We start from the raw sequence: 144,179 nt of genomic DNA, 5'->3' as shown, positions 1-144,179 counted from the left end.
TTAATATATAGAAAATCATTACATAATAATTTCTTCAAATAATTGCAAATTACTTTCTGTTATATCAACTTCTTTAACCAATTTCACGAGTGTGAATATATCTTTAATTTCTAGTATCAAATTATGATTCATAACTCCTTTAGCAGCACGTCATTTTTTGGGCATCACCAACTGATACGCCCATCTGAATGCATGTAAGCTTTCCGTTATTTCTGGCCGTCCTTATTAATTAGAGCATTTCCCCGCCTAACTTATGTTCTAATGTTCTGATTGCCAGTCAATAATGCGCGTTTCGCCCACCAAGCATCGTATGATCTGTCAAGTAAAGCCCGTATTGTCATCCTGTGCATTTTGCTATTACGAGGAGAAAGGCAGGTTGTGCCTAAATACTTCGTGGCGCAAAAATACTCCATTTTCCATTCCTATCTAATTTCCAATGGCGAAAAATCACTAGTTTTTGCGCAAGTGCTTACGCCCCAGTCTCTTCACCTCGCTCCATGGGTGACGTCTCAAAACTCACGGGCTAAAATTAATAGAAAATTGTATCAAAACTCACGACTATTAACTAGTAGCTAAATTAACATTCTAATGAGTCTCAAAATTCACGACTCCGGACAGCAGGTACCTGCGATGATCGCAGGAGGGATGAGGTGCGCGGTGACTGACACTGCCTTCAACTCATTTTGTCCACCCACCTTTAGAATAGGATATCCCAGGAATTATTCCCCTACCACAGACCAAATTCTCCAAATATAACACTGATCTTTATTCAGTTATTCTGCTTGGTGTCATCGAGCAGTGCACAACATGGTATTCATTACTTTGCAAATAGGTAAACTGAATATAATGTTCAAAGGTTATAGGTTTTATAAGTAGAGAGAAAACAAGGCGGGCGAAACAGTATGGTTTTGTCATAAAAGAATGTCATCCGCGTGTGCCTGTGCAGTTATAATGGAAGTGGCAATAGTATTTTAAGTGAAACAGCCCACCAGTGTGTACCCGTGTCCGTGGGTTTCTCAACCTCCTGTTGAGAATACTATGCATGAGGCTACACGACAGGCCCACCTCTTGATGAGAGAGGAGCCAATTACAAGAGGGCATGCAGTTCCGGCTGGCGCTAACAACGGACCTTTTCCCACCATTCCAATTACATTTTCAAATATCTACAGTCGTTATGGGTGTAGGGTGGACATTTATTCATTCATAGAACTGGCCCGGCTCATGAATTTTGAGACTGGCCCAGGTAAATAAATCTACTCTTACTAACACTCTTCTTGGAATTCGTGAATTTTGATACTCGTGAGTGTTTAGACTCGTGAACTGAGAGACAATATGGCGGCATGTATTTTCCATATTAACGCGTCCTTCCCCACTGTCCTCTTCCAGGTGTTCTTTGGACGTCTGTACATGGTTTCTGATCAAGTGCCAATCCTTCGATGGCTCCAGGGGCTTTCTGGAAGCGTGCTCTGTCCATCGTCATTTTCTATTCTTAGGCCCCTCTCTGGATCAGTGGTAGAGTGTCGGCTTGAGATCCTATGATCGCGGGTTCAAACCCGGCAGAGATAGTGGGATTTTTTAATATCGGGGAAAAGTTTATTCGACACTCCATGAAAAAGAACTATGGTGACATATCTGATATTTACCCGACTAAATTAAACGAATCTCAGCCATAGGTTGTCCAAGAGACATCCAGTTCACTCTGCCATTTGGCTTAGTAGAACGGAACGTCGAATTTGAAGCGCCTAGATCGCGTCAAATCAAAATGACTGTACACGGTAGCTGAGACCATACGACAATTCAAGCAAATTCAATGGACCATTCTACCGTCGTGAAAAGGTGGCGTCCAAAAACTGGCCGACATACAAACGGAAGTGCACTGGAGCCCCATAATGAATGAACCACATGGCAGGGTAAACTTCGTGGGGCACATGTTCCAGTAGTACAGGCAACGTGATCTTCAAGAAGGTCAGATAAGCTAGTCCATTCAGTCGTCGCGGGATAGCATGTATGGATTATCCGACACATGCGCTCAAAACGACGTTGATGATTAGCCATAATCATACCATGGAGATTTTCAACTGACCATGTGTGTGTGTGTTTTCTGTATGATGTCAGCTCTTCCAAATGTGACCTCATAAGTGAACAAAACGGACGACCGACGACACGGGATTCTCAGAATGACAGTGTGGTTTTCCCAACTGAATTGAACATAGGTCATTACAAAAACGTCAGTAGGAATGTAGCGATTAAAAGCAATGTTATCACATAAAACACCCGATCAAATGAAAAACCGCACAATATTACGGTGCCGATCTGACAGTCCAAAGTTCCAGAGCTGGAAGGACCAGTGTGTTACGTACTAGTAGGATCAGAAAATGTATGAACCAGAGAAGTGGCATGCTAAAGAAGAAAGTTATCTAACTCTTCAGCTACTTCCCACCAATATTCAGGCAGGCTGTTACACTCTGTACAACCGGAAGAGTTGGCCGTGAGGTTAGGGGTGCGCAGCTGTGAGCTTGCATCCGGGAGATAGTGGATTCGAACCCCACTGTTGGCAGCCCTGAAGATGGTATTCCATGTTTTCCCATTTTCACACCAGGCTGTACCTTAATTAATGCCAAGGCCGCTTCCTTCACACTCCTAGCCCTTTCCTATCCCATCGTCGCCATCGTTCGGTGTAAAGTAAAGGAAATTTAAAAAATAATCGGCACGCAGCAGTAATCCTATATATCGGAGATGAGTGGCAACAGAAGACACTAAACACATCACAACAAACAATGGTCAATGTAATGTTATTGTTGATCAATTTTATAAGCTTTCTATATTGTAGACCTTCACATTTAGTTTTCTTTCGACTCTGTGATATTAGAGCGTCTTATAAAATTACTTATAGGGTAGGCTGTAGTTCCTTATTCTCCGACTTTACATACCGATTATCGTTAAATTCTGTTTACCCATTTTCTCATGATTCGGCGCTCATATGGACTTAGTAACAAATATCCAAATTCATGAATATCTCTGTGATAATAGCCCGCACTGTAACAATGTATAAGACATAAATGGTCTGAAATTTAGTACTATATAACTTTAGTTGTGTAATATTTATCGATACGACGACTAATGACATAAATATTTGAGAATTACATTTTAGGCCTTCCCCTAAACTATTATTTTTCTCAGCGTGAATACAATTATTTATAGCCTGGATTATAGCGACTTATTCCCCGACTTTGCATACAGATTTTTATTAAGATAGACCACTAATAACATAAATATCTGAGAATTAAAATTTACGCCTTCCCCTAACCACCATTTCAATCAGCGTGGATAAAATTATTTATAACCTGGATTATAGCAACTTATTCCCCGACTTTACGTACCGATTTTTATTAAGATACGACCACTAATAACATAAATATTTGAGAATTAAATTTTAAGCCTTCCCCTAAACTACCATTTCACTTAGCGTGAATAAAATTATTTATGACCTAGATTGTAGCAACTTATTCCTCGAGTTTGCATACCAATTTTCATTAAATTCTCTTCAGCCGTTTTCTCGTGATGCGTGTACATACACACATACAGACAGATAGAAATTACGGAAAATTAAAAAGTGCATTTCCTTGTTACTGTGGATACGACTGATACAGAAATACCATCCTTTTTAAATTCTGAGCAATGTATAGACAAAACTCTTATATTATTCATATAGATTGTTTCTTGTCTTTGTCTTGATCCCCGCACCCGCTCGACGTTCCTTGAAAATATTTAGATACACCTGTATATACTTATATTTGCTTATATTTGAACGTACAGTCTGCAAGCCTCAATGAATAAACTGAGCCTGTACAAAACCCCCTTTTGGTAACTATCACTATAATGTTCTATCGGGATGAGCAGCTCGGACGATGATGCGTTGGTTTTCTGAGTTCAAGTTGGTGAGTTCTATCCCGCTTGGTCGGGTGGTAGTTGAAGGTGTTAAATTATTCTAGCCTGGTTAGGGACATAGGCATTGCAAGTTTATGGGTGTGTATCTTCGGTTATGAACCTCAGTGATATTACTGAAAGCGAAAACAGATTTTTTTTTTACATCTTTACCGGTTTACGAGTTATCTGACGTGAACTTTTTATTCAACTGACACTGTATATGCATAGACTCATTGCGTCAATTACTTGTTATCTCTGGACTTAAAGCAACATAGTACGAATGCACCCGTCCACCTCCCGAGTCCCAGACTAGCATTTATCTCAGGGGTGTCGGTTCATTATTTAAGTCATCAAATATAACTATAGCGGCATAAATGAACACGGGAATGAACGGAGCAATTTAAAATTAAAATTGGGGAAGGCTCGATTGTAAACTTGAATTTAAGGACTCCATGATAGGACTAGGAAGTGACTGTTAACTTTAAAAAGGGCATCATCTAACTACAATAAAAAGATTATGAGAATGGTTTCCTTTGAAAGAATTTGCCAGAAAAAGCAGTTTATTACGCCATCCGACGTACGAAACTTTGATACATTTGGCAACGATATTTAAATTTTCCACACATGTTACATAAACAAATCACTTGCTATACCGCAAGTGGTATCAATATCGTGCTGGGTTGCTTCTGAAATAAAATGACATTTTGAAGTATAATTTACGGATCGATTCCATTTAATCGAACCGTTGTTCAAGGATATAGCTTCCTTCTATCGGGAGCCCGAGCATAACCCATGTTACGGTCGGCTTCTCGATTTAACTAAGATGATGTACTCCGGCTTTATACATTTTTCCGAGACCGGTACTCGGACTGGGTAATGTTTCTCGTGAATTACGAAAAATGGATTACACGGACAGTTCCTATCTTACGATGTCCAGCTGATGCCATACCACTGAATTAGCATTTATATTTTATTTACACATGATCTGAAATGTTTCAAAGTAGCCTCAGTAGACTACTGCCACAGATGAGATAACGAGAAGCGATGGGAAATACCGTGCGGAAACCGTACGATAACGAGGTCACAAATGACTAATATTATCACTGTTATTATTCAAACATACGAATCGAGGGATGTTGTCACCAAATAATTAATTAACTATCGTCAGAAATATTCATTTATCCATGAAATTATCATCCTCGAAATTATTATTATTATTATGCTCAACGGTTCCTGGCACTGTCACGTTTGATTAATATCGTCATTATTATGTGGGATGCAAACACAAATTGTTATTACTGTTATTATTATTATATCCCTCTTGTGGTTATTATTATTATTAATGAATAGGTGACTCCAGATATTATTATTATTATTCACGTCACTCAAGAGGTTATTATTATTATTAATGAACCGGTCACTTCCGCCAAAACCTATTAAGATATCGGTCGCAATTATAATTATTTCACTGATCAACCAACGGCATCATTACTGTTATTATTATGACAATTATTATTAATCTGACCGCGATGATTTAACATCGTCCTTACATTGTTATTATTATTATCGGTTGCATATTATCATTTAGATTCCCGTTTACCATCTTTATCAACGCTCATTTACTTAAGGCGGTCCAATCATTTATCTGCAATATTTATTATTATTATTATCACGACATCATGATTGTCATCGCTCGTCATTACAATGATTACACTATACGATCATTTATGTGGACTCTGAACTCTCACTATCCTTAGATCCGTAGTATCTCGACGAATAGCTGTGCAGTCTATTTATTTCGTACATGCTGTCACGGTTTCGAATTCTACCCGCTACGTAACTCAGTATTTCTCTGTGACACTGCCCGTACATTTTACACTCATTTCAATATCCTAAGTGTCTCTCGTACGGAATTTATTTTCCTTTCTATCTCAATATTCCTTGATTCATTTATTTCTCACAGAATTATCAACTGACTTATTTATTCCACTTTTGACATCGTACGACCTTTTATTATCTGACTGCAGATTCTTTAACATTTTTCTATCTCATTTTGATCTACGCCTTAGTTCATTCTCCACAAATAATCGTAACATCTTGAAATTATATTTACCAAAATTTGACAATCATGGTTTCGTAATATTAGTCCTACGTGTTCCGGCTAATGAATTGCAAATTTAAGACACGACATTTATTCGTAAAGAAAAATATTGGACCGTAATTTAAACCACACGTTCATTAACATGTACGGATTATTAGCACCGATCTTAAATTTCAATATTATTAATTTATCAAGTTAAATTACCACACACTTTAATTCCGAATTAAAAACGACCTCCCGTCATTAAATGATTTCCGACAAACTCAACATCTGATCACTTGAAATTATTATTACGCATTGATCACTAAAAATTTCCAATATCTCATGAATTATTATTATTTCCAAATTATATTTAAAAAAATTTCTTCAATAAAAAGTAGTTTCATTTTTATTTATTATTATTATTAATTTAAAAAAATTATATTTCGCCTGTTACACGGTAGTCCACTCTTAATATGTTTAACGCATAACCCCTTTTACAAATCCGATTTATTCTGGCACTAACCAATCCAGATACGATTTACTTGGAATATTATTATTATAATCGCTTCTCACAAATTTGAACAACTTCACTTCGAAAATATGAACATACTAATCACAACTGGTATGGCGAAGCTGGATTTTCCTTCAGTGTCATTACATAGCTCGTCAAAATGACAAAACAGAAAAACACATATCGGGTCTTATTTAACTATCATAACCAAAATCAAATGAAAGAAAATTATTCTACAAAGAAATATGAATGCATGCATGACTTAACGTACTACCCTATATATACAAATTTACATCTCCAACAAACTGAATACATAAAAGACCCGATTATTTACATTGTTATATTTACTACAGTCCGTGCTACAAATTTAGGATGGGGTCGTTAAGCGACTCATCTTGTTACAGAAGGTAACCAAGTATAATCAAATTATTCCCATTTTCCCCAATCACGCTAACATTTCCCAAATATTATTTACAGTTTAGTACTCATCTTAGTTATCGGTATTCCATTACAGCTTTGCAGATGAGAGGCTCCTTTCGGCCCCTCTCTGCATTTTACTCCTCCATTCTTGATGGCGTAGTTCCACAAAAGATTTCCTGGCACATTACCATTTTACACTACTACCTTAATTATCACAAAACTTTCACCATTGACAACGTTAACACTGAATACTTTAACTTTTATACAACAAATTAATCTCCTAGACCCAAAAATTTAATATTTACACTATTTTAATCTTCGTCCAATTACCGCACAATGGACCTGGACACGTACGACGAGGTGTCAAATTTTACGCCCGTCGCGATTTATGTCGTCCGACGCGATACGCCCGTTTCATACGGCCTTCTTGAAGTGTTTATGATAGCGGTTCGATATTGCAAAGTACAGGCTACTATTCCCCTAAAGTACTGTTCGTCACACAGTAGGTTATTCACGTACTTATTGTGGTACAATTTATTTTACTCTCTTACAGTGCAATTAATTTACTTCACTGATATTTATAACTGACAAACACTGTCCTACGTTAACTATTTCCAGTTCATGTTGCTTGAGCGCGATCACATTTTACAAACACTGGTGGATGCTCGCGCCATTAAATGTTGAGTTACTGTATGCCCGTAAAATTCGAAGTTAGCTGCGACCGACAGTTCAGCTCCAGAGATTCAGTTCAAGTGTGTTGGCGAGGATCCCTTGTCCCGTATATATGGATGAAGCTTTCTCCCGCGGATTCATTGACGTCATACCCCTGAGGGAAGGGGTGGATTTTTAATATCGGTACTTGCACTCCGAATTGGACGTTAAAATTTACATCAAATTAATCCACTCCGCTAGCATATCTGCTGGATTAAATATGAACTCCTGGTGATCACAGATTTAGGAGATACGGGTGGATTTAGCTCCTCACATTTCGCGTCTTCGGAAGCGTCCTTTACAACGTGGTCTTCGTCCAGCCAATGACATTCAAGCTGTCTGGTTTCCAAGAAATCCAGCCTCCAATTTATTTAATTTGCCAATAATTATTGATTATTTTTCCATGCGTGACATCTAATAAATTCATTACATCGATCCGTGTACTCACAATAATTTATTACTAATTACTTTTGAAGTTACGAGAATATCTCATCCATCATTCCGTAAGATGGTATCCCTGAGTCTTACATCAAATTTTTACGATTGGCCGGCAAGCGGTCACGTGATTTAAATCTCCACCTGCCCGAACCTAGGCTAGCGAATGTACTGGCAGCCGCTGTAGCTTTCCATGACGGCACGGAATTTCCGTCCTGCCAAAAATATCCCAGTGCATTACTCACGTAGCGAGCTTCCTTTGTCAAACTATCTCCTTTCTCTTTCTGACCAAGACTTATTTGTGGACTCTGTAATTCCTTGTTCGCCAACTAATGAGATCCCCTGCTGTGAAGTAGCTAAATTTTGTTGTGTCGAGCTAATCCGTCAGGCTCCAGTCTGTCGTCCTTCCTCGCTTCTATTTCGACACAGATGAAATATTTTCAACTACACTTCTGTATTTCAATAAATGTAACATATATTATTTTATCAATCAAATCATGACTGACTATGGGCCTAAGTCATTCGGGTTCAATAAATGGTCGGAAATTTAGTACTATATAACTTTAGTTGTGTAATATTTATCGATACGACGACTAATGACATAAATATTTGAGAATTACATTTTAGGCCTTCCCCTAAACTACTATTTTTCTCAGCGTGAATACAATTATTTATAGCCTGGATTATAGCGACTTAGTCCCCGACTTTGCATACAGATTTTTATTATGATAGACCACTAATAACATAAATATCTGAGAATTAAAATTTACGCCTTCCCCTAACCACCATTTCAATCAGCGTGGATAAAATTATTTATAACCTGGATTATAGCAACTTATTCCCCGACTTTACGTACCGATTTTTATTAAGATACGACCACTAATAACATAAATATTTGAGAATTAAATTTTAAGCCTTCCCCTAAACTACCATTTCACTTAGCGTGAATAAAATTATTTATGACCTAGACTGTAGCAACTTATTCCTCGAGTTTGCACACCAATTTTCATTAAATTCTCTTCAGCCGTTTTCTCGTGATGCGTGTACATACACACATACAGACAGATAGAAATTACGGAAAATTAAAAAGTGCATTTCCTTGTTACTGTGGACACGACTGATACAGAAATACCATCTTTTTTAAATTCTGAGCAATGTACAGACAAAACTCTTATATTATTCATATAGATTGTTTCTTGTCTTTGTCTTGATCCCCGCACCCGCTCGACGTTCCTTGAAAATGTTTAGATACACCTGTATATACTTATATTTGCTTATATTTGAACGTACAGTCTGCAAGCCTCAATGAATAAACTGAGCTTGTACAAAACCCCCTTTTGGTAACTATCACTATAATGTTCTATCGGGATGAGCAGCTCGGACGATGATGCGTTGGTTTTCTGAGTTCAAGTTGGTGAGTTCTATCCCGGCTTGGTCAGGTGGTAGTTGAAGGTGTTAAATTATTCTAGCCTGGTTAGGGATATAGGCATTGCAAGTTTATGGGTGTGTATCTTCGGTTATGAACCTCAGTGATATTACTGAAAGCGAAAACAGATTTTTTTTTTTTACATCTTTACCGGTTTACGAGTTATCTGACGTGAACTTTTTATTCAACTGACTCTGTATATGCATAGACTCATTGCGTCAATTACTTGTTATCTCTGGACTTAAAGCAACAGAGTACGAATTCGTAAAATTTAACTCGAAAGAATAAAGGCCAAGCCTTCTTTCTTTCCAAGGCCAACGATAAGATTGAAATTCATAAGAACACCCCAATTAACAGAGCAATGGGACTTTACAATAATGTCCATCCCCACGTAGATATTTTTAGTATGACATTACATTTCGTACTGTGATATTGTACTTCTCAACATAATTTAACAGATATGAAGAAATTAAAAAAAAAATTGTGTAAACGTTGCAGTGTTCTCCCCAGGACCTTTTCAATGGGCGCACTACCCTGCCGCCTTTATGAACCGCTCGGCTAACGTAACCTAGATATGTGCTGGTTACATAATATGAATACATATTTGAGTCATTGTGTGATCCAAATTAAAATATATATACTGTAAAACTGTTTATTTAAATGATAAATATTCATTATTGTTAGCATAATTGCATCAATTACATCGGGAGATTAAATGCTTAGCTTGACTATCACGCAGTGTGCGACCGAGGGAGTTGGCCGTGCGGTTAGGGGCGCGCAGCTGTGAGTTTGCATCAGGGAGATAGTGGATTCGAACCCCACTGTTGGCAGCCCTGAAGAGGGTTTTTCGTGGTTTTGCATTTTCACACCGGGCAAATGATGGAGCTGTACCTTAATTAAGGCCGTGGCCGCTTCCTTCTCATTCCTAGCCCTTTCCTATCCCATCGTCGTAATGACACCTATCTTTCATCATGATAATCATAGACAATGGGATACATTATTAACATCTTTAACACTAGCATTTAATTCTTCCCTTAATGAATCCACACGTAACTCCCCTGCTCAATTATTTTTAGGTCGGGAGTTGAATTCTCCATTATATTTGAATTGGAACCTTTCCTCCCTTCTGTCTGATCAATCTTCCCACTCCTCTAAGTCTTTATGGCAGACGGCCCTTCAGAATTTGTATGCCGCGCAGAAAATTCACCAGACTCGTTATAATCGTCATCGTGTTCAGTCTAAATTTAAAGTCGGTGATCTGGTCTTGTTACAAGCCCACCCTCAGAGCTCTACTCCGGACAATATTTCTGTTAAGCTTTCTCTTTCATGGACTGGGCCATATCGTGTGATTGCTCTCCCAACTAAGGTCAATGCCATTTTGCAATTGGTGTCCTCTCCTTTTGATGTAAAGCGAGCTCACCTTTCTCAACTTAAGTTATATGTATCTTAACATGTTTATGACACCTTACAAGTTTTGTAATCGATGAAGAGACATGAGATGAAGTGATAGTGCCATGTCGGTAAGTCACCAGGTGGCCGATTTTCAGGGACATGTTTATGTCTCTATATCTCAAGCCTCATTTCTCATTGTGCTCACACTTTTTTCCTGTCTTCTCGATTCTGACTCACTCTTTCATTCACTCGTGCCTTTTTTCTTTATATTTAAGATATCCTCGGGATCATATTAATATCACAATTTTGTAAACATTTATTATGTACTCTTGTTTCCCCCCACCTTTTTTTTTGGAGCGCTCCATTATCCCTGTCCACCCTCCCCTTCCTTTCTTTTACCCTTTCCTCCTGGAACACAACTGCGATCCTGTAGTACGGCTTTTCTGCTTCGTTTACGTTCTCCTTCCAGCGTGTGTCTATCTTACTTTTCTACCTTTCGACGGACTTCCACGTGCTGCTGTTTCCTGCATGGCGCCACCACTGATCCAGTCGCATTGGAGCATCTCTTCGTCAAATTTTCAAGATTCTACCTACATTATCCGCCTACGCTGAACTTCACCATTGAAGAATCTGGATCTCATCATCGCTGCTACCAAAAAAGTTCTTCAGAACTTTTTTTAGCACGTGTGGGGATATAGTGCCATCCTACTTTGTGTGCTATATACACTGACTGACAGAGCAAATGCAACACCAAGAAGGAGTGGTCAGAACTTTATGCCAATTGCAGGGTAGACTGACGTCACTGAGGTATGCTCATGATGTGAAATGCGCCGCTGTGCTGCGCACGTAGCGAACGATAAATGGGACACGGCGTTGGCGAATGGCCCACTTCGTACCGTGATTTATCAGCCGACAGTCATTGTAGAACGTGTTGTCGTGTGCCACAGGACACGTGTATAGCTAAGATTGCCAGGCCGCCGTCAACGGAGGCATTTCCAGCAGACAGACGACTTTACGAGGGGTATGGTGATCGGGCTGAGAAGGGCAGGTTGGTCGCTTCGTCAAATCGCAGCCGATACTCATAGGGATGTGTCCACGGTGCAGCGCCTGTGGCGAAGATGGTTGGCGCAGGGACATGTAGCACGTGCGAGGGGTCCAGGCGCAGCCCGAGTGACGTCAGCACGCGAGGATCGGCGCATCCGCCGCCAAGCGGTGGCAGCCCCGCACGCCACGTCAACCGCCATTCTTCAGCATGTGCAAGACACCCTGGCTGTTCCAATATCGACCAGAACAATTTCCCGTCGATTGGTTGAAGGAGGCCTGCACTCCCGGCGTCCGCTCAGAAGACTACCATTGACCCCACAGCATAGACGTCCACGCCTGGCATGGTGCCGGGCTAGATCGACTTGGATGAGGGAATGGCGGAACGTCGTGTTCTCCGATGAGTCACGTTTCTGTTCTGTCAGTGACAGTCACCGCAGACGAGTGTGGCGTCGGCGTGGAGAAAGGTCAAATCCGGCAGTAACTGTGGAGCGCCCTACCGCTAGACAACGCGGCATCATGGTTTGGGGCGCTATTGCGTATGATTCCACGTCACCTCTAGTGCGTATTCAAGGCACGTTAAATGCCCACCGCTACGTGCAGCATGTGCTGCGGCCGGTGGCACTCCCGTACCTTCAGGGGCTGCCCAATGCTCTGTTTCAGCAGGATAATGCCCGCCCACACACTGCTCGCATCTCCCAACAGGCTCTACGAGGTGTACAGATGCTTCCGTGGCCAGCGTACTCTCCGGATCTCTCACCAATCGAACACGTGTGGGATCTCATTGGACGCCGTTTGCAAACTCTGCCCCAGCCTCGTACGGACGACCAACTGTGTCAAATGGTTGACAGAGAATGGAGAACCATCCCTCAGGACACCATCCGCACTCTTATTGACTCTGTACCTCGACGTGTTTCTGCGTGCATCGCCGCTCGATGTGGTCCTACATCCTACTGAGTCGATGCCGTGCGCATTGTGTAACCTGCATATCGGTTTGAAATAAACATCAATTATTCATCCGTGCCGTCTCTGTTTTTTCCCCAACTTTCATCCTTTTCGAACCACTCCTCCTTGGTGTTGCATTGTCACTGTCAGTCAGTGTATACTGACTTTACAGTTTTGGTGAACTTACCTCTTCATCTCTACTCTGCATATGTTTTCGCGTTTAATCCACCACTCCCTCCCGCTGATATTCGCCATGTTTGATGCTCATCTATTTCCTGCGCTGACGTCATACGTCACTTGCTCACCTGTTTTTCACAAGACATTCTCTATATAGAATGATCTCTCCGCCTATATATTCTCGCCATCTTGCCTATTTCGGCAGGTGGAATCAAGACCTGGAAAAGAGCACAAAGCCTCGTCGAGGCATGAGATTTTCTCGGCCCATCACTTCGTTGCTGCTGCCCTGAGGTGAGAGATATGGAGGCCCTCTTATTCAAAATTTATTGCTAACCTTTCTCTTCTACGGGCATCTTGGCGGGAGTTGGGGGAGTGATCTGCGCTTTGTGCACAATTAAGACATTTATGCTAAGAACTTACTTTTATTCGTGTCAAATTGCAACCATAGAACTGGATGGCCGTCTACCATAATCTCTATCTGACGTACACTTCGCGTTGTGTTCTTTGTTATCCTGTTTCTCCCATCCTGACCTTTATTACGATAGGTTGTACTAGCTTTGTATCTCGTATAAGATTCCCCGTCATATTTCACATTTTTATGCGTACTTGTATTATTATGGAACGTGTGATCCTACGTATGTACTATGATCCATTGGAACTACTTTCTTATTAATGTTTTACATTTTACTGCACACTCATGTTATTGTGGAACTTGTTATAATCATGTTACATTCTAAGTATGCGCTACGACCCCTTTGATCAACCTTTTCTCACGTTTTATCTTAACAAATTTTCTTGTGCCCTATTTCTTTTAAAAATGTACTTGGAGTTGTTGATAATGTTCTTCCTCCATATCATGTATTTATCCATCAGTGCATTTATTTAACACATGTTTACCATTAGGGTTGCTGTTAGGTTTACTTATTATATTTGGAAAATCTATTATTCATCAAAAAGTTTTAAATATAATTACTTACTTCAAGTTGGTACACCTGTATCAGCCAGTTTTGAAAATTCATGTATCGCAAATTTATTGATATATATTTGTACATTCCATTCTCATTGTACAGTTTTTCAACTTGCAATCTATTCCTCTTAAATTGTTTATGATGTAAGTTAATATACATTTATCTGACCATTCCATTTTCTCAATCTTGCCAAACTTTAATTAATCTCTATTTCTACTGCATAGTTTTCTATTTATAAAAAAGTAATAGTCAAGCCAAATTGTTTTTGCTAGAGTATATATTGATATCTTTCCGCTGGTTCGAGAAAAAAATATACATGTTATTTTGAAAACCCTATTATCTTCTTTCACCTTTATACTTATCGGTCCTGACGGTCCTCTTTTTTTGAGCCCCTCTTACTATTCCACTGCTCACTGATATACATTTACTGGGACTTTATTGATAATTAGTCTTCGTTTACATTAGCGTCACCTCCTTGGTGACGTTACTAATTGATAGCACTGCGTCGTTTATACATATCCCAAAAATAAGACGTAACATTAGTGAAAACTACCTATCATACGGGATTGTATTAGTTATCGGATTGCTTCTCCGATAGATTACGAATACGGACAGAGATCAGAATTAATATAGTCACCTTCACGTAGTACATTAGATAGGTCTCCAGGAGTGATGAAGTTTGGAGCAGGTATTTCGCCGCTAATAAAGGAAAGATTGCAAGCAGAATGATCTGAAGGAAGTTTGCTCTCTTATTTGCGACGAAATGGCAGTTGAAGAGCGGCTGCTCTTTAATAATGAAGAGGACAGATTCTATGAACTTGTCGAAGCCTAGGGAGTTTATAAAGAATAAATTGGAATTAACCCTCAACTCGTCAATTCATGGATTGGCGAAGAAATTTACGATTCCGCCTACCAACTTCATGGTGAAGGCATTACAAGGAAATAAATTTTCCTCCTGGTTCAGCAGGTTTTGGAGGCTGGATTCTATGTTATTCGTCTTGTGACGGACAAGGTTAGAACATATACTCCCATGTTAAAAAAAATTGGTGATGGAGAAATTAAGTCATGTGTGGTTCAGCCATTCAACACCATGCAACAGTTTCTGGCAATATGTTGAAGAGATACAAGAAGTTCCAAAGCTCCCAATAATAAAAAAGAAGACTTGCCGAAGGAACACATCAAGCTATTATCAGTGTCTGACTCCTTGGCTGAATTGTCGACGTTGAGTTATTTGGTTCAGAGGGCCCCGGGTTCGATACCCGTCCGGGACGGGTATTTTAATCGCGTCTGATTAATTCTTCTGGCTCGGGGACTGGATGTTTGTGTCTCTTCCAACACTCTTATCTTCAAATGCAGGCAAAACACCATACTACCAACCACCATAGAAACATGCAATAGTAATTATAAGTCTCCACATAGGATTGGCATCGGGCCGAAAAACAGGAGAAAATCCACATATGGGTGATACAGTTCGCACCCCAGAGGTGTGAGAAAAGCGCTGGAAGAAGATTATGAACTTCCTCTTTCATTGTTCATCTTATACAGAATGATTTTTTTTATGTGCTGACACAGGCCTTTCAGGAGATCAATTTGAAGCCATGTTTAGGGCTATAAGAATGGGAGAGAGACCAGTGATATGACTGCTCAGGATTCCGTAAAGGTCCGGTATTTTTATGTTCACCAATGGTGTTAGCGTAATGCACAAGCAAAATTCACAATTTTCTAGCTCAATATCTTCTTCCAGACTTGACTAAACAGAATCAATGGTATTTGATTTACTGGAAGATGTTCGTGAGTCCCCTGAATCAGTGTATGCCACTTTGGTAACAGCTTCGCGGGCGTTGGTGTGTGTGTGCGTATGGTTACTTGGTGCGTGTAAACGGAGAAGAAACTGAATGCTATACGTGCTTGAATAATGTTTACACCTCTGTAAATGCATCCCTATAAACCCTCAAACACACCCTCAAATCCACCCCAGGTCATTTTATTTCCTAGTGAAATGTACAAATAACTGTTCTGTGCTCTCCCCGCTCTTGTACATTTCTGGCTGGATCCCCGCAGAAAGAGCCATTCTTACATAATCAATCTTAAAATCTCCAATTTATACAGTAATTCATATTTTACAATACAATGATATGTGGGGTGGAAAGCACCCCTACGCGTGTGTCTGCGTCCTAAGATCTGGCGCGTGTGCTTGAGGGTTAAAAAACTTGATCAGTCACTTGGATAGAGGAGGCCTGAGGTATCCCCAGCCACGATTTACGGCCTAATTATGGGGTTATATAAATTTTTTGAGGTTGCTCTACCGTACTGCAAGAACTCCATTTAAAGTGTGTTAGTAACAATAATCAAAAGAAACTTGTGTCACAAATTGTGGTGGCCAAAATTATGAAACCTTCGCTTAGTAATCTAGAGAAATATAATACAAGCGAAGTTTCCAGTTTCTTGACTGTCGAAACCTACTTCTCCAGAAGTCCTGAAGCTATAAATCTCTAGGGGGCTACGTTATAAGTAAAACTCTTTCCTTTTTCTACTTTGTTTTCAGAGATTCAACTTCGCTTATGTGCTTATCTACCTGTATTTCCGCGATAACTAGGGCCATTTGGTGCTGCCATCTAACGGCGGATTCTTCGCAAGTCGTGTTTTACGTTTAAGCATCGCCCTCTACTATCACTGCGCTAATACGCCTTCCCAATACAGCAATATGAGCGATATGGGCCTAGTTCCCATTCCTACCACCGAGCGCTGCTTCGCTGGTATTGAAACACGATTGTTCATTACAGCACACGTTCAGTGTTTTCTATTTTTCTGTTCAAATATAAAGCCAATCACTCAATAAACATATTTGAATCGCACCTTACACTTCAATAAAGAAATTCAGTGAAGAACGAACCCTTCCGCAGCGGAAAAACCGTACAAAATAATGTTAACGGTAGGTAGTAAGTACTGTAGGAAATAAATATATTCACACACTTTTCTGTTTAAGTGTTTCCCGTTCTCGCGTTTAAATCTTTCAAAGATCTCTGTTATTGATGTGGCTATGTTATTTAAAAATAGAGGAATAGCACACTCAAAAATAACTTCACTCAACTATGAATGTCCGATTTCAGGAAAACTGAAGTGAGGAAAATCACGCAACACAGGCACTAAATAGTCACTCATAGACGCAACAGGATTTTTATGCACAAATGGTTGTGCTTTCAGTATCATGAATAACTTTCAAAATCTACAGTGGCAAATCAGATGTGTACTGCAGCCTGCTCTTTTAATCTGTTTTATACGAGTAAATCAAGTCCATTAGCACTGTTGAATACCTTGGTCTTGTCAAAAGAATCAAGCATCTTGTCTGGCTGCAATGTTGCTACATTTGTGCTACTGACACGTATGTCGAATCAATTCTTGTATCGATAACTTGTATTTGACAGTGGTACCTGCATTAAAAAATCGTGCATATCAGTATACGAATGGTCTTTCAAATATTATAGGGCTGTTATTACTTCAGTCACAAAAATATCTTTCGCGCGGAGGACATTCATTTTCTTAAACTTAGACGACTCTCTATGTTTTTGCACTAAATGAACCGGTTTCACAGTTTCATTTGATTGCATCTGATACAGTTTCTTGATAAAATCACGATTTATATCCTGGGAACCATCAAACATAGGAGTAGGCTAAAGAATTTTTTACTTTTCAGAATGTTCCATTTGTCGAAAGCAAGAAGAGGCATTTCACTGTCAACAGGATGACAGATCATCAGTTTAATGTGTTTTGAATAAGATATTCTTCTTATCATGCTAACATTAGTCTTATGATTGTCACTCACAATGCGCAACACGAAAAAACCGCAAGCTTCGACTTCCTTTGTTGTTTTGAGTGTTAAAGTATGCAGCTCTGTGCCTAAAAGCCTCTTAAAGAAGAAAAATGCAGCTGTGACCTTTATTTTGTGGTTAAAGCAGAAATTGTAAAACAGAAAAGGCTGTTAACTAGGGCAATTCGATTTCTACTTTCGCTTGGATGACGGTCATCTTGAGTAGTTTTTATTCGCTCAACGTGGAATGAAGCGTCTTTCTGTTGAAAGAAGGTGTCGAGTTTATTGTCATATAACATCTGCTGTTCGATGGACTACCAACAATCACAATCTCTCTGCTTCATTTAGGCACTGACTTTCTGCTAAGAGACACTTCTTTACTAAGAGCGTTACCATTCCAGTCTCGCAGTTTATATCTCCTACGTAGCGTGAAAGTGTGGATTTATTCGGCGTGACAAACATATTGTTTCGATGATCTTGAATTGAAAGTCGGCAAGGATCCTTTCTTGAAATAACATTTAGCCATTTATGACGTTGCTCGTTGAGAGGAAATTCATGAAACGAAATCCCACTTTCCAATCTGCTTTTCATCTTACAATAAGGCACACAACAGTAAACAATATTGTGTACATAAACATTAAAACGGTTCACGACCAAAGAAATAACCAAATAAGGTAAATACAGGCTCAAATTTACACCAGTACTCTTAGCAATAATCACTGAGCGTGTCTCATCAAGCAGACTAATGCCAGCTTCTCAGCGCTCCAAGCGCCTGAACTGGTAACTACGCCGTGTTCGCTCGTTTACATGTGTGACCGGGCGAATGAGAAGGCGTATTAGCGCAGTCATAGTAGAGGGCGATGGTTTAAGTATGGAATTAGCAGGCAGTATAAGCAGCCATCAGGTGCGTATCGAGTAGGCAGTGCAACTATGATAAGAAAAGGATTGTAATTTTTAGGAATAAATAATTTATTCTCGTACATTATTACCCTATATTTGCTTTGCCTAAAATTCGTAGCTCATATCCCTAGGATGTTTTTAACATTGAGTTGCTTACCTGAAGGACTAAAACTGTGGATTTTGAGGAAGTTTGTTTCCGATCATTAACAAAACGAAATTATTTTTATTCTGTTCCGCTAAATAACTGCCGTGACCCTTCTTTGTGAGACGATTCTCGTCCTAATTCTTCCAACCGCTAAATCTATACAAATCTTTCGTCACTTATGTGCCACTTCCTGTGGGTGGTGGCCATAGACGAAGAATACACACACTGTATCCTCTGCTTGTTGTAAGAGGCGACTGAAAGGGGTGAAACCCCTATGGGTTGGGGACGTTGACGAAGAATACACCAACGGCGAGTCCTGCCTGTCGTAAGAGGCTACTAAAAGGGGTGACCAACGGATGGTGGATTTGGGACCATGAGATTACCTGTGATTAGTACCACTACGTGAGGAACACCACGGGTGTGGGCGTTGCCTGTGATTAGTACCACTACGTGAGGAACACCACGGGTGTGGGCGTTGCCTGTGATTAGTACCACTACGTGAGGAACACCACAGGTGTGGGCGTTGCCTGTGATTAGTACCACTACGTGAGGAACACCACGGGTGTGGGCGTTGCCTGTGATTAGTACCACTATGTGAGGAACACCACGGGTGTGGGCGTTGCCTGTGATTAGTACAACTACGTGAGGAACACCACGGGTGTGGGCGTTGCCTGTGATTAGTACCACTACGTGAGGAACACCACGGGTGTGGGCGTTGCCTGTGATTAGTACCACTACGTGAGGAACACCATGGATCTGAGCGTTGCCTGTGATTAGTACCACTATGTGAGGAACACCACGGGTGTGACCGTTGCCTGTGATTAGTACCACTACGTGAGGAACACCATGGGTGTGGGCGTTGCCTGTGATTAGTACCACTACGTGAGGAACACCACAGGTGTGGGCGTTGCCTGTGATTAGTACCACTACGTGAGGAACACCACAGGTGTGGGCGTTGCCTGTGATTAGTACCACTATGTGAGGAACACCACAGGTGTGGGCGTTGCCTGTGATTAGTACAACTATGTGAGGAACACCACGGGTGTGGGCGTTGCCTGTGATTAGTACCACTATGTGAGGAACACCACAGGTGTGGGCGTTGCCTGTGATTAGTACCACTACGTGAGGAACACCACGGGTGTGGGCGTTGCCTGTGATTAGTACCACTACGTGAGGAACACCATGGATCTGAGCGTTGCCTGTATTAGTACCTCTATGTGAGGAACACCACAGGTGTGGGCGTTGCCTGTGATTAGTACCACTACGTGAGGAACACCACAGGTGTGGGCGTTGCCTGTGATTAGTACCACTATGTGAGGAACACCACAGGTGTGGGCGTTGCCTGTGATTAGTACCTCTATGTGAGGAACACCACGGGTGTGGGCGTTGCCTGTGATTAGTACCACTATGTGAGGAACACCACAGGTGTGGGCGTTGCCTGTGATTAGTACAACTATGTGAGGAACACCATGGATCTGAGCGTTGCCTGTATTAGTACCTCTATGTGAGGAACACCACAGGTGTGGGCGTTGCCTGTGATTAGTACCACTATGTGAGGAACACCATGGATCTGAGCGTTGCCTGTGATTAGTACCACTATGTGAGGAACACCACGGGTGTGGGCGTTGCCTGTGATTAGTACAACTATGTGAGGAACACCACGGGTGTGGGCGTTGCCTGTATTAGTACCACTATGTGAGGAACACCACGGGTGTGGGCGTTGCCTGTGATTAGTACAACTATGTGAGGAACACCATGGATCTGAGCGTTGCCTGTGATTAGTACCACTATGTGAGGAACACCACAGGTGCGGGCGTTGCCTGTGATTAGTACCACTACGTGAGGAACACCACGGGTGTGGGCGTTGCCTGTGATTAGTACCACTACGTGAGGAACACCACGGGTGTGGGCGTTGCCTGTGATTAGTACCACTACGTGAGGAACACCACGGGTGTGGGCGTTGCCTGTGATTAGTACCACTACGTGAGGAACACCACGGGTGTGGGCGTTGCCTGTGATTAGTACCACTACGTGAGGAACACCACGGGTGTGGGCGTTGCCTGTGATTAGTACCACTACGTGAGGAACACCACGGGTGTGGGCGTTGCCTGTGATTAGTACCACTATGTGAGGAACACCACGGGTGTGGGCGTTGCCTGTGATTAGTACCACTACGTGAGGAACACCATGGATCTGAGCGTTGCCTGTGATTAGTACCACTATGTGAGGAACACCACGGGTGTGGGCGTTGCCTGTGATTAGTACCACTATGTGAGGAACACCATGGATCTGAGCGTTGTCTGTCTTTAGTACCACTATGTGCGGAGCACTATGGGTCCACATTACCTGTGATTAGCACCGCTATGTGACATCGTGAGTCTACGTTACCTGTGATTAGTACCACTATGTGAAGAACACCACGGGTCGGCGTTAGCTGTAATTAGTACCTCTATATGAGGAACACCATGGGTCTACGTTTCCTGTGATTAGTACCACTATGTGAGAAACACCACGGGTCGGCGTTAGCTGTAATTAGTACCTCTATATGAGGAACACCATGGGTCTACGTTACCTGTAATTAGTACCACTATGTGAGGAACATCACGGGTCTGCGTTACCTCTGAATAGTTCCATTATGTGAGAAACACCACGGATCTACATTACCTGTGATTAGTACCATTTTGTGAGGAACACCATGAGTTTACTGTACCTGTGAGGGGCCGGTGACCTCGATTTTTGACACCTTTAGGCTATAAGCATCATCGATATAGCCTTTTGCCTTGGAAGCATTCCCTTGTTCCGTTTATACCATTGCTTTTAGGTTATTTTACGGGGAGATGGGACGTTGCGGGTCGGATCCAGTGATTGTTTTAAGTTCATAATAATTTTTCATCGCTTTTTTTGAATTCTAATAAGCGAATGGATTTTGAAATTTTGACAATCATACCGTAGCGCTTCATCTCGTACCATTAACGGCCGATGACCTAGATTTTAGACCCTTTTAAACAACAAACGTCATCAACACTTACGTGCCTAGGAGAAACTATGTTGGGTGCTATCGATTTGGTAATGAACAATTCCACCCCACACTCTGCCCTTCCTCTTTTAACACATCTGAAGTATACCTTATAATCTCTTACCCCTTCCTCGTTATCTCCCATTACCGGACCATCATTAAATCCTAACACATCCAGATTGCTGACACGACCAGTTACATTTTTTCCACAAACCCCATTAATATTGATATTGGTAACTGACCATCGAATTCCATTTCGTTAGCGAAGTTCGAGGTGTGTCTAATGGTAGTGGGACTCCACCACTCCGGTAGGTTCAAGACTTGCTTAAAACATTATGAACATGCTCAGTAAATTTTTGTGAATCAGGTTGCTCCCCCAGTTATACAAAGTCGCTGTTAGAATGTCCACTCTAAAGGTTTAGGGACCACCGGATAATTATATGATCTAGTCGCCTGAGCACAAGGAGGGCCTCGACTTAGAATATGTCTGAAATGACCAATCCTATTTTACAACAACGGTTATCCCAACTCTCAGGACCACTGACCAGGCTACTCAGTCGTTGCCCATTGTTCACGAACTAGGACGTGACTGGAATAACCTAGTGGAACAAAATGTCTTGCTTATGTATGTTCAGTCCGTCAGTGCTAACGCTGGTGGGATCCTCAACAGCCCTGCCATCAGCTGTCATAGATGGCCTAGGCATCACTGAAGAGGCGTACTAGGGAAATGAGGAGTGAGGTAGTTTCCCGTTGCTTTCCTCACCGAGCTAGAGTTGCTATTAGTCTGCCAAGCCCCCTGAAATGCATACACCAACCGACCCTATGAGCAACATTTTCACATCATTCATAGGACTGGCTGCATAAGGACTGGCATTACTAGCATCACTCATACCTCAGTCACTTTCATATTGTCAAAGCCAAGGATAAGACAGAGACAGATCTATGAAAGTAACAAAATTGCTCTAGCCTATACCAGAAGACATAGTGCACTGTAAACACTAGGTCCTGCCAGCAAAGGCATGGTCTTGCTTATAAGGTTTGGAAATTCATTCATTTATTTGGACACACATTATGGGAAAAATAAAATAGGAGTTACACCTCTCGAAAAATTGCGGGGAATATGGGTTAAAAAACGAAGGAACCGTGGAAGGCGGGCAAATGAACGATTCCTAAGCACCATTAGCCTAATGCCGTCGATGTCGAAAAATGTACGAATTTATCAAATGGGTTTGGTGGCTGTTTCCACTTGTATATCGCCGGCCCTCGACCGCAATGTTGTAATAGTCAGGCTGAGCACGGATGCGCAGAATTAAACATGATGTCCAGCGGCAAGACATTAGGATAAAAAGAAACCAAAGATAGAGTGAGTGGTAGGACAGCATCGTGGATCTCACAGACCACTGGAAGACGTGGCATGAAAGAGCAGATGTACTGTAAATCGAAATAACAGGTGCACGGGGTTAGCGTGGTTTGCTCGCTGTGTGCATTCTACATCCAACAATTAAGATCATCGGAAACAAATCATAATGGTAATTACGTTTCAAGGAATTTAATATTGCGGTTATCGACTTCTGGTGCTGAGAGATACTCTAACTTCTTCGAACCTGTTGCTCATGCATGGCGATAAATAAGTTCTAATATCCTGCTCCTTTGCTGAATGGTCGCCGCCAAGGCCTTCGATTTGAAGGGTCCTCGGTTTGATTGCAGAATGGTTTGGCATGTTAATGGCGCCTGGTTGATTATACTCACTCGGCGACTAGGTGTTTTTGACACAACACTTAGCTTTTCACACACACACTCAGCACACAACACTACCAACCACCACATAAATCCAAAATATTGAATTCATTCCTGAACATAGGGTGGACATCAGGAAGTTCACCGGCCGTAAAACATGGCCAAGCCCATATGTGCGACACCACTAGGGTGTGAATAAAGCGAAGAGAGGAGACGAAGATGATTTATTTTAGTTCCAATAATTTCATGTATCTATGTCTATGGTAGTTACAAATACAGGAAAGCTTCCCTTATAAAATGGCTGTTGGTATCGAGATCATAACCGCGGGAACTCCAGTTTTACGGGCAATCACGAAGACGTGCCTACATTTTTTCAAAAATCACGCATGCATCGGCCGTCTTTCGAATCGCGGCCGCCTTGGTGAGGAGCCAGTGACGATGTATGTCTCTCGACTATCATGCCCCTCTATGTCACTGCAACATGAGTTCCCAATTTTATCCGCAAATGTGGACATTACAACGATGCCATTTTTGTACCTAATATTCATGTCTTTGGACAACTCAGTAATATATAAAACTGGCTGTAGTAGCCGGCGTTGCCCGAATAGTTTTTGAGTATTTACCTTTAAGATTTGTATTTCCAGTTAGTTATGTGTGAAGTGAATTTTTATAGAATTCCTTTTTGACATGTTGATTGATATTTTTTGATAGTTTGATAATTTTAGAGTTATTTAGACGTGTTTGATTTAAAGTTTTAGATTATTTAATTTTGAAGCAAAATTTTGTCCTTAGGGGAGCTTGAATTAACTGGGAACAATTTGATCCTGTCAAAAAATTAATAAGTGATAACGATATGATTTTACCCGTTGCACTATATATAGGGGTCTATATATATATGCGATGTATACGATTTCAACTGTCATTGAAAGTATCACTACCGGGTGAGTTGGCCGTGCGCGTAGAGGCGTGCGGCTGTGAGCTTGCATCCGGGAGATAGTAGGTTCGAATCCCACTATCGGCAGCCATGAAAATGGTTTTCCGTGGTTTCCCATTTTCACACCAGGCAAATGCTGGGGCTGTACCTTAATTAAGGCCACGGCCGCTTCCTTCCAACTCCTAGGCCTTTCCTATCCCATCGTCGCCATAAGACCTATCTGTGTCGGTGCGACGTAAAGCCCCTAGCAAAAAAAAAAAAAAAAAGTATCACTAATCAACCTTGAGACCCTAGAAGCAGTGGATTCAACAGTAATATCGGTTAATTTAGACTTACATGGTATCCAGAGCGTCACAATTCATCTCAGCGACACATAAACAATGGATTAGACATTAATATAGGTTTTTCCCATTGTTTTTACATGTCATCCCCTCCCATTCCCCACCCGTAGCGGGGTTGGGATGTATCATCTCCATATTTTTTCAGATGGTAAGTCATGTGTTTACCAAGTTTCGTTGAGAGCTATTCTGGAACATACCCGCACACATCCATAATATCGGTCATTCTTAGATTCATTTTCACCCCTTCTCAACCTCCATTTTGATTGCGGCTGAGGCATGTCTTAACCAGCATCCAGAGTGTCACAATTCAACTTAGCGAATTCGTAAATATGGATTCGACGTTATTATCAGTCGTTATCGTTTATTTTTATATTTCGCCCCCTCCCCTAGGAGTGCTAGGGGTGTTTTCCACCCAACAGTACTTTTCAGATATTGAGTCATACGTGTACTAAGTTTAGTTGAGAGGTACTCTGGAACATACCCACATAATATATCCATAATCTCGGTTATTTCTACATTAATTTTCACCCCTTCTCAACTTCCATTCTGATTGCGGCTGAAGTATGACTTAACCCGAGTCCAGAGTGTCGCAGTTCAACTCAGCGACCTCACAAACAATGGATTCAATATTGATATCAGTCCTTTACGTTCCTTTTTATAATTCACCCCCTCCCCTAGGAGTGCTCCGCGTGTTTTCCTCCAACAGTATTTTTTTCAGATAGTAATTCATATGAGTAACAACAGACTACTGTATGAGGGCTATTATTGAAGAATCACACATACATGAGTAATTTCGGTCTATTTGGATATTTTATATTTTTCACCCCTTCCTACCTCCATGTCCATGTGGGCTGAAAATATACTTCAGTGACATCCAGAGTGTCATTATTCACCTCAGCGACGCACACAACTATGGACTGTACATTAATATTTGTCGTTGTCTATTATTTTATTACTTCACCCCTCTTTTCGTATTTTTTACGAATCACGCCCGCCCTTAGGAGTGCTGGGGTTAAAATACCCTCATAGTGTCTTCCAGATAGCCTAGTTAGTAATATGCGTACCAAGTTTGGTTGAGCGGTATGCTAGAACATACACACATACGTCTATAAACTCGGTCCTTTTCTTCACCCGTTCTCACGCTCCTGCCGATTGGGGTTGGATTTTGTCGTAAACGACATCCAGAGCGTCATAGTTCATCTCAGTTACCCCAAAATCTACGGATTCGACTCAAATATTGGTCGTTTTGGATTTTTGTTTACATGTCACCCGTACCGTACGGGGCTAGGGGACTCTTACCCCCACAGGATTTTTTCCAGATAGTAAGTCATACTTGTATAAATGTTGGTTGAGAGCTATGCTGGCACATACACACATACGTCCATTATCTCGGTCAATTTGGGAATTTTCTTTTTCACAATTTCTCACTCCCTATACGAAAGGAGGCTGAACATGGACTTAAAAACCCCGAAAAGAATGGATTCGACGCTATTTCCGGTTATTCTTATACCTCACCCACTCCTACCCCCACCCGTAGGGTTGGTAGGGTTGTCATAACGCCACGAAGTTTATCTCTCGATAGCAAGACATAAGTGTGCCAAGTTTGGTTGAGATAATTCCCGTAGTCCCAAAAACTATGGATTCAACATAAATGTAGGTCGTTCTTAGTTGCATTGCACCCCCTTCCCTATGGGTTCTAGGGGTGTCTTGGCCCTACAGGACTTTTTCCAGAGAGTATGTCATACTTATATCAATTCTGGTAGATAGCTACGCTGGAACATGCATACGTCCCTTATCTCGGTCATTTTGGGCAATTTTTTTCTTTCTCAACCCATATGCAAAAGGGGACTGAATTTTGACTTTGAAAAATCCAGACTGTCACTGTTCTACTCAGCGCCCCCGAAAACTATGGACTAGATGTAATTTCCGATTATTTTTCTATCTCACCCCTCACCCCCTTACCCAAGTGTGCTTGGGGTATCTTACCCCCACGCGGTTAGGCTCTTGATAGTAAGTCATGAGTGTACCAAGTTTGGTTCAAATCTCTCCAGTAGTCCTCAAAACTGTGGATTCCAGACTAATATCGGTAGATTTTAGTTATATTTCACCCTCCCATAGGGGTGTCCTGCCCCATCAGCACTTTTTACAGATATTAAGTAATATTTGCACCAAGTCAATTTGACACTATTTTTGATTATTTTATACCTAACTCCATCCTCGCCCCAACCAAAGGGGAATAACTTGAACCTTGAAAAAATCCGGAGTGTTACTATTCATCTCAGTGACCTCGAAAACTATGGATTCGACACTACTTTCGATTATTTTTATATCTCACTCTCCCATCGACCCCTATCAGAAAGGGGTTTAACTTGAACTTTAAAAAATCCGGAATGCCATTATTCATCTCAGCGACCCCGAAAACTAAGGATTCGACACTATTTTCGATTATCTTTATACCTAAGTCCCTCGCTCCCCCCAGCCAAAAGGGGGCTGAACAAAAAATCCGGAGTGTCACTATTCATCTCAGCGACCCCGAAAACTATGGATTCGACACTATTTTCGGTTATTTTTATACCTAACCCCCTGCCCCCCACCCCTAAGAGTGCTAGGGATGGCTTACAGTGCTCGTCTCCAGATAGTAAGTCATAAGTGTACCAAGTTTGCTTGAAATTGCTCCAGTGGTTTAGGAGGAGATGTGTCATTTACACACACACCTACATACATTTTTATAAGTTAACGGGTTCGAACCTGGTAAAGGTCGTATTTTAAATTATTCAATTCCTCAACCTCGTGTTGAGCACGTGAAAGAACTCCTGCGCGACGAAAGTTGTAGCAGTAGTTTCGGTGGACGTAAAACCCGACAGACGTAACGTCTTGATAGTTTATCTACCTTTTACTGAATAAGACGGAATGTAATGAATATGAACCTATAATCTCGCAAAGTTTATTTGAATTAGCCCGCGAATCAATCTGATTGGCTAACATCAGACGCTGATAAAATGACGACGGCGCGGAATATCGTATTATTTTTCAACACCCTGTGGGTGGGGAGGTGGACGAAGAATACACCCACGGTATCCCCTGCCTGTCGTAAAAGGCGACTAAATGGGATGATTGAATTAGAACCATGAGACTAATTGTAATTAGTACAATCAGGCGACGAACACAATGGGTCACCTATACCTGCGAGTAGTACCACTATGATAGGTACACAATAGGTTTGTGATTAATAGCAACAGAGTGTGAATCAGTATGGGTTTCACAGTACCCGTGATTAGAACCACTATATGCGGAATACCACGGGCTTACGTTGCCTGTGATTAGTACCATTCTGAGAAACACCATGGGTCTGGGCGTTGCCTGTGATTAGTACCCACTATGTGAGGAACACCGCGGGATAGTACGAGTCCGTATGAATAGTACACCTATGTGAGGAACACCGTGGATTTGCGTTGCCTATGAGTAGCGTCATAATGTGAGAAACACCATGGGTCTGCGTTACCTGTGCGTATTACATTACCTGTGAGTAGTACCACAATGTTTGGCACATCGTAAGTCTACGTTACTCACGCTTAGTACCGACACACGGGAAATGCCATGGTTCTTACTTTCTTAGCGATAAGTACCATTCTGAGGGGCCGTTGACCTGGATTTAGGACTCCTTTAGACAACAAGAATCATCGATTCAGGATTGTGCTTTGGAAGCAGTCCCTTGATCAGTATATACTACTATTTTAACATGGTTTCTGGGAACGTGGGGCACTGCGGATCGAATCCGCTGATTGTTTTAACTTCCTAATCATTGTACTTCGTCTATTTTTTCAACTCTAGTCAGTGGATTAATTTTGAAATTATTTTTAACTTTCAATATGGCGAGTTGGATCCGTTGACTATTTTAAATTCGTATTCATCCATTCATTCTTCCTTCCTTCATCATCTCGTTTTGAATTCTGGTCAGTGGATAAGTTTTGGATTTTAAATTGTCATTACATTTCGTTGCAAGTTATGAACTTCATAGTGGGGTTCGTATTAAACTTCGTATAATCTTACGAAAGAAGTGTCAAGAACAAGTTTTAAGAATAAAAATACAAAAAGAACCTGAATATTCACAAACATTAACTACCATATATGAGCCTTGTTATTTTATTACCTACGATATCTTATGACTCAACATATGTTATTTTCACCTAAGTGTTCATTTTATCTTAATAAATGTGATTATGTGATTGTTTTTAAACGTTACAAGCCTTTTTATGTAATATCTTTAAGGTTAGCCTTAAGTCATTTCTACTTCTCAATTTTAATAGCATGGCTAATGATGCCTACATTATAGGCGAAACATGTCCCTATCTTAACATGTCATTTCGTTTTTGATTTCTAATAAATAAAAAAACGACTGCATTGAAAAAGGTGGACGTCCAAAGACACTTCTTTCATTACATTTCGTCTCATTTCGTACCATTAGGGACTGATGACCTAGATGTTAGGACTCTTTAAACAACAAAAATCATCATTAATCATTATTTTTCAAATTATTTATCAGTATGACCAACCCTGTAACGTTCATATATCCGGTTCACGTTGTTTCCGACCACCCTGTACATGATTTTATGTGATTTCATTATATTTTAATTTATAGTTTAATCATATTTTAACAATATTGCATTGCGAATTAGATCCACTGATTATTTTCAATACATACTCATTTTCCTCATCCCAACGGGCTGTAAATTCATTCGGTGTTCCTCAAGGGTCTGTTACAGGGCCCTTATTGCCGGTCTTGCATTTTCATGATATATCCTCCACACTTCAGTATTGTAACTACCACTGATGATCTGCAGATATACAGGCACACCACTAAAACAATTTATATGAAACAGTCCAGCATATTAATTCAGATACTAAAAGGCTTCCCGCCTATTCTAAAATCAACCGCTTAATTCTAAATTCTCGTAAAGGACAAAGTATTATCATAGGAAACTTTAAATTATTACATGTAATAAGCAATATCAATCTTCCTCCATTCATCATCAATGACATTATTGTACTGTACCTTAAAAATGTTACTAACCTTGGAAATTTTCAACAATAAGAATCTGACCTGGAATTAACACGTGACAAATGTATGTAGACAGGTTCATGCAGCTCTATACCCACTGAAACGTCACAAGAATGCTTTTCCTGAAATCCTTAAATTAAAATTAATCCAAGCACTCCTATTCCCAAGCATTCCTATTTTAGACTACTGTGATACGGTACTAATCAATCTAAATGATAAACAAGTTTCGCGACTTCAACGAGTAAAAAGCCCATGCATACGATATGCTTTTCAACTACAACATGACCCTCATGTTACACCATATTTCAAAATATTGGGATGGCTACGCATAAATGAGCGAAGGAATTTTCACCTACTGACACTTGTTTACCACCTGCTTTCGACGAACACTCCTACTTACCTCTCTTCTAATTTTCGCTTTATCTCCTATTTCCATGAAATTAGTACCCGTTCCGGTTCCCTACTTGAAATTCCACTAAATTGAACGAATTCATACAGTCATTCTTTTTTAGTTATTGCATGAAGACTATGGAATATACTCTCAATGGATATTCGGCACTTTACTTCCTCTCATACATTCAAGTCTGCCGGCCGAAAATTCTTCCTGGGCACATATAACTGAGTTTTGTGAGTCATCGTGTGTATGCTGTGTAAATATGTATTCTTTTATCTATTATGCACTTCAGTTATTATTATTATTATTATTATTATTATTATTATTATTTTTATTATTATTATTATTAATTGCAAAGATAATGCATAATATCCTACTGCATATTTGCAAATTGATTTTAGATAAGTTATAAAATAAATAAAATAAATAAAATAAATAATAATTACATTTCCTCTTTTTATTCTTATTGTTAGTATTATCACTCTAATTGCCTTACCGATTTGTAACCTGGTCTTGGTGTGTCTGTAGTATTATTTTTGTAGAATTACTAACACTAACTTTTATGTTTACATTTTAAAATTATTTTACTTAACGTGGTTAAGTGTAAGAGAGGGCCGTGGGCCCTAACTTCGCGACAAATGTAAGCTAGGAATAAATAATCTTTTACTTTAATTCTATTTCGTGGGTAAATTTCAAATTTTGATCTTTAATTTCATTTTATCTTATACCGTCAGGGGCCATTGACCTAAATGTTTAGGCCCCTCTAAACCGCAATCATCTTGATCATCATCATCAATAACTGAGATAGACTTAATTAAAGGAAACAACTGGCTCAATACAAACTAATTAGTTTCTAACGCACCATTGCGAAAATTTAATTAAAATTTCTGTTTGTACACTGCACCTGTCGCCAATGTAATATCCGTAAAATAAAGTAAAGATCTGCGTTTTAATTTTATAAGATGTTCTAAAGGACTTAGTTCTTGTGAAGCGTTTGACGTCCCCAATATTAGTCACGCGATGCAGGGTAACGTGGATTTCCAATTCCACGCATAGTGTGCACCTTTGTTTCACAAGTGACAACATCAGGGTTATCCAAAGCTCACTCTGTGGATCAATTGTACAGTGCCGGCCTTCGGTTCTTAATATCGCGGTCCTGTCATATCTGCATGTAAAGATGTCTGGTAGCACACTTGGTGTGTAACCGACAAAATTAATTAATCAATCAATCAATACTGATCTGCATTTAGGGCAGTCATCTAGGTGGCAGATTCCCTATCTGTTGCTTTCCTAGCCTTTTCCGAAATGATTTCAAAGAAATTGGAAATTTATTGAACATCTCCCTTGGTAAGTTATTCCAATCCCTAACTCCCCTTCCTATAAATGAATATTTGCCCCAGTTTGTCCTCTTGAATTCCAACTTTATCTTCATATTGTGATCTTTCCTACTTTTATAAACGCCACTCAAACTTATTCGTCTACTAATGTCATTCCACGCCATCTCTCCGCTGACAGCTCGGAACATACCACTTAGTCGAGCAGCTCTTCTTCTTTCTCTCAATTCTTCCCAACCCAAACATTGCAACATTTTTGTAACGCTACTCTTTTGTCGGAAATCGCTCAGAACAAATCGAGCTGCTTTTCTTTGGATTTTTTCCGGTTCTTGAATCAGGTAATCCTGGTGAGGGTCCCATACACTGGAACCATACTCTAGTTGGGGTCTTACCAGAGACTTATATGCCCTCTCCTTTACATCCTTACTACAACCCCTAAACACCCCCATAACCATGTGCAGAGATCGGTACCCTTTATTTACAATCCCATTTATGTGATTACCCCAATGAAGATCTTTCCTTATATTAACACCTAGATACTTACAATGATCCCCAAAAGGAACTTTCACCCCATCAACGCAGTAATTAAAACTGAGAGGACTTTTCCTATTTGTGAAACTCACAACCTGACTTTTAACCCCGTTTATCAACATACCATTGCCTGCTGTCCATCTCACAACATTTTCGAGATCACGTTGCAGTTGCTCAAAATCTTGTAAGCCTGGCCGTAGATTTTATAAAAAGAGAAGACCCCTTTGGGTGAGGAAAACAGAATACATCCTCAGTATACCCATCCTCTAGTACGAGACGACTAAAAGGGGCAACATTGGTGCGAATATAGATTATGGATTGTGAATTGTGAATTGGAACCCTGTGGGTAGGAGGGTTTAATACATCCTCAGGCAATGCCTGTATCTAGTGGAAGTCCAATAAAAGGGCCATGCGATCATCGATCCCCTCTCGAGGGTTTATAGACCAATCAAAATTTATATGCGTGCTGGTTGGGGCAAGTCCTATAACATGTGTGACTACGCTCAAAAGCCAAGAGGCTATCCACAACCCGTCGAGTGGCAACGACATGTACCCTACAGGTGTATCCGCCTGGAGACAAATGTGCCTCTGCAACCGAAAATATGAGCATATTTTTCTTTTCTCTCTACGTTGTAAAGTCCATGCCTATATGGACGATTTGAGCACGGCAGCTCTAGTGCACAGTGTCTCATGTTGACTTGAGGTCCCGCGAAGCTAGCCAAAATATGTGTTCCTTTCAGGAGCCTGAGGTGAACAAGTTGACCAAGGAGGCATGATTCGGGTCGCGGGGGGGGGGGGGGGGGGGGCTGCTAATGGGAGGGGCAGCAGCCAAAAATCTCCGTAGCGAGCAGTAATGTGATAGCACTGAGAAGTGCCAGCTGAATGTCAACCCTTGAATCTGGTATCATCTTCCACTGTAATCTCAACTTGAACACTGACGATGAGACACGAAGAACCGTGGCGTTACACGCGCCCTGTGCATTACGAGCAAAGTCAAGGGTGAAGACGTTGCCACCGGTGCCTTCATTGTCTCATTCAAATTGTCTGTGTTACCTGAAAATGACAATGTAACAACCTATCGATGCGATATGAGGCCGTACATCCCATATCTATGTGGTCTTGTAAATGTCAAAGGCTTGGACACACGGTATCTCGATGTTCGAATTAGTTTGCTTGTGGTGGATGTTGAAGAGAAGTTTACCTCGCGGAAGTGTGCACTCCTCTGTACAGGTTGCACTAATTACCCTTGTCTTCATTCTTCTCGAGACAGAAACTGTCTTGTCGACCTCGGTGAGAAGAAGATCCAGGAGATCAGGACACTGCATGGTCTTTCCTATCAGGAAGCGCGCTGTAACATTATTATTGGAATGCACCTGCAAAGCCACTTGACTTCAGCGTGATAGCCTAGAGTCTATCAGGTTCGTCGTTTCTTCCATCAACTCTTCCACCTCTTCCAGCGAAAGCCACGCACAAGGTGGCAGAGGTGGAATCGTCGACCGGGGCTGGGAAATCACCTTCCAGCCCGTCTAAATAATAATAGAAAGCGGGGAAGAAGAACGCCCATACCAGGCGTTCCCTTAAGCATCCTACGAATGGGGAAAAATACCCTCCACGTGGAGGGTACGTGTCATTGCCAGCAGAGACATCTGGTATAAAACCTGCGCACTTCACTCGTTGGAGAACACCACTCCCCCGAATCTGTAAAATATTTTAACTGCGTTTTTGTTTTCATGTACTCCGTTTAGTATGCTTTTATGTATTTTCAATGTGCTTTTTAACTTTTAATTCGAATGATATAATATAAAATATCACTTGAAGGGCAATGCATTATTCCAAGTTATTACATTTAATCTATTTAAAATCATTTTATAAGAACATTAGTTATTGTGATTTAGATCCACTGATTATTTTAAAATCATAGCCATTTTTATAATGCCAGTGGATAAATAATAATAATAATAATAATAATAATAATAATAATAATAATAATAATAATGATAATAATAATAATATTACATTTCGTTTCATCTCGTACCATTAGGGGCCGCTGGCCTAGATGTTAGGATTCAAACAAGAAGCATCATCATAATTATCGTCATCACCATCATTGTTTAAATCCTAGTCAGTGTGTCATTTTACATTTTTAAATATAATCCCTTGTTGTCTGATCTCTTACCATTAGGGGTCGTTGACTTAGATGTTAAGCCCCTGTATAATAAGCGTCGTCATCATCATCATCATAACTATGCTTTTATTCTTTTAACTATGTTTCTAGCTACTTTTTTCTATATTTCTATATAGTTTGAGCTTTTAAACTGAATACAATAAATTAACTCTCTTACACATTAGATTTTCGAGCTGGAGCGAAGCTTAAAAAAAAATGATTGTTGAAATATTATTTTGTAATTATATAAATGTATGTAGTTCCCTTGGTAAATGATATTATGTTGCATATCCAACTCCCTTCAATTGCAGTCCATTATTTAATTTTATTACATTTTAATCAATTTTTATACTGGAGGAAAAATATCCAAACACCATGAAATATGGAATGTAGAATACGGAAATCTTGGCAAGATATTATTTGTCGAGGTAGTATTAAAGGCACAAGACTACAGGTTAATATCCGCGCGAGAAAAGCCATCGCAAATGTGCCATGCTGGTCCATTAATAACCGGTGTAATCGCCTGACTGTTCAATGCAGGTATGCAAACGTGCATGTATTGTGTCGTACAGGTGCCGGATGCCAGATTGTGGGATGGAGTTCCATGCCTGTTGCCCTTGGTCGGTCAACACAGGGATGGTTAATGCCGGTTGTGGATTACGCTAGAGTTGTACTTCAATGATGTCCCATACATGCTCGATTGGGGACGGATCGCGGATCGAGCAGACCAAGGCAACATATTGACATTCTGTAGAGCACGTTGGGTTACAACAGCGGCATGGGGGCGTGCATTATTACGTTGGAAAACACTCCTGGGAATGCTGTTCATGAATGGCAGCTCAACAGGTCGAACACGGACGTACACATCTGCAGTCAGGATGTGTGGGATAACCACGAGAGTGCTCCTGTTGTCATAGAAAATTGCTCCCCAGACCAGGATTCCCGGTGTAGGTCAAGTGTGCCGACGCCGCAGGCAGGTGGAATGCAGGCGCTCACCTTGCCTTCTTCAAATCAACACACGGTCATCACTGGCGCCAAGGCAGAACGGACCTCCACCCCATCCTCCAATGAGCTCTCGCTTGACACCACTGAAGTAGCAGATGGCGGTGGTTTGGGGAAATTGGAATGCACTCCGTAGGGTGTCTGGCTCTGTACCATAGTCATACGCTGAATACGGCGGTTCTCCCTCTCGGTGGTGTCACGGGGACGTCCGGCGCCCAGTCTTCTTGCGAACGTATCTTCTGGTGACTACTGCTGTCAGCACGCACGCACAGTAGAGACATTCCTGCCAAGTCGTTCTGCAATACTGCGGAAGCCATTTTTTGTATATTTTAATATGAGTTGATCACTGAAGCTGAATAAATGATTTCACTTCACTTATTCAATTTTATTAGTTTTTAGTATATGTTTAACAATTTTAAAGAAAAATAAGGCATTGTGTATTTACATTGACTTTTAACATTCATAATAATGTTTTAATCAGTTTTTAAATCTTAGCCAGTGGGTAAATCTTAATGTTTCAATTAATATTTCACATCCTGGCAGTGCGCGCTGATTTCTCTGGCCTAGGTTGGAACTGCGGCCTACAGGCCTTCTCATTCTAGTGGATGACAAGAATGCTGCTGATCTCGTTATTCGCTTTATGTGTGGGAGTCGGTTAATGAAGGACTTATACATGTCAAATCTGTAGTGTTTTTTGGCTTAATAAAATAATTTTTCTTATCTTATCTTGTAAATCCATTTTCAAACTCCTTCGTTTAATAAACAGTTCTTATCTTATTTTCATTTTTGTTTTCACTTAATTTTTTCAGGGATAATGATTACCTAGTTGTACTTCCCCTACCACCACCACCACCACCACCACCACCACCACCACCACCACCAGCAGCAGCGTCCATTGGCCTAGATGTTAGACTCCTTTAGCATTAATCATCATCATCCTTATAATAATAATCATCATCATCATGTTTGGTGTAGATTGAGTGAACCTCAGGGGCATGTATCCCTCAGAGTTGAAAATCTCTTTCCTAAATTTTTCGATTTGCTGACGGGAATCGAAACCTTGTTCGTCCGGATAAACCGTGTCTTCTATATAGCCCTTTATTATTGAGATCACGTGCACTAAGCAATAAAGGCTATTCATTAAGATAATCCAAGCCCCATAATGAAACAGCAATTCTTATTTCGACAATCCACAAACGTATGCCAATCATTCACCATTTAATCACCATTGTTCTGTATTTAGAGCTGCCGCCCAGGTGACAGATTCCCTAAAAGTTCTTTCCCTAGTTTGTTCTTAAGTGATTTAAAAGAAATTTGAAATTGATCGAATATCTCCCTTGATAAATCATTCCAATCCCTAACTTCCCTTCGTATAAAAGAATCTTTGCCTCAATTCCAACTTTATCTTCATTTCGTTTACTGATGTTATTCCAAGCTATCTCCCTACTGACAAGTCGAAACATTCCGCTTTGTCGAGGAGCTCGTCTCCTTACTTCGAAGTCTTTCCATTCCAAAATTTGCAACACTTTTGTAACACTACCTTTCCGTCGTTGAATATAAAACTCCCTAGCCCGTCGATATAGCCAAAATAGCATTAAACCACTAGTCGGTATTCAATCATCTCTTGATAATACTAATTAATGCCTTGTAATCCAAGGTAAATGACCTAGGTAATTGAAATAATGTATATCTCAAATCCGCTTGCAATGCTCTGACGACCATCTAAGTCAAGTGATCGTCATGGAAAGCTGCGGGCAAGCAAAAATAAATTTTGAAGCGTCATTAAGATGAAATGCTACGCCGGTGATTTATTTCTCCGTCAGTTCGTAAGCGGCGCCTTTGGCAGTCGTCGCGGTCCCGCCCTGCTTAATTGCAAGGCACAACATTAACACCAGACCCGGCTTAGCCCGGGGTGTGAGGAGCAAATAAGGGAACTGATCTTCTCGTGTCATCTCAAGAAAACATTCCTCAACAGACGAGAAATGAGAGAGGCTCCCTGAATTATAAAATTCCTTCCTAATTCCAGGCATGCTTTATGTTGAGTTGTGTGAAATTAAATCACTAACACGTACTCTTGTAGACTGATATGCCTCATCTGTCATGTTAACAAGGGAATAATCAATGATTTGAGATACTGATTTCCCATTGGTCATACGTGTAGAGATATTGATTTTCAGTTTGCCATATTTAACTCGTAAAGCTATGTCCAGGATTTCGGAGGAACACAGGCCGAACGATCAATCACAGAAAGGGAGATAATATGACGTGCGGTACGGCAGGAAAATGTTAATATTTCAACTCATGGAGTGTAATTGAACATGTACTGGGATGGCTGGTGTCAAAATCTAGCACCGATGCACTAAAACCATGAGATTATTATCACCCATCAAAAGGTAATCTATGTTGGAAAAGTATCCTGATTATTGGCATCAATTGAAGGTACATATGCTAAGGAATTCAATATTTTGAGTTACCTTAGCAGCACGAATTGGCGGACAGGGGGGTCATGATCGCACGGTGCCACTACATATTTATACTGCACATATTTTATCGTTCCACTTCCGCAGGTACACATGAGCCTGAGATTGATTCAGCCTTCACCAGAACTGAGGCCAGGTTAATTTCTGGGGACAAACGTAGCCGGACGTAGAGCTAACCACTCCACCCCACCAAATGCCGAGGTTAAATACAGAGGAAGCCATTTATCTTCCACCGCTCCCAGGGTCATCATGGCCTGTGTGGAGATGACTTTAATTATATATTAACGAAAATAGACTGCGGCAGTGCAGCTTATCTATAAGATCAGCAAGAAAATCTGTTTTAGATAAATGTAATAATAATAATAATAATAATAATAATAATAATAATAATAATACTGGATTTACGTTCTAATAACTACTTTTAGGATTTTCGGAGACACTGAGGTGCCGGAATTTAGTTCCGCAGGAGTTCTTTTACGTGCCAATAAGTCTACCGACACGTGATTAACGTATTTGAGCACTTTCAAATACCACCGGACTGAGCCAAGATCGAACCTGCCAAGTTCTCAACCGTCTGAGCCACTCAGTCCGTCTGTAGCGTTAACCACAGCAGAGTTAGGCTGTTAACGGGAGCTTTCTTTACAAGAACCATTGCCAGCCTTCTCGAGGAGACCGGTGTACCTCCTTTACACCTGAGACACAACCAAGTTACCAAATGCTGCACATTTATGGCAGAACCATTTTATCAAAGTTTTACAGTATGCCATAACCAGAATCACCGGCTGTATGCTACTTATTTACGGGCAACGCGGCCGGTTAGAATACGCTTGAATAGTATTTCCGCGATATATGAAGTACCTTCGGTTCCTTGTCCAGTCAGACGGCTTAGTAAGCTGCCTCCGTGGACAGTACACCGACCTGACACACTGGGCTAAGAAGCAACTTAGACGTTTCCATACATCGGGAGATTTTCAGGTCTGTTGTGAGCCGGTATCCATGATCAAGTGTACTGTATAAAGATGGTTCGAAACTCGAAGGGAGAGTTGGCTATTCGTTCATTGTTAACTACAAAACCAAACCCTGTTGGTGGGGGCCATAGGCGAAGAATGCATACACGGTATAAACTACCTGTCGTAAGAGGCAACTAAAATGAGTGACCTAGACGGCTAATTGGATTATGGCATTGGAATCATCAATTAGAGCCCTTATGGGTAGAAGAGTTTGAGTATGTCCACTGGTAATCCCTTCCTGTCGTAGAAGGCGACTAGAAGGTAATGTGGCCATCGGTCCGCTCTCGACGCTTAGTTGTAGATCGATTAAAACTTGTGTGCATGCTGCTTGCGGAAGAGCCTCTTACGCGTGCGACTAAACTAGAAAGCTTGAGGACGGTAGCGCTGGTGCTCCATGTTGACATGGTGTCCCATAAATATGGGCACCTTTGAAGCCTGTGCTGACGTAGTTTTCAAAGGAGAGGCGGACTGGGCCAGGGGGAAACCCAGCAGGGAAAAGTGTCCGTGGGAAGCAGTAGTAGGATAGCACTGAGGGGTGGGAGCTAAGCGTCCGCCCGTCCGAGGCATCGTTAAACATCGGATCCCGGGCAATACCTACCGGTTGCATTGTTGATTCCCTACAGAGTGTAACACCGTGGGAAAATGCGCAGCGTGAAATGTTGGGATCCAGCTTCTAGAAGTTCCTGGTTGCTAACGGAAAGCATGGGCATGAATTAAAGCTGATAAAATCTATCCTATTTATTTGACACATAGGAGCTGTTAGCGGCGAACGTGAAGATCTGAAGAAAACGCGCAATTGCAGTTTGTCACTTAAGACCCGAAACCGCAGTTCAAGCTGATTGGTTGCTCAAGTGAGACAACTTCGACGAAATTCCCGTCAGACAGGAGCACAAATCCTTGAATCTAGTTTGAGAGTTATCTTCAAGCCCAACCAGATCTTGTACACGATTAGCAGATGGAGAGAAGTGGCGTGACACACGTTCGTTGCATTGCGCGCAAAGTCAACTGTGAAGACGATGCCACAACTACGTTGATTGTTCCCTTCAAGTTCAGTGTTACCAGAGAAACACTTCTGTGAGTAGAGAACGCAGACGAAAAATACGCCGACGGTGACTAAAGAGGTGACTAAAAAAGGGGGTGACCTAGCCGAAAAACACATTATAGGATTGAAGTAGTGAATTGAGCTCCCTTCGGTGGGAGCCCCTGCTTTCGTAGAAGGTGACTAAAAGGTTTAGATGGCCATCGGACCCTCTCCAGTGTTAGTTGTAGACCGATAAAAATTTACGATCCTGCTGCATGGGAAAGGGCCTCTTGCGTGGGCGATTACGCTCAAAAGCCCTGACGGAATGCACAACCCGTCGAATGGAAGCACTTTGTACACTGAAATAGCATACGCATTACAACACAGCTCACCACACAATAGAATCCAGAGCATTATCCATTTATTTTACGTATTCTATTATTGCTACTACTCTATGTATACGCTATGGTGTCCATTATTTACGGTTGATTAAAGGAAGGGAGCTCGTGCTCATTTGTCTCAGTCAGCCCGTCTTATGTATCATTCATTATCCGACCTCAGACAGTACGTGTAATGACCAGGTGCATATAGACTTGGCTGCTTGGTTCGGATAAGGAAGCCCCTTATCGGAGTGGGATGGCTGTCGGTGAGGATGTTTTTTCAAATTACCGAAAACAGTTCTGGGTGGCTCGCCACCTAAGAATTTAACTTTTGACTCCCTCAAGGTGGGGAGTGAGGGGCAAATTCTAGGGAACAAGCGCAGCTTGAAAATCTGTGATTACACCCTGTGTGTGGGGGGCCGCAGACGAAGAATACACCACGGTATCTCCTGTCTCTCGTAAGAGGCGTTTTAAAGGGGTGACCTAGCTGCGGAAATTTATAGTGAATTTGGAACCATTAATTGTAGCCCCTGTGGATTAGAGAATTTGAATACATAGGCATGTTAACCCTGCCTGACATACCCGGCGATTTAAAGGGTCATATGGTCATCGATTCCCTCTCGATAGTTGTAGACCGAACAAATGTGCGTGCTGCTTGGGGAAGGGACTCGTGCGTGTGCGACTACGCTCGGAAGCCCAGGCGGTATCAGCAACCGGTCCGTTGGGAGCGCCATGTGCACTGCACTAGGGTTGGGCACTATGTCCCTGTTTCGGCACACTGTGCCGGTGCACAGTTATGTTCCGCTGTTCCAGAACACCGAGTATCAATTGTTCCGAAACATTCTCAAGCGAGACGGAGACACTGACTCGCTGTCCCGTCAGAAGCGCCACTATGCACTGCTCTTCGCCTACTAGCTGAACTGTGCAGTGGGCGCATGGGACGCGGGACTGTAACTGCGCAGTGTAGAGAGAACTTCGAGAGGCAACATAACATGCTCCGCGCCAGCGGGAATGTGCCTGTACGGAACGTGCTGTGTGGTGTGTGCCTGTGTGTAGTTATGGCCATGTCCAGCATAAAGCTGCACGGAACGTGAACGAACAGTCGGAACACTGAAATTCGCGCCCAATAATCACGTTTAAAGGCTGCTTTTAGGTTAAAAATTTTCCGGTTAATATGATATACACATAACACGGTTACAATGACAGTGCAGGTGTTTAAAAGTAACTAATTCAAGAATATTTTCACCAGTTGAATGTATTGGACTGTATTGTGAGGAATTAGGGCCAGGATAAAACTCCACGGCACGTGAGAAAGCAGTCGGAACTCTGAATGAAATACTCACCCAAAAAATCGTGTCTAAATGTTCTTTTTAGGATAAGAATGTTTTCATTCATTCTGAATTTTTATTACTATTATTATTATAATTATGATTATTATGATTATTATTATTATTATTATTATTATTATTATTATTATTATTATTATTACGGAGTTGTCCGTGGTAGGTAGAGGTGAAAGAAGGTGCTGGGGGGGGGGGGACAGGTCTCAAAATGCGAAATTAAAATTAAGATAAAATTTAACAAGGTTATATTTTCTTTTCAAGATCAATAAATAACAATTATAACAGGTACTCAGTAGCCTAGCAACAATTCGAGAGTGTACAATTGCAGTGTTACAGGATTTGGGCTCCGAGAGCCATACACACAATTCTCGAGCTATAAGCCCAACCTTACGATATACAAGATTCAACAAAGGGGCAGAAGACCCCAATCATGCCCAGGAGCTCTTGCTCCCAATTACACAGTAAAGCCTCCTCGGGGCACGCAGAAACAAATTTTAAGAAAGAGCAACCCGCTCTCAAGTTCAAGCCTATTAAAGGCCACACCAAATTCCACTTTCAAGTTGACCTCCAAACACAAATAACACAGGGGTAAAAATACCCAACCTACTGAGGCCTATTCAGTGAAGAAACAGGACAATTACGTGGCCTCCAAAATACCAACTTGAGAGGAGGCGAAACTGCACTCCTAATATACTTTACTAAAACCTACTTGGCACTAGGCCGCTAATGCAAGGGCTAATCTTATACTAAAGAGGTGACTTATATAAGACAAACGATTTACATTACATTAGAAGGGAAGAAACGGTTGTGAAAATAAGTTCACCTCAAAGCAATATGAGTGGGAGCTCGAGAGGGTTAAGCACTCTCTATCCCAATTTGTAGTTTAAAAAAAAGATAGAATTGATACCAAGTGTCTTTACATTTTAGAGGAAAGTTACATGGTAAAAGGCTTCGGACCTGCCCCGAGAGTTAAACTGCTGAGCTAGCAAGAAAATAAGTTATTAAAAGGCCATTACCTGGTGGTTGAACTGCTGCCCGAAGAAAGAGGCGCTTCCCGCCCCCTGCTACATAATTTACACAATGATAGATGTTACTGAAGTGGCCCGGAGACCCGAAAATCAGCAGTTTATATACCCTCGTGGAAAGTTCGAGGCGTTTCGTGAATGATAACACCCGCCCACAAGCATTTTATTGGATAATGGCAAAAACTACCTTATTGGTGGAAAATTAATTACAGAAATTCCTTATTGGTCAAATTCAAAACTGGCGGAAGGAAAGGATTAATATTGCCAACTTAAACAACGACTGAAAGAAATTTAACAAAGAACAAACTTATGAACTCAAAATTTCTCCAAAAACACAGTTCTTTCACTTCGCACTAGGATGCATAATTGTAGTCCTTCAGTAGTGCCATCTAGAAGAGAATGTCCACACTTCTTACTACAGGCAAAACAAAAATACATCGAAAACGACCCAGTTCAGAAAACTTCAAAATTTACAAGTAGGGACATCTGAGAAACTTGAGAATTAACACTGTAGTTAAAGTTCAGGCTTCCTCCAGTAGAGGAGTTTCAACTGGCGCAAAGTTTGAATTAGCGGAGCGGAGGTATACCGCCCGGTATTATTATTATTATTATTATTATTATTATTATTATTATTATTATTATTATTATTATTATTATTACAATTTGCTTTAATTCGCACCGACACAGTTAGGTCTTATTGCGACGATTGGATAGGAGACGGCTACGCGTGGGAAGGAAGCAGCCGTGGCCTCAATTAAGGTACAGCCCCAGCATTTGCCTGGTGTGAAAATGGGAAACCACGGAAAACCATATTCAGGGCTGCCGACAGTGGGGTTTGAACCCACTATCTCCCGAATATTGGGTACTGGCCGCCCTTAAGCGACTGCAGCTATCGAGCTCGGTCATTCTGAAATACACCTGTCACGATTACACTGGCAGTACAGGTGTTTACAAATGTCACCATGTTATTTTCACCAATTAAAAGTATAATCGCACAGTTGAAGAAACATTCGTCAGTGCTCTATTCACGAACACAATATACAAGTGGAACACGAAAATAAAAACTGTGGGATGTTTAAGTTTGAAATGTCTAACATTGTGCCGGTTGAAGGTCTCTTTGCAGACAAAATAGAACATAAATAGCATTTCATTCTGTCCGGTTTTCTTCTAGTAAAAAAGTCCTGAACAGGACTCCGATGCGACATTATGCAAAGTTTACCGTCTTTCGTACGGTTTAATTACTTTCGTGCTGTTATGCTCTTTGCACTTCGAATTCCTTCCCTCTCAACTTCCATTTACCTTCTTTAATATTTCGAAAATTTCCCTCAACACTTTCACGGGGATTGACGTTAAAAATTAATTTGGACTTTAAGGAAACTTTAAGCCCGAGAAAAATATAGGTCATCGCTTTGGAATTAATGATATAACTGGATGAAGAAATGTTTACACTCCAGCACAGGGCGGCACACAGCCGGTATCGACAGTCAGACAAAGCCAAGGCCAACTAATCTATCTAGTGCGGCCTTGACACAGCACGTTCGGTACAGGCACATTCCAGTTGATGCGGACCATGTCATGTTGCCTCTCGAAGTTCTCTCTACGACGCAGTTGCAGTCCTGTGTCCCGTGTCCCGGCACTCTGTACCGAAACACTCCGCCTCAAGCTCCTAATGTTCCGGAACAACTGAATGTTCCGGTCTGCCCAACCTTACACTGCACTAGTATCCGCCTAACACAATAGGTGCCTGCACAACTGAATGCCAGAAGGTATTAATTTTTCAAATCATATTTGTCACGCTCCGTATACGCTATGGAATACATGGATGGGACGGATGATTTGAGGAAGAGAGTCCTGGTGCTCATTGCCTCAGTCCCAGAATTATACCTGACAATCTTCAAATGAGGTATTTAAGTCACTTCTGCTCAACAATTTTTCATTTCCTTTTTCAGAAACATAAACAAGGGCAATGGGTGCCCATACTAAATGGCCATAATTTAAAAACAAAGAGGTTGATAATTATTGGCCAAGGAGGCGAAAACCTGAACTCCTTGTAGAAAACTCTTAAAACCTTAAGTGGGCTTATGACCCAAAGGTACAGAGGCTAAAACTATTCTACGCCGGGGTGACTAAATGAGAAACATTAAATACCAAAAGGGTGTTAAGAATCTTAGAGGATAAGAAACTTTAGTCACCCCATTCCAAGTTGAATGGGAAGCAACAGAGGGTAATTACTCTTTGTTCCCTTACATTACATATTTCCCAGTAGGGAATAAAACAAAGTCCTTAGACTGACCGAACACTTTACATTTAAATCACCAGGTTTAGACATTTACATAAAATAAAAGAGTTTTGAAACCTTCCCCTCAGGCTATCTGCTGGAGCTATCACATCTGCCATTACCTTGAGTTGCTGGGTCTTACAAACGCAGACCTGCGGGCCGTAGCCCCCTAGTACACGCCGTACACTACAAACCGGAGCGGTGAAGATGACAATATGGCATTAAAGTGCCCAGCTTTTATAGTATCTAGAGGGGAAGTTTCCAGAACTCTTTACCGATAGGCTGGATGCCTGTACACAGCCCAATTTTAATTGGCTAAAGAAAATATTCACAAAATTTCTGGTTAGTTGATGGATGCAGGAGATTGAGGGATCAGAAGTGTTGACAACCTTGACTCAAGAACAAAATAATCTTGAAAACTAAGGTTTTCAAACTGTGAAAATTAACTTTTCCTGAAGAATTAATTGTCCTTAATCCCACTAGAGGGGCGCTTATGCCGATGGTAGAGACATCTAATAGTTGAAAATCCAAGTATCTTGCGTAACATTAGTTCAAGTTCAATTACGTAGATGGCCATATAGAAGGCGCGCAGTTTAACTGGACTGTACTGGGGGTACATGTTGTACCCCCGGTACAATTATTATTATTATTATTATTATTATTATTATTATTATTATTATTTTTATTATTATTATTATTATTATTATTGATGTACCTGGAGGTACACCTCAACGCCACGCATTCAAAATAAGCGCCTTAATGAACTCCTCTATCGGTCAAAAAGTGAAACTGATAACACAACAAGTTGGAACTTTAATCAGAAGATGTCACCACTGAAATATTAAGTAATTTTGTTATTGTGAAGTTTCCTAAACTGACTGAATTTCTCCTTATTTTGTTTGTTATACATCAAGAAGTTTGAACATTTTTCCACAGATGGCACTACAAAAACTATGATCATGCACTCTGGTACAAGGTGAAAGAACTTATAACTTAAAGAAGTTTTGTATTTCTAGGTTTTCCATAACTGAATCTATGTTCATTTATTTGTGGGTTAGCAACACGTCTTTTTCTTTCAGCCAGTTTTGAATCTAGCCAATCAAAAATTTATTTAATTTTCAACCTATCACAAGCTTCTTGTTCGACTTTGAGTTTAACTTCTGAAATTAACCAATAAAATTGAGAGGGTATGTACGGATTAGCCCAGAATCCTCTCGAACCTTCCCTGAGGGTATATAAACTGTGGCTTTTCATGTTTTCCTGTCAATTGATCGTCGTCTTTATAAGTGTGTGAGTTAAGGCAGGAGGCGGGGCCGCCTCTTTCTTCGGTCAGTAGAACATCTACAAGGTAATAGCCACGTTATTCTATCCGTCTTGCTGTATCCGCAAATTAATCCTAGGGGAAGGTCCGAATCTTTAACCATGTAACATACTTTTCTAAAATGTAAATTTCCTTTCGGCTAATGTAAATCTTTATAAAACTTCATTAAAGAAAATATTCACAAAATTTCTGGTTAGTTGATGGATGCAGGAGATTGAGGGATCAGAAGTGTTGACAACCTTGACTCAAGAACAAAATAATCTTGAAAACTAAGGTTTTCAAACTGTGAAAATTAACTTTTCCTGAAGAATTAATTGTCCTTAATCCCACTAGAGGGGCGCTTATACTGTAAATCGGGGATAGAGAGTGAGTTATCCTCTCGAGCTCCCCTTCATCTTGGCTTGAGGTGGCTACGTTTTCTGTAATGTGTTAAAGTGATCTCCATGCGAGCCACCTCAGTAATTTGGGAATTGCCCCTATTTCATCGGCCGAGAGCCCTGTAGGATTTTATATTTCATTATCTGAACGCAGTTTTCGCCACCATTCAGTTTGTGTTCGGGCCGTTTATTTAAGCTGTTCCTTTTCGCAAAGGCCCTATAGTTTGGGTACTAGATACCTCTGTATTAAACTATTGCTATTTGTAATTCAGAGAGTGTAAAATTTTGAGGTAATATTGCCTTGAGCGGTCTGTAAGAAACTGAGAGCCTGTTAGCTCTTTTCAAGGTTTTCGGAATAGTAAAGAGTGCCTCTGGGAGGCTTGGTATTGCATTTAGGGAGCAAATGCTCTTGAATTACGGGATTTCTGGCCTTGGATAAATGATTCTTTAGTTTGAATTATATTTTTGTAAACTGGATCCGGTATCTCTGACATTATAAACTAGGGGCTTGAAGTCCAAAATTGTTAAAGTTCTGAATCTTGGATTTCTCCAGCTCTTGTTTCAAGATTGCTAATTTTTTTTTGAAATTCTAAAGAAGTATAACCTTTGATTAAGTTTTAAATTAATTTTGATATTGTAGATAGACCCATTCACCCCGGCACCTTCTTTAACCTCTTTCTGCTCCACGGGTATCCCCGTAACAATTATTATTATTATTATTATTATTATTATTATTATTATTATTACCATTATTATTATTCATAATAAATAAGCAAATTTATAAAACTCTAGATCAAGTTTGGAGAGAGGATTGAGGGGGTCAGCTAATTTACTAGCAATCAGTGCAATACTCTCAGGTAATTAAGGGGTGACAAAATAGTATTAAGATGCGATAAGTCGCAATATAGTAGATGTACTAGAAAGTGTATCTAGAATGCAAAATAAAGCTTAAAGTGAAGCATTTCAGTTACACTGAGAGGATGCTCATGCGATTCGAACTGTTTTGAAAGTACAAATTTAAGTTTAATAGTGAAATATTTGAAATAACTTTACATTTTTGGTTTTAGTATAGAAATAGAGTCAATTAATTTATTTGTAGTTGAGTAGTATCGTGAGAGAAATTGAAAATTTCTGAAAATGGATTTTTAGAAAAGTTGATTGATATTGTACAGTGTGCGTCAGGGTTTATTAAAACGGGAATAGAGATTATATTTTTCCCGAATTAAGAAGAGCTAATTTATTATGTTGGTTAATGTGGTATCATTATCAAGAATAATAAGATGTAATGAAATGTTAGTCGATTTTTCAGATATCTGGTTCTTCATGAAATGAATTTAATTCAGTATTTAATAGCAACCTTTAAGTCGGCCAGCGGGGGTATCAACCTTTATCCCAAAAGTTGGAACTGTTCAGGAATGGAGAACATCAGCAGCAGTTACCAATATTCGGATAGGTGAATTCATAGGTAGGATAGTACGATTTTCTACGCCTAGTAAACGGAATCCATTGGCAGGTATCTTATTGTAAGGAAGTTTATATGAACCAATTTCGTAAGGAGTAGTAAAATCTGTATATTCATAACTCCTATAAAATTTGATTCTCAGTTATTCACACACTCCACATCGAATTCAAAACCCTTATCGGACCTGCTAGCCAGAATGGAAGAACTTTTATTTTTATTTCATAGTATAGCATCCAGTGAATTATTCTACGTCTCTATCAAATCTCATAATTATTTTACTATCTATTACTCTGATCTTAGCAATCGTCTCTATCCCAGATCCACGTTTCTGAAATATACCCACCAAAAATGGATCTCATATCTATTTATCTGACAACTAATATTTCCATTCCTCATCTAATTAAAATTTAGGTCTCTTTTTGTCCCATGCTTAATAATTCAAATTGCTACCGGCCTATTCCTAGCCATACATTACACCGCAAATGTAGATTTAGCTTTCTTTAGTGTTGCTCATACTTTCTGCCGTGATGTTAATTATGGGTGACTTCTACTAACCTTACATGCAAATAGGGCATCCTTTTTCTTCATCTGTCTCTATCTCCACGTGGGCCGGTGTATATATTATGGTTCTTACATTTATGAACATACTTGACCAACAGGTGTGGTAATCTTGTTCGTAGTAATAGGAACAGCTTTTATAGGATATGTGTTACCATGAGGACAAATGCCATTCTGAGGTGACGAAGTTATTACTAATCTTCTGTCGGCTGTACCATATTTAGGGATCGATTTAGTACAATGAGTTTGTGGGGAACTGCTTTCGATAATGCTACACTTGAAAGATTTTAGCAGAGATACTACTAAAGTTATGGTTATGAATTGTTGCGTGTATATTCAATAATAGTATCTTTGGGATTGAAGTATAATTATGTTTGAATTGCGATTAGACTGATATGAGGTATTTTGGTTAGTTTGATATGTTTATATCAAGTGAATTTGGATGCTTTGATTGCTTATTCTTCTATTTCTCATTAGGAGGGCTGAGAACACTAAAATCGCCATCATCACTAACACCAGCATTCTTTTTAATATAATCCAACCCTGATCATTTAAAGCGTAAACTGAAGTAGAATTAAATTCACCCGTTATCGAATAATATATTAACCGTATTGAATAACAAACTGTTAGACGTGTAGAAAAATATAGGAAAATGCTGAACATATTGCTATAAGACAATCCTACAATTTCTAAAATCAGATTCTTATAATAATAATAATAATAATAATAATAATAATAATAATAATAATAATAATAATAATAATAATAATAATAATAATAATAATAATAATAATAATAATAATAATAATCATGTCCAGACTTTCTCGTTAATCTGTGTCGTCTGATCAAATTAATTGTTTCGGTACTCGTATGGCTAGTTTGCTGAATCGGAGAGGGACAACCTGGAATGTGACGAATATCTTGAAAACGATCCTATCCACTTACGGAACTTACGGGTATTAACTTTTACCTGTGTAATATCGCAGGAAGGCAAGAAGTATACTCTAAGATAGGGAAGATCACGGACACAATGTGTAAAGGCAGAGTTCGCTTCTACGGTCATATACGACGGATGATCGACTCTCGATGGACGAAACGTATCTTCAGTATATTTGACTCAAAACCCAAAATGGAAATGCCATGGTACGTTAATGTCAAGAAAGATCTTAAGGAACTGGGCAAACAAGCAGAAGATGCACAAGACTGAAAACTTTTCAGAGCGGCCATCATGACTTTTGGGACTTTCCGGGATGAAAAACGGGCAACTGGTGCGAAATCGACAGAAGAACGTCGTGCTAAACACAGTGAGCTAATGAAGACGATGTGGATCAAGCGAAAAATGGACAAATGCCAGAATGTAAAGTGGGGCTTATCGTGGTTCCTAATTGGCCGATTAGCGAACTTGAATGAATGAATAACAATAATGTTATTGGTTTTGCGTCCAATTAACTACTTTTAAGGTTTTCGGAGACGTTGAGGTGTGTGAATTTAATCCCGAAAGTGTTCTTTTACGAGGCATTGAATCTATGATACGAGGTTGATGTATTTGAGCACTTTCAAACATCACCGGGCTGATCCAGGATCAAATCTGAGGACAGCACCTCAACAGCTTGAGTCACTCTGCCTGGAATACTACTACTACTACTACTACTACTGCTGCTGCTACTACTACTACTACTACTACTACTACTACTACTACTAATAAATTATAATATTAATAATATATTATAATATATTATTAATATTATAATTTATATTATAATATATTATTATTATTATTATTATTATTATTATTATTATTATTATAACGGTATTCTTCATCACAATATTATTGTTAATAAAGGTGTAGCCTACATTAGGTAGAGCTCATCTGTAACTGTATGTTAATCCGAGGAGTATTACAATTAATCATGCGGGACCACACGGTGAGTAGGTCCTAAGAGTATTAATTGAGAAGACAAGTAATTGAATTATAAATTCCAAAGTATAAGGTGTTGTGTATAGCGTGAACTACTACTGAGCCTCCGAGGGCCTGCTATCCATGACAGTCGTGATTGATGAGTACACGCGCCGGGACTTACCAAGCAGAGAGAGACTACTCCTCGTTTAAACTTTAAGTGATTATGATAAAGTTCCTGTGAGTAGATCTACCTCGTCGGCCAGTAAGATAAAGGGCAGGCGACGATCATCACGCCTTGTCCAGACTTTCCCGTTAATCTGTGTCGCCTGATGAAATAAATTGTTTCGGTACTCATAAGGCTAGTTTGCTGAATCGGAGAGGGACAACCTGGAAGGTGACAAATATCTTGAAAATGATCCTAACCACTTACGGAACTTATTTTCTACCTGTGTAATATCGCTTTAAAATCTTACAAATTATGCTGACGTCATTTGTGGCAGAGAAATGAACACCTTACCAATTTTTTAGCCATCCAACCGGCGCAGTACGTCAATAATTCTAAGCATACAAAAAAAACCTATGTGTTCTCAATATGGGAGCTCCAATAGGGGACACTAGCTAAACTTGACGTTGCCTACAATGTCTTATGCCAGGCTCTTAATTTAGATATTTCTACCCGACCATTCTCGACAACTCTTCCACTCACCTCCTGTGGGTGGGGGCCACAGACGAAAAGTACAATCACGGTACCCCCTGCATGTCGTAATAGGTGAGTTTAGGGGCAACGTAGGCGCGAAAATGGATTATGATATTTGAATAATGAAATAGACTCCCTGAGGATGGGAGGGTTTGAATACATCCACAGCGAATCCCTCCCTGACGCGGAAGGCGACTAAAACGGTCATGTGGTCATCGGGCCCCTGTCGAAGGTTAGTTGTAGACTGATGAAAGGTTATGTGTATGCTGATTGGAGAAGAGCCTTTTAAGTGTGTGACCACGCTGCAAACCCAGACGGTATCCAAAACCTGTTGGGTAGGAGCATAATGTACCCGGCAGTAGTATTCACCTGACAACACAGGTCTCCGTACAGCCGAATACCACAGGATATTACTCTATCAATTTGTTTCTGTTTACTTATTTATTTATTTATTTATCAATCTGTATACACTATGAGGTACATGCTATTGCGGCTGATTTGAGGAACGGAGTCCTGGTGCTTATTACATCAGTCAGCCCGTCTAAGGCATCGTTCAACATCGTAAACCGGGCAATACCAGCTATGGCCGTATGGGTATAACCTCGATTGCTTGGTTCGGCTACAGAGGCACCTCATCGGAGTGGTTGGCATTCGGGGAGGAGGTTCTTGTACATGGCTTCCAACAAAGGTCAAAAGACAGTCCAGGGTGGTCCGCCACCCAAGTCCTTAACCTTTGATTCCCTGAAGGTCGCAATCCCCTGGGAACAAGCGCAGCGTGAAAGTATGGAATTCAGCTTCCCTAGGTTTCTGGGTGGCACCAAAAGCGAAGGGCAAAATTTCAAGCTGATGAAGTCTATTTTGTTCAGTAGACACATCAAAGGTGTCTGCGGCGTAACAGAAGATCTTAAAAATGCGCAATGGTAGTTTGCTCTTCAAGTAGAGCAGTTGTTCAAGTAGGTCAATTGCTCAAGTGCGACCACTATGGCGAAATCCCTCTCAATGTGGAAGAGCACAAAACCACCAGTCTGGTTCGCAATATCATATTCCAACGCAACCTGATCCTCGACACTGACGATGAGGTGATTGAAGACGTGAAGAATCGTGGCGTGACAATACGCTCGAAGTCAACGGTGAAGATTTGCCACCTTGTGCCTTCACTGTCTTCTTCAATTTGCCAGTGCTACCGTTGAAAGTCAAAGCAACAATTTATCACTCAGCACTTCTCCAGTAACATGATTCTCCAACAACGGAAGGCGTCGAAACAACTCAAGGCGGGCATAAACTCATCCTGTGACGAGGGGATTGATTTCCAGCATCTATCTCCATCCTCATATGGAAATGTTAGTGTTTATGTTAAATAGTGCATGGCTGATTAAAAATGTCAAACGGTGCCATCGTTATATGGAAATTGTAACGGTTATGACAGGCACCTTAATGAGCTGCGCCAGCTAATCAGTCAGCTCGCCGCGAGAAACTAATCTAAGAGGAGGTCATCATACGGTCAAGAGAAACTGTAGACTATACTCCTCAGAACAGCATTATGCTAACAGGGCTTCCGGTGGCGTTGGTATTTTAACGCGTTCTGGAACCTAGAGCGAAACGGTACCGCTAAGAATTTTCGGGCATCACCGGGTATAAACATTCTAAGCTTGTCTAGGGTGGTCCTCCACCCAAGTCTTTAACTTATGATTCCCTCAGAGGCTCAACACCTTGGGAACAAGCCCAGCGTGAAAGCATGGGATCCAGCTTCCCTAGGTTCCTGGTTACTACCAGAAATGATAAGCAATATTTTATGCTGTTGAAGTCTATCTTATTCAGTAGACACATTAAAGGTGTCTAAGGATAACCTGAATACTTAAAGAAAATGCGCAACGGTAACTTCTTATTAAAGACACGTATAGCAGTTCAGGTTGATCAGTTTCATAAGTGCGTCCACTTTGAAGAAATCCACGGCAAAGCGGAAGAGCAGGAAGCATTGACTCTTGTTTGTGGAGTAACCTTCCACCGCGATCTCGTCTTGAATACTAACGATGAGTTGATGGAAGGCATGAAGCACCGTGGCGTGACACTCGTCCGGCGCATTACGGGCAAAGTCAACTGTGAAGTCGTCCACCATTGAGTTCATTGTCTCCTTCAAGTTGTCGGTGTTACAGGAGAAAGTCAACGCAACAAGGTATGGTTGCGATGTGAATCCGTACATCCCGCCTCCCGTGTGGTGCCATCAGCGAAAAAGATTCGGACAAAGGGTAACTCGTAGGTCGAATCAGTCTGTGTGTGGTACATGTGGAAGAGAAGCTCATGGCACGGAAGAGTGCACACTTCTGAACAGGTGCACTAACTGCCCTGGTCTTCATTCTTCTCGAGATAGGAACTGTCCGGTATATTTCAGTGAGAAGACGATCCAGGATGTCAAGACCCTGCATGGTCTTTCCTACAGGAAAGTACGCCATAATTCCATGAATGGTTCTGCAAAGAAACTAGACTTTGGCGTGATAGCACAGAATCTATCAGGTTCATCATTCGTTTCGTCAACAACTGTGAAGATTGGTGCGACCAACGCGGCAGTTACTCCCAAGAGGTTGGCGAAAGCCTTGCCCAAGCTGGTAGATGCGGCATCGTCGACAGGGCCTGGGATTGTATCTCCTAGCCGGTCTAAACAAGAAAAGAAGTAGGACGCCACTATCAGGCGCTCCCAAACTCCTCCAGCGAATGAGGAAACTCGCCCTCCAAACGGAGTGTCTATGTCAGGGCAAGCAAATTCACCTAGTGGATAACCTGCGCGCTCCACTCGTAGGAAGAAACTTTCCCCCCGAAAAGCGTCCAAAGGGCTTAAGGCAGGGGTGTTCAAATTAATTTGCGGACGGGCCGAATGACAGATTCCTAAACGTACCGGGGGCCACATTGTTCTTCCCCCACCACCTTCCATAAAACAAATATATCCTCACACCCAGGTGCCCCCTTCGTCAATCACCAGCCAATTAACCAACCAAGCTATTACACGGCTATTCGGCAACATGAACAAGAACCTAAACCACAATACAAAACAAACTGAGAAAAGTAAACAATACTCTGTAACTTCGGATAAACTTACCAATTAATGAGAAGATTGGGCCTTCGCATGAAGTGACAGTGTTGAGATGTCTGGAGATAGATTTGACACAGCGACCCTCAGAATGGAATGTAGGTGTTCATCACCGATCCGGGAAAGTAATTTTGATTTTATAAACTTCATTTTTGAAAATCTTTCTTCACAAATGTAAGCATTCACAAAACGCGCACAAGAATTTTCTTGCAAATTTTAAGAAAGCCGGAATTTTTTTTATTATTAAGCGCCCTGTAAAAGTTAATAAGATTTCCTTCCACGAGCATGTCCCTTAATTGGAAACAACACCGAAGTTCAATTAATTCGATCTTTAGTTGCACAGGTGCATCAACAACATCAACTGCAGATGGATTTTCGAACAAATTTTCTCCGCATTCACAGAAAGTTGTTTTAAATCTGGTTTCAAGCTCATTTTTCAGTATGTCAATCAACTTAATAGGCCGATCATATGGCACTGAACTGTTTGAGTTCGCTTCTTGAAACTCAGTACAACATGAAAAGTGTGGGAACGTGCCCTTCTCTAATACCTGTCGAAATGATTTCAATTTATTTTGGAACGCTAACACGTAACTATACACTTCATTTTAAAGCACGCCTTTCCCTTGTAATCCCCTATTCAAAATATTGAAATTTTGCGTTAAATCTGTGAGTCTTGTTAAATCCCACATCCAGTTTTCGTCTCTAAATTCTGTCACTTCTTTCTGTTTCATGTTCATAAATGTGCTTATTTCTTCACGAAGATGAAAGAAGCGTTACAATATATTACCACGACTACGCAAGCGTACCGCGCTATGATAAATTACATCGCCGTAATCACAATCACTGCCGATGATTGAGTCCATGCGATCGAATATAATTAATTGTAGATGGTACTGTGTTAATCACATGTTGTAAATTTAATACTTTTCCACGTAGCACTTGTTAATGAATAATTCAGTGTAATTCAAGAGTCATATAAGTATTTCTGGTAGTAAATTCGTTTCTTATTCTTCCAGTCAATCCAGTTTTTGTGCCACTCATCTGTTGTTACAGCTGCCAAACCATCCCATCCTAAATCGAGATCCTCCAATCTTTCACTCAGTTGGAGAAACAAATCCTCGTATGTTGTAGTTCCATGGATGCTTCTTAAAGATGCCAGCTCCTCAGTTATTTCACACGCTTTGTCAATGCCACCAACAAAAATTATATACGGACGTCATTACTTTCATCCAAAGCCAACGAAAAGCATTCGAATGATTAAGATTTTTCGCGTAGTTGTGAGCACAAATTAGCTCCGAGTTCTTCTGTTTCTCTCCTGATTGTGCTCCGCGATAAGCTGACCGAATTTAGTCTATCAGTTGTTTCTTTTCAGGACACATTTCTTCTATTACAGAATGTATACAGTTCTTCACAAACTCCCTATCAGAAAATGGTTTCCCTTTCATGGCTAATAAATGTGCAACTCTATAACCAAGCGCAGACTGCAGCTATATTTTCCTCGATCTGTTTCGTGAACATCTGTTTTTGAGCGGTGAGACCTTTCGTTAAATTTGAAATCTTTCCCTTCCGTAATACTCAATCGTATTTATTATATACAGATTACTGTAGTGCTTCGAGCCATAATGCTGCCTGATGTTGTATTCTTTAAAAAAGGGAGATGTTTTACGTGCATATCAGACACATTACTTTCCCACTATTCTCAATGCAAAAATAGTCGTCAGTCCATTTTCCTTTAAAAACACGGCACTCACTATCCACTGTAGTACGTTTGGAAAGGGACATTTTAGTACATAAATAAATTAAAACTACTTTGAATAACAGCAGTTCGTAAGAACGCTAGTTCACAGTAAAGTAATAAACTACAATGAGCCTCTCAAAGCACTTTGCGGGTATAAACTGGCCATTTCCTGTGGATGCCTCAATATAACTGTACTTATTTAATCCCTCGTGTAATTCAGGAGGCCTTTCACTCTCCAGGCTAGTCAGCAGCTGTAAATCCAGGAAATGAACGGATGAAGTTTTACCCTTACCTGCGTTTAAGGTGGGAACAATTATGCATCTTAGAACTCCTCTAAAGCCAAGTAAAAGAAACATCATGTCAAGAAAAACTACGAATAATTCAGGGAGTTTTCTTTTAGTTTTATACCCTTTCACCGTAAATTACAATAACGTTTGTATTATCTAGTTTTGTTGCCTATCATAACTACAGTTAGAGAAGGTTATTTTCCACTAGGCCAGTCACTTAATATCACTGATGTAATTGATCTTATAGATCAGCTTCCACCTCCTTTCCAATTATTGGGTGATTTTAAATCCCATCACCCATTAGGGGCCTCTGAAATATCTTGTACTGCGTTTAAGGTGGGAATAATTATGCATCTTAGAACTCATCTAAAGCCCAATAAAAGAAACAATATGTCAAGAAAAACTAAGAATAATTCAGGGAGCTTTCTTTTAGTTTTATACCCTTTCACCGTAAATTACAATAACGTTTATATTATCTAGTTGTTCCGGTATCTACGAAAAACATAAGTTATAAAAACTTGGCCAGAGCCACATAAAATGCCTTCGCGGGCCGTACGTTGATCACCCCTGGCTTAAAGCATTCATCTCCTCGTCTGGTGACGAGATGGAGATATTAGTGTACGTGAAGAAGCATCTTGCCGCTTATAATCTAAAACTTGTCGGAAGAAATCCACATTATTTATCTGTTACAGTGGAATTGTAACGATTATGACAAGCATGTTACTAAACTGCACCACCTAATCAGTTAGTTCGCGGCAAGTATAATCTGTATTCGAGAAAATAATCTCAGACCAGGTCATCAATCGGTCCTGAGAAATTTTAGATTATACTCGACGGAACGGGATTATGCCAACGGGGCCTCCGGTGGCGCTTGTATTTTCACATGTTCCGACATCTGCAGCGAAACGGTTCCATTCTGAATCCAGCTGGAGGAAATAGCGGCATGTGTTTCGTTGCCTATCAGAACTACAGTTAGAGAAGGCTATTTTCCACTAGGCCAGTCCCTTAATATCAATGATGTAATTGATCTTATAGATCAGCTTCCACCTCCTTTTTCAATTATTGGGTGATTTTAAATCCCATCACCCATTAGGGGCCTCTAAAATATCTTGTCCTAAAGGAAGGGAGTTGGAACAATGAATAGAAGAGCTAGATTTATGCATTTTAAATTCAAGGGAACCAACAAATTTCAGCGAAGAGTACGGCACCGTCTCCTGCATTGACTTCAGTCTGTGCAGCCGTGCATTCGTTGACCTGCTTCAGTGGAAGGTAGACGATCACCTCTGTGACAGTGATCATTTCCCCATTATTCTTAGTTTGTTGAAACAGAAATACATCGAGGTTCTTCTCCGATGGATTCTTAAGCTGTTTGCCAAAGTTCACTTTATTACCTGCCTTCAACGACGCGAGTAGCCGGAGCGTAGACGATGATGTATCTTTTACAAGGTATTCTTACTGCTGCTGCTGCTGAGAATCCTATTCCATCCTTTTCTGGGACTTCTAGAGGTAAAGTCGTTCCGCGGTGGAACGAGGAAATTGCAGCAGCTATAAAGAACGTCATTGCGCTCAAAACGCTATCGTAGGCAGCCTACTGTGGCCAACATGGTATCATTTAAAAAACTCCGTGAAAAGGGGCGAACTGTTATTCGACAGAGTAAGAAAACTTCACGGGAAAGATTTGTGTCGACCACTATGTTAGGTACACAATAGGTTTGTGACCAGTAGCAGCAGAGAGTAGTTCACTGTGAGTTTACAGTACCTGTGATTAGTACCACTATATGCGGAACACTATGGGGTTACGTTGACTGTGATTAGTACCATTATGTGGGAAACTCCACGGGTCTGGGCGTTGCCTGTGATTAGTACCAGTATATGAGGGACACCGTGGATCTGCGTTGCCTGTGATTAATACCCACTATGTGAGGAACACCACGGGAATACCGGCGCCCGTGATTAGTACACCTATGTGGGGAACACCGTGGGTTTGCGTTGCCTACGAGTAGCAAAATGATGTGTGAAACACCATAGGTCTGCGTTATCTGTGCGACGTACAATACTTGTGAGTAGAACCATAATGTGTGGAACACCGTGAGTGTACGCTACTTTTGATTAGTGCCGCAACGTCAGAAATGCCTAGATTCTACCATTATGTGGGGCCGTTGACCTGGATTTTGGACCCCTTTAGACAACAAGCATTATCGTTTCAGGATTTTACTTTGGAAGCAGTCCCTTGGTCAGCAATACTATTGTTTTAAGATAGTTTCTGGGAAGGTGGGTCATTGTGAGTCGGATCCACTGATTGTTTTAAGTTCATCATCATTATTCATCGTCGTCTTTTCTAATTATAGTCAGCGGATCTATTTTGGCATTCTTTTTAACTTCAGTATTGTGAGTTGGATCCGCTGATTATTCGAAATTCATATTCATCCATTCATTCCTCATCATCACGTTTTGAATTCTGGTCAGTGGATGAATTTCGGACTTTTAAATTGTCATTACATTTCGTCTCATTTCTTACCATTAGGCACCGATGAGCTAGATGTTAGGCCCCTCTAAGTAACAATCATCATCATCATCATCATCATCATCATCATCATCATCATCATCATCATCATCATCATCATCATCATCGTCATCTTCCTATCCATTGTTAGCCGGTATCGATTTCCAGTAGTTATTTACACGAATGGTTCGTGGGCAGAAGCGAAAGTAGGCTGTACGTTCGTAGTTGATAATAAGAGTTTCTGTTTCCTCTACCAGAAACCTGTAGTTTGTACAGAACGGAGCCCTATGCTATCCTCCAAGCTCTCCGATACGCGGTGTCCAATGAACGTCAGCACTCTCCCATGTACTGACTCCCCAAATTCGCTACAATCTATGATTCGTGTTTCCCGTTGCACCCTGCTGGTCTGCTGTTGGAATGAAAACACAAGAATCACATTTTTCTGGCTCCCAAGCCACCTGGATGTATCGTGAAACGATTTAGCTGAGAGGGCCAGCAAGAAAGCAGTCACATCGTCTCCATTGTCTTACTACGTTCCAACCAGTCTTATTCGTTCTCAGCTAAGATATGTGGTAGGCCACCTCTCTCCCAAATTAAAGCAAGAACGATTAAAGGAACCACGAAGATGTGGAGACTTCCCTTCGAGTTTCACGGAGAGAAGTTATTGTGTTACATCGTCTTCGGATCGACCACGGTATAGCAACACACTCCTACTTACGGAAGGGAGAAACTCGCCCGGTGTGTAGGTGCGGCGGTCGTGTGACCGTACGACAGTAGTACACATTCCTACGGAGTGCGTGGGCCTGGCCGATCTGCGTCGTAACCTAAAACTTCCGAGTACCCTCTTTCAGTGAGATTGAGTAGTCAGCAGACCTCGTCGTCCGTTTTATGAAGGATAGTGGCCGGTTTTATAATGTGTAAACGTGAAATTTCAATTTGTTAACCATGTTTTTATTCTTTTAACTTTGTATGTATGTTTGTGTTGTGTGTGTCCTCCGCCGTCTGGAAGCTCCGCAATCCGCCCAGCTTCGACGCTTCTAGATACCACGAGGTGTGGACTGCAGCGCGCTGACGTAATCGTGTGTGACGTCAGTCAGCGGGTATAAATTGGGCGACGTCTTCTACGCTCTAGACACTCCACAGTGTCCAGCGATCAGACTACACCGTATGTCAGACACGGAGGAACCCTCTTAAAATGTGTACTGAACAGGTGGACTAATTCTGTTCGGGAGGCCTCACCTTAGTACATCTTCGCCTCAAGTTATCCTGCCTCCCGTATCACCGACATACGTCCTGTCCTAGCATTCTGCTACCACGAACTTTACTCCAAGTTCCCTTTATAATTCTCCCAACTACAGATAGCCATCACCTATCACGAACATTCATTCCTTCGAGCGTCCTATCTTATCAAGATAGACATCATTGTACATATAAGAATCCAAGTGTATAATTGTATATATTTCTCAGACCATCAGTCAACTAGTTTATATGTAGTTATTTAACGTGTACAGCACTTCAAGCAGCAAGTCAAATTTCGTTCATTTTTGTATATACTGTGCGAACATTTACAAATTAATAAACTTTTATGTTGTGCTTTGTATATCGAGTTCCTTGTATACAACTGTTTGTGTATTTTTAATACGATCTTTAACCTTTAATTTTAATTAAATGTTATATCGCTCCTTAAAGGCAATGCCTTATTTGAGTTTATTAAATTTTAAACCAATTATAAGTCATTTTATAAGATAATAAGGTATTGCGAATTAGATCCACTGATTATTTTAAATTCATAATCATCTTCATCATCAGTTTTTAAACTCTGGTCAGTGGATATTTTTAAATTTTAACTTATTACGCCATGTCGTCTAATCTAGTACCATTAGGGGCCGATAAACTACAAGTTAGGCCTTTTGAATAATAAGCATCAGCATCACCTTCATGTTGTGGTACTCTTAATTCTGGTAACAAAATTATATCCTTGTTTAGATAGTGTAATTTTAAATATCCGGTCTGTTAAGTCAATAACATTTCAACATCATCAATGATGATACTTGTTGTTTAAACGGGCCTAACATCTAGGTCATCGGTTCCACATCAGCAACGAAATGATGAATGAAATGGTAACGCACAAATGCGAGTACATAATATTTCTAAACATCATACAGTTGTATTTGAAAGTAATTTAACCACCCCCGATAAAGGTAATGGTAACCAGCACATGTCCGACTCGTTGGCTGAATGGTCAGCATACTGGCCTTCGGTTCAGAGGGTCCGGGTTCGATTCCCGGCCGGGTCGGGGATTCTAACCTTAATTGGTTAATTCCAATGGCCCGGGGGCTGGGTGTTTGTGCTGTCCCCAACATCCCTGCAACTCACACACCACACATAACACTATCCTCCACCACAATAACACGCAGTTACCTACACATGGCAGATGCCGCCCACCCTCATCGGAGGGTCTGCCTTACAAGGGCTGCACTCGGCTAGAAATAGCCACACGAAAAAAAACCCAGCACATAACAACATAATGTGGAAAACACACTTATCTCACTTGCACTAGAATGAATTTTAGTAGAATCTTCCATCTGCTTATTTAAACTCAAGTATGATTTGTTAATGTCACCATCCAAACACACAAAATCACAAGAATTACAGTACTACACAATTTACTTACAATTGCAGTACTATCACAAGTTCTCTCACTACAGTCCGCTGCGTCTTTGTGGGTTACCATCGTCTCTGTCCAGAGAGTGTGGGTTCCCATAGAAAAAAACCAACATTGTGCTGCTACCTGTCATCAATAGCATGAACTCGTAGCAACAAGTAGTACAAATCAGGTTTACGATTGTATTACTTTACTTGGTTTGAAATATTCAAATTTGAGGGTTTACCATTGTCTTGCTCCATACACTTCAATTTTTAAGATTTTATGTAAGTTAAATATTTTAGTATTTTCCTTGTATTAGTATTTAAACTGGGCTAATTTTTAATTTGTTTGGAATGTTCCACTGCTTCCATATATAGGCCTACATTTGGTCACCTTTTGAATGTATGGTCCTTTAGGTCCACTGATTACTTTAATGTTCTCATTCACAATTTTTAAATGGAGATATTTGAGCCTTCATTTTATTTCCTGGCGTCTCGATGACCTCTATGTCAGGCCCCTGAAACCAGCAATCATCGCCGTAATGGAGTTCACCACCACCACCACCACCACCACCACCACCACCACCACCACCACCACCACCACCAACAATAACAACAACAACAATAACAACTCTTGCCCTCTTCCGGCCCAGACGCTATAAGATTACTGAGGCGTAGAGATTTTTCCTCATGTCTGTCATAGTCCATGGCCTTCTTTCGATGATGTCCTCTGTCTTAAAGGTGGGGTTCCTTCCCCTTCCTGCTTCGGTTAGAATTGAGAAGGGGTTATAATCCCGTTGTATTTGCTCTTAAGATATCAGTCATCAACACCACCAGTAACCAAGGCCATATATTTAATTACTAAATCATAATAACTCCTTTATGCGGCTGGTTGGTTCCAGCAGTAAAATAACTCCGGAGAGAACATCAATCGATCTTGTGTGGGCATTTTATATGGATGAAACTCCAAACATTTAGTTGTATTTCAATAGACAGTAGCTTTTGCTGATGAACACTGCCATGATGAAATCTGTCCATCTAGCAGATACAGAGAATACGAGTTTCACTCTATCAAGGCCCATTGAGCTGAAAGCATTCCAGACTAGGCGTTCTGAAGTAAAATCGAATATGAAGAGATCCCAACTGACAATGGCAACTAGGAGGATGCAGCATCGGCCAGTATGGTGACGTATTACCTCTGGGGCTCCACAACACTTTGAACAACGACGAAATAATGATCCTGACAGAGATGGCAGAAATGAACGAGGAAATTAGAGAAGAAATAAATCAGTCAACAAGGAACTTTGGTAGATTTGATGTTCCATCATTGAGTCAGTACTTGTGTATTTTCAAGTGATTTCTTCAGCCATCTAAGAACCTATAATCAACAACACAGTTTCATTCAGAACACACTCGTTTTACTAGTCATCAAGAGAATATCTAGGTTAATGAGTATGCCTCCATTGTTAAGAGTCTCAAAACACCAACCATTATTTTCTACTTCTTCTTTCTCTAGAAAATTGGTTCTCAAACTCTGGAACATGAGCCCCAAATGTGGTGCGAAATGCTGGCGAGAGAGAGAGAGAGAGAGAGAGAGAGAGAGGGAGAGAGAGAGAGAGAGAGAGAGAGTACAGGATACCTTTCAATTTCTAAAAATTAAAACTGGTCTAAATAAATGAGAAAACTGAGAACATGCCTATGAAACCCCTTGAAATAAACGAAGTCATTATAAATAATTAAATAATTAGCATAGGCCTACAATTTAAATACCTTGGAGAGGACATTATACACAACTTACGCGATAAAGCAACATGGATAAAGAGAACCAACAAAATGAAAAAAGCACTATTTCTTATCAACTCATAACCAAAAAAGCTTATCAATAGACACTAAGATCCAACACTACAATATTCTATAACTTATCCCGAAGCCACTTACGCTTGTTCCAAATTATAAATGAAAGAAGAACTGATCAGCTCCTCAAAACTGAAAGAAGAATTATCAGAACTTGTATAAATAAAAAGTTCCAAGTTGAAGGAGTCTAGAGAATCCTCCCCAATAAAACTGTCTATCGAGAGATTGACCCAGTTACCAGCACGATGAAGAAGAAAAGAATCTCTTATTTCTTTCACATCTTACGCTTACCAGAAAACAGGATGTTACATCAACTAGCATTTGGAAATCTGGGAAAGAAGACAGGAGGGCATTGGATCAAGGAAATTCAAGGGGATCTCGAAATTACAGATGCAGAGAACAAGATTAAAATTACCACCCTTTTTAAGAATCACAAATTTGCAACTGAAATGATGCACAGAAGGCCTGTAGAGAATTCAGACGAATTAAGAATACTGCGATCAGAACGATTGAAGAAGTACTGAGAAGATAAGAAGAATCAAACAGTACAACCTTCAAAGAAAAAGTGTACATGGAAAACTGACGTGGTACAGTACGGCCAGCGAACTGAATAATAATAATAATAATAATAATAATAATAATAATAATAATAATAATAATAATAATAATAATAATAATAACGAGCTCGATAGCTGCAGTCGCTTAAGTGCGGCCAGAATCCAGTATTCGTGAGATAGTAGGTTCGAGCCCCACTGTCGGCAGCCCTGAAGATGGTTTTCCGTGGTTTCCCATTTTCACACCAGGCAAATGCTGGGGCTGTACCTTAAATAAGGCCACGGCCGCTTCCTTCCCACTTCCTGCCCTTTCCTGTCCCATCGTCGCCATAAGACCTAACTGTGTCAGTGCGACGTAAAGCAACTTGCAAAATAATAATAATAATAATAATAATAATAATAATAATAATAATAATAATAATAATAATAATAATAATAAATGAAATTAAAAGTACACAGGAGGCAAATAATGTCACAAAGGAGAGTTTTGATGAACAAATTATGATGAATTTTAGAAACAGCTTTGACTGTTCGACACCGGCCATGTGTCTTCCCGACAGCAAATTTGAGTGCAGCGTGAAAAGTAAAAATGCCCCTGCCAATTACAATGAAAAATGCCCAAGTTAAATGAATAAAAACTGAAATACTTGTTTCTATTTTGATAAATAATTAGAATGAATATTTTATCATGTCAGAGGGGCCAAGAGGTAACATATGTTAATAAATGATCCAGGAAGAGGTCTACATTTAGGAGGAAAATGTATAACTGCAACTAAATTATCGAAATATTAGTTTATGAAATAAAACTACTTTCATGACAGATAGTACTAGAATGAGTCATTACGTAGAGCTGGGATTTTTATGTAGTATCAAGTGGCATAATATGTACATAAATATGTAACAAACAGCACCAAAATATGTAGCAAAATATGTACAATGGGCAAAATATGTAATATCATATAATTAATATAAACTTACCATTTTGTCAGTTACAACACACTAAACACGCTTTATATTACATTTTGTAGCACAGTGAACAATTAAGTAGTTTACAATGTTCTTTGGAGTCATATTATGTGAATATATCACACACATATTTAATAGAAATTTTATTATTTTCAACACTCAAAGCACGTTTATTCCTTAAATGTTGTAACACAGTGAACTATTATTTTTCGATGTTCTCTGGGGTCAAGGAAAGGCGTTTGTCACTTAGGATGTTCTTATATGCAGAGAAAGATCATTCAAAATCACATGATGTAACTGGGGCAAACTTTAGGAGAGGAATTTTCACTGGAGAAATGACCTCGGGAGGATCAATTTCATCTCCATTTAGAATTCGGCACACACTGTGAAATGTTGAATAACCAGGATTTCTCTTCAACACTTTTTGCAATTTACTCAATACACTTGCACCAGTTTCCCCATGCACAGCACTTAGTTTTTCAATAGCATCCTCTATGATGGCAATAGAATCTTGCAGTGGCAGTCCTGATGTTTCTAGACGTTTGATGCTTTCTGGAAGCCAGCAGAAGTTGCCCCTGATGTATGTGATTGAGGAGACCACTTTGGAGTCACTAAAGGCAGTTTGTGATTCACTAATAGATACAGCATTTTCAGAATCAAAAGAATCTCCCACAGTCTTTATAGCATCTAGATGGTCGCTATAGAATTTAACTGCTTCTATCCATGGCCACCACCTCGTTAACACTGGTTCCGGCGGCAGTGGTATCTCTGGCAATTGCTGTTTGTAAGATAGCACTCGTGGAGATTTTAGAAAAAAAAATTGTTGCCGAAATTAATCTATTCACTTGTGGAAACTTAGCTCTAATATCTTCGGCAACACGTAGCAGTCCATGAGCCAAGCATGTAAAATGGAGCATATTGGGATAAAATAACTTCAAAGCAGTTGTAGCCTTAAGCATATATGCTGCAGCATCAGAATACATCACTAATACCTGTCCCTCTTTCATCTCAGTCAGCCACAGAGCTCTTAATCCATCATTCACAAATCTCACAATAGTTGAGTGATTTGTATTACAGTAGATCAAACAGGGTTTTAAGGTGCTGTCAGGTTGTAGCTTCCCCACCACAAGATTTGCAATAAATCTACCCTTAGCATCTGTTGTTTCATCAACAGCAACCCATATGAAAGAATTTCCTATATGCTGTCTTATGTTGTGCATTACCTCGTCGTAGCAGACTTGAAGATAATTCTTGCGTAGTGTTGATTGCTTAGGAACATGTTGCTTGCAGTATTTTTCCAGAAAAGATGTGAATTCAGGCACGTCAAGTTTATACCATGGAATATTGGCTGCAATCATTGCACTGCATAAGTCTTTATAAAAAGGGTTACTTGAAGGTGAAGGCTGCATCTGTGTTAAAAGGATTTGCTTTTTTTGTAGACCTAACTGTTGGCTTTTTCTATGCAGAGCACTTCGTGCATGTTGCTCAAACTGGGATTTCGTGGAAAATGCGATATGTTTGTTGCATGCTTGGCAAATCACTAATTTGCCACCAGATGCAAAGGACTCGTCAACTGCAATCCATGATTTTAACTTTGAAGCCAGCGAGGACGCTACTGGTGCCATATTCACTCTAGAGGAAACTGATGTTCATGAACTATGTTCTTCAGCTGTTCAAAAGAAACTAAAACCTAATTGAGGTATTTCAAAGGAAGACAGCTCTAAGAATAGATTTAGAAATTCCTAAATACAAAACAAAGAGGTCATAGAAATGCGTTCAGAAAAATATTCCTGGAAACTCCAACATAAAAGTGGTTAGTTGTAAAGCAATTAACTCTAAAAGGGATGAAAGATTTGAGACTGGCACATGTAAAGTAACTGTTTTCCTGCAGCTAATTTGAACCTTTAGAAAAACCTATTTTGCAGGGTTCTCTACCTGCACCTATCAACCTCTCAATTACCTGTCACTCATAATTACCTTAATCCTTCCTGTTGAATGGACAGACAACAGCCCCACATTAAGTGTGAAACTTCAATTCAACAATTTATTTCATATGAAAACAGGAAAACGCTAAAATATGTAATTTTATGTAATATCACTAAGAATATGTATAATACCGGCAAATATAAAAAAAAAATGTAAAATGAAATTCGGTAATAATAACCCTAACATAGTGTTTTGTGAACGTATGACTTTTCCCAGCACCTAAATAACAAGGAAAAAATATGTAATTACATAGAAATCTCAGCTCTAGCATTAGTGTACAAGGACTCTTTTGCATTATTCGCCTCTTCTTCGCGAGTACTGAGTTACGGAATACTAATTGAGTGGAATGAATTGTAACGTCTGGAACAAGTCCAATATAAGAGTATGCAACTGTCTGAGGAACAACGCACCGGTTTCTGGCAGATCAGTGAACCTAGGACCTCCAGCCTGCAGTAGGTACACCTGCGAAACTTGTTCGTTACCTATTTGTAACTATGTTGGCATATAATTCATTAGGATATTCACCTGCTTATTACTACCCTGCGAACTGTGGTCTTCCGAGCAAATCATGACGGATCTATAGCTCAGTAATTAAATTTATGACAAGTTTTGTTTATAAAGGGTTACATACCGTACCAAAGGATACGTCTTTTCTTTTCACTTATGTAAAAGAAAAAAAGTTAACTTCAACTTGTGTGATGATGATGATGACGACGATGATGATGAAATGAAATGAAATGACGTATGGCTTTTAGTGCCGGGAGTGTCCGAGGACATGTTCGGCTCACCAGGTGCAGGTTTCTTGATTTGACCCCCGTAGGCGACCTGCGCGTCATGATGAGGATGAAATGATGATGGAGACGACACATACACCCAGCCCCTGTGCCAGCGAAATTAACCAATTAAGGTTAAAATTCCCGACCCTGCCGGGAATCGAACCCGGGACCCCTGTGATCAAAGGCCAGCACGCTAACCATTTAGCCATGGAGCCGGACGACGACGATGATGATAAGTGTTAGTAAAATTTCGTGATCTGTGTGTATTAGAAATGGTAATTTAAGATCTCTGGTGTGGTGGTGATATTATGTTATAATAATAATAATAATAATAATAATAATAATAATAATAATAATAATAATAATAATAATAATAATAATAATAATAATAATAATAATAAAACAGGGATGAGTGTTTCAGGCGGTAGTAACACTGGCCTTTCGAGCCAAACTTGACGGGTTTGATCCACACTCAGCCCGGTGGTGTTTGAAGTTGCTCAAATACAACAGCCATCCTGTCCGTAGATTTACCAGCACGTAAAAAAACTCGTGCAGGACACAATTCCGGCACATCAGAGTCTGTAAAACAGAAAGGTAGTTAGTGTGACTTAATAATAATAATAAAACCAAACCCCGTGGCACTACAGCCCTTGAAGGGCCTTGGCCTACCAAGCGACCGCTGCTCAGCCCGAAGGCCTGCAGATTACGAGGTGTCGTGTGGTCAGCACGACGAATCCTCTCGGCCGTTATTCTTGGCTTTCTAGACCGGGGCCGCTATCTCACCGTCAGATAGCTCCTCAATTCTAATCACGTAGGCTGAGTGGACCATGAACCAGCCCTCAGGTCCAGGTAAAAATCCCTGACCTGGCCGGGAATCGAACCCGGGGCCTCCGGGTAAGAGGCACACACGCTACCCCTTAATAATAATAATATTAATAAATAATAATAATAATAATAATAATAATAATAATAATAATAAAAAGTATATGATTCAGTTGATAGAAGCACATTTTTTTAACATCCTTAGAGAAATGGGTACAGATAACAAGACGTTACAGCTAATAAAGGAGACTTTTACAAACACGTACTCAAAGGTAAAGTTTATGGGAGAGATATCTGAACCCTTTGAAATCAAGACAGGCGTAAGGCAAGGAGATTGCCTATCAACACTGCTGTTCAATTGTGTCCTGGATAAGGTCATCAAAGAATGCGAAAAAGAACTCGCATAAAAAGGCATTACAGACTAAATAAGGTTAGGATACAAGAAAGAGGACATCACTATTAACTGCTTAGCATTTGCTGACGTTCTTGTACTGTTATCAAAAAATATTGAATCAGCGATAATACGTTAACACTTTAAAAGAGGTAGCAATAAAAACCGGCCTGCAGATATCATTTGAAAAGACACATTTCATGACTAACATTAAAGAAGCCCCAATATACATAGTAACAACAAACAATGATAAGATTAAGTTATTAAATTCAAGTACCTTGGTGGGATAATACAACCTAATGGGCTTGATAAAGAAGTGAACCGCGAGAAAGTCAGAAAAATGGAGCTTGCATTCCACCTTAAAAAAAAAAACCACACACAGCAAGAAAGCGATCTCTATTAGGACAAAACTACGCCACTATCAGGGAGTAACGGTCATCGTCTTTCAACGACATCTCCGAGTGGAACAGCTCAGTTAGCAGCAGCTACTCCTTAATCCTCAATTTTTTCTCGGCTGGGTGGCTTACCAGCTCTACTTCAGCTTCCTCGCCAACTCCAAGAAGGCAAATTGGCTGACACCTCGTTGGTAGTCGGTCTCCCCACATCATACATACCTGCGTAGTTCGCGACGTTGACACCTCCATTTCCGCTCAAGCCATCCTAGATGGCGTTACAGTTCACCAAGTCGCCTGGATTACAAAAGGCTCTGCACCAACGCCATTTGTCCGTCACTATTTCGCCTCCGAAGACGACGTCCTGGAACTCATTCGCACCGGTGTCCATATCTTCTGCCAGCTCCATCCAGTGGAACATAGTCGTCGATATACACCATCTCCGCCATCTGCCGCCGCTTCAGTCCCACCTGCACCACCCGAGTGGACTGCACCAGCATCGACATCAACCTCCTTCTACACTTCCCCCACCACCACCACCACCATTACCACAACATCTACCTACCCCTTTCCTTCAGTTCCTTTCACTACTACAGTAATGACCCATCTTTTCCCTATTATGACTTCAACTCTCCCCATCCCGCCCACAAAACAACCACCTCAGCATCAATCCGAAACCCTCCAGCAGTCGGAAGACACAACCTCATCAGCCCTGGACACATCTTCAAACACGACACGACCACCATCGCCATCGCCACCACCGACAGCACAAGCCAATATGTTCAGCTGCGTCGTCCGTGGAGTCGACCCCCCAGTTCCTGAAGAAGACGTTGTCCGAGGACTCCACTTGGAGGGCCACCCCGTTCGCAGAGCGTTCCGCATATACAACGCCCACGTACCAACCTATCTCGTGCGCCTCCATCTTCCGCATTCAGAAGACGTTCAACATTTCATCGAACACGGAGCTCGCTTCTATGGCCGTCGCTATAAAGTTGAATCTTCTCGTTCCTCTCCCCAACCCATGAACCGACATCCCACCAACACAACCCGTCGCCGTCCCCGGCCGGATCCACCAACATTCCAACCTAGCCATCACGTCAGTTTTCATCCTTCCCAACCAATTTTCTTCCCTCCACCGCCAACACCCGATCTACTCCAACTCCTCCTAACTTCTATTGTTCATTACGCTTCTACATTTCACATCGTTGCTCTTCAGCTTACCCATAACACTCCTGTCTAAACCTCCAACTCTTTCCAATCTCATTAGTCAAGAGACCCCATCTTCTCATTGCTTCTCCTTTCTTCTGCACACCCCATTGCCCCTCTCTTTCACCTCACACATCTTCTGATTTCGTAGATCGCTCGGTCCCAGAGATCGCGTAACGATATAGGGGGTCCGCCCCACCCTTTGGGCGGGAAATGCAAACAAAAAAAAAAGGCAGTAATTCAAACAGAGTGCTTGTATGTTTCAGAATGCCTGGGATTAACAAACAGGAAAGACACTGAAGAAAATGAGAAGAACGAAAGAAAGATTTTAAGAAAAATCCTCGGTCCAAAGAAATGTACTGACACATATCTATTACGCAGTAACAAACAAATATACAATACATGCAGTAGGATTTCAGATGCCATTCGAAAGCGAAGAGTTAAATTTTTTGGACATATTTCAAGAATGCCTGAGTCACTAAGAAAATCTTTAACCACTTCAATAAGCCAACAGGAAAGGCAGCTCTTATGAAAAATTGTTTGTTAACACGAAGAAGGATTTGCAAGAAATGAACATCACACATCAAGTCGTCCGCAATAGAACCACCTTCAGAAAAATGTTAAGTTACACACATTTAAGGGTTCCCTAGAGACAGAAACGGCGACCAAGAAGAAACAACAATGGACGGCTGAAAGGAAAGTAGAAGCAAGCAGGAGGATGAAGGAGTACTGGCGCCAAAGAAAACTTAAATCATGAGGGGTTATTTACGTGGTACACAGCTGGCCGAAATCGATAAAAGATTAATAATAATAATAATAATAATAATAATAATAATAATAATAATAATAATAATAATAATAATAATAATAATAATAATAATAATAATAATTGTTACGGAGTTATCCGTGGTAGATAGAGGTGAAAGAAGGTGCTGGGATGAATAGGTCTCAACCTACGAAATTAAAGTTAATTTAAAATTTAAGAAGGTTATATTTTCTTTTCAAAATCAAGAAATAACAGATATAACAGGTACACAGTAGCATAGCAAACAATGAAGAATGTACAATTACCAAGGTTACAGGATTTGGGTTTCGAGACCCAGACTTACAATCCTTGAGCTATAAGCCCAACTTTATCCATATACAAGATTCAAATAAAGGGGCAGAAGACCCCAATCATTCCCAGGAGCCCTTGCTCCCAATTACACAGTAAAGCCTCCTCGAGGCACACAGAAACAAATTTTTTGGAAGAGCAACCCGCTCTCAATGTTCCAGCCTATCAAAGGCCATACCAAACTCGACCTTCAAGCTGTCCTACAAGGACATAGACACAGGGGTAAAAATACCCAACCTACTGAGAGGCCTATTAAGTTAAGAAACAGGTCAATTACATGGCCTCCAAAATACCAACTTTAGAGGAGGCGAAACTGCACTCCTAATACATTTCTTTAAAAACCTATGTGGCACTAGGCCGCTTATGCAAGGGCAAATCCCATTCTACGGAGGTGACACGATAGAAAAATTTATGACATTACGAGTAGAAGGGAAACTGTTATGAAAACGTAGTTACTTCAAAACAAAATGAATTGGAGCTCGAGAGGGTTAGGCACTCTCTATCCCAATTTGTAGTTTAAAGAGACAGAATTTATACCAAGAGTCTTTTACATTTTAGAGGAAAGTTACATGGCAAAAGGTATCGAACCTGCCCCGAGAGTTAAACTGCTGAGCTAGCAAGAAAATAAGTTATTAAAAGGCCATTACCTTATTGAAGAACTGCTGCCCGACGAAAGAGGCGCTTCCCGCCCCCTGCTACATAATTTACACTATGATAGATGTTACTGAAGTGGCGAGGAGACCACAAAATCAGCAGTTTATATACCCTAGCGGAAAATTCGAGACGTTTCATGAATGATTACACCCGCCCACAAGCTTTTATTGGTTACCGAACACAGTTACAGAGTAGGTTGGGGAAGAATGCCCCGATTGGTCGAAAATTAATTTAAGAAATTCGGGATTGGCTAATTTCAAAACTGGCGGAACGAACGGATTAATATTGCCAACTCAAACAACGACAGAAAGAAATTTAACAAAGAGCAAACTTATGACTACAAAATTTCTTCAAAGAAAGGTTCCTTCACTTTGCACTAGGGTGCACAATTGTAGTTCTTAAGTGGTGCCATCTAGAAGAGAATGTTCACACTTCTTGCTACAGAGAAAACAGAAATACATCGAAAACGACACAGTTCAGAACACTTCAAAATTTACAAGTAGGGACATCTTCTGAGAAACTTGAGAATTAACACGGTAGTTAAAGTTCAGGCTTCCTCCAGTAGAGGAGTTTCAACTGGCGCAATGTTTGAATTAGCGGAGTGGAGGTGTACCGCCTGGTACAATAATAATAATAATAATAATAATAATAATAATAATAATAATAATAATAATAATAATAATAATAATAATAATAATAATAATAATAATAATAATAATAATAATAGTAATTGTACCGGAGGTACACCTACTCCGTACATTTAAACTGAGCGCCTTTTAGAATGCCATCTGTTCTATGAAGCTTGAATTGTATATCAGAAGAAGTTTCGAACTTTATCTCCGGATGTCTACTGTCGATGGGAGGATGGATAATACATTTTCAAAGAAATTTGCAGTTTCTAGCTTTATAAAACTGAAATATTTGTAGATTGTTTTTGTGTTCTAAGGTTACTAGCTCTGTTATCTCTTCCTTCTTGATGAAATTATCAACCAATCAGAAATTTTGGATATTTATTAAATCAGCCAATGAGAATTTAGGGTTTGTACAGGGCTTCGGCCCAGAGAGTTCTGGAACCTTCCTCTCCGCTATAAAAGCTGGGTCCTTTTGGGCCATGTTGTCTTTTCATCGCTCCAGTCCAGAAGTTTAGAGTGCGTACGCAGGGGAGGCAGGGGGAAAGCCTTAGCCGTCGTAGTCGGAATGCCCACCAGCTCAAGGTAATGGCAGACATCTTTTAATTATAAGATAGTTTCAGAAAGCTGACTTGAGGGGAAGGTTTCAAAATTATTTCTTAATGTAAAGTTCAAACTCATCTTTTAAATGTAAATTCTCAAACAAGTCTAAGGACTTTATTCAATATGTAACTTGGGGAGTAGATAGTGTTCACCCTCTTGTAATTCCCATTCATATTGGTATTGGGGTGACTATGGTTTTGTAGAACTTTAAATATGAACTCTGTTTTGGAACTTAAATTTTGTCACCATCTAGTCACCTCTGTAGTATAGGCTTAGCCTCTCTAACTTCTGGCCATAAGCCCAGATAGGTTTTTAAGTATTTTCTAATATATTTCAAAAGGAGTGCATGGATTTCGCCTCCTAGAATTTTGTTTATGGCCGTTTTCTTAAACCTTTTCCTTTTGATCACTAAGGTCATGTGGAATGGGCACGTATTGCCTCTGTTAAATTTTAAATATTACTAATCAAGTGTAAGTCAGACTGTCGAGCGGTTAAGACAGTAATAACTGTTTTGAATTGATCTAAAGCGAAATTTAGATTTGGAAATTGTGCCTTAGAGAGGCTAGACTGTAATAAGTTTCGGAGCGCGGTCTCCTTGAGTACAAATCGAATGGAGCAATGGTGCTCTTTGAATATTGTAACTGTGAAGCTACAAGCTCAATTCTACAACTTATTGTGTACCTGAACTTTGTTCTTTCTTGTTATTTGATCCAAAGAGCTCCTGACTTGTTGTTGTTTACAAAAGTTTAAAATCTGAAAGCAAATAAAGAGGAAAGAAATATAATTTCCTATTTTACTGTTTTAAATTTTACTTTGATCTTTTCTCTATCCACCCATTCACCTCGGCACCTCCTTACACCTCTGCGTTCCACATAATTCCGGGAACAACAACAATAATAATGCTAATTAATAATAATAATAATAATAATAATAATAATAATAATAATAATAATAATAATAATAATAATAATAATAATAATAATAATAATAATAATAATAATAGCAATCATATCGACAGTGGTTCTTAATGTCTCGGGCGTGAACTCCTAGATGGGGTATGCATTTCGGGAAAGAAGGGATCAGTGTAATTCGCTAATGAAAAAATTACAACTGGTCTAAATGAGAAGGATTTTTAAAAGCTCTTCCTCCAGTGGGAGTTTTCTAATACAATGCAGACAAAATATGAAAGTGTGCAAATAATGACACTTAAAATATCAATTAAAACAATACTGATATTTAGTTATCCATGCACTGTAGAAAACATGAATATAAATTTAGTACAATTGGTTATCAATACAGACTGTAGGATGTGAAATACAAACAACACCTCGCATTCTATGCTAGAGTGGAGAGAAAAGAAGGCTTCATTAAGATAAGTTCCAAATTTCAAGTTCCTAAGTATATAAGCAGAAATAAACATATATGTTTATACTTTTCTAAATATATGGGCGTAATTTGGTAGAATCTGATGATATTCTTACAAGAACGAATCATTGAGTTGTCTCACCGAGCGAGTTGGCCGTGCGGTTAGTGGCGTGCGGCTGTGAGCTTGTATTGGGGTGATAGTGGGTTTGATGAACTCCCACTGTCGGCAGGCCTCGATTTCCGTGGTTTCCCATTTTCACACCAGGCAAATTCTGGAGCTTTCCTCTATTTAAGGCCACGACCGCTTCCTTCCCACTCCTAGCCATTTCATATCCTATCGCCACCGTAATACCTATCTGTGTCAGTGTGACGTAAAGCCTATGGTAGAAAAAGCTAAGTTGCTCCTTTTTCAAGTATATTTCATATGTTTTCTTTTTCAGGGAGTTTATATAAATAGTCAAAATTAGTTTAGGCAGACTGAAGAACCTAACAGTTATAAATTAACTGAGTCAAAACTGAAAAGAGATGCCTTGAGATATTACAATAAATAAATAAATAAATAAATAAATAAATAAATAAATAAATAAATAAATAAATAAATAAATAAATAAATAAATAAATAAATAAATAAATAAATAAATAAATAGTCCGCCTCTGTGGTGTAGTGGTTAGTGTGATTAGCTGCCACCCCCGGAGGCCCGGGTTCGATTCCCGGCTCTTCCACGAAATTTGAGAAGTCGTACGAGGGCTGGAACGGGGTCCACTTAGCCTCGGGAGGTCAACTGAGTAGAGGGGGGTTCTATTCCCTCCTCAGCCATCCTCGAAGTGGTTTTCCGTGGTTTCCCACTTCTCCTGGATGCAAATGCCTGGATGGTACCTAACTTTAGGCCACGGCCGCTTCCTTCCCTCCTCCTTGTCTATCCCTTTCAATCTTTCCATTCCCCGATAAGGCCCTTGTTCAGCACAACAGCTGAGGCCATCTGGGCGAAGTACTGGTCATCCTTCCCAGTTGTTTCCCCCGACCCAGTGTCTCACACTCCAGGACATTGCCCTTGAGGCGGTAGAGGTGGGAATCCTCGCTGAGTCCGAGGGAAAAGCTAACCCTGGAGGGTACACAGATTAATAAATAAATAAATAAATAAATAAATAAATAAAGAAAGAAAGAAAGAAAGAAACATAGAAAGAAGTAAATAAATAAATAAATAAATAAATACATAAATACAACGCACATTTATACCATTATACTCCATGCAAATTATTATTTAAGATAGACTGGAGGACCTGTGCGGCTCCGTAGCATTAGTTATAATTAGGTCAGGTAACGTGCCTTGATATGCAGTTGCTCCATGCGCTGCCCGAGTGCTTTTTAAATATCTACTTTTAGGATTTGTATTAGCTCTTGATTACGTGTCAAGCGAATTTTTGTAGATTTATTTATTGTGACGTTGATTACTACTTTACGGCATGTTGTGTAGTTTTAGTGTTACTGTTACTTGTTTAATTAAAAGTGTTAATTTTGGATTTTGTTCGTGTAGCTTTGTCAGTGTTTCGACCCATATTCTCTGGAAAGTAGCTGATACATTCAAATAAATAATAAGAAGAAGTGATAACTGTATGTATTTTTGCGTAGCCCTATGGATATTATAATGTACAAGATATCATTGAGACCATCACCAATCAGCCTTCTCTCACTTGTTATGGCGATGGTGGCTGAACTTGGACTTAAATGTCATCCGGAGTATCATTCTTCATCTCAGCGACCCGAAAAGTACGGATTCAACACTAATATAGGTCGTTTACGGTTATTTTTTACATGTCACTTCCTCCTCACTCCTCCCCTAGGGGTGCAAGGTGTGTTTTACTCCCACAGAATTTTTCTCCAGATAACATTAAGTCATATGTGAAGCAACTTCCAGGTACTCGTCGTCATTTTTAATCGTTTAGCTTCGCCGCCATCTTTACGTACAGATGTTGCTCCTTAACTGTGTGCAACCCGCGAAGTACAGAATGCATTGCGGGCTAGGTTAAACCTACGTCTGCTATTATTGGAGTGGCCATTTAGTGACTTGATTTTATAATTATTTAAAATTGGCTGAACTTAAAGACCTATCAATGCCTGGTGATTCACCGGCAGATAATTCTGGAGGTAATAAAATAAAAATGAGGGAAATTGGTGCAGTAGAACGGTCGAACGCACTGGACAAAGCTGTTTTAGTAGTCTTTTTAATATATAATGATCCTTCGAGTATAGAGAAGACTACTTCTTTAATGCATGCATTGTATTCAAAATGTCTACAAAATGTTAATAAAAGGTATATTTGGGAATAGTGTCTCGGGCTCCTATCAAGAGTCCATTGGCCTTGATGGTTCCCATTATATTTATTAGATGCTAGCAGTTACCCACGGGCTCCGCCCGCAATGTAACACCTTGTTCATGTTGCAAAGTATCGAGGTGATGGAATAATATGCATGAATTGTTGTGGTAGTAGAATGTAACATTATATCAACAAAGAGTGAAAATACACTGGCGAAAAAAATTATCCAAACACCATGACGTAAAGAATGTAGAATACGGAAATTTTGGCAATATATTTGTTGAGGTAACGTATTTAATTGATAAAAGGACTAAGACTACATGTTAAAAATCACGCGAGAAAAGCCATCGCAAATGCGCCATGCTGGTCCATTAATAACAACCGGCGTGTCGCCTGACTGTTGAATGCAGGCATGCAAACGTGCATGCATTGCAGTTACATGTCCGTCGCACTTGGTCGGTCAATACAGGGACGATTAATGCCGTTTATGAGTGACGCTGGAGTTGTCATCGAATGATCAGGGATCGAGCACGCTAAGACAACATGTCGACACTCTGTAGAGCACGTTGGGTTACAAGAGCGGCATGGGGGCGTGCGGTATCCTGTTGTAAAATACCCCCGGGAATGCTGTACATGAATGGCAGCACAACAGGTCGTATTACCAGTTGGACGTACACATTCGCAGTCAGGGTGCATGAGATAACCACGGGAGTGCTCCTGTTGTCATAGGAATTTTCTTCCCAGACAAAATCTCCCGGTGTATGTCGACGCCGCAGACAGGTGGAATGCAGGCGCTCACCTGGCCTGCTTTTAACCAACACACGGCCATCACTGGCACCAAGGAAGAACCGGCTTTCATCGGAAAACACAACGGACCTCCATCCTCCAATGAGCTCTCGCTTGACACCACTGAAGTTGCAGACGATGGTGGTTTGTGGTAAGTGGAATGCGCGCCGGAGGACGTCTGGCTCGGAGCTGTCTTTCAAGTAACCGATTTTGAACAGTTCGTGGTGCCAACTGCCGCTAGAATTGCTGCTGCAGACGCAGTCCGCTGCGCCACAACCAGACGCCAAATACGGTGCTCCTCCCTCTCGGTGGTGCCACGGGGACGTCCGGAGCCCGTGACCACTGCTGCCAGCACGTATGAACAGTGGAGACCTTCTTGCCAAGTCGTTCTGCAATACCGCGGAAGTAAAATCCACCTTCAGGTAGCCGTTTTATACGGTCTTGTTCAAGCGCAGTGAGCTGTTGATACTGGCCTCTTCCTCGTCGTAAAGGCATTCTTGACCCACTCACAGTCACTCCGTCCAGTCTCACAGGTAACTAACTATCTCGCACAGTACAGCCCATATTTAAAGCAAACCTGACGTGCATCGTCATGGGGCCGCTACTAGCTCCACGCTAATGCGATTTTCGGGAAATTTGAATCAACGGCACCTATCAGATTTATAAACACGCCTCCTAATGCTCGTTAATCTAGCACAACCCCTTCTTGGTGTTTGGATACTTTTCCGCCAGTGTATATTGGAATTACTATTGCTTTTCTGCGAATTATTTATATTTATTTGTAATTTTGTACATATTTCCAACTATGAAATCATTAATTTAGTGCCGTAGGATAAAAAACATTAGACTACGTGTTACACTCTTGGAAGAGTATGTTTGTAGTCCAACCCTCGTCCCGTTTCTCTACGGGATGGGGTATGATGTGAGAAGAATCTTTGTAACGAGATTTTACGACCGGATGCCCTTGCAGACGTCAACATCATCAGAGGAGTTTATCACACTTAGGAGCTCCAAACTTGGAGCACGCTACATATAATTGACCACGAGAAAATCAAATTAATTGCTTTTACTTCCAACGATCGTCCTTGAGCCTTGTTTACGGTTATCGCGAAAGCTAGACGTACTGGAAACTGAAATCAAACGGCATGTTAATGGGGATCATTGGTATCAGTGGGGTGAGTAGTACGTCTCCTCCTTTCGCAGCACTAGTAAATATCGTAGCCTTGCTGACATTGCAAAGTAATGTTTGAACTATTGGTCTCTTTCCGTTGCAAAGTCAAGGTGGATACAAATTTCGGAGTAAAATTATGTGTGATCAAATTTTAAGGAGAAGAAGATGAGGAGACGTTCCTTGTGGATCTAATGACTTCAGGAATTCTAGAGGATAATTCGCTGCTTGTTCTGTATTGTGCCCCATGGGTAACAAATATCTGACAACGGTTAACCCTCCCCACGAACGGTATAAAGTAGCTAGATAATACTCGTATGTGTCAGTAGAGATCACTCCCCTAAATGGGCGCTTAAATGTGAGTGTCGGTGGAGTGGAGTCACATACATAACCATGGGAAGATACAAGCTCACACAACAAAGTACATGAGAGTGAGTAGCATGAATATGAATTAGGCTCTCATGGAATAGCATGAGTTCCCATGGTTTGGCGCCTCCGGCTTTCGTCAATCAACTCTAGTCTGCAGGGATTTGTGAGTTCCACCGAAGCCTTAAGTTATTAGCCTTATGTCGGCCTGAGACAGAAAGTCGTCTCGTGGTATGGCATAATTATATAAAATATAAGTTTGGGGGTATGTGACAGGGTACATCTACTTTAATAATATAAGATGAACTTAGAACATTGATGGCTGAGTTTATTCAATCATAACAAGTCGTCGGCGGAAAATATCACAGGTAACAAAAAGATTCCAATCTATTCTCTCGAGAATCAATCAATCAATCAATCAATCAATCAATCAATCAATCAATCAATCAATCAATCAATCAATCAATCAATCAATCAATCAATCAATCAATCAATCAATCAATCAATCAATCAATCAATCAATCAATCAATCAATCAATCAATCAATCAATCAATCAATCAATCAATCAATCAATCAATCAATCAATCAATCCCTTTGTAAGTTATTTCAATCCCTGCTTCTCCTTCCTGTAAGCGAATATTTGCCCCAATTTTTCCCCTTCAATTCCAACTTTACCTTCATGTTATGCTCTTTTCTACTTTTATAGACACCACTCAAACTTATTCGTCTACTAATGCGATTCAACGCCATCTCTCCACTGACAGCTCGGAACATACCACTTAGTCGAGCAGCTCGTCTTCTTTCTCCCAATTCTTCCCAGCCCAAACTGTGCAACATTTTTGTAACGCTACTCTTTTTTCGGAAATCACCCAGAACAAATCGAGCTGCTTTTCTTTGGATTTTTTTCCAGTACTTGAATCAAGTAATCCTGATGAGGGCCACATACACAGAAACCATACTCTATTTGGGGTCTTACCAGAGTTGTATGCCCCCTCCTTTACATCCTTACTACAACCCCTAAACACCCTTATAACCATGTGCAGAGATCTGTACCCTTTATTTACAATCCCATTTGTGTGATTACCCCAATGAAGATCTTTCCTTATATTAACACCTAGGTACATACAGCGATCCCCATAAGGAACTTCCACTTCATCAATGTAGTAATTAAAATTGAGAGGACTTTTCCTATTTATGAAACTCACAACGTGACGTTTAGCCCCGTTTGTCATCATACCATTGCCTACTGTCCATCTCACAACATTATCGAGGTCATTTAGCAGTTGCTCACAATCTTGTAATTGATTTATTACTCTATACAGAATAACATCATTCCCAAAAAGCTTTATCTCTGATTCCACTTCTTTACTCATATTATTTATATATGTAAGAAAACATAAAGGTCCAATAATACTGCCTTGAGGAATTCCCCTCTTTATTACATTACATGGTCAGGTAAAGCTTCGCCTACCTACTATAATTCCCTGAGATCTATTTTCTAAAAGTATACCAAACCCATTCAGTCACTCCTTCGTCTAGTCCAATTGCACTCATTTCTGCCAGTAGTCTCCCATGATCTACCCTATCAAATGCCTTAGACAGGTCAATCACGATACAGTCCACTTGACCTACTGAATCCAAGATATCTGCTATACCTTGCTCGAATCCTACAAGTTGAGCTTCAGTGGAATAACGTTTCCTGCACTCGAACTGCCTTCTATCGACCCAGTTATTAATTTCGCAAACATGTCTAATATAATCACAAAGATTTGTTTCCCAAAGCTTACATGCAATGCATTCCAAACTGACTGGCCTGTAATTTTCAGCTTTATGTCTATCAACCTTTCCTTAATCGTTAAACAATGGCCGGTCGAACATTAATGTAGAGTAGACGTTACATTAACTTCATATTGGGTAATGACTCAATCTCAAATACAAGGAAGCAGTACAATTTCGTTATAATTTCAGTATAATTTCTCTTTGCAGTGTTCAAATTAAGATAAATGAAATATACAAGGAAATTAGGAAGAGCTTTCTTAAGGAAAGACATTTGCTCACTTCAAACATTAATGTAGGAATTAGAAAGATGTTCTTGAAGACTTTCGTGTGGAGTGTAGCATTCTATGGAAGTGAAACATGGACAACTATCTCAGAAAAAAAGAGAATAGAAGCTTTTGAAATATGGTGTTACAGAGGAATGCTGAAGGTGAGTCACAGATGAAGAGATACTGAATCAAATTGGCGAGAGGAGATCGATTTGGCTAAATTTGACGAGAAGAAGAGATAGAATGGTAGGACACATCTTAAGACACCCAGGACTTGTTCAGTTGGTTTTTGAAGGAAGTGTAGGTGGTAAGAACGGTAGGGGTAGACCAAGGTATGAATATGACAAGCACATTAGAGCAGATGTAGGATGCAGTAGTTACGTAGAAATGAAAAGGTTAGCACAGGATAGGGTGGCATGGAGGGCTGCATCGAACCAGTCTGTGAACTGATGACTTAAACAACAACGCACAAGGAAATTAAACACGCTGAACTTGAAATACATGTGAAAGAGATTTCAACCATGAGACAACACCGTCGCCATAGTTACGAATCAGGAGTTGCAGAAACCGATATAACAAACTGGTCTCGTAGTCGGAATATATACTCAAATAACACATTGTATTCATATCACCAAAAATGAATAATGAAGATTCACACCATTGCACGCTGAGCCCGCAGAATGAAATAAAAATCATAGCTTGATAAGAGATCCTCCTCCTAGAACAAGACAATCCCCCAATTTACCAAGTAAATTCACCAATAATCACACTTGAGGTAACCTGGATGCACCTGTAGAAGAATAACACCCACTGTAGCCCCCGCCTGTCGTAAGAGGTGACTAAAAGGGCCCTAAGTGCTCTTAACTTGGGAGAGTAGGTTGGCGACCATGGGGCCCTCAGCTGTGTCCTGGCATTGCTTCCATATACTTGTGCCAGGATCCTCACTTTCATCTATCCTATCCGACCTCCCTTGGTCAACTCTTGTTCTTTTCTGATCCCGACGGTATTAGAGCATTCGAAGCCTAAGGCGTCTTTCATTTTCACGCCCTTCGTGGCCCTTATCTTTCTTTGCCGTTGTCTTCATTTTTCGACGTGTCTGATCCTTTCCATTTGTCACTCTTATTAGTGTTATGTAGGGGATGGTTGCCAAGTTGTATTTCCTCTTAAAACAATAATCACGCCATCTCCTCTGGAATATCCTGTAAATGACTACTCTACCTTGCATCACAAATATATATATTGTACCCGCTCAAAGCCTGAGTCCCAACCAGCATTTATCTCAGGGAGTGTTACGGTCCGAATCCATCGCAACTAATACTCAATAAAAAAAAATATTTTGAGATATAAGATCTCAAACTAAATGTGAGGGCGCCATCCAATCAGTACTACAGGGTTGAACGGGACACTCTACTCTTTAACTTTAAGGCTCATCATAAAACACACAAATTATATATATTCAGATCAAAGGGAAATCATGAAGGCTCCGTCCTAGGAATGGGGACGGATATTTAAACGGTCACCAAGGGTTTACTATTCTACAAGAACAAGAACCTGGAACTGTTTCCTTGCAAATGCTAAAGGAGCATTTATTTAAGTAAACAAATGAAATTTTACACACAATCAAAATCTGTTGACCCTTGATTTGCCGGTAATTTGGCAAATTATTCCTGAAAATGATTACATAATATTTGTCACTTTTGACCACCCTTCCATTTTGGTGGTAGAACCGTTGATATCTGAAGGTATCAGATTTACCTTCGTTAACACCATGACCATATTTGATCATGGACCAACTACATGTTGGCTAAGTAGGCGCGATCACATGGACCATGTTATCGCCTCCACTTTGATTGAGATGAGACCAACCCGGGAAACTACAAACTCTCCCCGGGTTCCTAACCAAGATATGCTAATCGTTAGTTGAAGGAATACGACAAAGGGACTCTAACCTAATGGTCCAGATGTAGGGATTTGCCTTCATTGTACACATATTAACTTAACTTATTATTTACAACCAATTGACGTCATTACGTTAATTCGCCAGCTGACTTCCCTAGTATCATCCATCATCAACATCCGAAATAATAAGAAAAATAAATAAAATAAGAAAATATTTTATTAAATATTATTATTATTATTATTATTATTATTATTATTATTATTATTATTATTATGTTTTGTGGAGATCATGATTATCGTAACCCGTAATCATCCTCGGACTAATATTTCAACTTTTCGCGATTTTATTTTATTTTCATCTGAAATAAATAAAAGTACCTTCTTTGATTATTCTTCTTCTCCTTCTTCAAAATATTCTCATTTTTATTATTATTAGTTAAAAATCTCAAATTTTTCATTTCAACTCCCAACATCATTATTATGTCCAAAATAAAAAAAAGGTAAATTCTTCTTCTTCTTCTTCTTCTTCTTCTTCTCCTTCAAAAAGTAGTTTTTCTTTATATTTATTATTATTATTAATTTAAAAAAAATTTAATTTCGCCTGTTATACGGTAGTCCACTCTCAATATGTTTAACGCATTACCCCTTTTACAATTCCTATTTATTTTGCCACTAATCAATCCAGATATGGTTTACTTGGAATATTATTATTATTATTATTACTTCTTTCGAGAATCTTTATTTTTATTCCCCATCTTTATAATTTGGTCACATACGTTCTCTCCCAAACAGAAATCACCAAGATCCGAATTCACATCGGTCGGGACATACTAGTGTTCGAATTCGCCACCTTATTTTCGTACTGCCGTTAATTCATGGAGACCATATGCTCCTAAGACAATTCTGAAATCCCATAACACCTCGCAGTTGGGCAAATACCTCCAATCTCTGCAAGTGTTAAATTATTCCTTCCTTTTCCATTTTGAAGTCCATTTATCCATTGGAACTCTTCAAAACATTTTCACAAATTAACCCTCGGTGTGTGGACTCTATTCTGCCACTCAATACACCGGTATATAAATACAACCTCTATGTGGGCCTTAAGATCCATCTATTTCTTCATCAACATCAGTACAATTCACTTTCATTTCGGGCCGGATTTCTGTCCCACAAAACTCCAAATCTCAACTTTTGGCTCAAATCCCTCTGGACCTCAAACATAGCGTGACCATATTATAAAAGTGCCTATCTCGTTTCTACCAAAATTATTTATGATTATTATGGAGTCCAAAAACGTTAAATCAACAATTAGTGTTAAAACCGGATTCACTGCACAAATTATAATTATTCACGGCACATGTGATCTCCACATTTAAATTACTTTAATTTGCAATCATACTATCCAACTAGGCCCGTGCCTTTATTCTCAAAAATTATTATTAAACACGCCTTTACACATTACCAAATTTTAATGTACTACGACACTTGTACAGATTATTATTATTATGTCCACTGGCGAACTTCGCGATATTTACAAACAAATTAATGGACTTCATTCCGTCCCCAACAATTTAAATCACTTGGCAATTCTACCTCTGGATTATCTTAACAACATGCCTTAATATCTATAAAAGTTTCGATAACGGATAAACACTTTGGAAGCACTTCTAAATGAATATTAACCTTATCTCTACGTGAAACGTGCTCCATATCATATCAAACAACTCAAGCACTTGAATGAACAACTCAACCCTACTATACTCTATTTAATAATCAAAATTATGATGAGTGCTCGATCTAATCTACATATTAATTTGTCCCTTTGTCTATCTATCTTTGAACTTATACGAGCCGTAACGGCTCGTTTCACAATCAAGTTACCATGATAAATTAATATGATTTCCTCCCCCTAACGATAGCAATCTATAAATATATTAAAAGGTACTCAACTCTGCCCTTGTAGTCTGCTAAAACCGGACGAGAAGCCATAGCCCCTCCGGTTTTTAGCAATGCATTCCACTGGTATTCATGCCAGCTTGAAGAATTAATCCTTGACCCTTTTCAACTTTACACATTTTGAATAAAAACAAATAAATTAGCTGTTGCACTTTGGAATAATTTCCACCCTAAATTCTATTCACAAATTTTACACTCTCGGCCTTGTATCTAGCCCACTTAATGTAGATTTACATTCTTCATTCCTTTCCCGGACACTAGGAACATGGGATACCTCGGGTTTCCCTTTACAACGGCCCGTGCGCGCACTTGAATTTCCCGTCTCACGCTCGTGTAGCTGACCAGGTATCAGTTTAGAATGGACTGTTTACTAGGTGACATAAACACTCGTGACCGTTCTCATGTAACGCACTTCCTAATCTGTTGGTAGAATCTCACACTCCGTAAGTTAGGCTTTACTGAGTCCTGTCTATTTGAAACACTTCATACTAGTAGACTGCTCAAGACTGTAATATGAGCTACATCACGTCCTGAATCACTGTACTATGTAACAATATAATACTTCGAACTCTACTCCACGAGTAAGTACACACGCGCACCACTGGCGTAGTCACGGCTCGAACACAATATCAGAAGTACTTTCGCGTCCTAGTATACGACCTCATATTTATACTTGTATCCCCTCTCTTCCGAGTTCAACGGAGGTCATCTTGGAACGCACAGTCCCGATATCTTCATACGACAGTTTGCGGTTTGGCCCGTGGCTTAAATATATGATCCAATGATGTAATTATGTTCTCAAATACTCTATACCAATTCTCAACTATTATCGTTCGCTGGTAATGGATATATTCGCGAATTTAGCTGCCGTATCCCGGCTCGGGATTTCGCGCTCTATTGTGGTGTCCTTTGCCTTCAGCCAATCAACGAATAGCGTCCATGAATTCTCAGAATTTCACCATGCAATCTCCCGCAATTATTAACTTTATATGAGTTTTATGGTATAGTAAGGCTCCTAAATTCCACTTTATTCTGAATCGATATTTCACTTCTTTCTATCAGTTTAATCCACGGAGTTAGCCTCGCTAGTGCTTCTTACAATACGAAGTTGTCGCCTTGCTTTGGTCAAGTGAATTTTTCCATTGGTCCACCTTAACCACGTGACCGGGAAGGCTCATATTTTTTTCTTCCAGTGCCAACCCCGTGTTCCACTCCCGCTAGTTACATGGAGATACCTCGCCATCATTTCTCAGAAATTTGCACCCGGCTCCCTGCGCTGTTGCTACTACCAAGACTGCCCGGGGCTATGAAATCTTTGGCAACAAGTTATCCTCTCTCTTTCCTCGTTCCCACAAGTTCTGAGAAACCTAATTCTGTCCCTCATTGTGTTTGTTAATCTCACTGGAGACAACATTCTGTGGTATGGTGAAACCTGCCATCTCGGCCTGGCCTGTTCTTACTGTATGTACAGTAAGATACTATTTATTCTGAACATGAAATATATATTCCTCAATAATTCATCATAATTACAATTGCATGACGCTTATCACACCCCCACCAGGGTGCAATATATGTAGGCCTATATATACGTAATGCATTTTAGAAGATCTTGCTGGCTCTCGAACACAATAGCTCGGGGTGATATAGAATCCAACAGCCACACAATGCAGTATAATTGGACATACCCCTTTCAGATCACCACTATAATTACTTCGCGGTTTTTCTCATCTAACGCGGAATTATTATACATGTACCTTTCAAAGATTCAATATCATATTCCTAAATCGCCTATTCATCATTTAAATTCGCACGTAAATATAATAATGTATTTATACGAAAATTATAATTACTCGTAATTAGCCTACAACCTTGTTGTTTTATTTTATGAAGATTCTATGCCGTATTTCACCATGTATGCTTTTAATTCCAGTCAGTGGGAAATTTTAACTTCATATTCCATTTCTTCGCATCTCGTACCTTTAAGGGCTGATGACCTATATGTTAGGCCCCTTTAAAGAACAAGACTCAACATCACTATCATCGTCAATATGTAAAATTGGAAATTTCGGAAAGAGCAAAACAAAGTTAATGCATTTTTTGTCTACTAAAACGTTAGTTAAAATTTTTGCAGAACCGTGTCGAGCGGATGTGTCAGTTTTTATCTCCAGAATGTCCCCTTAATGGAAACTTCGTTAGAGGACAGTTATAACTTCCATATCGCCGGGTTAAATGCCCGTTTGATTGCCCACATGGACATTTTGAAACGGTGTATTTAGGTACAGGTAGGTCTTTCCAAATTCTGTTCGGTTTTATGGTGGCTGCCTTGGTCATAACTGCAGTGCTGACACTACGCATTTTACGACTAGGAATTATGTGATAATATCTTGCTTATTTTCCAGACAATCTTACCAGTATGAAACGACCATTTGCCAACACGAGGTGACTATAAACTAAAGAAGACCTGAAGAGTTAAGTCCCTAGTTAAGGTCAGTTTCTTCATTATTTCCCCACTCACTACCATTTTCACCTTCTAGAATATGCCCGGCTAATGGGCTTTCTGGAGAGGTAATCTTACAGATACATAACCGTGACAGTTAATTTGTGGGGGACCACCTGCGAGGACCACTACTGGTGTTTATATGTGTCCTGGAGCAAAGTGGTATTTTGTCATCACTCACCTACAACATGCAGATCTCTCAACCTCACTAACACATTTTGTGGAGATGTTCACACCACCTCTCAGAAGAGTTGACAGCTACTGTGACTACAACCTCGAGCAACTTTGTGCAGGAGTTTCAACCTTCATTACCATTCACTAATAGGTTTTGTCGACGGTTTGTTCATTTAATTCTTGGAATATGCTGACAGACTGATCAGCAAAGGGAAAGCTAAAACTTGTCTAAAAGGTGGGCGTGGTCGTAGTTATCTGTCTTATACACAACTTAACAAATGAAACGGCTACACGGTACTAGAGTAGCTGTGAGCATGCATTAAAGAAGTTCGAACTTCATCATCGGTAGTCCTTCGTTGATTTTCATTTTCAGAGCTGGTAAATGCCGTCGCCACGGCAGCTTCTACCTGAATTCGAACGGATGTACGCTCCAGTGGAACTGAAAAAGCTGTATGTGTCAGTGCGACTACAAAAAATCTTGAGTCTTGAGGACAAATTTGGGATATCTCCTTGTAATGAATGAAATGGCATATGACTCTTAGTGCCGGGAGTGTCCGAGGACAAGTTCGGATCGCCAGGTGCAGGTCTTTCGATTTTAAGCCCGTAGGCGACCTGCGTGTCGTGATGAGGAGAAATGATGATGAAGATGACACATGCACTCAGTCTCCGTGCCAGTGAAATGAACCAATTATGGTTAAAATTCCCGACCCTGCCGGGAACCGAACCCGGCACCCCTGTGACCAAAGGCCAGCACGCTAACCATTTAGCCATGGAGCCGGACTACCTCCTTGTAAACGTTTAATTATAAAGAGTCACTGAGTCTATAATACATAGCGTAATCATTAATCTTAAAACAATAATCACCACTACCACCACAGACAGCTGAGTAGCTCAGGACAGACGAGCACTGTCCCTTTGAACTGAAGTCGGCGCGTTCGATCCCGGCTCAGTTTAGTTGTATTCCAAGGTGTTCAGATATGTCAGAACCCCCGCGGAACAAAAAACTGTCTTCTCGGTATCTCGGAAAACTGTAAACCAATAACATTATTATTATTATTATTATTATTATTATTATTATTATTATTATTATTATTATTATTATTATTATTATTGTTATTATTATTATGTCCGGCTCCATGGCTGAATGGTTAGCGTGCTGGCCTTTGGTCTCAGGGTATCCGGGTTCGATTCCCAGCAGGGTCGAGAATTTTAACCATAATTGGTTAATTTCTCTGGCACGGGGGCTGGGTGTATTTGTTGTCTTCATCATCATTTCATTATCATCACGAAGCGTAGGTCGCCTATGGGAGTCAAATCGAAATACCTGCACCTGGCAAGCCGAACATGTCCTCGGACACTCCCGGCACTAAAAGCCATCCGCCATTTCATGTTATTATTATTATTATTATTATTATTATTATTATTATTATTACCGCGATTCCGTGGCTCACAGAGGAATAACAAGCACCTAGGTTGAATGGCTAGACAAGGGTTCACTTAGAGCAAACATTACTTTAACAAAATTTGGAAAATTTCTTTCTTTACTCTCTTTAAAACAAACACACACACACACACACACACACACACACACACACACACACACACACACACACACACACACACACACACACACACACACACACACACACATATTAACAACGGGCTCGTCAGTTCGAACAATGCATTGTACTTAGAAGTCCTTAATCATGTACAAAATTAATTGGGATAACTCCCACGCGTTAATTTACGTAGGAAAGAGCATAATTGCTCCTGACAGATACAATACTATGAAAGAGCTTAGTTGCCCCTAAAAGGTAGAATTTCTAGGAGTCTCAGCTCCAAGATAGAACAGGCTAACTTCAATTAGGCACTTAGTTGCTTTTGACAATCTTAATTACACTCGGCAATCCCTAGGGTTATCCAATGTTCATACACTGGTGCCCCATGGTGCGCTTTTCTATTACCAAGTTTCGCAATTAATTTAAGTACCGAGCTCGATAGCTGCAGTCGCTTAAGTGCGGCCAGTATCCAGTATTCGGGAGATAGTAGGTTCGAATCCCACTGTCGGCAGCCCTGAAAATGGTTTTCCGTGGTTTCCCATTTTCACACCAGGCAAATGCTGGGGCTGTACCTTAATTAAGGGCACGGCCGCTTCCTTCCTACTCCTAGCCCTTCCTTGTCCCATCGTCGCCACAAGACCTATCTGTGTCGGTGCGACATAAAGCAACTAGCAAAAAAAAAAAAAAAAGAATAATAATTTAAGTACTGTTCCCAAAGGGAACTAAGGCGTAGACACGGTCACCCTAACAACTTTAAAAGAATATACAGGGGCAAAATTACCCATACTACAAGGCCTTAAGAATAAAAAGGAAGCGTTACACACAACAGATCATTATCAAAAGGCAAGGAGGCGAAACACAAGCACTCCTTAGCGAGCATTCAGGAAGAGACGAGAACCTTCGTGGGCTTAAGGCCCAATGATGCATAGACTAGACCCAAAGTAAAGAGTTTGATTAAATGTGGAAAATTTTAAAGCCGAGACAAAATTTCAAAAATGAATGTAGAAGTTGAGAACTTTAGTCACTCAGCTCAAACGTTGAAGGGGAGAGATCTGAGGGTCACCACTCGTGCTCCATTACATTAAATGTTTTTCCCAGTAGGGAATATAAATAGAGCCCGAAGGCTGCGCAGAAGGTCCTACATTTCATCCCAAAAAGAAAACTACCAAAACAAAAATATCTTCAGCAATTAGTTTGTGTCTAGCAATTAGATGTCGCTAGAAAATACATGGCAGAGCCTTCGAAGAAGAAAGCTTTTGAAGGTTTTTAAAAGTTCGTTTTCACTGACATAGATGGCCACAGAGAAGGCACGCAGTTTAAGTAGCCGGGGAAGATGTGATTAGTATTAGTGTAATTAGTATTATTATTTTTTTGGCTATCATTTGTTTATATTTCAATATGGTTTGAGCTTTTCTGAATAAAATAAATGATTTCATCTTAAAGGCAATTCATTATTCAATTGACTACATATAGATCTATTTTGAAAATCATTTTATAGGAGAACAAGGTATTGCGAATTAGATCCGCTGCTTATTTAAAATTTGACAATCATTTTCTTCATCACCATTCTCGTACATCCTATTCAGTGGCTGATTTTAAATTTTAATTATTATTTAATTTTGTTTCATACCTTTCCCATCAGGGACCGATGACCTAGTTGTTAGGCCCCTTTAAACAACAACAATAATCATCATCATTTGGATAACTTACACGATAACGCACGTTCAAACTGAAAGGTTGATCCACTGAATGGTTTGTAGGATTTGAATTGTATTATTCGAGTCCCATCCAAATTTAACACAAATCATACTACAATATCTTAAATTAAGAATACATTAAATTTTAAATAAAATCACAATACTGTAAAGTCACTTGAAAGAAGAATGACCGCGTGGTATCGTATACGTTCCTCACAGAAACATTTTCCTCAGCAACAGCTGAACGGACCAACTATATTGGTAGGATAGACAGAGTCCTGCGCGGATATACAAAATACGAGGGATGGGGCAAAATCCATTGCAACTATTTTTTTTCTTGCAAATATATGAATGGATCACAAACTAGTATTTGTCGCGAACGACAGATGGCTCTGTGAAATCAGTTGTGTGGCAAGCGTCGTGCCAGATGGAAGTATTCCAGTGGTGAGCAGCGCGCATACATCAAATTAGCCGTTCTCCGGGGAAGAAATGCGAGAGAATTTCACAGTGAATTGGTAGCAGCCCTTAGGAAAGATGTTCTCCCTTACTGTACAGTAGGATGGTGGTAGGAAAGTTTCAGAAACGAGTCGAGTGGCAGGTCGGCGGGTGCAAAGTGGCCACGGCTAGTTCGACAGCTCTGCACTCCGACCGGCCAACCGAGCAGAGGAGGGGTGGTCACGACTCTACCGTAGCTCAACGCCTCTGCATTTGTATGACGGAGGGGGGCTGGACCCCACCGTTGGCTGTCCTGAGAATGGTTTACCGTGGTTTTCCATTCTAGTTCACTAAGGCAAACGCAGGAACAGTTCCTGGTACAGACCACGGCCGCCAACTCTCTCACCTTCTCCGCACATCTCCTTCACCGTTGCATATCTCCCTGACCTAAGAGACGTCGCTACCGTCTAGGAGGCCCGCCGTCTCCATCAGGGACGTGCCATCATCGAGCAGCTTCTGGAGGAAGACAGACGATGGACGCTACTGGAGTTAGAGAGGGCAAGTGGCATCGAGAAACGTACCAACGATAGGATATTGCGGGCAGAGCTGCAACTGCTCAAAATCGCATCGAAGTGGGTACCGCATGCACTGACGGAAGTTCAACGATGGATGCGATGTGCAACGTGTTCCGGCCACCTAGCACGCTGGCCTTAGCTGGCAGGATGTAGTGTTTACAATGCACTATGTCTTCTGGTATGGGCTAGGATAAATTTGTTACTTTCATTGACCTGTCTCTGTCTTATCCTTGGCTTTGACAATATGAAAGTGACCAAGGTATGAGCGATGCTAGTAATGCCATTCCTTATGCAGCGAGTCCCTGTTATGAATGGTGTAAAAATATCACTCATAGGGTCGGTTGGTGCATCCATTTCAGTGAGCTTGGCAGACATATACGTAATAGCAACTTCTGGCTCAGTGAGGAAAGCAACGGAAAACTACCTCACTCCTCATTTCCCTCTTACGCCTCTTCAGTGACACCTAGGCTATCTATGACAGCTGTTGGTGGAGCTATAGAGGATAAAACCAGCCTTCGGCTGAATACCCAACATACATACCAAAGGTATTGAGGGTGACAACAAATACCGACCTATTGAGTGGTTCTCTTTCGGAACCTTTGTTTCTTCCTTCCACTGATTGCGTGCAGGAGCCAATTAAGCTTATGTCAGATTTACTTTTTTATGGGCTCAAGCTCTTTGTATATCACCACTCACCCATACCAGTGTCAAGGGTCAACTAACCACAATAAAAAATAACTGCATGAAATGTATAGAAGACTGACTTGTTCATTTTTCTAGAGTGTACAGTACATCTGAGTGAAAATCGGTAACATCATTATTTAGGAATTATTATCAACAAAATTATCCGCACTGCCATACAGTTTGCTTCCCCCAAGCCACAAATCCGAGGATACCCGCATCCGTGCAAGGCAGTACTTTACGGAATATTGGAGGTAGAGAGGTAATAGCTGACACACATGGTTGGCATGACATGGGGTTTTGCTGGCACCAACATAAAGCTCCAATAACAGTGCCCTTTCTGGTAACGTCAACATGCCGCGATTGCAGGCGCATCTGACTCCCTCTCTCACGACAGCCCCTCCATGGGTCTCATGCGGCATCACTGATGTGTTGCTCTCCAGTGCTACCTGTTGGTCTGTTTGTGCACTCCTTGTTGGTGTCAATAACACCCCATGTCATGTCAAGCATATGTGGCCATTTGTATCTGACGTGTTGCTGTCCAGCGCCATCTGTTGGTCATTTTGTGTACTTTATTTTGGTGACAGTAAAACCCCATGTAATGCCAATCATGTGTATCAGTTATTACCTCTCTATCTCAATATTCTGTGAAGTATTGCCTCGTCAAATATTAATGGACTTTTGTGTACCCTGTACATGGGAGGTGAATTATATTTTTATAAATACTAAAATTAATAATAATAATGTTATTTGCTTTACGTCCCACTAACTACTTTTTAAGGTCTTCGGAGGCGCCGAGGTGCCGGAATTTAGTCCCGCAGGAGTTATTTTACGTGCCAGTAAATCTACCGACACGGGGCTGTCGTATTTGAGCACCTTCAAATACCACCGGACTGAGCCAGGATCGAACCTGCCAAGTTGGGGTTAGAAGGCCAGCGCCTTAACCGTCTGAGCCACTCAGCCCGGCAATACTAAAATTTAACTTGATGCAAAATTAATGTAGAGTACATGCAACATCACAAACTCATTTTCGTTTTGAGCGATTATACACTTCCTGACAAACCCTTTTTCTTTTCTTTTCTTTTCTTTTCTTTTCTTTTCTTTTGCAATTTGCTTTACGTCGCACCGACACATGGAGGTCTTAAGCCGACGATGGGACAGGAAAGGGCTAGGAGTGGGAAGGAAGCAGCCGTCGCCTTAATTATTGTACAGTCCCGGCATTTGTCTAGAGTGAAAATGGGAAACCACGGAAAACCACTTTCAGGGCTGCCGATAGTGGGGTTCGAACCCACTATCTCCCCAATACTGTATACAGACTGCACTTAAGGGACTGCAGCTATCGGGCTCGGTCCTGAGAAACAAAGGGCCTGGTAGAACATTTTAAGTCCCCGAAAACAAGCACGACCGAAAGTCAATAAGCACGTGATCAAAGGGATTTCTTGCCTAGTTAATACAAGACTGAATATCTATGCTCTTAGAACAAGTTTAAATTATAAGCAGCGTTTACGGAAATTTGTAGAGGATGTTATTACTTTCCTAACATAATAAAGCTACACAACTTTTCGTGCTAATTTATATTTTAAAATAAATATTGAATTTTCACGACCACATTGTAATCGAAATTAAATTTCAACCTATTAGACCGTGTTCTATACGTACAGTACACGTTGAAGGGATAATAAGTACAGAACAAAAACGGCCAACCGGACACCAGTGCGATCTCGAACCCACAACTTCCCGAGTTCGCGTCGGTTGCTCTACCATTGAGCTAAGGTGGCCTCAGTCAGTTCTTTTCTGCTAGAAAGGATCTAAGCTAATGTTGTATGTCCTCCGCTCTCTTCGCTCAGCGCCAGCCAGCCGCACGCACGCAAGCGTGGATCATTCGAGACTCGACGCGCAGTCTTCAGTGCGCGTGTCTGTTACGTCGTGTGCAGTATATAAGGAGCTCCCTGTCTGTCACTTATTAGGATTCTCCCTAGTGTCCTGCTCCAGAATACACTGAACGTCGAACACGGAGGCTACTCCTCTTAAAAATGTGTCTCGACCAGGTGGACGGAATTCTGGTAGTATGAGGTTTCACCTCAGGTCACTGCTCCACTTTCCAGTTTCTTCATCCATGTCGAGCCCCGATGTTGTATGCCACACATCCCTAGCTCACTCAAGCTCCGACACACACATTAGATTCTCTAATTGTGAACATAGCTTTCATTTAGTACAAGCTTATGAACTCTAGACACTTCAAGTTAGAAGGAACTCTCTTAGCTAATCTATGCTAGTGCAAATGATAGTTTTCAACTATCACGAACTATATCTTTCCCAAGAACTATCTTTTCAAGATAGCAGTGAGTGTAAATACATTCAGAGTGTACATAGTGTATAGAAACAGAAACTCTCTCAAGATTAATCATCTACTTTGCTTCAAGACAATTTTATGTTTTATTCTTGTACATACTGTAGAATTCTGTGTGAAGCAAATAAATAAGTTGTGTTCTTGTGAACCGTATCTTGTTTACAACAGCTAACAATATGGGACTACTGCCATCACAATGTAGATTGCGTGCAAGTCGTCCGTTGTGGGCCAAGTCAATGAATATTGAATTTTCACGACAGCATTGGCCATTTCTGTTCTGTGCTATATGTATGGAACACGACCTAATAGGTTGAAAGTTAATTTTGATTATATATTAAAACTTCTTATTGTTGCCATTTCTTGATGGATGCAGTACTTTTGCATAAACCAGAAGCCAGAGCAAACTGTAGCTTCCATCGAAGTCCTAGTCTCATCCATGGTTGTGATAATATACAGTAGAAGCTGCTGTGGTATGGTTGGGACTGAGGAATGACATTGGAAGCACCACTAATACGTCTGCGTGTTATGAAAGGTTTCCCTTATTATGCCGGCCTTGGTGCAACAGCGCTGCAGTGACGAAAGAAAGAGCAAACTGCACTGAGTGGCCAGAAGTCAAGGGAAGACACTGCATGTGTGATGTTAATAACGAGTTAGTCCTCAGTGATCCCTCAAAACGCGGCAACAATACGGCAAGGCATCGACCTTACAAGGTGTTGGAATCGTTCAGGAGGGATCTGAACCCACCTATCTTGCACTGCTACCCACGATTGGTCTTGCGTATTTGGTGCGGGGTTCATGGAGCGTACATCAGCATCGACAGCTTCCCATAAATGCACGATTGGATTAAGATTGGGGGGATCTGGATGGCCAATCCATGGTCCTAACTTCACTGGAGTGCTCCTACAACCACGTGCGTGCCACCACACTGCGCGTTATCCTGTTGAAACACGGCATCTCCACCAGGGTACTCTATTGTCAGAAAGGGATGCAGATGGTCTGAAAGAATGTCCACATAACGTGCACATGTTGGCGCTCCCTGCAGCTGGACAGTGGGGCCTAATTGCGACCATGAGAGCACCAATGAGACCAGAACTTAGCCACCTCCCACCTGGACACAATCTTATTGACAGGCAGGATCCATAGCTTCACGGGGCATGCGCCACTCTCTCACGCAACCATATGCTCGATAAAACGGGACCCGGGATTCATCGGACCATACCACACATCGCCACTGTTCCATGGTCCATTGCCGATGTTCGCGGGCCCATGCACGTCGTTGAGCTCTGTGTCGAGGTGTCAGCAAAAGGACACGAGTTGGTTGTCGGGTGGTGAATCCTATGCGGTGCAGTTGCCTCCTTACTGTCCTGGTAGAAATGGGTTCCTGACTCCCAGCATTCAACTGGGCGGTGAACTGACTCACACTAGACCGTCGGGCGCCCAGTATGGCTCTGCGGAGGCGACGTGATGTCCGTTTATTAAACACCTGTGCTCTTCCCGACGCGGCGGTTTACGCGGGTGGTAACATTCATCTCTGCGATATTGAAGATCCACCCTCGACACTGTTGACCTCGGAAACCAAAATTCGCTTGTAATGCTACGACCCATGCGCTGTGCACCGATGATCATCCCACGTTCAAAGTCGGTTAACTAGTGACGTGTTGCCATCTTCACGACACTGGTGTCTGTAACAGACTGCTCAGGTACGCCGCAGCTAGCCGCAACGCTCAGGTGTCATACATGCCACATTTTTTAATGGGACACCCCTTCCCGTGACTTTTGTCTACTCAGTGTACCTCACTCTTCATCTTGCCTTGTATACTTCATTTTGACACCGCCAACGGTTTTTGCGATTTCCCTTTAATCGCGTAACCTTCCGAGTTGCTATTTGAGGATCCAACCTGCCTCCGGATTGATGACACTGATGACATAACACAGAAATATTAATGACGATATTTTTTTTATTACGAAAGATCACAGTACCGGATGGGGTATTAAGTCTTGTCCATCTCTTTCATACACATTAGTCCATATGTTACATCTTACATCGCTATGTGGTTTATACGTCTATGTTTATCAACTGTAGATCTCTGTGTAGTTTGGAGATCCCTGAATGAACTAAGGGTAGAAAGGGCAAGGACTGCAGCTGCACTTGTTTGCTAAATTTCACCTTGCTCGTTCGTCCGCCGCCAAGCTGTTTTTATTGGACAGTTCATTAATCAGTCCAGGACTCCCATTTTCGTGTTAAAGGTTAATAGACCGTGAACAAAACAGTCCTTTAATTACTGCAGCAGGCAGCCTTATCAATGAAGAATTAATATACAGAATACTAGTTCCATCAAGGTCAGCGTGTTAGTGAAATCAAATCGGGTATTACATAATCGGGTATGTTACTTTTTATCTCCTACTCTTTGCCCTGAGGGGAACATACTTGTCATGCCGGCACCAGCTGAGCTTCCTAACAGAAGGTCATTGATTCTACACCAAAATGTTTCATAACCTTCCCTCTTCTGGAAATATTACCATTTTAATGGTGTAACACTTTTAGTTGTCCATAAAGAAATATTATTATATGCTATCTTGCATTATTATCAGTAGCGGCTACTCGCCATCAGACAGAGAAGGCTGAAAATCTGGCTAACAGAGAGCGGTTAAAAGCCTCGACCCGGCTGGGAATCGATCTCGGAGCCTCTAAACCGAAGGTCAATACCCTGACGATTCAGACAATGAGCTGAATAGTAAAAGAAATTCGAAAATATTCTGTTGCTTAATGAGTACAATGGACTCTCGGCTATCCGGCCTAATGTGGCGGAAGGTCAAGCGGGATAAGCCACAGTTGTACAACTGTTCCACAGAAATTCCTTCCTCATCAATTAACTTCGAAAGGTAGTCTTTTAACACTGGTACAGCCTAATTGTCAGCGGATAAAGCCTCTCCACTAATGGTAATCTGGCGAATACAGAGTCGTTAGTTCATCGAGCCAACGTCCGACTCGTTGGCTGAACGGCCAGCGTACTGGCCTTCGGTTCAGAAGGTTCCGGTTTCGATTCCCGGCCGGGTCGGGGATTTTAACCTTAATTGGTTAATTTGAATGGCACGGGGGCTGGGTGTATGTGTTGTCTTCATCATCATTTCATCCTCATCACGACGCGCAGGTCGCCTACGGGAGTCAAATAGAAATACCTGCACCTGGAGAGCCGAACCCTTCCTGGGATATCCCGGCACTAAAAGCCATACAAAATTTCATTTCATCGAGCCAACTATCCATCACTGGCAGTAAATTTCACGCAATAACGGTTAAGCCTTTTTCTCTTAGGTGTCATGCTACAAAAATAAAGCTTCCTCAACTTCTTTATGCTTACCTTTCAACTTGGTTTTTCTTAATTTCATTCCACTTCCACTACCTTGGGTAGCCCACCACTTTTCCATTTCTACTCGATTTTTCTTCCACTCTCCAACTGTACTTTTTCCTAGCCCTAATCCCAAAGCAATTGTTTTGGCTGTTACCGCAGAATCTAGCACGTAGTTTGTCACCCATAGTCATCACAGCTTTTTCTTTGATTATCACCCATTTCGTAACACAATGGAGCGCACAAAATAACAACTTACCAAAGTACGCACTTTGGACATCCGATAAACAACTGACGAAACAAAGAACATAGAGTTGCGAACAGAACTGTTCTCTAAGTGTGTTCATTGTTGTTTGTGAGCGCTGAAAGAGGGCTTCTATGTCCGTTTGTTCAAGAATTCTTTCCCGACAATGTATTCAATACATTTGTATTAACAGTAGATTACCTTATAATTGTGACTCCACATGTGCCAGGAGCACAATATATGCACAAAACATTTTGAAAGACCACATATCGCTGAACAAGTATTGTACTGTATTACAGTACTCAATAGGACGGATATTACACAGGACGGATGCTCACGAGTGGAATAGCAAAGAGTCTACTGTACTGGGGTAAACAGAAACGGAAAAAATGAAATGACGTATGGCTTTTAGTGCCGGGAGTGTCCGAGGACATGTTTGGCTCGCCAGATGCAGGTCTTTTGATTTGACTCCCGTAGGCTACCTGCGCGTCGTGATGAGGATGAAATGATGACGAAGACGACACACACACCCAGCCCCCGTCCCAGCGAAATTAACCAATGTGGTTTAAATTCCCGACCCTGCTGGGAATCGAACCCGGGACCACTGTGACCAAAGACCAGCATGTTAACCATTTAACCATGGAGCCGGACACGGAGATTGATTGTCATACAATAAATTAAAATGATACAGGTGGAAGGAGTCATATCAGCTGGAGGGATAGTGATCAACTACTTCAGATATACCAATGACACTTTTATGATTGTCATGTCTCTAGAAGAACTGGAGGAGGTCATGAGGAAGTTGGAGAGACTGAGCAGAGAATATGGCTTAACAGTGAATACATTTGTTTGCTACTTTTTAAAGGTCGCACTAACACATCGAATGTTTTCGGTAACGGCAGGAAGGGAAAGGGCTAGGATCTGGAAGGTAGCGTTCGTCGCTTTAATTAAGATACAGCCCCAGCATTTGCCTGGTGTGAAAATGGGAGCAGTGAATTTAACCAAGAAAAATGTCACGATAGTTTTTCGAGCGATCAGTAGTCTACCTCATATGAAGGGGATTGATATAATAAATACAGTTGGAAGGAATCATATCAGTCAGAGGGAAGAAAATCATTTATTTCAGATATATTAATATATTAATATATTAATAACACTTTCATGATTGTCATGCCTCTAGAAGAACTGAAAGAGGTCATGTGGAAGTTGAAAACACTGAGCATAATTGTATTTAGGATCAATAATAAGTAATACAAGAGGCTGTACCGAGGAAATTAGCACAAGTGAGCTATGAAAAAGGCAATTACAACAAAAATAACAAAAATTAAGAAGACCTGAATATTTCAAGGAACACCAAAGTAATGCTGGATGATCTTTCCCATAGCGAGCGAGAGGCATTTTATCGCCACCTGAATATATTCATTATCATGTCCAAACGTTACATTTACCTGTGATGATAGTTAATTTCCAGTGAGATTATCAGAATTTCCTCCCCCATCCTCTTCAAAACATTTTCGTCCGGGTCAAATCTCACAGGGGAAGGGGCAACAAATATGTTAACGGCAGCTGATGATAGAATTTCTCCATACCTTTTTTCACTCAATTCTTCGAGAATTCCGAGAATTTCATCAGAATATTGAATTCTAGAAAGCAAAACGATAATAATAAGATAGTTGAAAATCTCAGATAGGGCCTAATCTAATACTTTTATCATTTGCAACTAGCGTTTACGAGAAACGTCATCAAATAAATGTATGTGTACCGTACCCAGGGGTAAATATCCTCTAGGATGATGCCTCCATTCCTGTATGAACATCCGACCAACTCAGGGTTGGGCAGAGTGTGGGTAGGTTGTCGGCTGGGTCAGGATAAAAAGTCGAAGTTCTACTCTAAAATACCAATCAATGACAGGAAATGGAGGTATAACACGAATGAGAAACAATCATAGGGGGGTAAGATGGATTTAATGATAAATATCCCCGATCATATTACGAGAAAACAATTAAATCAAGAAAAATAAATGTCAAAATGAACTCAAAAATGTAGAAAATAAATGGAAATCAAAACGTTACTTGAATGATAAGACAAAATTTGAAATCAAAAATCAAGTTCAACAAAGAACATTATATACATCAAGACTGAGCTGCATCTTATAGTCCATTGTTTATATTGTCTGGCAACAAGTGTACGCAAACACTGACATGTGGTATTTCCGTATGGAGTTACACACTATCGCATCACAACGATACGGTTTCCAAATTTAAGTTAAATCCGAGAGTCGCCGAAATACAACTGTTAAATAGAAATTACATAATAAAGAAAAGTTACGACGAAAAGGAAAATAATTAAGACGCAATGGACGCTATGCAAGTTATGCAAAATACTAGGGGCATATCCTACACTATATTTACAACAATTCAAATAATCAGACTAAACACATCTATTCATCGGATATCGAGTAAAGTCTTAAATGCTACACAGATTCTAATGTGAAACCCGATTCACTGCAAAAGATCTAGACAGAACTAAATAAACCATCAATACTTCAGCACTCGGGCTGTTCCCTTTTTAAAACAACGAGACAAGTATACAATCACAAATAACAATGTAAAACATCATCCTGTAAGGGAAAAGACATATAAATAACCCTTGATATTATGAAGAAAGCAATGGGCAACATTGCCTCCTTCTGCTGCATTTGAGCGCTCAACTGCGCGGTCATCCGTCATGTACTTCCTGGTAGATTAAGAGCTGAAAAGAAATGCTGAACTCAACACTATGCTAAAGTTTTGATTCTGTCTCCCGCGGCTGTCACAGGGAAGTCTCGTCTCCTCCACGCCTACAGATAAACACAGGCCAGAAATCAGCTTGGCATGAGATAACGCCTTTCGCCGGCTACACGGAAACTCACGTATATTCATACCTTCTTAGCATGCTTTTACCATTGAATATCCTCAGACTCAATAGTCTGGAATTAATACTGTCCATTCTGATCACAATATACACTCAGAAGACACTTAGCAGGCACACACATCTGCACAATATTCTTTCTCTTGTCAGGCATACAATCATCCTGCATCAATACATTATAATTCGGCATGCAATTTTTATCTCATTATTTCTCATAAATCCCATTGGCCTTCCACATTATGAGACTCAGTTCGTGTCCTTTACAGACCATCAGGTAAAACAGAATCCAACTTAACTCAAAGATCTTATTTTAACAACGACGTTCTGCAGCTCCTTCAGTCAGCTTCCGTAAAATCATGCGTCATGCAGAAATCTATACCTGTCTCTCTGAATAACCGAAATGAAATGAACTAATACGTATGGAACATTGTATAAAGATGAACCTGTCAATCTAGCCCTTCTAGCATATAAATATAAGGAAAACTCAGAATATCCTATACTAAGTAACATGCGTAAATAAACAACAACTAATCCTATCAATCCCTCATTTTCCCAATCATCTAATCATAAAGCAAAATGAAAATAAAATAAACATGCATTATTCTCGTATCCGAATCTATCATAGTAACAAAATTAAACAAACACATGCCGTCAGGCTTACTTTACATGAAAATTAAAAATTCTATCTACACTGCCCTAGTACCTTAACATAATTTACATATCATGCCATAAATAACACATGCATCTTAACTGAATTCCATCCGACGACTCTCGAGATACCAGGATAGCAGCTTACATCCCCGCTGATTGAGGGATTTACTCCATGTTAATCACAGCATTAACATGTGAGAATGCACTTCTTTCTTCTGCATGCATCGCCATCATCTTGCTGGAAAATACTCCACTGGAACACAGAAGACTATGGTTGACAATATCTTCGCTGCTTAATGCTACGATCCGAAATACCCTTTCTCTTTACAAGATCAGCTAAACACACTGATATAATTATAATACACTTCACTTAAAGGGTGAGAATACAGTTTTAAAAGCAGCACACGGTTCGCTACGGAAGTTCCCCGCGAATCGCGCCCGTTTCGAAGTAGTGAAACAATAGCACGTCTCCACTACACTTGCTACACATCGGTCACTAAGCACCGTCTTTATATATTGAAAGTAAACTCTGCCAAAATACACTGACTGACAGAGCAAATGCAACACCAAGAAGGAGTGGTCAGAACTTTATGCCAATTGCAGGGTAGATTGACGTCACTGAGGTATGCTCATGATGTGAAATGCGCCACTGTGCTGCGCACGTAGCGAACGATAAATGGGACACGGCGTTGGCGAATGGCCCACTTCGTACCGTGATTTCTCATCCGACAGTCATTGTAGAACGTGTTGTCGTGTGCCACAGGACACGTGTATAGCTAAGAATGCCAGGCCGCCGTCAACGGAGGCATTTCCAGCAGACAGACGACTTTACGAGGGGTATGGTGATCGGGCTGAGAAGGGCAGGTTGGTCGCTTCGTCAAATCGCAGCCGATACCCATAGGGATGTGTCCACGGTGCAGCGCCTGTGGCGAAGATGGTTGGCGCAGGGACATGTGGCACGTGCGAGGGGTCCAGGCGCAGCCCGAGTGACGTCAGCACGCGAGGATTAGCGCATCCGCCGCCAAGCTGTGGCAGCCCCGCACGCCACGTCAACCGCCATTCTTCAGCATGTGCAAGACACCCTGGCTGTTCCAATATCGACCAGAACAATTTCCCGTCGATTGGTTGAAGGAGGCCTGCACTCCCGGCGTCCGCTCAGAAGACTAATATTGACTCCACAGCATAAACGTGCACGCCTGGCATGGTGCCGGGCTAGAGCGACTTGGATGAGGGAATGGCGGAACGTCGTGTTCTCCGATGAGTCACGCTTCTGTTCTGTCAGTGATAGTCACCGCAGACGAGTGTGGTGTCGGCGTGGAGAAAGGTCAAATCCGGCAGTAACTGTGGAGCGCCCTACCGCTAGACAACGCGGCGTCATGGTTTGGGGCGCTATTGCGTATGATTCCACGTTACCTCTAGTGCGTATTCAAGGCACGTTAAATGCCCACCGCTACGTGCAGCATGTGCTGCGGCCGGTGGCACTCCCGTACCTTCAGGGGCTGCCCAATGCTCTGTTTCAGCAGGATAATGCCCGCCCACACACTGCTCGCATCTCCCAACAGGCTCTACGAGGTGTACAGATGCTTCCGTGGCCAGCGTACTCTCCGGATCTCTCATCAATCGAACACGTGTGGGATCTCATTGGACGCCGTTTGCAAACTCTGCCCCAGCCTCGTACGGACGACCAACTGTGGCAAATGGTTGACAGAGAATGGAGAACCATCCCTCAGGACACCATCCGCACTCTTATTGACTCTGTACCTCGACGTGTTTCTGCGTGCATCGCCGCTCGCGGTGGTCCTACATCCTACTGAGTCGATGCCGTGCGCATTGTGTAACCTGCATATCGGTTTGAAATAAACATCAATTATTTGTCCGTGCCGTCTCTGTTTTTTCTCCAACTTTCATCCCTTTCGAACCACTCCTTCTTGGTGTTGCATTTGCTCTGTCAGTCAGTGTATACTATTCCATTTACTCAAGAACGGTAAAATCTTCCAACTGCACAATTTAAAATATCATTTAGAACCAGATACTGTTACTGGAATCACGATCACCAATTCAGAATTTTTGCTTCCGCACTATCCAGGCATTTAACACAGAGTGACGCTCTCCAGAGCTAAGGTTGCTGAGGAGGCTTCGGTGACGCCATATTAATACTGGGGTTCCCGGGTGTCTGAACCAACCACCAATCAGAAAATTCGTCGTATATGATGACACAATATTATTTGTGATATATTCACAAAACACAGCTCAAACACTAGCAAATCGCTTCCACCAATTTTTATATTACTATTTCAAATATATCTTACTTCTGAAACTGTGGAAAAACGATTACCTACAGAAACTGACTTTAGCAACTGAGCACGTTGGTCATTCTGGAATTAAGATTTGGCGCGGTGTAGCCTCCATGTTTCCCAAGTTCTTAATTTCCCATTGGCTGAAATATATTGCTTAGTCAGCATCTATTACACGTGTCGATCCTTGCCAGTTACGCCATCCTTTCTCACGGTCATACGGAAATATGAAGCAATGTCCAGCGACTCACTGTCTTGCTCAACATCCGGTATCAACTATCTTGGGATACGATGCTTTAACATGTTAGACTGTAACTTTTATGAATACATTTTACATATTGGGTCAAGTAATATTCTAATTATTATTATGGGCCGGCAGGATACGGCTCAGTATGGGTGCACTTGATAACAAATTTGCCCATTATTGTGAAAACGCAACAAGCAAATATATGAAGGTATAAACTCCAAGATACGAAGAATATACCTACGGTATTCCTTGCATGTCGTAAGAGGTGACTGAAAGGGGTAACATATGCGCGGAAATGGATTGAGCGTTTGAAACATGGATTGTATACCCTGTTGATGGGAGGGTTTGAATACATCCACAGGTAATCCCTGCCTGTTTAAAGGATCGTGTGTTGTTTCACTTCATCATCATTTCATCCACATCACGACGCGCAGGTTGTCTACGGGCGTCAAAACAAAAAGACGTGCATCTGACGAGCCGAACTTGTCCTCGGACACTCCCGGCACTAAAAGCCATACGCCATTTCATTTTCTACTTGGATAAAACCGGGAGTATGAGTAGACTTCGTCGTGCGTTTTATGCGGGATAGTAGCCTGTTTTAAAGTTTTTAGAAGTTACGTTTTTGACTTATTTAAATTTTGTTTTATATGCAAACTTGGTTTTTATTTCTTATAAGGTTTATAGCTATCTTTCCTTGTATGTCTCATATGTTTGAGTTTTTTAAGATAAATAATATAAATGATTCATCATTAAAGGAAATGTTTTTTCTTAAATATTACTACATTTTAATAAATTTTAAAATCATTTTATAGGAAAACTAGCTGATGTGCCCGTGCTTCGCTACAGGATTCTCAGAAAGACTGTCTTTGTGGTTTTCCTAATTGAAGTCAACTTATGCCATTACAAAAACGTCAGTAGGAATGTAGCGATTAAAAGCAATGTTATATAAAATACTCTATCAAATGAAAAACAGTAAATTTTCTTACCTTTAACAAACAGAACTACGGTGCCGATCTAACAGTCCAAAGTTCCATTGCTGAAATGACCAGGCCGCAGACAGCCGTGAACACTCCTCTGCCATTATTCCGTTAAATATGCACTCTGCTTATTCCAATCAGTGCCTCAGAGTAGGAATTGAATAGCTCGAATGCTGTGATGAACCAGTTTGTTACGTACCAGTAGTATCAGAAAATATATGAACCAGAGGAATGGCATGCTAAAGAAGAAAGTCATCTAACTCCCCAGCTAATTCCCTCCAATATTCAGGCAGGCTGCTCTACTCGGTAGGACCGTGCGAGTTGGTCGTGCGGTTAGGGGCCGGCAGCTGTGAGCTTGCATTCGGGAGGTAGTGGGTTGGATAACGCTGGATAAAGCCTAAAGATATATGCTTGCATCTGATTTGCAGCCCTCTTAAAATTGTCGAGAATGAAGGATTTAAGAGGTTCGTGAATTTCCTAGATCCTAAGGAATGTGCAATACCTTCCCTCAAGAATATGTTAGGTGATGTAGAATTTGTCAGTATAACTAGTAATATTTGTACATCAAGAGAAAATTATAACTAGCGTAGGGTAATATGCCACTTTTTCGTAAAATGAAATATGGTTTTAAAAATCTATTTATGAGGCTGTATCATCGCGGTAATCCTTATGCAACGATAACTATTCTGTTTGGATTTTCATTCTGACTCTATCCTGACTTTACTACTAACTATCCTGAATTTATGTATGATCTTGGAGGATCGAATCAAAAAACACAAGCCTACGTACATGGCATTCCTAGATCTAGAAAAGACGTTCGATAATGTTAATTGGACCAAGCTATTTGAAATTCTCAAGGAGAATGAAATCATATACTGAGAAAGGACAATTATCGACAATATATAAAAAAAATCAGTCTGTAGTGATTATAATCGAAGGCTATGGACAAGCAGCAGCAATCCAGAAAGGAGTGAGGCAATGCTGCAGTTTGTCCCCTCTCCTTTTCAATGTTTACCTAGAAGAGGCGATAAAAGGATATCAGAGAGGAAGTTGGAAGGGAATTACAATCCAAAGAGAGGAAATCAAAACTCTGAGATTCGCCGATAATGTTGTTATTCTCTCTGATTCTGCAGAAGATCAGGGAGAGATTGCTGAATGGTATCGACACAGTCTTGGAAAATGAGAACAAGATGAAAATAAATAGATCCAAAACAAAGGTAATTGAGTACAGTCGAATGAAGTCTTAAAGGAAGAAGATGAATTTTGTTGCTTGGATAGTACAATAACTAATGATGGCAGAAGTAAAGGAGACATGAAACGCAGACTAGCCCAAGCAAGGAATGTCTTTCTGAAGAAAATAAATTTGGTCACTTCGAACATTGATGTGGGAATTAGAATAATGCTGAATGTGAGATTGGTAGATCGAATCACAGATGAAGAGATACTGAATCGAATTGTTGAGAGGAGAACGATTTAGATAAATTTGACCAGAAGCAGAATGATAGGACACATCTTCTGACACTCAGGTCTTCTTCAGTTAGTGGTAAAGAAGGCAAGGGTAGACGAAGGTGGGAATATGAAAAACAGATTAGAATTGATGTAGGATAAAGCAGTTACGCAGAAATGAAAATATTAGCACAGGATATGGTGAAATACAGCGCTGCATCATACCAGTGTGGACTGATGACCCAAACAAAAACAACTCACACACTCTGAGTGATTCTGTTTTGATTTTCAGAAATATCAAGGCCGTTCTATTGATTTTTTAATGGATTGTGTTCAATAAATGACGGGGTGAGTGACTCTGACGGTTGAGGCGCTGGCATTTGACCCCGACTTGGCAGGTTCGATCCTGGCTCAGTCCGTTGGTATTTGAAGGTGCTCAAATACGTCAACCTCGTGTCGGTGAATTTATTGGACTAATTCCGGCACCTCGGCATCTCCAAAAACCGTATAAAGTAGTTGGTGGAACATAAAGCCGTTATTATTATTATTATTATTATTATTATTATTATTATTATTATTATTATTATTATTATTATTATTTGATTCGTTGTGCCCAACTGTGGAGCGCGTTTGAACTTATTTTGCACAATGTTTCTTCTTCTTTTCTTCCCAATATCTCTTCATTTTTTCACTGTGTTCCTTTCTGTGTGTTTCTGTCCAGCCTGTATTTCTTCTTGTTGGTTTCTCTGCAAATTTATGTTTGTTTACAAAGCTTTTAAATTTCATTCTATCTTGAATGGTTTCGTCCTCAATACCCATTTCTTGTAGATCTTCATGAATTTCTGCTAACCAATTGTTGCGGATTTTCAGGGCTAGAGCTAGATTTAGAATTTTCTTTGTCAGCCTGTTGTTATCCATTCTGTGTAGGTGTCCGTAGAATTTTAGTCTCTTTCTGATGGTATCTGTGATTTTTTCTGTGAATTATTATTATTATTATTATTATTATTATTATTATTATTATTATTATTATTATTATTAAAAATGTTCTGTTTTCTGGCGTAATGTTATTTGTTTCACTTTAAAAGACTATCGATTACTATCGATATTAAAGTTCATAAGAGCGGATTCTATCGATGGCGATTATTATCGATAATTTCCCGCCTTAACTCATACAAATATAAACCAATAATCAACAAGAAACCCAAGTTGTCACATTATTATCCATACTCAGCTGTTGCCTGCCCTACAACGAGCTCAGTAAATTTACTAATACCAGTAGCATTTAGAGCCTCCGAGCTCGTGAAGGCCAGTGACTGGAATTAAATGTCTGGAATAGTTCAATCGACTGATTTTTAAGGGGATCATAACCTTCTCCTGGAATTCATTCCGGAGGTCCAATTGGATCAGGATATTACACTTTACTTCACCCTCTAGAGTGTTTTGTGTTCTGTTGCAGGACTGATTCTTAATCTTGTCCGCCGTGTGTCTACAGTTGACTGGTCTGGGAGTATAGACACACACCAACGTGCGGCTGCAGCACGGACAGGACGAGTTTTCAAAACGGAAGACAAAACAAGATAAAAGTAACAATGCTCTTTATTTTCTGGATGAAAAGAGTGCGTAGTGGGGTGGGGGATGGGTGTTGAATGGGGGTGCCAGAGCCGAACCCTACGGCTCTCACTGGTCAGCAGTGATTTCTTATCCCCGGTTCGCAGGCGTTCCCTCGGGATGGAACAATGGGCAGTGCCGCTCGGGGATCGGCCCAGCTATCGCACCACAATCGCAGCATTCAATATAGAAAAACAAGCCAAGCTCGTCGGCTGTAAAACATTGGCATTCAACTGGTGACAGTACTCATTAAAATGACGTCATTGTTATTACCATTATAGGCTATAGAATATGACCGCGCCTTCAATATAGGCAGTCCCACTAGAAAAATAAAAGCTAAAGTTTCGCTGTTACATTGTTTCAGAACAAGATCGGCTCTTATATCATATTTTAGTTATTTGTACTTCCTACAATGATAGGTTGCCTAAATCTGACAAAGTATACCATAACATTTAAATATTAATAATTTATTAAGGTGCGCTTGAAAGAGCATTACTTAACCTAGTAAAAACATTTACAAATTTGCAATTTTTATATTCTAAGTTCACAACTTTAGAGTATTCCCTACTATATTCGCTAGTTGATTTCACCCTTTTCGGACATTCCGTTATATGATATAGACTGCACTTTTGATCACAGAGGGAGCAAACGCACTCATTGTTTGGTTTATGAAAGATGGTATTCATGCAAATACAGTGTTGAAAGCCATGTATGACTAGCCTGGTAACAACATGCCTTTATTCTTGTCACATATAGCGCTTGTGCTGTAGAACTCCTCTTCTATCTCTTCTCTCTTCACCTCTCTCAGTCGTTGAAGCTTCTGGCTTGATCTAGTAGCTGGCAGAGTGTGTTTTAATCGTATGTCTTCTATGAAGAAGGTTTCCCTCATAAGACCATACACCGGCCTTGAAGGGGATGCCTTGCTCACACCCATAACTCTCTCCATGAAATATGCCTTCACCATTTCAATTTACGTCAAGTCACTAAATGACAGCTTTTCTCATATTATTTCATTACCATAGGTGACTATTGGCTCTATTGCACAGTAAAAGAGTTTCATCGCCGTATCCTTTTCTGAACACCATTTGGACAGTTTTCTTCTTATTTGTATTAAGATGATTCACCTCAGACCATTTCTCTAGTTCAGCTATTGCTATTTGCACTTCTTCTTTGTTTGATGATCCAATTATCATGTCATCTGCATACATGATCAAAGTAGCCTTCGAATTATCGTTTATAATTGATTTGACATCTACCGTTAGTATATTAAATATTAAATATATGTTTAACCATGAAGAGTTTGCTGGAGTTAATCCTTCTCGTATGCAGTACTATAAAGATGATTTCTAACAATTTGGGCAGACGCTTTAATGACCAAGACGGCTAAATCACAGTATAGATCCTTGGGAATGCCCACACTTTTGAAAAAAACCAACTAAAATTGTTAGTATGGTTCCTCTTGCTCCGATGAAAAGTCCTACAACCCTTATACAGGAGATGTATGATTCTTTGAAGTAGCTGATGGTAACAATAATAATGTCACTTGTTTAACTTCCCTTCAGTTGCCATAGATGTTAAGGGACGCCGGAATGTCGGATATTTTCTCACAGAAAAATTTTAACGTTCTGGAAATCAACGTCAGGGAGCTGTCACTTTCAAACTCCCTCAAATGTCACTGACTGGCCCGAAATCGAATCTACTACTTTGGAAATGGGACAATTCAGAGACACGGTCGAAAAAACGGCAAGAGTCAATAGAACCGTCAGGGTACGCCTGAGACTTTTAGTGGGATACGCTAGCAGCCTTTGGCGGGGGGGGGGGGGGGGGGAGGGAAAGAAAAATTAAAATATGGAAATAAACTAAGAAGAAAGTTAAATATGTACATAGGGAGCCACACTTTAACTGGAAAATTTACCCGGACTACGACACATCAGAAAACTGTGTCACGTCATGCAGGCACACCTACCCTACTGAAATTTTGATGGCTATTTCAAAGTTCTTTGTCGAGTTTATTTGTCAATTCGTTCTGTTTTTCTTTCTTTATTTCCTTCCTTCCTTCCTTCCTTCCTTCCTTCCTTCCTTCCTTTCTTCCTTCCTTCCTTCCTTCTTTCATTCTTTCCTCCTTCCATCTGCGACCACTGCGACCACTGCTTGGGTTATGCATGAAACAAAATATTCTGCAATATTGGTTTCTGCTGTGGTTCATGGTCCGGTATTTATATGTATATTGTCTTAAGAATAAAATAAATGCTAACATGTTTAAATAATCACACAAAATATGACGAACTTGCTCTTGACAGCGTTCACTTGCCTTTTATACAACACGCACCCCTTGTGTCCAGAGGAAAGAAACCGACTGACAGCCCTCATTATCACCAGGACGGGCCAACTGACAACCCTCATTATCACTAGGGCGGGCCAAGTTTTGGGATCAGAAGCTGCCGCATGGGTATACGTTCAGCGTCAGGAGTATACATATCCTTACGGAGTGCATGGACCTGGCCGATCTGCGCCGTTGTCTAAAATTCCCGAGTGCCATTTCCCTCATCCTACGAGATGACAAGCGTCAGCAGACCTCGTTATCCGTTTTATGAGGGATAGTGGCCTTTTTTATCGTGTGTGAAAGTGTATTTTGCACTAGTGTATTTTTTTAACTACGCTTTTATCCCATTGACTCTATTTTAGTTCGTGTTTGTGTATTTTAATGTATTATTTTAACTTCTAACTTGAAAGAGACATATCTCTGTATTCAAGGGAATTGTGATCTATATTTTCTATAATTTTATCAAACAATAAGGCATTGCGAATTAGATCCACTTATTACTTTAATTTCATAATCATTTGTTTTAAATTCTAGTCAGTGGATATATTTTAAAATTTTGATTATCATGTCTTTTCGTTCCATCTCGTACCATTATGGGTCGATGACCTTGCTGTTAGACCCATTTAAACAACAAACACCATCATCATTGATATAAGGTTGAGACAATAACGGTCAATGATAACTAGAGATCGGAGGTTAATGTTCTCTAAGAACACTAAACTCATTCATACCTACAATCATACGCTCCTGGAATTCCCTTCCTTCTGTAATTAGAGACACATAGTAGAAATGTATTTATAAAGAGATGTTATAAATGATACATACTTTTAATGTAATGTACTGTTTCTTTGTAGTAACTCTCAGAATGTTACCTTTCGTTTATTAATTTCATAATGAATTATATGTAATCAGGACCCTTAAGACTGTAGTTTGTTTAATTTAGGATATATAAGATGGGTTTGGCATAACAGCAGCTTTCATAGCCAGAGCCACGCCATACAAAATAAATAAATAAATAAATAAATAAATAAATAAATAAATAAATAAATAAATAAATAAATAAATAAATAAATAAATAAATAAGAAACAATTTGTGGTCATTTATTACTTCAGCATTATAGATTTGGAAATTATCGGGAAGATTCTCATTGAGTTAATGAAAGACTTGATACGATTCGAATCTTGAACTTGTAGTCTATATATAGTCTATATCTGAATGTGAAAGCACTCACTCACTCACTCACTCACTCACTCACTCACTCACTCACTCACTCACTCACTCACTCACTCAAACTATAATCACAAATTCTCACAGATCGGGCGAGTTGGCCGTGCGGTTAGAGGTGCGCAGCTGTGAGCGTGCATCCGGGAGATAGTGGGTTCGAGCTCCACTGTCGGCAGCCCTGAAAATGGTTTTCCGTGGTCTCCCATTTTACACCAGGAAAATGCTGGGGCTGTACCTTAATTAAGGCCACGGCCACTTCCTTTCCACTCCTAGGCCCTTCCTATCCCATCGTCGTCATAAGACCTATCTTTGTCGGTGCGACGTTAAGTCAAAGTAAAAAAAAAAATTCTCACAGTTCCAACGAAGGTAGAACGCTGAAACTTGGTACAGGTGTTCCTTATAAGGTGGTTAGAAAATGTGAAGATGTTTTATTCCAATGTTTTGTGTCAAACGGGGTGAAATGAAGGGTAGGCCTAACTATCTTAAACACAATATTACTAAATTGCACACTTTCCACATAGCTAGAGGTATAACATTTGACCCAGGTATTTCTTATGAACTAATTAGGGAAAGTAAAGATGTTTTATTCTGACGTTTTATCATCATCATCATCATCTGGTTACCCTCCAGGTGCGGTTTTTCCCTCGGACTTAGCGAGGGATCCCACCTCTACCGCCTCAAGGGCAGTGTCCTGGAGCTTCAGACTCTTGGTCGGGGGATACAACTGGGGAGTATGACCAGTACCTCGCCCAGGCGGCCTCACCTGCTATGCTGAACAGGGGCCTTGTGGAGGGATGGGAAGATTGGAAGGGATAGGCAAGGAAGGGGGAAGGAAGCGGCCGTGGCCTTAAGTTAGGTACCATCCCGGCATTCGCCGGAGGAGAAGTGGGAAACCACGGAAAACCACTTCCAGGATGGCTGAGGTGGGAATCGAACCCACCTCTACTCAGTTGACCTCCCGAGGCTGAGTGGACCCCGTTCCAGCCCTCGTACCACTTTTCAAATTTCATGGCAGAGCCGGGAATCGAACCCGGACCTCCGGGGGTGGCAGCTAATCACGCTAACCACTACACCACAGAGGCGGACCTGACGTTTCATACGGGATGAAATTGGCGTTAAGACCCTAACCACAATATCACAAAATAACACACTTACCATGAAGGTATAAGCTGTTTAAAGAAATTATGAATGTTATATTCCAATCATTTTTATTAAGGTGGTGACACAGGGTTAACTGCACTAATTACGATATTTCTCACAATTCCCAAGTAGCTAGAGAGTTGTAAATTGGTACAGATATTCCCCACCATAAACCAGTTAAATAAAGTGATGTTTCATTGAAATGTTTTGTGATTAATGATATGTAATAGGAATAATGATCCTAATTACAATATCATTTATTAACAAACATCCCACGAAGCTCTAGGGCTAAAATCTGGCACGGTTATTTCTTATAAACTAGTTAAGGAAATTACATACGATTCATTCTGATGCTTTGTGATCAAAGGGGTGAGATTTGGGTAGTTACCCAAAAGCACAATATCAACAAATCGCACACTTCCCGCAAAGGTAGAGGCCTGAAATTTGGCACAAGTTTTTCTTATATGCTAATTAAAGAAAGTAAGGTTATTTTCTTCTGATATTTTGTGATTAGTAAATAAAAGATAACGTATTTCCCGTGCGAACAACGGACATTCAGCTAATATATCTATAAGAAGAGAATATAAGTATGATATTTCATGTTGATCTTGAAGGTGGTCGTTTGAATAAAGTATATTTCCTTGGTGCTGCAGCGTACAGGCAGCTGCGCTTGTGGCACATACCTAATTAAAATTGCACACATGAAACTACCTCAGCGTACTTGAATTAGATGGAGTAATTTTATTATAACTAGGTCGTTAACTCCAACAGCACCATTCTTTGCCTTCTTTAGAGGGGCACATTATTTTAAAGTGTCCAGAAACTTCAAGATTTGGAATGTGGGATGAACATAATCGCGCCGGCTCTTGGTCTCTATCATCTTTGGTTCTTCTGTATTATCCTGTACCAAATTAAAAATCTGTAATGTACTATAAACTTCATAGAATTTTACGCTGGGTTTAAGATCTGATCAGAACTCTTTGTAGTTTCCATTGATTGATATTACTCTAGCATACCACACCACACCATACCATAAGTATCATGTGGGGCAGAATGATGCTTAAAGGGTGACTTTGGGCGTTAATTCGACTGATCGTATGCGCATGGAACACGTGCAAGAATAAATCATTATCACCGTTACTGATGAGAAATTGGAGGAAGGACAACTCAACTGGTATGGGCAAGTCAAACATTGTGATCATCATCCTGGACAGGGCGAGGACGCCAAAAAGCGATGTGAACCCACTGTGGGTGGGGGCCTGAAGACGAAGAATACACGCACGCTACACCCTGTCTGTCGTAAGAGGCGACAAAAGGATGCGACCTTGGCGTGGAAATGTATTGTGACCCTGGAACCATGAATCGAATCCCTGTTGAAGGGTGGGTTTGAATACATCCAAAGGTAATACCTACCTGACGTAGGAGGCAACTAAAAGGGTCGTGTAGCTATCGCTCCCCTCTGAGGATAAGCTGTAGACCAATCAAGTGTGCATGCTGCGTGGGGAAGACCAGTGCTTAGTTTCAAAACATTTAGGTGCCCCCTTTTCAACCCTACGCACAAGTTTCGGTATTTGAAAACTTGTGATAAACCTGTATGAAGCATGCATCAACGTACATGTTCAAGTATCTTTTTAGTAAGTAATCCCCTTAAAAACACTATGAAAAAGAAATTCGCTCGGAGGTGCCGAAACGCCGTTCCGGCGCGTTCCAGCCAGACATAAGCATTGGGGAAGGGCTTCTTATGTGTGCAGCTACACTCGAAAGCTCAGAAGGTATCCACAACCCGTCGAGGGTGTGGGGGCGTAATGTGCCCTGCAGTAGTATCCGCCTGACAAAACAGGCGAATGCCAGAAAATACTATTTGATCAATTTATTTTTATTATTGTTATCACTCTCTGTATACGCTATGGGGTACAAGACATTACGGATGATTTGAGGAAGGGTGCCATGGTACTCATTGCTCCAGTCAGTCCAATCGGCGCATCGTTCAATATCGGACCCCGGGCAATATCTGCTTATGACAAGGTGGGTATTGCCTTGGCTGCTTGGTTGGGCTACAGAGGCCCCTGATCCGAGTGGGTGGCATTCGGGGAGGCTGTTTTCGGACATGGTAAACAAATTTCAAAAGCCTGTCCAAGGTGGTCCACCGCCCAAGTCTTTAAACTTCGATTCGCTTAGGGGAAGCAACACCCTGGGAACAAGCGCAGTCTTGCGATGTGAGGCTGTACATCCCGCCTCCAATGCGGTGTTATCAATGCCAATGGTTCGGACGTATGGTGTCTTGTTGTTCGAATCAGTCTGTATGTGGTACATGCCGAAGAGAAGCTCATGGCCGGAAACAGTGCACTTCTCCGCACAGTGGCACTAACTGTCCTGGTCTTCAATCTCATCGAGATAGAAACTGTCCTGTCTATCTCAGTGAAAAGAAGATCCAAGAGAACAAGACATTGGACGGTCTTTCCTACCAGGAAGTACGCCGTAAGTTTAATTCCTTGAATAGACCTGCAAAGGGAATAGATGTTAGCGTGATAGCACAGAGTCTACCAGGTTCGTCGCTTACTCCAGCAACAACTATGAAGATCGCTGAGCATAAGGTGGCAGGTGTTCCTGCGAGAAACACTGCAAGGAGTAAAAGCTCGAAGATGGGAAACACACGGCTTACGGCCATAAATAAGCCTGACTTGGCTAAGACCTTAATCTGTCACAGCACGGTAGGTAGACAAATTCTCCCTCCACCAAGTGGTCGGAAAAAGCCACGCCCAAGCCGGTGGAGGTGGCATCGTTGACCGGGTCTGGGAATTCACCTCCCGGTCCGTCTAGACAAGGAAAAAAGGCTGGAAAGAAGGGAGCCAACCCATTGTCTCCCTCACCCATCCTGCGAATGGGGAAACATGCCCTCCATCCCGAGGTACCTGCCAGCGTCCACACGTACACATGCTATAAAACCTGCGTTCTCCCGCTTAGAGGAAATCCTCACCATAGAAAAACAATTGAAGAAGCAGTCGGCGTGCATCGCCTTGTTCGATGATTAGGGGATGGACTTAGAGCAGAGAAACCCAATGCTACTTTGTGACTAGGTGAAATTAACAGCCGAAAATGGAAGGAAACGGTTAGATTTATAAATGCTAGACACAAGAAACAAGATTGCGAAAAAGGGAACGAGGGTCCACACTCGTGCTTCCTATTACGATATTACACCCATTAGGGTTGCTATCCCCCTGTGGGTGGGGGCGGTAAAATAACACCCGCGGTATTCTCCTCATAGCGACTAAAAGGGGCCCCGAGGGCTCTGAAATTAGGAGTGTGGGTTGGCGACCATTGAGCCATCAGCTGAGTCCTGACATTGTTGCCAGGCTCCTTACTTTCATCTATCCTGTCAGACCATCCATTGTCAACTATTTTGGTTTTCTGACCCCAACGGTTTAGGTTCCCGAGGCTTAGGGAGGCTTTCATTTTCATGCCCTTTTTGGCCGTCATATTTCTTTGGCTGATGTCTTCATTTTTCTTAGAGTCGAATCCCTTCCACTTTTTCTCTCTGATTAGTGTTACACTCCAGGAAAATGAATCGTCGAACCAGCAGAGGGAAATGGTATTGACACACTCCCGAGGGAGTATTCAGCACATGATCACATCGACAGAGCCATACGCATCTGTGTACGGTCGACAGACCGTGCGCAATCTCAGCGCTAGTGCCATATATACCCTTCATTTGTAGCAATTCAGGCTGCAATTCTCCCATGGAGACGATCGTGGAAGTGACGAATGTAGTCTTGCGGAATTTCCCGCCATGCAATTTCCACCTGGTTCCTCTGATGGGCCAGATTTCCTGCCGGTCGTGCAGACCGCTCAAGATAACGATTCATCCCGTCACAAACATGCTAAATGGGGACAGATTTGGGGATTATGCTGGCCAGAGTACACCTTGGAGAGCACGTTGGGTGGCACGGGATACATGTGGACGTCCATTGTCCTGTTGGGAAAGCACATCGCCTTGTGGTTGCTTGAACGTTTGCACGACGGGTTGAAAGATGGTTTGGATGTACCGTGCACAGTTCAATGTTCCTTCGGCGATCACCAGAGGACAACGGACAGTGTAGGATATGGATCCCCACACCATGATGCCAGGTTTTGGCCTTGTGTGCCTCTGTCGCATACGCTCCAGAAGTTGGCGCTCACCTGCACGACACCACACACCCATACGAGCATTATTGGCACCAAGGCAGAAGCGACTCTCATCACTTAAGACGACACGACTCCATTCGTCCTTCCATAAGAGCCTACCGCGACACCACCTGAGACGGACTGCGCAATGTTGTGGCAGACTATACTCAGATGCGTATGGCTCTGTCGGCGTGATCGTGTGCTGTATACGTCATCGATAGTGTGTCAATAATATTTCCCTCTGCTGGGTCGACGAATTCGTTGTGTTCTTTTTTCATTTTCCCGGAGTATAACACTAATCAGAGTGAAAAAATGGAACGGATCCGACTCTTCGAAAAATGAAGACATCGGCGAAAGAAATACTCCCTAACGGCACGCGGGATCGCATCCCGCTCCACGGAGACGGTTTCGAATTGTCCTCGCCGATTTCCTTGGAGCAACAGTGTCCCAAATTTGTTGCGAAATCGCGGTGCGGTCCAATATGGCACTTCGTAAGATGCGACGGTCTTGGCGTGCATCTGTACTTCGCCGCTGTCCGGACGCAGACCTTCTGGTGACCACTGGTGACAATATCGATTCACTGCGGAGACCTCTCGCCCCACGTGTTGCGCAATTCTGCGGTACGACCACCCGGCCTGCCTCAGACCTACTATACCCCTCGATCAAACTCCGTCAGTTCAACAAGTTCCTGGTTAGCTTGTTGAGTTGTTAAGCTAGGTCCTCACAGGTCCTCCACGAGTCTGAGTTTATATTTTATTCTAAATGAAACGAAGATATCCAATGTTCTATTTATTAATCGACTAACACTTATTACATTTGAAGATTTAAAGTCTATTTACAAGTTTTGAGGCCTGACACCTAACAGCCAACTCAATCAGTTGGTAGTTCTTAAGAGACTACATTACAAGAGACCTTTTCCGTTTGGAGTCCAGGGTTTTACATGATTTAGGGCAGTCACGTGTCAGTCCCTCTGGGTGGGATAGGATACATTGCTTTCATACTGGTTAATTACCAGGGAAGAGGGGGATATGTGTAGCAAACAGTTAGGAGTTTAGGAAGGGATTTCTGATGGCACCAGGGAGTGGGGCACATACGTCACGGAAAGTTTTGGGCTAATTCTGCCAAGCATGAGGTACACGCTGTTGCCGCATGGCAACAATGTTGCAGACACAGGCGGAGTTCCGCCAGCCACAGCAATCTGGCTGCCTGGCTCTGGTGGTGACTAATTGTTGCGCATCTTGCAACATTCTACGGCTGTTAATGCGGTTCCTGGTATGTCCGCAGCGGTGCGCGTTTGATCGTCGCATGCACTCCCCTCTCTTAGTGACCCGTGCAAGGGCTTATTCAAGAGCTTATTCATTTGTGTCAAGGTATTCTTTTTTCATTTTCCCGGAGTGTATACAGAGGATGGTTGCCTAGTTGTACTGCCTCTTAAAACAATAATCACCACAACTAGGTTACTATATTCGTAGACTGAAGCACTAGAAGACCTACATGATGCAGAATAAAACTTAACATATCAAAATCATACGTTAAAACAGACCAGCAAACTGCACTACCCCACACTTTACATTCTAATGTGCTGAAGAATATTACCGTCGGCCACTGGAAGTTCCTAATGTCACATGTTTAGGGTGCAGACGCAAACTTGACTTCTTGCCCCAAAGCGCCAGCTGCCTTAAGCAAGGTGTGAACCTCAGCCAATGATCCAAGAGTCTAGACAATCTTTCGAAAGCATTAGCAAGTCACTTTTATAAGGGATGATAGGCTGTAAATAAATAAATAAAAATGAAAAAATAAAAATAGGGGCAACCCTTAACAGTGAGGAGGTGCCCTCACCATGACAATTCTCTGTAAGGAAAGTTCCAACATAGGCTCCTAGGTGGCAGTCTCAAATAAGTACGCGATACTTGCGGGCAGACCTCAGAACTGCATACTTGCCACTAGATGCAGTATCGCCATATGTTTAAATATATGTGGGGTTTTTTTGCTTAACGTCGCACCGACACATATAGGTCTTATGCCGATGATGGGACAGGAAAGGCCTAGGAATGGGAAGGAGGCGGCCGTGGCCTTAATTAAGGTACAGCCCCAGCATTTGCCGGTTGTGAAAATGGGAAACCACGGAAAACCATCTTAAGGGCTGCCGACGGTGGGGTTCGAACCCACTATCTCCCGGATGCGAGCTCACAGCTGCGCGCACCTAACCGCACGGCCAACTCGCCCGGTAAATATATGTTTAAAGTGCTGCCTAACTCTAGGAAGAGCCCCTTCGTGACATAATAATAATAATAATAATAATAATAATAATAATAATAATAATAATAATAATAATAATAATAATAATAATAATAATAATATCGCCGGTCTGAGTGATTCAGACGGTTGCTGCGCTGTCCATCTGACTCTAACTTGAAAGGTTCGATCCCAGCTCAGTCTGGTGGTATTTGAAGGTGCTGAAATACATCAGACTCGTGTCGGTAAATTTAATGGCACATAAAGGAAATCCAGTGGGAACACATTCTGGCACCTCTGTGTCTCCGAAAACCGTCTAAGGTAGTTATTGGGACGTACAAATAATAATAATAATAATAATAATAATAATAATAATAATAATAATAATAATAATAATAATAATAATAATAATAATAATAATAATTGTACCGGGCGGTACACCTCCACTCCGCTAATTTAAAAATTGCGCCAGGTGAAACTCCTCCGCTGGAGGAAGTCTGAACTTTATTGACAGTATTAATTTTCTACTTTCTCAGAAGATGTCACCACGTGGAAAATTCTGAGTTTTTGAACTGTGTCATTTTTGATGTGTTTTTGTTTCGCTTGAAGTAAGAAGTGTGAACTTTCTCTTCTAGAGGACACTACTGAAGATCTACAATAGTGCAACCTAGTGCGGAGTCAAAGAACTATTTTTTTGGAGAAAATTTAATTTCAAGAGTTTGTTCTTTGTTAAATTTCTTTCTATCATTGTTTAAGTTGGCAATATTTACCCCTTTCTTCCCCTTGTTATGAATGTATCCAATCCCGAATTTCTTCAATTAATTTCTATCCAATCAGATGTATCTTCCCCCAACTTGAATCTGTTGCGGGGTCCTATCCAATAAAGAGTTTGTGGGAGGGTGTTTTCTTTCCCCTAACGCCTAGAAACTTCCGCGAGAGTATTTAAACTGCTGATTTTTGGGTCTCTAGGCCACTTCTGTTCCATCTTTCAGTGTGTTAAGTACATAGCAGGGGGCGGGAAGCGCCTCTTTCTTCTCCAGCCGTTCAACACAAGGTAATGGCCGATTAATAACTTCTTTCTTTGCTAGCTCAGCAGTTTAACTTTCGGGGCGGGTTCTAAGCGTTCAACCATGTAACCTTTTCCTAAAATGTAACTTCTCTTTTCATCTATTCTCTTGTAAAACGACATATTGGGGTAGAGAGTGCTAACCCTCTCGAGCTCCCACTCACATTGTCTTGAGGTGAACTTATTTTCTCAACCTATTCTTCGTTAATGTAAAACAAATTGTTCTTTTCTTAAGTCACCTCTTTAGCATGGGATTAGCCCTTGTATTAACGGCCTAGTGCCAAGTAGGTCTTAATCAAAGTGTATTAGGAGTGCAAGTTCGCCTCCTCTCAAATTGTTATTTTAGAGGTCATTTAATTAACCTGCTTTTCTTTTAATAGACCTCAGTAGATTGGGTATTTTACCCCTGTGTTTATGTCCGTTGAGGACAACTTGAAGGTGGAGTTTGGTGTGGCCTGGGAGAGGCTTAAATTTTAAGAGCGAGTGGCTCTTTTGAAAATTCTGGGTTGTATGCCTCATGGAGGTTTTTCAGTGTAATTTGGAGCAAGGGCTCCTAGGTATAAATGGGGTTTTCTCCCCCTCTGTTAAAACTTGTGTTTGAGGTAAAACTGAGCTGATTGCCCAAGCATTGTGAAGTCAGGGCGCGAAGCCCAAATTCTGTAAATATTGTAACTAACCCCTTTTGAATTGCTACTTTGTACCTGCCATGCTTGTTAATTCTTTGTTTTCGAAAAGAAAATATAACCTTGTTAACTTTTAAATTAATTTTACATTGCACTATAATTTCGTAGCTTGAAACCCATTCACACCCGCACCTTCTTTCACCTCTACCTACCACGGAAAAGTCCGTAACAATAATAATAATAATAATAATAATAATCATAATAATAATAATAATGGTTTATGTCCCTTTGCCGTTCTCGGGGACGCCAAGTTGCCGGAAGATTGTTCCACAGGATTTCCCTTATGTGTCTGTAAATCTACCGACACGAAATTGGCGAAACTGACCACCTTCAAATACTACTCGCCTGAGCCGGTATCGATCCGGCGAACTTGGGCTGAACAGTCCAGCCCTCCACTATTTGAGGCAATAGTGAATACATCCCCCTCTCACGTAGGGTTTGGCGGACCCCCTGTGGGTGCGGGACGCAGACGAAGAATACACCCACGGTATACCTTGCCTGTCGTAAGAGGCGACTAAAAGGGGAGACCAAGGGATGACTGAACTAGAACCATGAAACTGCTTGTTATTAGTACCAGCATGCGGGGAACACCATGGATCGCCTTTACTTGTGAGTAGTATCACTATGTTAGGTACATAATAGGTTTGTGATTAATAGCAGCAGAGAGAGGTTTACTGTGGGCTTACAGTATCCGTGATTAGTACCACTATATGCGGAACACCACGGGCTTACGTTGCCTGTGATTAGTACCATTATGTGAGAAACACCACGGGTCTGTGCGTTGCCTGTGATTACTAGCACTATATGAGCGACGCCGTGGGTCTACGTTGCCTGTTGTTAGTACCCATTGTGTAAAGAACACAACGCGATAGTTTGCGGCCCTGTGATTGGTACGTCTAGGTGAGGAACACCATGGGTTTGCATCGCCTACGAGTTACGGCATTATGTAAGAAACACCATAGGTCTGCGTTACATGTGCGACGTACATTACATGTAAGTAGTGCCATAATGTGTGGAATACCGTGAGTCTACGCTATTTTGATTAGTGCAGCAACATGAGAAATGCCATGGTTCTACTTCTATTGCGATAAATACCATTATGAGGAGCCGTTAACCCCTTAAGACAACAAGTACCATCGATTCCGGATTGTGCTTTAGAAGCAGTCCCTTGGTCAGTAATACTATTGTTTTAAGATAGTTTCTGGAAAGGTGGAGCATTGCCGTTCGGATTCACTGATAGTTTTAAGTTCATAATCATTGTTCATCGACATCTTTTTGTTTTCTTGTCAGTGGATCGATTTAGGAATTATTTTTAACTTTCAGCACTGTGAGTAGGATCCGCTGATTATTTTAAATTAATTTTCATCCATTCATTCTTCATCATCAAGTTTTGAATTCTGGTCAGTGGATTCATTTTGGACTTTTAAATTGCCATTACATTCGTATCATTAGAAGCCGATGACCTAGGCGTTAAGTCCCTTTAAGAACAAGCATCATCATAGTCATCATCAGGGTTGGGCGTCAGGAATTATATCCGTCTGTAAAACAGGGTAGAATCCACAAGTGTGAAGCGGTTTACATCCGTAATCTCACCGCGGTGTGGGGAAATGCGGTGGAATAATAATAATAATAATAATAATAATAATAATAATAATAATAATAATAATAATAATAATAATAATAATAATCTGTATTTATTGAGTATGACTGTAAGCATAATTTCAAGTCTAATTTTAGTCATGAATCATTGGATACAACCGAATGTGGATTCGGGAAATAGTGAATTCGAACCTCACTGTCATTAGGGACGAAGACGGTTTTCCATGATTTATTAGCTTATTTTAATAATAATAATAATAATGATTTTTGCTTTACGTCCCACTAACTACTGTTATGGTCTTCGGAGACGCCGAGGTGCCGGAATTTAGTCCCGCAGGAGTTTTTTACGTGCCAGTAAATCTACCGACACGAGGCTGTCGTATTTGAGCAAATACCACCGAACTGAGCCAGGATCGCACCTGCCAAGTTGGGGTTAGAAGGCCAGCGCCTTAACCGTCTGAGCCACTCAGCCCGGCAGTAGCTTATTTTCGCACCTGATAAATTATCGGGCTACACAACTAAGGACACAAAAATACCTTCCAGCTTTGACCCTGTGCTATCCCAGTGTCACAGACAATCTGCTATATCTATGTACTACGCTGTTGAAAAAATTCGGACTGGCCGCAAGCTTTAACGTAGCATACGTGTCATGTAATAGGCATTCTAGAAATAAAGCGTGTAATTAGTATGAGTTTGAAATTATATCGTTGACATTTTGTTTCATAATTCAAAATAAATTTTCAGAACAGAGTCGGTGAACACTCAACCGCACAACAATTGGCCAGCAAATAAGTGCGTGTCCGGCTTGGACGTAAAATTAAAAATTAATATCTTCAGAAGTAATATAGATAATCATTGGCTGTTTGTGTCTACAAGCAGAGAAACTCAGAATGTTTCTTTACATTTAATACACCTCGATATGCGCATTATTAGTGGTACGACATTCGTCGAATCTTAATTGCACTCCTCCCCCCCCCCCCCCCATATCAGCATTCTTGTTGTTGTGAGCCGATATCGAAAGCAATCTGCCAGTTTTCCGAAGGCGTCTCTGCCATTTCCTGATTGATATGTGCATACCTGCATAGACCCGTCGTGTTTCTCACATAATGGTACTAATCACAGGCAACGTAAGCCCGTGGTGTTCCGCATATAGTGGTACTAATCACGGGTACTGTAAGCCCACAGTAAACCTCTCTCTGCTGCTATTAATCACAAACCTATTGTAATAATAATTTCGTGTGGCTATTTCTAGCCGAGTGCAGCCCTTGTAAGGCAGGCCCTCCGATGAGGGTGGGCGGCATCTGACATGTGTAGGTAACTGCGTGTTATTGTGGTGGAGGATCGTGTTATGTGTGGTGTGTGAATTGCAGGGATGTTGGGAACAGCACAAACACCCAGAACCGGGGGCCACTGGAATTAACCAATGAAGGTTAAAATCCCTGACCCGGCCGGGAATCGAGCCCGGAACCCTCTCAACAGAAGGCCAGAACGCTGACCATTCAGTGATACTACTCACCAGTAAAGGCGACCCATGGTGTTTCCCGCATGATGGTACTAATCACAAGCAGTTTCATGGTTCTAGTTCAATCATCCCTTGGTCTCCCCTTTTAGTCGCCTCTTACGACAGGCAGGGGATACCGTGAATGTATTCTTCGTCCGCGTCACCCACCCGCAGGGGGTCCAACAAACCCTACATGAGAGGGGGATGTATTCACTATTGCGTGCTTTGCCGGGTTGAAAAGCTCAAAGAGTGGAGGGCTGGACCGTTCAGCCCAAGGTCGCCGGCTCGATACACCCCCACCCTCCTACACACGAAAATAAATATTTAATTTTATACATTCTCGAAACACGAGGATATTCGTAAAGCTGTGGCTAGCCAGTGGCCGAAGGAATGGTGCTTGGAATCCTACCACCTGCACCGTATGCTCATCCTATTTCAAACGGAAGATTTTGAAAGGAATCATCCTCTGCCACGCAAATTTCTGTGCGGGTGGATGTACATGATTTTGTGATATTAGAATTAACATACACATGGAAATATATACACATGGGGTAGTAGTTGTGCTCGGCTGGGGTTCCAACAACGCTGAACTCTCCTCAAGAATTATGGTCGCCTTAGCTCTGACAGCTGTTGATAAGACTTTAGACACAAAGGCAGGGATGGCAAACATTTTTCGACTAGGGTGTCAATTAAGGTCTTATTACTTTTCACTGTCTGGTGTGCCATCCGTTATTTTCCTTTGTAACCATCATGAAACTCCTCCTTTTACTTCATTCAGGTACTGAACTAGACTGCATTACATATAGCTAAAGGCCGTAGCCGTGTTGAAACACCAGATCCCTTGAGAACTCCGAAGTTAAGCTACATTGGGCGTGATCAAGATTTGGATGGGTTGCCACGCGCTGTTGTTGGGGAGTAAGGAAAGGAACTGGCCTACCGCTCGTAAACTCCGCCTCAGGCACACCTCTGCGGAAGTTCGGACCTGCCTTCGGGCAGAATACACCCTTATCATCACTTATAAATCCACTTTATTGAATGCCTCGTGATTTTATTTTGCAAACATCACTGAAAATTAAAAACAGGTAAATTTTAAGAAATTGCCAAAAAAAATTGCCATAAAATTAACTAGGACATACTTCTTTATTCGTAACATTGTTAAAATATGCCACGTTGCTAGATTTTCGACTTATTTATTACATGCCAAAAATATTAAAATATGTTAGTATGTTGTCTGAGCGTAAGCCTCCATGGCTCAGGCGGCAGCGCGCCGGCCTCTCACCGCTGGATACCGCGGTTCAAATCCCGGTCACTCCATGTGAGATTTGTGCTGGACAAAGCGGAGGTGAGACAGGATTTTCTCTAGGTACTCCGGTTTTCCTTGTCTTTCATTCCAGAAACATACTCCACTATCATTTCATTTCACCTGTCAGTCATTAATCATTGCCCCAGAGGAGTGCGTCAGGCCTCGGCAGCCGTCACAATTCCTATCCTCGCCGCTAGATGGGGGCTTCATTCATTCCATTCCTAACCCGGTCAAATGACTGTAAACAGGCCATGGATTTTCATTTTCATTTTTCATTTTCCGTACGTCTCGAAATTTTACGAAAAAAAAAGACGTTTTAGAAAATCTTCGCAGCGCAATCTTGTTAAATGTTAATTATCTGATCTCTTTTTGCCGTATACATGAATAAATAACTGAGATTAAGAAACGACACCTCAGACGCCGTGCTACAATTGCAGAGTAGCAATGGCTACGCTAATTGTTTGCCGAGCGGCACGGTAATTTTAATACCTTAAGATGGCGGAGCTACTATATCATCCAAAGACGTCATTTGGGGGTCAGATACTTCTGTTGGGTACATTGCTCCTTCTCTTTTACCATGCGGTATTGACCACTGTCGTTGCAAGCATTATCTAGAAATAATTTCGATTATAAAACCCTTACATATTTCTAACGCTCATCGGATGAGGAACGGTTCCGAATCTATAGACACATTCTGCGTCGAAAGGTAGGAAACGCATCATTATTAGATTCGAACCTGAGGCTTGTAGTCTTGCAGCGGAAGATTCAATTTAACTTGGGAACTGTTAGTTAATACGTTGAGTACTCAACATGTTGTACGGTCACAGTGTACCATCTGAAGTCATCTCTTATGCTTCCTTTCTTGTAACGGAGAAATACTTTGTGGTGCTGCTAGTTGGAACATGTACGAAAATTAATCTAGATGACCAGGTTTGTAGTTAACGTACGTGACGATGAAGAACAGATAATCCGAGGCTATTACCAAGAAACCTAGGATGATGGCCGAACACGTTTTGCGTAGTAAAGTTCATCACAGCCACCCAAATATGGCACTTAATGGAGTGAGAGGGTTATGAGGATTGTCTAGCGTGAGGTGACCTAGCTGTTTCAACAAGACCTCATAATTCTACGCTGACCTGCGTTCCACTTAGTAATTCTCCACCGTACACTTTAATCTTCAACTAAGAGTTTTATTGTTTCGTTTTGCAACACGGAAACAAGTTTTAAAGCAAGATATCTGACCAAATTAATTAACAACTGTCCAGCGACGTAAACGAAGGGCCAATATTTATGATGGATGAGTGGGACTTAATAACTTGTCCGGTATTTGTACTGTAGCACTGGTAATTTATCTACTGCAAACCTCATTCATCTCTCGCTATAGCTGCTTTTTCATCCGCGGAGAGACATGGAATCGCTGTAAATTTAAAGAGGCGAGTGTACAGAGTGGTTTCCTGAAAGTAAAGGAGAATACGTGATGGCATCGTAAGCGGTGTGCTGTAACTAGGAGTAATAAATTGTGTATTTACTGGGCCCTCTGCTGAAGAAGCAGGTGTGGAGTGTTCTCATGGAGGGCACTTTGGAGAGCAAGTGAAGTGTGCTATCAGTTAGACAGGCTTGATGACTTTGTTTGTTAAATGCAGATGCCCGCAAATATTTCTTTATAACTTCACTGGGTTTCACATCCTTCGTTTTCTTGCAGAGTGCAGTTTGGTTATAAGAGACCTCATAAATTGCATCGTTATGAAGGGGTGTCGTTCTTATCGAGATTGGTGCTATCAATGAGTGAAACGGAAAATGGTGTAGAACAATACTTAGAATACTTTTAGATTTTTATATTTACTTTTCGGTCTGATAATACAGTGCAAAATTGAAGTACGTACAGCATAAAATACAATAATCGATTTCATAAAAGTGTGAAGGCGAGAAGGTTGTTTGCACCAATTCCCGAAGGACATTGACAGAACGGGAAAGAAAGGAATTTGTCTGGACGCCAACCTCCAAGCTCGGGTTAAGAAGGTTCAATTGACGTTAGAGATCTTCTTTGTTCTTAGAAAATTCTAATCCAAACTGAGGTTTAAAATTTCGTCCTATTCGAGGTAGACGCGTAGACCTACATACAGTAGAACTTCGTTATGGTGATACCTCGTAATATAACGACGTGTAGCCTTTGGAGTTGACACGCTGTAGGCGACCTCCACGTCTGTACGATGGGGCCCTATCTCAATTAAATTCTCATGATGAAAACGGTACAAATATCCTGTCCCCGAACCAGAGAAATTAACCAATGAAAGTTAAAATCCCAGACCCTACCGGGAATCGAACCCGGTACCTCCTTGACCGAGGCACAGCGTGTTAAACATAGCGTCAGTTATACTCTACTACCAACATATTCCTCACTAGCGAATGTACCCGTGCTTCGCTACGGTATTCTACATTGTATTCGAATATCGACGTAAATAGTGTACATGCAGTAAATAAGATTGTTTTAAAATTGCATGTCTCTTAGCGTTATCCGAGAAAGAGCATGGGGAGGTCCCCGTACGTTGTTTCCAATGTAAAAAGTTTGTTATGTATTTGTGATATAACGGCAGGCTCACTTGTCTACTGCCATTCACAATCGAGTTGGGAAGTTTACATTATAATTGCAGGCCCCATTGCCTACTACGCGGACAGAATCGATTTGGGGAGTATCGTTAAAATGGCAGCCCCCTTTCCTACTTCCAGACAGATTACAGTTGAGGAGTTTTTATTATAATGGCAGGCAATTACCCTACTATCACTCGAAGTTGAGTTGTGCAGTTATCATTATAATGCCAGGTCCATTTTCCTGCTTCCAGCTACCTTACTGCCAGTCACACCAAGTTGGTGAGTTTCCATCAAAATAGCGGGCCACTATGCCTAATGCCAGTCACATTTTAGATGAGGACATTTCTTTATAATGGCGGGCACCCTTGCCTACTGCCAAACACAATCGGGTAGGGGAGATATAAACAAAACTGCATTCTCACTTGCCTTCTGCAAGTCAAATCGAGAAGGGAACTATTCATTACTATTGTAGGCCTTCCTTACTAATGACAGTTACACAGGAGTTGGAGAAGGAACCCTTTCATACTGCCAGTCAAAGTGCGTGTGGGGAGTACTGATTACAATAGCAGACCCACCCTTTCTCGATCGCTACAAATCGACATCAGTGAATATATATAGATAGACATACGAAAGTACATGCGTGTTTACAATATTGAAGACCTTCATTTACAGATTAACTGCTACTAAACGTACGTCATATCGACAAAGGATTATACCACAAGACACGCCGGATTTAGTGGCCTAAATGGCTGGTCCTATGATGTGTCATCTATTCTTGGGTCAGACTGAGTTAGAAACGTGAAACAGGGTAACGTTTTTGTAAGATTATCTCACATTACATTACTTTTCGGATAATTATGTGACAGCTACATACATAGCATTTGGCTCACATATGGCTACTGGGTGGGCCAATTTTCGTGAAGAGTTTGATGATTCTGTATTTCATATGAGTAATCGAAAGTATGAATTATGCTGTGAAAAATCCAAATTGACTTAACATCGATTAATAGAGAAAAATCAAACGTAAAATGTATACAGATACGGCAAAAAGTCATAAGACCCAGGTTGTAGATCATTCCAAATTGAACGGAGATTGTGCAATCTGTTATGTGATAGGAATTTCCGAAGGTCTGCACCATCATAAAAATTGCCTGCATATTTCGATATTCTTCGGGGATAAAAAGTGAAAAATTTAATGATCTTGGATGTTTTCCGTTCGTTATAGGCTAAAACGTATAATTTTGTCAAATTTCAATTATCTTCTTTTTCTTCTGGCAAATTATGCCGCAATCTGGATTTTGGGCGAGGCGGGTAAAAATTAGGACTTTTAGGAAACTAAACCAAAAATTATGGAGATGGTGATTATTACCCCTTAAACGGAAAGCTGTACGAAAATTTCGCCAAAATAGTCAGTGTAGAGGTACACAGTCGTTACGATTTGATTTTTATTGATAAGGAATCTGCTCCATGTAAAACACCTTTTGGGCTATGTACGCTGGACTTAACCTGCATAACTGACCATTCATGGTATCTCCCTTATTAATCCTCCTCACGAAAAAATGCACATGAAAAAAGGTTTAGAGGTGGAATTCCATCACGTTTGGTCGATTTCCAGTCAGGTTGGTCTTGTTCTGTATATATTGTGGAAGAGTAAAATCACCATTTCGGTTCCCTATAGACCGCCAGTCCATCCCGGAACATGAAATCTTATTTACGTTTAAAACCTACCTTTGGACAGGTGGATGCTAAATATAAATTTTGGTTTGAGTGTCTTCAGTAGTTTTCAAGTTGTAAGGAATACGCTTTACACGCACCCGCTCGTGAGTTAAGTCCGATGGGACTTGTACAGAAAAACGGTCCGTTAATGATATCTCCGTTATTAATCCTCGTATCGAAATGATGCACATGAGAAAAAAGGTTTAGAAATTAATTTCTACCAAGGCAGGTAGATTTAAATTAACTTTGGTTGTGTATATTTTGTGGAAGTGCAAAATCACTGTTTCGGTTTCGTATAAACCTCCAGTCAGTTCAGGGATTTAGAAACAATATTTGCCCTAAAACCTATCAAGGACAGGTGTATATTCTAAATATGAGTCTTGGTGGAAATACATCCAGTAATTTGTAGCACTCGCGTACATACGGCGTAATTAAGGAAGAAAATAATACAGTTAAGAAAGTTGAAAGTAATAGAAAATGGATTATAACTGAGGACACCCGGATAACGACAAATATATAAATGCCAAGTAAATGTATTGGAAAATCAAATGCCCCTCAATAAATTATGCTAGTGTGAGTTATGGATATAATAAAGCGGCAACAGAGGAGAAATTTAGGTCCACTGATTCCTAGGTAAACAAATAATAAGATGACTGATGGTGTTATTACTTAATCTATCCGAGGGCGGTTATAACATCCAACGATATTCCGCCAATATCCCTCGGATAGGCCGATTGACGCCTCTCTTGCCTTCTACCCAAGGAACAACCACGAATGTAAAAGCATAATGAGGAAAATGTCAATACGTTACTTCCCTGCTGGCATGCAGTCAGAGACGTTGCCATGGTAACCTGTAGGTTCGTTGTCGGTCTGTCGGTCACTCAATGCAGAGCATGATACCAGCGGAAAACTGTAAATTTCTCCGTCATGTGAAGAGTAAGGTAAATTATGAACATAACGAAAGTTGTTTATAATGAAGAGACGTTTCACGTACGGTAAACGAAGTTTACAGAAAATCAATAGTATAAGAGAAAATGGAGGAAAACCATTCTGGTTTTCCTATAAACCCCCGTCTATTCAAAGATTTTAAAATAATATGCATATTGAAACCTTCCCCAGTATGAGTATACTCTAAATATGAAGTTTGGTTGAGATCTATCCAGCCGTTTCGAAGTGATGGTGGAAAAACCATTCAGGTTTTCCTATAAACCCCCCGTGTATTCAAATATTTTAAAATGATATGCATGTCGAAACCTTCCCCGGGATAAGTATACTCTAAATATTAAGTTTGGTTGAGATCTCTCCAGCCGTTTCGACGTGATGGTGGAAAAACCATTCTGGTTTTCCTATAAACCCCTGTGTATTCAAATATTTTAAAATTATATGCATATCGAAACCTTCCCCGGGATGAGTATACTCTAAATATGAAGTTTGGTTGAGATCTATCTAGCCGTTTCGACGTGATGGTGGAACAGACAAACAGACAAACAAACAGCGGACCCCCTACAATTTTATTTATATAGACTAGCAAATGTACCCGTGCTTCGCTACGGTGTTCAACATTGTATTCGAATATCGAAGTAAACAGTGTACATGCAGTAAATAAGATTGTTTTAAAATTGCATGTCTCTTAGCGTTATCCGAGAAAGAGCATGGGGATGTCCCTATACGTTGTTTCCAATGTAAAGTGTTTGTTACGGATTTGTGATATAACGGCAGGCTCACTTGCCTACTGCCATTCACAATCGAGTTGGGAAGTTTACATTATAATTGGAGGCCCCATTGCCTACTGCGCGGTCACAATCAAGTTGGGAGTGTTCGTTACAATGGCAGGCCCCATTTCCTACTCCAAAACAGATTACAGCCGAGGAGATTTTATTATAATGGCAGGCAAATTCCCTACCACCATTCAAAATTGAGTTGTGCCGTTATCATTATAATGTCAGGCCGATTTTCCTACTGCCAGCCAGCTTACTGCCAGTCACACCAAGTTGGTGAGTTTCCATCAAAATAGCAGGCCACTATGCCTAATGCCAGTCACATTTTAGATGAGGACATTTGTTTATAATGGCGGGCACCCTTGCCTTCTGCCAAACACAATCGGGTAGGGAAGTTTTACACAAAACTGCATGCTCACTTGCCTTCTGCAAGTCAAATCGAGAACCGAACTATTCATTACAATTGTAGACCTTCCTTACTAATGACAGTTACACAGGAGTTGGAGAAGGGCCCTTTCATACAGCCAGTCAAAGTCGGTGTGGGAGGTACTGATTACATTAGCAGACCCACCCTTTCTCGATCGCTACAAATCGACATCAGTGAATATGTATAGATCGACATACGAAAGTATATGAGTGTTTACAATATTGAAGACCTTGATTTACAGATTAACTGCTACTAAACCTACGTCATTTCGACAAAGTATTATACTATAAGACACGCCGGAGTTAGTGGCCTAAATGGCTGGTCCTATGATATGTCATCTATTCTAGGGTCAGACTGAGTTAGAAACGTGGAACAGGGTAACGTTTTTGTAAGATTATCTCACATTACATTACTTTTCGGATAATTATGTGACAGCTACACACATAGCATTTGGCTCACATATGGCTACTGGGTGGGCCAATTTTCGTGAAGAGTTTGATGATTCTGTATTTCATATAAGTAATCGAAAGTATGAATTATGCTTGTGAAAATTCCAAACTGACTTAACATCGATTAATAGAGAAAAATCAAGCGTAAAAGTGATACAGATACGGCAAAAAGTCATAAGACCAAGGTTGTAGATCATTCCAAATTGAACGGAGATTGTGCAATCTGTTATGTGATAGGAATTTCCGAAGGTCTGCACCATCATTAAAATTGCCTGCATATTTTGATATTCTTCGGGGATAAAAAGTGAAAAATATAATAATCTAGGATATTTTCCGTTCGTTACAGGCTAAAACGTACAATTTTTCAAATTTCAATTATCTTCTTTTTTTCTTCTGGCAGATTATGCCGCAATCTGGATTTTGGGCGAGGCAGTTAAAAATTAGGACTTTCAGGAAACTAAACCAAAAATTGTGCAGATGGTCATTATTACCCCTTAAATGGAAAGCTGTACGAAAATTTCGCCAAAATAGTCAGTGTAGTGGCACACAGTCGTTACGATTTGATTTATATAAATAAGGAATCTGCTCCATGTAAAACACCTTTGTGGCTATGTCCGCTGGACTTAACCTGCAAAACTGACCATTCATGGTATTGTACCCGCTCAAAACCTGAGTCCCAACCAGCATTTATCTCAGGGAGTGTTACGGTCCGAATCCATCGCAACTAATACAAAAAAAAAATATTTTGAGATATAAGATCTCAAACTAAATGTAAGGGCGCCATCCAATCAGTACTACAGGGTTGAACGGGACACTCTAACCTTTAACTTTAAGGCTCATCATAAAACACACAAATTATATATATATTCAGATCAAAGGGAAATCATGAAGGCTCCGTCCTAGGAATGGGGACGGATATTTAAACGGTCACCAAGGGTTTACTTTTCTACAAGAACAAAAACCTGGAACTGTTTCCTTGCAAATGCTAAAGGAGCATTTATTTAAGTAAACAAATGAAATTTTACACACAATCAAAATCTGTTGACCCTTGATTTGCCGGTAATTTGGCAAATTATTCCTGAAAATGATTACATAATATTTGTCACTTTTGACCACCCTTCCATTTTGGTGGTAGAACCGTTGATATCTGAAGGTATCAGATTTACCTTCGGTAACACCATGACCATATTTGATCATGGACCAAATACCTGTTGGCTAAGTAGGCGCGATCACATGGACCATGTTATCGCCTCCACTTTGATTGAGATGAGACCAACCCGGGAAACTACAAACTCTCCCCAGGTTCCTAACCAAGATATGCTAATCGTTAGTTGAAGGAATACGACAAAGGGACTCTAACCTAATGGTCCAGATGTAGGGATTTGCCTTCATTTTACACATATTAACTTAAATTATTTACAACCAATTGACATTATTACATTAATTCGCCAGCTGACTTCCCTAGTATCATCCATCATCAGTATCCGAAATAATAAGAAAAATAAATAAAATAAAATAAATATTTTATTATTATTATTATTATTATTATTATCATTATTATTATTATTTTGTGGAGATCATGATTATCGTAACCCATAATCATCCTCGGACTAATATTTCAACTTTTCGCGATTTTATTTATTTTCATCTGAAATAAATAAAAGTACCTTCTTTGATTATTCTTCTTCTCCTTCTTCAAATATTCTCATTTTTATTATTATTAGTTAAAAATCTCAAATTTTTCATTTCAACTCCCAACATCATTATTATGTCCAAAATATAAAAAAGTAAATTATTCTTCTTCTTCAAAAAAGTATTTTTTTTAAATAACAATTATTATTATTAATTTTAAAAAAAATGTTATTTCGCCTGTTACACGGTAGTCCACTCTTAATATGTTTAACGCATAACCCCTTTTACAACTCCGATTTATTTTGCCACTAATCAATCCAGATATGATTTACTTGGAATATTATTATTATTATTACTTCTTTCGAGAATCTTTAATTTTATTCCCCATCTTTATAATTTGGTTACATACGTTCTCTCCCAAACAGAAATCACCAAGATCCGAATTCACATCGGTCGGGACATACTAGTGTTCGAATCCGCCACCTTATTTTCGTACTGCCGTTAATTCATGGAGATCATATGCTCCTAAGACAATTCTCAAATCCCATACACCTCGCAGTTGGGCAAATACCTCCAATCTCTGCAAGTGTTAAATTATTCCTTCCCTTTCCATTTTGAAGTCCATTTATCCATTGGAACTCTTCAAAACATTTTCACATATTACCCCTCGGTGTGTGGACTCTATTCTGCCACTCAATACACCGGTATATAAATACAACCTCTATGTGGGCCTTAAGATCCATCTATTTCTTCATCAACATCAGTACAATTCACTTTCATTTCGGGCCGGATTTCTGTCCCACAAAACTCCAAATCTCAACTTTTGGCTCAAATCCCTCTGGATCTCGAACATAGCGTGACCATATTATAAAAGTGCCAATCTCGTTTCTACCAAATTTATGATTATTATGGAGTCCAAAAGCGTTAAATCAACAATTAGTGTTAAAACCGGATTCACTGCACAAATTAGAATTATTCACGGCACATGTGATCTCCACATTTAAATTACTTTAATTTGCAATCATTCTATCCAACTAGGCCCGTGCCTTTATTCTCAAATATTATTATTCAACACGCCTTTACACATTACCAAATTAATTTATTACTCCGACACTTCTACCGATTATTATTATTTTGTCCACTGGCGAACTTCGCGATATTTACAAACAAATCAATGGACTTCATTCCGTCCCACAACAATTTAAATCACTTGGCAATCCTACCTCTGGATTATCTTAACAACATGCCTTAATCTCTATAAAAGTTCCGATAACGGAAAAACACTTTGGAAGCACTCCTAAATGAATATTTACATTATCTTTACGTGAAACGTGCTCCATATTATAGCAAACAACTCAAGTACTTGAAGGAACAACTCAACCCTACTATACTCTATTTAATAATCAAAATTATGATGAGTGCTTGGTCTAATCTACATATTAATTTGTCCCTTTGTCTATCTATCTTTGAATTTATACGAGCCGTAACGGCTCGTTTCACAATCAAGTTACCATGATAAATTAATATGATTTCCTCCCCCTAACGATAGCAATCTATAAATATATTAAAAGGTACTCAACTCTGCCATTGTAGTCTGCTAAAACCGGACGAGAAGCCATAGCCCCTCCGGTTTTTAGCAATGCATTCCACTGGTATTCATGCCAGCTTGAAGAATTAATCCTTGACCCTTTTCAACTTTACATATTTTGAATAAAAACAAATAAATTAGCTGTTGCACTTTGGAATAATTTCCACCCTAAATTCTATTCACAAATTTTACACTCTCGGCCTTGTATCTAGCCCACTTAATGTAAATATACATTCTTCATTCCTTTCCCGGACACTAGGAACATGGGATACCTCGGGATTCCCTTTTCAACGGCCCGTGCGCGCACTTGAATTTCCCGTTTCACGTTCGTGTAGCTGACCAGGTATCAGTTTAGAATCGACTGTTTACTAGGTGACATAAACACTCGTGACCGTTCTCATGTAACGCACTTCCGAATCTGTTGGTAGAATCTCACACTCCGTAAGTTATGCTTTACTGAATCCTGTCTATTTGAAACACTTCATACTAGTAGACTGCTCAAGACCGTAATATGAGCTACATCACGTCATGAATCACTGTACTATGTAACAATATAATACTTCGAACTCTACTTTGAGTAAGTACACACTCGCACCCCTGGCGTAGTCACGGCTCGAACGCTATATCAGAAGTACTTGCACACCCCGGGCGTGCTATCAGCTCGAACACAATATCAGAAGTACTTGCGCGTCCTAGTGTACGACCTCATATTTATACTTGTATCCCCTCTCTTCCGAGTTCAACGGAGGTCATCTCGGAACGCACAGTCCCGGTATCTTCATACGACAGTTTGCGGTTTGGCCCATGGCTTTAATGTATGATCCAATGATGTAATTATGTTCTCAAATACTCTATACCAATTCTCAACTATTATCGTTCGCTGGTAATGGATATATTCGCGAATTTAGCTGACGTATCCCGGCTCGAGGTTTCGCGCTCTATTGTGGCGTCCTTTGCCTTCAGCCAATCAACGAATAGCGTCCATGAATTCTCAGAATTACACCATGCAATCTCCCGCAATTATTAACTTTATATGAGTTTTATGGTATAGTAAGGCTCCTAAATTCCACTTTATTCTGAATCGATATTTCACTTCTTTCTATCAGTTTAATCCACGGAGTTAGCCTCGCTAGTGCTTCTTACAATACGCAGTTGTCGCCTTGCTTTGGTCAAGTGAATTTTTCCATTGGTCCACCTTAACCACGTGACCGGGAAGGCTCATATTTCTTTCTTCCAGTGCCAACCCCGTTTTCCACTCCCGCTAGTTACATGGAGATACCTCGCCATCATTTCTCAGAAATTTGCACCCGGCTCCCTGCGCTGTTGCTACTACCAAGACTGCCCCGGGCTAGGAAAACTTTGGCAACAAGTTATCCTCTCTCTTTCCTTGTTGGAACAAATTCTGAGAAACCTAATTCTGTCCCTCATTGTGTTTGTTAATCTCACTGGAGACAAGAGTCTGTGGTATGGTGAAACCTGCCATCTCGGCCTGGCCTGTTCTTACTGTATGTACAGTAAGATACTATATATTCTGACAATGAAATATATATTCCTCAATAATTCATCATAATTACAATTGCATGACGCTTATCACACCCCCACCAGGGTGCATTATTTCCCACGCTACGTTTAAAAATTTTGTGCATACATGAAATTTTTAATAACTTTGGAATCACTATAGCGTCATCAATTATTTTCTGACATCCTTCTAAACTCAAGCAGTTCCCTGGCTTCAACAATCTCGTTCCGTCGTCGATGATTCTCCTTTCGAAGTGCTTCGTTCTCTTGTTCTATCTGACGAAGCATTGCTATGAACTCCAGGACGTCGCTGTCTAGGCTTCCACATTCTGAACATGGACTGGCTATTGGTGTAGGCCGGATCATATTTACATCTACTTCCATGGCTTCTTCTTCTCCTACGGCATCTTCTTCTTCATCTCCTTCCCCCTCTTCTTCTGCCTCGTCTTCTTCGTCTTCTCCGCCTTCTTCCATACCCTCGGCTCCTACTCAAACTGTCTATTTTTTCTCTGGCCCCTAGTTGACGTTCGTTGATGAACCTAGGGTCATTTGGATTCAGCGAGCAGCCACCTTCATTTTGAAGCCGCGGTGATCTGTCCGTGCAGGACGCGTTCCTATCCCCTTTGCGAACGCCTTGAGCCTCTTTACTCCAATAATCTTCAAGATACCGCTTCGATTCCTGCTCCAGCTCCTCCATGTTCTGTATGGACGCCTCTATGTAGGGTTTGTCTTTATCACGATCCCACACACTACATGGCCTGTCTTCCTTTCCGCCTTGATTCCTTATGGCATCCTTCCATTTCCTATTGATTTCATCAATATCTCGCCTGCTCTCCTGATGTCTATCCTCCAATTCGTCATTTGCCTTCTGACGAGCTGTATGCTGGGCTGCGTTCCGTCCTGGGTACGGGTAAGGTCGACTGTCATTCCTCCTTCCCTCATATCCTCGGTATCCCCTATCTCTCTGGAAGTTTCCCCGGTACTGCGGTCTTCCTTTCTCCTGAAATGTCCCTCGGTTGTTCCATGGTCTAGGTTGCCAATTTTGTTCATACGTTCTACCGCTAGAAGTTGTTAATTCACGACTGGTGTTCGTGCTCTGGTCTCTAGTGGAATCTGTTTTCGGGCTTGTCCCCATCTCAATATTATTAATTTGGGGCTCTGACGATCTTTGGTGCCTACCATTTCCGTGATGGGTCGTCTGGTCAAGTTGCCTTAACAGACTTTCCGCCTGTACTGCAGTGCGTACATTAGAAGCAATCAGCATTCGCTGAATTTCAAACCGCAACTGCTTCGCAATAGCACTTATGAGCTCGGTCTCACAGACCGGATTGTCCAACTCGCGCATTTTATGAAATTGTGCGGTGAAGTACTCGGAGTACTTTGTTGGCGCAGAGGTAGAGTATCGTCTCGAGTATAACTCTAACCTGAGATTCTGCTGCGACTCCATACTCCAATACTTCTGTAAAAAGGCTTGGCGGAACCCCATAAAGTCATCAAAGGTGTAAAGAAACGCCCTGAACCAAATCGCTGGCGCTCCGTCCAGAAATTTTTCCACCGTCCGCAGTTGTTTTTCGGCAGGTATCCTGTGCTCTTGGATGTAATTCGTGATCTCCCTGATGAACCATTTTGGTGTGATTTGCCCTCGAGAATCGAACTTGGGAGGTTTGTCATCTGACATCCTAATAAAATGAACTATAGGAGACGTCGCATGGTTCGCAGAAGCCGACGATGATCCGTCTCCCATGTGGAGTTTCGAACCTGTCGTATCAGCTGCCAAGTTTTCCTCCTTCATCCTGTTCAACCCTCTGTTCTCTGGGGTCTCGAACTCCCTATACTCTAGGTTAAAGTCTCGAGTACCGGACCTGTCCTCGTGCGTTTTTAACAGTTCAACTTCCTTCCTCAGCTCATCTATTTTATCCGTGTTGACATCCGCAATGAACTTAGTCTTAAACTGTCTCTCCACGCACTCTTCCAGTTTACTGCCTAATTTTCGTTCCAACTCTTCGGTTTCCTGCTCCCGTATTTCAAGTGCTTCGTTCGCTTTGATCAGCTTATCATTTATATCTTCACAAGCCTCCAACCTGTGATCTAAACTTTTGATCCGGACTCCTGCATCCTCTAATTTGGTTGAAACCTCACGATTATTTTTGAGGGATTCAACTTCTGACTCCAGAACCGAAACCTTCGCTTCCGTACGTTGGTGGTCAGTACGTAGCGTTTCCACGTTTTTCACTATCTCGTCAGTTTTCCGTGCGGCTTGAATGATATGGCCTTGGATCTGAGACCTAATCTCCTCCCGTCCTAGCCGACACTCCTCTCGCATTTTGTCATTCTGTACCTTTGACGCATCACGATCAGCTGACATCTGGGTCGTGATTTCATTGAGTCCTGCCACTAGCCTCTCCCTGATTTCGTTTCGATCCTCCAATGCTTCGGACCTAACTCGCTCTACCCTCTCGGTCACTCGAATAAGACTTGAATCGAAATGTTCTTTCATTTCCTCCTTCGTCTTATGACACGCTTCGCGTACCTGGTCTAGCCCTCGGGTAAATTCACGTTCGTAATTTTGACACGCGGTCCGCACTTCACTTATTTGCTCAACTAACTCCATCTTACTATTATCACAAGTAATCCGCATTTCTTCAAATTTCTGCTCCATAGACTGTTTTAAGGAATCATTATTTTGCTACATAGACTGTTTTAAGGTATCATTATTTTGCTCCATAGACTGTTCGATAGACTGTTTCAAAACATCATTGGATTGTTCATTAGACCTTTCTAACGACTTAAATTGAAGAGCCATAGCCCTCATCATATCCGCCATCGTAAGTGATTCTTCCTCTCCTACATGTCCATCCTGGGATATCTCCCCCTCTACATCAGACATTATGAATTTATATAATAACAAATTAGGGCCAAACGGCTCCTCGCCCTACAGCACTACGTTTAACAGTTGGTCAAGTTCCTATCATCTAACGGTTCATTTACTCGAATTACATTTCTATTTTCTTACCACAATTTATATTCAATTACTCGTATCAAACAATGAGTAGCATAAGGACAACAAATCTTGCTTGGTTCCATCCAGAATAAATACGTGTCAGACACATATGGAAAATAATTTTAAAACTGTTATGTCAAACACCACCTAGAAATTTTGACATAATACAGCCGTCTCGTAGCTTTAAATCTGAAATTAATACATTCTCGTCGACAGTTCCAGTTCTCATTCCTGTATTAACTTGGAGTTTGGTACCAAGTATAAATTTTACCATATTCTCCTTGTTCTTACAATATACTCCTACTGCCCTTTGGTGACCGAAGTGTGGAGCCTCCACATTCGCAGATAAAAAATCGCATCAGAAAATTTACAAAAAAAAATATTTACTAACTGATGAGCCCAACAACCTACTTCTAATATCCTATAAAATGAGTCCCGTTCGGAAATTATTACCAGACTATGCTATGTTAATGAATTTCTGAACACAATGACCGAATAAATAAATGAAAAACAAATGAAATGTAAACATCAAATTTAATAAACAACGTATTATAATAATGGGGTTATCTCGTACACTAGATGATGCCATCATTATTTAGATTTACCTTTCTAGATCTGAATAAATGCTTCCCAACAACGCATAACCCTGCTGCGATCTATAATTAATTCAAATACCCCGATTGGGTTTAAATCATAATATAATCAGCCTAAATGTTTAAATCCCATGATTGGGTTTAACTATTATGGAATCCGTCCCTTAGTTGTGTGACATGATGTCGTCGCTAATGCAACAAATTTTTTTTTTTAGCAAAAATTAAAGTCACACGTTGCTCAAGCATGATGCAATCAGCCCTTCACGTTGGCCGCCATGATGTACCCGCTCAAAACCTGAGTCCCAACCAGCATTTATCTCAGGGAGTGTTACGGTCCGAATCCATCGCAACTAATACTAAAAAAAAAATATATTTGAGATATAAGATCTCAAACTAAATGTAAGGGCGCCATCCAATCAGTACTACAGGGTTGAACGGGACACTCTAATCTTTAACTTTAAGGCTCATCATAAAACACACAAATTATATATATATTCAGATCAAAGGGAAATCATGAAGGCTCCGTTCTAGGAATGGGGACGGATATTTAAACGGTCACCAAGGGTTTACTATTCTACAAGAACAAGAACCTGGAACTGTTTCCTTGCAAATGCTAAAGGAGCATTTATTTAAGTAAACAAATGAAATTTTACACACAATCAAAATCTGTTGACCCTTGATTTGCCGGTAATTTGGCAAATTATTCCTGAAAATGATTACATAATATTTGTCACTTTTGACCACCCTTCCATTTTGGTGGTAGAACCGTTGATATCTGAAGGTATCAGATTTACCTTCGTTAACACCATGACCATATTTGATCATTGACCAAATACCTGTTGGCTAAGTAGGCGCGATCACATGGACCATGTTATGGCCTCCACTTTGATTGAGATGAGACCAACCCGGGAAACTACAAACTCTCCCCAGGTTCCTAACCAAGATATGCTAATCGTTAGTTGAAGGAATACGACAAAGGGACTCTAACCTAATGGTCCAGATGTAGGGATTTGCCTTCATTTTACACATATTAACTTAAATTATTTACAACCAATTGACATTATTACATTAATTCGCCAGCTGACTTCCCTAGTATCATCCATCATCAGTATCCGAAATAATAAGAAAAATAAATAAAATAAAATAAATATTTTATTATTATTATTATTATTATTATTATCATTATTATTATTATTTTGTGGAGATCATGATTATCGTAACCCATTATCATCCTCGGACTAATATTTCAACTTTTCGCGATTTTATTTATTTTCATCTGAAATAAATAAAAGTACCTTATTTGATTATTCTTCTTCTCCTTCTTCAAATATTCTCATTTTTATTATTATTAGTTAAAAATCTCAAATTTTTCATTTCAACTCCCAACATCATTATTATGTCCAAAATATAAAAAAAGTAAATTCTTCTTCTTCTTCTTCTTCAAAAAAGTATTTTTTAAAATAATTATTATTATTATTAATTTTAAAAAAATGTTATTTCGCCTGTTACACGGTAGTCCACTCTTAATATGTTTAACGCATAACCCCTTTTACAACTCCGATTTATTTTGGCACTAATCAATCCAGATATGATTTACTTGGAATATTATTATTATTATTACTTCTTTCGAGAATCTTTAATTTTATTCCCCATCTTTATAATTTGGTCACATACGTTCTCTCCCAAACAGAAATCACCAAGATCCGAATTCACATCGGTCGGGACATACTAGTGTTCGAATCCGCCACCTTATTTTCGTACTGCCGTTAATTCATGGAGATCATATGCTCCTAAGACAATTCTCAAATCCCATACACCTCGCAGTTGGGCAAATACCTCCAATCTCTGCAAGTGTTAAATTATTCCTTCCCTTTCCATTTTGAAGTCCATTTATCCATTGGAACTCTTCAAAACATTTTCACAAATTACCCCTCGGTGTGTGGACTCTATTCTGCCACTCAATACACCGGTATATAAATACAACCTCTATGTGGGCCTTAAGATCCATCTATTTCTTCATCAACATCAGTACAATTCACTTTCATTTCGGGCCGGATTTCTGTCCCACAAAACTCCTAATCTCAACTTTTGGCTCAAATCCCTCTGGATCTCAAACATAGCGTGACCATATTATAAAAGTGCCTATCTCGTTTCTACCAAATTTATGATTATTATGGAGTCCAAAAACGTTAAGTCAACAATTAGTGTTAAAACCGGATTCACTGCACAAATTAGAATTATTCACGGCACATGCGATCTTCACATTTAAATTACTTTAATTTGCAATCATTCTATCCAACTAGGCCCGTGCCTTTATTCTCAAATATTATTATTCAACACGCCTTTACACATTACCAAATTAATTTATTACTCCGACACTTCTACCGATTATTATTATTTTGTCCACTGGCGAACTTCGCGATATTTACAAACAAATCAATGGACTTCATTCCGTCCCACAACAATTTAAATCACTTGGCAATCCTACCTCTGGATTATCTTAACAACATGCCTTAATCTCTATAAAAGTTCCGATAACGGAAAAACACTTTGGAAGCACTCCTAAATGAATATTTACATTATCTTTACGTGAAACGTGCTCCATATTATAGCAAACAACTCAAGTACTTGAAGGAACAACTCAACCCTACTATACTCTATTT

This window comes from Anabrus simplex, chromosome 4 (genome assembly GCF_040414725.1).
Source record: "Anabrus simplex isolate iqAnaSimp1 chromosome 4, ASM4041472v1, whole genome shotgun sequence".
Classification (NCBI taxonomy): domain Eukaryota; kingdom Metazoa; phylum Arthropoda; class Insecta; order Orthoptera; family Tettigoniidae; genus Anabrus; species Anabrus simplex.
This window is presented reverse-complemented; position numbering follows the sequence as displayed.